This window comes from Tauraco erythrolophus, chromosome 19 (genome assembly GCF_009769465.1).
Source record: "Tauraco erythrolophus isolate bTauEry1 chromosome 19, bTauEry1.pri, whole genome shotgun sequence".
Taxonomy (NCBI): domain Eukaryota; kingdom Metazoa; phylum Chordata; class Aves; order Musophagiformes; family Musophagidae; genus Tauraco; species Tauraco erythrolophus.
In genome coordinates this window covers 2108888-2215165 of record NC_141483.1, presented here as the reverse complement: position 1 = coordinate 2215165, position 106278 = coordinate 2108888, and the positions used below count along the sequence as shown (strand labels likewise).

The 106278-nt window shown below is 55.7% G+C and overlaps 1 protein-coding gene across 1 annotated transcript; it reads right to left on the bottom strand.

Annotated features, from left to right (window-relative positions):
• Positions 1 to 40263: 40263 nt before the first annotated feature.
• On the bottom strand, positions 40264 to 101702 carry KSR2 (kinase suppressor of ras 2). Its single transcript, XM_086623717.1, has 17 exons — positions 101146 to 101702; positions 88680 to 88861; positions 79348 to 79417; positions 78620 to 78703; positions 76290 to 76357; positions 76008 to 76106; positions 74688 to 74806; positions 72674 to 72842; positions 69771 to 69812; positions 69440 to 69506; positions 68616 to 68664; positions 67140 to 67507; positions 53075 to 53171; positions 49277 to 49410; positions 43811 to 43942; positions 40798 to 40927; positions 40264 to 40401 (listed from the first exon to the last, which is right to left on the bottom strand). The coding sequence occupies exons 1-17, from the start codon at positions 101700 to 101702 to the stop codon at positions 40264 to 40266; spliced, it is 2505 nt and encodes an 834-aa protein (XP_086479843.1).
• Positions 101703 to 106278: the final 4576 nt, after the last annotated feature.

Genomic DNA, 106278 nt, shown 5'->3' with positions numbered 1-106278 from the left:
CAAACCACCGGACTAGCTTCCTTCTCCCTGCCCAGGCTCTGCCTTTCCCTCACCGCACTCCCAGCAGCCCACAAACAAGGTGACCGTCACCCTGACACCCAGGCGAGCCGCCGATTCCCGCGGGACCCGTTTCTCGTGTAGTAGCTGATGCCGTAAGGACGAAGGAGCTTTGAAAGCAGTGGAAGAACACACGAGCGTGGGACCGTCGGCTTTCCTTCAACAGGACAACCCTGTTCCCGTTATTTGCTCCGGGTCAGTCGCCGGCCACGCAGCGCTCACAAAGCCCGGGCAGTCGGTGCTGTCTGCGTTCGCATCGTGCCCATCTCGGTGGCACCGCGGCCACGCCGGGACTGCCTGACGTGAGCCCCTGTCAGCACCCAGCATCTCTGGTGGGTGGATGCTCCAAGAGCCAGATGAGATGATGCCAACCAGGCCAGCTCGACTCCGTACTACAGCGGGGGAGTGGGGCAACGCTGAGCTCACCAGGAAGGGTCCTTCTCTACCCCAAAGAGCTGAGAAACCCCAAAATGTTTACTGTCCCTCGTTCTTCTCCCACCAGGCTGATTTCCAATCCTTTTCACCAAAAAGCTTATAGCAAAGCTTATAATTTGTTACAAATATGCAGCTCCAGCCTGCAAGATCTTGGGAAACATTATTGCTGGATGCACATCATTCCCTGTCCCCAAAACCCGCCGACATCTCAGCATTCCTTACGAGAGGGAAGAGAAGGAAAAAGCAGATTCTAGGTGGCACCTGAGCACCCAGCCAGGGATTTCTCCAAGATGGGGGTAAGCACCAGCATGTGCCCCACGGGCACGGGGGTAACTCACCCCTGGACCTCACCTGTGGGTGCTCAGGGGCAAGTCTCTCCCCCCACCTCTGCTGCAGGCTCTGCAGCCGGGCACAGGCTGGAAGACAGGGAACGGCATCGTTTACCCGTTGAGGATTTTTTCCCCTCCCTCAAACTCAAACCTTTTATTTCCTCTTTTTCAGCAGGTGCCCAGAGTAGGGAAGGTCGGAGAAAAGCCAGAAGCAGAGGGGCAGGCAAGCAGGTTAAGGGCAACCTGCCTCTAAGCCTCTGACCCTTCTGCTCCTTTGGAGAAGAGTTGGACAAGCATTTCCATAAAATCATTTAGGTTGGAAAATAACCTGAAGATCGTCAAGTCCAACCATTTTCCAGCTACAAAACCTTGTACAAGCTCAGACTGCAGATGGGAAGGAGAGGGAGATGTTCAGGGCATGGGAAGGCAGCAGAAGACACCTGGGAGGGCAGAGAAGGTTTCCTAGATACCCAGCACAAGTGAGGGCTTCCCCTACACCCAGCTCCTGGAGTGACCTGGCACATCTACAGGTCTGTTCCCAGAGGGGGACACATTTCCAATGAAACCTGAAAGATTCATCCCTGTGCGATGCGACAGGGAGACGGCGGCTGTTGGCAGCGTGGATGCCTGGGCTGGGCTCAGCTCTGCCGAGCTCCGTTCTCCCTGCGAGCATCATTAAGGGAGAATAAATCATATCCTGATTTATGAATCCAAGAGCAGTTTTGTCAGGTTGTATGTTTAAAGCTACTGGAGGTGTCACATCTGACTCCTTAAAACCAGGGAGAGCAGCGCGGTGAGCAGGGTGTCACTGGGGTGAGCAGGGTGTCAATGGGGTGAGCTGGGTGTCAATGGGGTGAGTACTACCTGGGTAGAAACACTTATTTCACCCCCAAAAGACAGCCGGGAGATGGCCAATGCCACAGGCAAAGCAGAAATCAGATCCCTGCCGAGCCACCCGTCTTGAATAAACATCCACGGACGGTGCCATCCCACTCCCTGCCTCAGTTTCCCTCCTCTTTCCAAAGCATAAAACCAACTCTAATTACAGAACAGCAACAAACTTGGCAGAGCTGCAAACCTGCAGCACCCCAGGCAAGCGTTTCCGAAAAGCATTAACTCTGGTTTCGCAGCCGATCGACGCCGCCGTCGCTTGTTTGGGGGCTTTAATCAGCGCAAGGAAGAGCAGCAGAACCAGCTCCCCTCCGGCACCGGCGGAGGCATTTCGCTTAACGCACACGCCCTACGAGAAGCAATAAGGCAAAGCTTTTAGAGTCGCCAGATAACATTTCGAGCAACAAACTCCGGCGCGTACGTTAATGGGATGATTCGATTTGGAAAGCAAAGTGGAGGAGAAATCAATCTCAGGAGCTTAACGCAATCTCTACTCTCTGCCAGGCTGCGGCGGGCTGGGGGGGTGCCCAACGCCCGCCCCGCGGCGGGGGCACTGGCGCTGCCCTCGCCCTCGCTGATCAATCTGGAGTCTTGTCTTCTCATGGCTTACGCTTCTACGTGCCAGCTTTAAACGGACACCGTCGTCCTATTTGATGAGTTTTCGTGGGATTTACGGCGTTCAGCGAAGAACCCCAGGGCTGATGGATTTACGCCCGTTTAATTTTTATGGCCCGCGGAGCGTCAGTGGATCTGATGAGGAGCTATGGGATGCAGCACATGCACCGTTACTGTAAACCCGCGTGTTTGTGCGTCTGAAAATGGAGCGTTAAAGTGATCCGCTGGCAGCCAGCTCGCTCGTGCCAGCGCTTCTGCGCTCGACTCAGACCGACGCCGCGGTGTATCTGTGTACATGGCCTTTTAATCCGGAGAATAGATAGACAATATTTCCCCCAGCTATCTTTAATTAGCCACTTCCCACTAATCTCACCAAAATCTGCCCGGGAAGGAGCGAGCCCTTTTTCCTTCACCGCCAAACGACGCGCTCCGCCTCTCCCTTCCCATCCCCAGCGCACGAGGCTGGGAAGTGGCTGTTTCACCCGGGCCATGACGTTTTCTTCACCCCCAATAAACCTGATTTACACATAGGAGTGAACGAAATAAACCCGATTTAGATGTAGGAGGGAATGAAATAAGAGGCACTTCTCCATCGGCATGACACTCCAGTGCCGGTGCCCAGCGTCCGGCGATGCTGCAGAGCTGCCAGACCGCTCCACGCAGCCACGGAAACCAGTGAGCCCGGGGAGGATGCTGCTGAAGGGGTGAAGTGCAGAGATCTCAGCCCTCGGGGACCCTCTCACCTCCCCCACATCACAGTGTTTGCACTGAAATCACCCCTAGCACTGGTAAAAGAGCAGTTAATAAAATAAATGCCCGCTTTCTCATATAAATAAATCTGCCTCCATTCCCTGAGAGAGTTCATGTGCCTCTAACCAGGGGCTTGTTTTCTGGGAAGTAAAACAATGAGCGTTTGCTCATGGCCATATCACTGGGCTGAAGCTGCCGGAAAGCCCCACGACCTGCATGTTTATCCAACTCCTGGCACTTGCTTTTGTGATCAACCCAACCGTCCCTCTCCAGGGAATTAAAAGGCCAGGTCCGAGGAAAATCCTGGTTCTATTCCATTCCATTCTATTCTATTCTGTTCTACCTTACTCTACTCTACTTGAGTTGTTACTGATACTTAGAATTTTAGTAATTAGAATTTCATCAATAGTTTGTAATTAATATAGTTTGCAATTGATTTTAATACTATAAAGCTATAAGAAATATTTCAATGAAAAGTATACTCGTACAGTAACCAGATGTTGCTATGAAATTCCTTGTATAATCCTGTACCAAGACTGAAGAGATAAGTTAGAATCATGTAGAAATTAGATAACAAGTACAAGTTGACCTACAAATTGATTTATGATACTTACATAGAACTAGAAGAATGCATGTAGCTATCAAGGTTTGGATTAATGAGAATGAAGAAGGCCAGCCATAACGATTTATGGGTACCTGCCAAGAAACCATGAGGTAACTACCAGAAACCATGAACTTAAGCAAAAGGTAATTCCGGCAGGGGGAGATCGCGACCAGCGACTCATAGACCACCTACCCATATTATACCCCAGACTCATTTCCAGATGATTCTAACTTTTATTGTGCAGAATCGGAAACAGGGGAAGAATATGCTAATGATTTTCGGGAAATAATTTGTTTATGCATGTGTTAGCTCTATATAAGAAGTTTAATTTCGGTGCAAGGTGCGCACGCTAGGAGGAGATATCCCCCGTGCACCCGGCGCCGCAATAAAGAAGTGTCTGCTTATCTACATCCCATTGGTGTTGGTAAGTTTCTTATTCCAGATTTTCGGCAACAGAGTCAGCACCCTCACCACGGAGCAGCAATGTCAGAGGAGGCAGAACTTCACTGAAACTTTCCTGCCATTTGACGAAGTCCCTCGTTCCTCTCCCCTTCGCCCCGTCCGACACGAACCGCACCTCTCCGAGCAGACCGCAGGCAATACCTTTCAACGTTGTCAAGACAACTGTGTTGACAAAATTCCCTTTTCTTCTTTTTTTATAGGTGACAGAAACAGGGTTTTGTTTTAATTTGGAGTTGGAGGCTTAGCATATTTCAGTAGCACGCCTGCCATTTCTCTTTTACTGTTTCGTACGATATTTTCTTGGCGCCTGTGGTGTGCGGCTGAAACGGGTTTTTAGATAAAACCGTCAATTCTGCTGCTAACCCCGTCTAAAACTGATGTTCTTATTAGGGCTCAGCCCATCTGTAAAGCATAAATTTCACCGCCGTCAATTTGCCAAGAGGACTGGAATCACACCAGCGACTCCGCTTTGACAAATGGGACCCGCGTTAACACAACACCGCTTTGTCCTAAATGACAAAATAGGTAGATAGGAAATAAATGAGAAAATGCCACTTGATGGATGGTCTCGAAATCCAATCACAGCACGAGAGGGGAATCGCGGCTCCGTTTAGAAACAAAGAAAGAGGGAATTTAAAAAATCGCAGCAGGTTGGCTGGAGCTGTAATAGCTCCAGAGCCACCAGCCGGCATCAATAAAGTCTGTGGCAGAGCTCTCAGCCCAGAGCTGGTCCAGGAATTAGACTCCTGGCTCATTTCGGCAGCTCACATTCTCGTCCCCTCCTTTGCTGCTGACTCTCCAAAATCATCCTAGCACGGCATTAAATTTTCCTACTCTAACAAGCCAGTGGGAGAAGTAGCCCAATTAGGACACTAAATAGTAATAAAACCTGATTGTCACCGCCTTACATAAAGAGTGACTCATATCACTATTTAAAAACCTCGGGAAAACATCAGGCTCAAGCTTGGGTTCCTCGGTCTGGAGGCATGAGGCTCGGTGAAAGCCAAGCTCTGAAAAGGCTGCGGGGTTTTCTCTGTCCCCCGGCATCGCTATCGTCTCTCTTCGACACCGAAAGGTACCGGAGGACTCGAGGTGACTCCCCACCCATCCATTCGGCGTGTGGAGCCAAAGCCAGGCTCTCGCCCTCTGCTCACTGGCATCCTCGGTGTCTGCGCAAGGTGAAAAGCGAAGATCATTTGATCTCCTGAGTTTCTGCCCGCACTTTTCTTTTGGGGTTTTGCGTTAGCACTTGTTGCCATAGTATCTGCAGCAGCTGCAAAGTTCTCTGTGGGCCTCCTGGGACCCGTTCCTTGTCCCACAGAGGGCTCTGCCTCTAATTCAGGCAGGATTAAGGGTGGGAAGGATGTGGAATTTTCTGCTTCCTGATTTTCGCTAAAGGTTCTGCCGGCGACAGCGAGGCTGTTCCTTAGAGGCAGCACCATCCTCACTCCACCGGTGTCCCTGAACACGGCCTCGTTTGGGGCCGGGCATGGGGCATGGTGGTCGGAAAGTCACGAGCGTGACAGAGAGGAGTGGGAACGAGCCCTGATGCTCATCGATTCCAAGAGCTTTTCCCCTCCCCTCGTGGGACAGCCCAGTGCTGGTGATGCTGAAGCAGCCCTGGCCCCTGTCTTGAAAACAGAGAGTTCTCCCCTGCACCAGAGGAAAGGATTTTGCCTTCCCAAGACCTTGCTCCTCAATACTGGCATCATGGAGGGGTGGCAGTGAGGCAGGCTGTCACACCAGGGCCCCGGTCCCACTGCACTGCAGCCGGACCGGAGCCCTTGGCCGAGATGTGCCACCAATATTTCCAAGGACATGTTGATTTTGATGGCATTTGGGGATGAAGAACGGGTCCTGCTCTGAAAAGACTGAGCTTTTGTGACTTTTGAGGCAAGGGAGAGCTGCACATTTTCAGCATGTCTGAAAACATAAGCCTGAGACCCTGCAAAATGGGATTGAGACAAACCCAGCCTACCAGGGCATTGCAAGATCTTGTTAAGCATTTCTGAATTGTCATGTAAAAAGGGAGGCGATGGAAAGCGCTGCCTTAGCATAAATACCTCCAGTTTTGTATATACACACACGGTACTTGCAGGTTTCCACGCTCTGCATATAGAACTGACATACGGATAACATATGGGCTTCCCAGACTGTGCGTTTCTCGTGCCCACAGCCAGATCTCGAGCACTTGCTTGGCATCGTATGGGTACTTGGCTCCACTTGCTTTACAGCTGCAGGGTAGGGTGGTGATCCGGTGTGCGCCGGGTCAGGGATCGCACCCAGCCCGTCGCAGAGTTCATTTGGAACACGCTGATGGACGTAAAGACGCTTTCATCCGGCTTCAGCCAGCCAGTGGCTTACAGATCCTTCCCTCTTCGGGACACAATGTGGTTATTTTTGGCTGCGTACGAGAGATCAGATCGCGTCTATAGATTTGATTTAATGCACAGATACAGCCAGAACAGCGTGAGTAGAGCGAAGGCATTTTATCTTCGTTTGGAGCCTCCTCTCAAAACGGGTCCCTTGCTATCAGGGTTGCATTTCTTTACTAAAAATCGATGGTTATCAACAAGTATCGAACAATAGTCTAGTTATTCGGGAAAGGTAAATGCTAATCTATGCGAGCTGAGCTCATGTGACTTATCAGTTTCTATATATAGTTGTTTTCAGGCACTGATCTAGGCAAACTGGCAGATTTTCTGAGCCTTTGCACAGATCCACTGCTGAAATGGGAAATATAAAATACATGAGTAAAGCAGGGGGGGGAAAAATGTCCCTGAGGGTCAGGGAGGACCAAGCCCTCCCCGTCAGCAGACACGCACCATTAATTTCAAATGAGGATTCAGCCCAAACCCCTCTGCTTAAGATGGCCTCTCCAGTACTCGCTCCCGATGGCCGCACTGACAGAGGGAATAACAGAATTCGAAGGGCATAAGGACTTGCCACTCTCCTTTGCTCGTGAGGAGCCGTAACGCTTCTCCCAGGGCAGGTATGTGATCAGAGCAACCTGCCCCCAAACCCCACGTCTGCGTTAAGAAGAGACTCTGTGCTGGGAGTTTGTTTGCAAACACACGCACGTTTTAAAACTGGAAAGTGTACGACGGAGTTTGTGGCATCTTTAAGAAAATATTCGGGGGGATACGAGCTCGAAGAAAACAAAGGGAGGAAGAAATTGCTGATGTGAACCCAAACTCTTTAAAATAAGACTTCCCCACCCGAGACCTTTAGCTGAAAAGGCACAGCCACCCGAGACGCACAGGTAGAAATCTTGGGGGGGGAAGCACAGTTTCCAACACCCCCTGCCCCAAAAGCTTCCCCGCAGCTCTGCCACGATCGTCCCTGTAGATCCCCTTCTGCCATCTGCCTGAGCCCTCAGTGTTTGGGGACACAGAAGAGGAAGAGGAGCTGGATTTCCTTAAAGAAATCAAGCCCCCAACCACTGCAACCGGCCCCTGCGAATCTCCCACGTCTCCTGCTCCAGACAGCCTGCGCTCCCACGGGAAGGAAGGAGCCGCTTCCCCTCCATTTCGGTGAGAGGCGGATCAGCTCCTCGGAGACTCAGCAGATAATTGTCAAGTTGCCTGCCAGAATTTCCTCCTGACAGTCATAACTTGAAAGGCTCGGAAGAAAATGTCTGCACCTGGGCTCGTGGAGTCAGTGAGCTCGGGGAGCACAGAGCAGGGGCAGGGAAAGGCTCTGCGGGACCAGAGCTGGATGGGGTGACAATGCACACTCACCCCAGCACCAGATGTTCCAGATGTGCGCGTGCAGAGCTCTCTTTTCCTTTGCTTCGCCAGTAAAAAAAAAAAAAAAAAAGAAAAAAGAAAAAAAGAAAGCTTTCTACTCTCTGCTGCAAATCAAGCCGCGAGCAAGACCACGGGCAGGGCGAGCAGGTTCGTCTCCTCTGATCCCTGAGACAGAAGCTCCCTCCGGCCTTCCGAGCCCACCCGGAGGGGCCTGCCGAGGTCCCCGGGGCGTGGGTGGGGAGAGGGAAGGGACGAGACAGGGACTGACCCCCGGCTGTCCCTGCAGGGCAGGAGCCCGCCGTGAGCGGGACATCCCCGGGCTCCACTCGGGGGCCGGAGCCGCATCGGGGTGTCTCTTCCCCACCCCGGGCTGGATGGGGACCTTTCTCCCTCCCCACCCCAGTGCCCCGGGGACGGCGGGGACACCCTGGGGACATCGCGACCTCGGGGGACGGGGGGACAGCAGGGACAGGACGCGTCGTGGGTCATCCCCCCCACCCTACCCCAGCACTGGGGGGTGGTGGCGTCTCCTGCAGCCTCGACCCCTCCCCGCCGGTGCCGGGGGGGACACGATCGGCCGGCGGCGCCCGCAGCGTTCAGCACCCGGGACAGCTCCGGCACCGCCGGGCGGGGGGGGCGGGGGGAAACACCGGCCCTGGCCCTGCCCGCCCCCCCGAAAACTGCCCCCCACCCCCGGGAAACTGCCTCCTCCCGGGGAAAATGCCCCCTCCCCGGCCAAACCGGCCGGATCCCCCGCCCCCGCCTTCCCGGGACACATCGCATCCGCACCTCCCCCCCCACGCCTGCCCCGGCCCCCCTCTCTTGCCACCCCGGGCAAAGTGCCGGCTGTCCCGGGCACGCTGCCCGCCTGCTCCCGCCTGCCTTTTCCGGCCAAATTGGCCCCCAGCCCTCCCCGCGCACACCGTCCACCTGCCCCTGCCTCCCCTCCCCGGGCAAACTTCCCCCCCGCCACCTCTCGCCTCCTGCCTCTGCTGTCCCCGCTCCCCGGTCACTGCCCTCCCGTGCGAGCAGCCCCCCTCGCCCCGTCCAAACTTGCTGCGAAGAGTTGCGGGGGAGGAAGACAACAGCCGGCTCCGCTCCGTTCCCGCAGCTGGCTCAGCCCCCCCCGCCCCAGCCCGAGGGACGCGGGGGGGAAGCCGAGCACGGAGGCGGTGGAGGAAGTTTGCAGCGCTGCCCCGGGGTGCGGAGGGCGATGGCGGGGACGGGACACGGACCGCGACAGCCCGGCGGGCAGCAGGGCTCGGGGAGTAGGGGGGGAACCCGGGTGGGAGCCGCGTCTCGGCGCGGCCACCCGCGGTTTCGCTCGCCGGACCGGCAAAGCGGCTTTAGCCGGGCAGATCCCACGCGTGCCCTCCGCTCCCCTCCACGCCGCGGGCCCGGGGGCGGCCCGGTCGCCTCCGCCGAGCCCCGGGCTCCTACCGCCGGAGGCAGAGCCCGGCTGCCCACACCGGCGGGGCTGGGGACCCGCTGCTGCCCGTGCCCGCCCTCCAACCCTCCGGCCAAGGGCACGGCGGAGCGGCGCAGCCCCGAGGAACGCTTCCGACGGGCACCCGAGGGTGCGCCCGGTCCCGCGGGACTCCGCGCCCCGCCGCCGGTCCCGCACCCCCTTTGTCCCGCCGCAAAGTTTCCCGGAGAAACAGCGGCAGGTGCGGGGCTGGGGGGCCAACACCGTCCCGTCGTCGTCGTCCACCCCTCCCTCCGCCGCCGCCCCACCTACCCGTCCCCCGGCGCATCCCTCCCGGCGGCTCCGGAGGGACGGAGCCCGGCGCAGTGCTGGGCTCGGCTGGGCTGGCAGGGAGGGAGCCGGTCCTCGCTGCGCCCCTTTATCCCAGCATCCCCGAAACGAATCCGCTTTGACGTCCAACCAGGGTTTTTATGGGTGTGGAGCGAGCCGGTGCAGCCCTCATTAGGAGACACTCCGCTCTCCAAATCATACATCTTTTATATAACCTCATCTCCAGCCTGGCTTTTCTTCCCCCTCCCTCCCCTTACCGGGGAGCATCGCCCTCCCTCCCCCCCATCAATTAAAGAGCCGAGAGACACCCCCTCGGCCCCCACTTGTTGCCGGGAAGCTCCGCTCCGCATCCCGCGGGTCCGTCCCAGCCTGCCCCGAGGGACTGGGCGAGGGTCTCAGCCTGCCCCGGCTCTCCTGTCCAGCCCTATTTCCCCGGCAACTGTGCCCCTGGAAAGCTGCAGCCCCCTCCCCACTCCCCTGCTCCCAGCTGGGCTGTGCTCTGGGGGCTGCAGAAAGCCCCCTCCTCAATTCCCTGACAGTCCCCTCCTGTCAGATCTGTCCGTGCCCTCGCCCCTCTCTGTGCCCTGGCAGACAGCACCAGCCCCGCCGGGACTCCCCAGTGCCCCCAGCCCCGAGGGGGGCAATGCTGAAGGCAGGGGTAATCCTGCCCCTCTCTCAGCTGCCTGTACCTCAGCTGCCAGAGCCGAGCCTGGGCTGGGCACAGGGGGAAGAGCGAAGGGGCTCGTCCGCACCCCATTTCCCCTTCTGACTCTTTACCTGCCCCCAGTAAGGCCTAGTGCAGACCGAGGCTTGACATCAGTCTCCAGGCTTTGCAATTGTGCTCATTCCCATGGCAACAGCAAACACACAGTTACAGATATATAATACGATATAAAGCCGAGCGGGGTCTCAGGCAGGAGCATGAGGTTCACCTGCTCGCAGCCTCCTCCCAAGCCCAGGGGGCAGCTCCAGCCAGAGCTCAGAGAGTTTCGCTGCAGCCTGGTGAAGCTGCACAGCCCGTGGCTACCCGGCAGCTCTGGCAGCTGGCCACCCCAGCCTGCCTGCCCCACTGCCTCTCCGGAGGCAGGCAAACAGAGCCCAGCCCAGCAGGCAATTCAATTCCAAAACTTCCCCCAAGGAAGAGGAAACCGAGCAGCCCTGTTCCTCCCCAGCACACAGGGAGCTTTGTGGAGGTAGCCAAGGGGAGACGATAAGCAAATGCAGCAGCAGAATTGGGGCTGGGGCTGCTTCCTCTATACTCCCCCCTCCTCACACTGCCCATACATCAAGCTGTAAGGCATTGCCTGGGGCTGATGAAACCATAATTAGGCTTATTTAGATGCAGGAGGACTAATGTAACAGCGAGCTACCCAACAACATCTGCTCCGATCTGCTGGGCAGGGAAACCTGCCCCTTGGAAGGACGCGTAGGTGCACGCTGGCAAAGGAGGGCTCCGTGACCCACTCGCGGGCTGAAAACTGTCCGCTTCAGCCCAAGCTAAGAAAAATCTCAAACCTTCTCCTTTCAGGGCTCAGGGAAACTGGACCCATCCCCCTTGGCTGGGGCACAGGCAGAGGGGGGAAAGGGTAGCGTAGCTGGAGGTCCAACTCCCGCGAGGCTGACGGGTGTGATGGCACTCGCATGGTGTTCGAGAGGTCCCTGCACTGCCAAAGCCACCCCGGCACGCGATGTGAGCCCCTGCCATCCACACCTCGCTGCTTCTCTGCCCACCAGCCCCCCTGCCCAGGAGCAGGATCTACAGGGGGAAGAGCCGTGCTGCAGAAGCAAAGTCCCAGCTGCTGGGGTGCTCGGATCCAGGTGTGTGGGGTTTTCTGTGTTACCCCAGGACACAGCTTTGGCAGGGCACCCCACCCTACAGCTGCGCCCATGGCACGATACCAGCCCTCTCCACTCTCCTAGAGTGTAAGAGAACCAGATGAGCCGTGCTCATCCATGGCACGGCAGCACTTCCTTCACCTGCAGAAAGCTGAATGGGACGATGCTCATTTTTTGCATCATCTGGAGCTTTGCAGAAGCCCAGAAATCCAGGTAAGCCAGGAGCAAAGTATCAGTGTGAGGAGGGGGCTGCTGCCCTGTGCGTGCCCTGTGCATCCCCCCAAACCAGGGAAGACCCCCAGGTAGCCTTTTCCTCCAGCCAGTAGCCATGAGTCAGCCTGGAGAGGAAGGCTCGGAGGTTCATAAACAATTAATGAGACAGATGTTGGTCTGCGAAGGGGGAAGGTGGAGCACGACCCTCTGCAGCCCATCTGTGCCCAGGGAGCCCGTTCACACACAGCCCTTGGTGTGACAACGAATGTTTGCGCCTTCCTGCCTCCAGCAAGGAGCATTTGTAAACAGGATTTCTCCGTAGGGTGCGTGTTTCTGTAATCCCATTGCATCCTACTGGGGTAGGCGAGAGCCCCAGAGGAGAGACCCCAGCTCCGGAGAAGCCCCCCCATGCCCAGCTCTGCCCAGCCAGCCTCATCCATCGGAGTTTCTTCCCTCCTTCTTACAGCCAAGAGCAAACGCAAACGGTGCTACCGGGCAAGTTATCCCCCGAAACTGCTGGGGAGAGGGACCAGCCTCTTCCCTGCCCCTCGTCCAGCTGCCCCCTGGTTTCCCCTCTCCTCTGCAATCGGCTCAGCTCCGCTCGCTCCTGGCCATATGCTCCCAGCGGTTAGAGAAGCCAAATATAAACACAGCAGCTAATGCTCACCCAAGTTTCCTTTCCCTCCCCACCCCAAAATCCCAGCTCTTTCCCTTCTCCTGCTGCCCTTCGGCCTCACCCACCTCTCTTTCGGGAGCCAGTGGTGCTGGGAGCTCCCGTTGGGTGCGTGGCAAGGAGCTGGTGATGGGTCCCTCTGTCCAGGGGTGGGTGGGGGGGTGGCAGCCAGCTCTGCTGCCGGGGCTCGCAGCCCGCCGGCAGGAACGTGCCGCTCAGGATGCTCGGCTCACTAAGATCCTTAGGAAGCCGTGGCCTCGGCACGGATCACACACTCACACACGCACACGATATCCCCGGCAGCCGCCGCTCGGGAGTTATTCGGCTGCGACTCGAACCGCGTTCGAGGGATTACTGCCCGGGGAATAAAGAAAGGGCTAAACGTATTTATACTGAAGCTTAAGGAGCCTGTGTAAGTGCACACACACACACATACACACACACACACACACACAGAGCAGCTGATGGGGGCCTGGCACAGAGGCTGCGGTGATTTGGGACAAATCCCAGGATTGTCTGTCTGTGCTCTAGTTTAGAGCCGGTGCCTGTGCTGGTGCTTGCCTGGAGGTGGCAGTGAGCCTTCGCTCTCCTCCTCTTCCCCAGCAGAGCAGGAAGCCCTGGGAAGTCCCCAGCTGAGCTGGAGCTTTGCAATCTCTGCTGGGTGGGCAGGTGAAGGGTTGGCTGTGGGTGTAAATACAGGTACTGAGCACACACAGTAGATCCTGGGCAGGGGGGGACCTGCAAGAAGGAGATCCTGCTGCCTCCGTCCTCCGTGCAGGACTCCAGGGATGCTTTGGCATCCTCCCTGCAAGGTGCATGGGGGAAAGATTGGGGTGGGATTAAATCCAGGCCGCCTTTAACACCTGGGAGTGCACAGCCAAGGGAGCTTGCTCGCAGAAACAACCCTGTGCCATCTCCCACGAGCTCCAGGATGTGTTTGGGAGGGAAACTCTTTGCTCCCCACTTCCAGGAGCTGTACCAAGCCCTGAGCTCCCAGGCAAAGACGTGGCAACATGAAGTCTTCCAGCACAGACACCATTGTCAGCTTTTCCCCGAAAACCACCCTCCCTTCCAACAGGACACCTGTAAATGCCACCCAAAGCCACGGACACGTCAAAGCTCCCTGCACTGGGGGTCAGAGCTCGAAATGCGCCGCTGGAAAGGTTCTTTGGGAGCACATCTCATAGCCTCTGAGGGAACAAAGTGGGTTGTAACGGGTGATCTCTCTCTCCCACGTATGCGTGGGCACGCACGCACACACAAAAATCTAATAAAAAGATATTAGTTGAAGAGTATTTGGCTTCTGGCATTCGACTAACTCGAGCTTCATACAGACACCAAAGAAATGAAATTATGGGAGAACACACAAACAAGAAATTCCAGGGGGATGAATTAATGTTTCATCGCTATCGCAGGGCAGAGAAGCACCTGTCTGTCCGCCCTCGCATTTCTTGCTCTTGTACCTCAAAAATCGTGAAGCCCCTACCTTTAAAAAGTCACGGGAGCGTGTTTCCTCCAGCCTGAGCCCTACCACCTTCCCCTCAAAATCAAAATTGCTCTCATTATCATTTTAAGGACGCATCGGAGGGCGAGCAAACCCACCAAGGTTCGAGGATTTCTCGTAAATCCAGGCTCTAATATGGACAGATTTCAAAAAAAACTGCCCCAAGACCTCCCCTCCCCAGCTGAAAGGGGCTCCGGTTCCTTCGGGGTTATTTGGATGCAAACGCCGTGTTGAAGCACGAGCCCTGAGCCCCCCCCCAGCAGCTGGAAGTTTGGGGGCAGATGCTCGGCAGCGGCAGAGCTCCACAACTCCACTGAAATCAGCAGAATCGAGATGATTAAAGGCAGCTCAAACCAGCCACTCCGCAGCGGTTTACGCCATCCCAGTCCCTATTTCAAGCCCATTCCTTTCCAGGTGGGATCCAGCCCCCGAACGGCACCTTTTAACCTTTGGATCAATTATTGGGGTAATTTACAAACTAGAAAAATCTCTTTTGTGGCAACCTTAAACAGCCTATTGAGAGATTTAGATTTTTTTTTTTTTTCCTCTCTGAAGTCACACATTGCAGAGGAGCGTAGGTGAAAGGCTCTTTCGAAAAAGACCCAAATCCCTAATCTTAAATGAAAAGTTATCACTGGAGGTCCTTGGGGTGGGTGGGGACAAACCCAGGAAAGGGCCCTGCGTCAGCCAGCGCCCTGGGTAAACAGGGCTGGGGAGGGAGCCGGGGGCTCGGAGCCGCCTGACGAGCCCGATAAGCCAAATCTGCGACACATTCAGCTCAGAAAAGAACACAAAGCAAACCCAAAAGCAGAGAAACAGCTGCTGCCGAGTTCTGAATTTCTCAAAAAGAGGAAAAAATACAAAATTAAAAAAAAAAAAAACAAAACAACAACCAACAAAACCTACCAGAAATACTCTGCTCCCCACGTGCCTCCGCGCCGGATGGGTGGTCAGGGAGGCTCCAGCGTCCCTGTGCCCCATCATTCCCCCCAGCCAAGAGCCACTGAAGTGAAGTGGCATATTTGGGGCACCCCATGAAGAGGGCTGAGCTGCCCAGCCCCTCCGGCACATCCACCTCAGCTTCTCCCAGCCCGGACAGAGCAGCAAAGCGACTCAGCCCCCACTGCAGAGACCAAGGGGAAAGCGCCGAGGAAGAAGGTTAATCCCCAAATTCCTCTCAGCCCCAGTAAAAAATAAAAAATAAAAGAAAATTAAAAGAAAATAAGGTCTGGGGCATGTGAAAGCATAGGCGGACACGAAGATGTTGGTCACCCACCTCTGAATCAGCACTGTTTGGCCACGGCCAAAGAGTGGCCAAGGAGCTCTCCCAGCCCAAACGCCCGAGTCGGTGGCTCCCCCCAAAAAAAGGGGAGAAACCCAGGAAGTCGAGAGAGACAGAGCTGGGGGGTTTTCCCCCCTTTTCTTCCACAAACTGAACAAAAGAAAGACGGCGCTCAGCCTTCCCACCGGCCGGGGAGAAGTTTGCAGGAGCTATGCCAGGAATTCCCATTTACTTCTGGAGTGGCTTTAATGGGCTATCGAAACGCTGCTGTAATTTAAAGGTATTAAACAGCTTCTTCTAGTTAAACCGAGATGAAGCAAAACCCTCCCACCAACTGCTTGGCTTCGAGCCGACGAACACCAGTGCGGCTGGGAGAGCTCAGCAGCCCGATGCACAGCCCTGGCAGCAGGTTTGAACACGCCAGGCCCTGACTTCACAGCTTTTCTTTTTTAAAAAAAAACCAAAAAACCAATTTACAGCTTTTTGGCTACCTCCAAACGCAGTTTGACCTCAGTGATTCACCTACCTCTAGGTTGTAAGAGGCTCCCCATGGCCAAATCCTGGTTCCCATGCAGCCCCTGGGCTCTCAGGCTCCTGGGAGGAGGGCTGACCCCGCTAACGAGGGGATTGGGGCTGAGCAGCTCACTGGTGTCACTCATGAGAGCATCGTTAGCACCACGGACCCCAGCCCTGAGCAGTGCTGACCCCAGCTAATAAGGTTGATGGAGACTTTGCCTGCGGTCGAAATCATCCCTGATGTTTCCTTGGATGAGGCTTTGGGCAACATGATCTAGTGGAAGGTGTCCCTGTCCATGGCAGGGGGGTTGGAACTGGATGATCTTGAAGGTCCCTTCCATTCTAGGAGATCACCAGTGCCATGTGGATTTCAGCCCTATCCCAGCCCCCTTCTCATTCCAGCCACCTGGGATGCAATTTTCATGGAACTCACACAAACATCCTAATTTTGAGGTCTCAACCCTCCCATGAAATATGGTCGAAATTCACTGGGTTTGTTAGGACGAGGCAGACGGATAAACCAGACTGCAGGTGGATGAACCCCATTTCTGTAGGAAAGTGGTACCAAAGGTACCCCCAAAAAGAAAAACAACCCCCCAAACCTTCTAGTGTTTTGGTGCTGTTGGAGAAGGTAAATTGTGGTTAAAAGCTGGAGGAGTTCCACCTCCTGATACCTCCGGCGGGTGATGGTAACTGCACCAAGGGTTTGTGGAGCCCCACAAACCCCAAACCAGTTGTTTGGGGGGCTAAGATATGTTTTCCTGGCTCTCCAACTGGAGTTACCCTCCCAGGCTGGGCCATGGGTAAGTCCCAGGCAAGGAGAGGTTTCCTGATGGGCACCCATGGACCTTCCTAGTCCCACCGCCTGGACCTGGGATCCTGCCCAGTTTGTAGAGGGAGGAGATGAAATCCCAGGAAATCCTGGCTCTCCATGCCAGGGAAATGCTGAGGGGCCCCAACTGGTTTTATTTCCAGGCTCCTGCTTTCCCTGCCACGTCTTAACGCGCTTCAGCTCAGTTAAGTCCGGATTAAATCGATTGCTGTGACATTAACACCTTCTGGGCTTTGCCTAACGAGCTTGCGGATCTCCTCGGCACTGGTTGGGAATGTGTGTGCCGGCCCAGGGGTCCCAGCTGTGGGACTCGCTGCTCTGCAGCTCTCCATCTCCATCTGCTTGAGCTTCTGCTCCCGGCCCAGCTCCAGGTGGTGGGTCCCACCCAGTCCCCAAAGCGGAGTCCCAGCACTGCCATCGCCATTGGGCTCCTTCAACGGCTGCTTCAGCGCCGGGGATGGTCCCGTCGCCATCAGGCCACTGGCAGAAGCTCTTTGGCCATGGAAGTTGGGTTGTGGTTCCAACTCCTGTAGACTTCAACAGTGTCCCCAGCCCAGGCTGTCACCACCGCACGTCAGGGGTGTCGAATCCCCACCTCACCTCACCACTAAACACTGCGAGAAGAGCCCAGGCAGGAGGATGGAGACCCTCGGGGTTGCCCCCACGCTGGCGCAGCACCATGGCTGATGGAGTGGGACAGCCCTAGCCCCATTGTACCCACTTCCAGCCCAGCAATGTTCTCCGCCCAGCTGAGACCACCATGGAAGGGCTATGGGCCAGAAGGGAGCAGAGGTGCTCAGGAGATACCGGGAGAGCTGGCATCCAAACCACTCCGATTTGGATTTTATTTTTAGCCATGTTATTTTTCCCATCCTCATTTGGAGGGTTTTCTATTTTTTTTTGCAGCAAGAGCAGCTGATGGCCTGGAAACAGGCTCTGCGTTAGGAGCGGGAGGCACCCATCCACGCAGCCCCAGGGAGAGCTTTGAGGCTAAAAACATGGTAAACAGGAAAAACAACCCAACAAATAAAGAGGCCACCTTGGACCTGTGAGATGCTACCCCATGAAACGTTGGAAAAACAACCACCCCTCTCCTCCGTCTACGTTTCATGAATGGGGAAACTGAGGCACAGAAGGGACTGGGGTCGGGCAACATGTTTGCAGCACCCCTGGGACCAAATTTCAAAGCAAAATTTAAAAAGATCCAAGCATTTTTGCTTTTCCTTGCCTGCCCGCTGGGTGAGAGGCAGGACTCAGGGTTTTCCCTGCCAGGTTAAAGGACCATCAGGAGCTCCTCGAGCAGGTTGGTGCTGGAAAATGCCCACCCCAAAACACCAGCCACGATCAGAGAAACCCAGAAAAGAAAAAAAAAAAACCCAAGCAAGACCAAGATGGAACACAAAAAGAGCCGTGGCAGAGCACCAGATCACAGCAGGCAGATGCTCCCGGGGCGGCAGTGGAGGCTCCCAGCCCCAAACCACTCCCCAGCATGGACCACGCTGGAGCGAGCGACGAAGCCGAGAGCCCAGCCCTTCCCCGGGGCAGGCTGGCTTCTTGTCCCAGCATGGAATGAGGCCGATTTGGGAAGTTTGGGAACACCTGTAAGCAAGCTGGTGGAGGAGGAGGGGAAGGACACAGCGTTAGCAGAGGCTCTGGTTGCACTGGGCATGTTCTTGGTGGCCAGGCTCCCCGCGCAGCCTCTCTGTGACCGAGGTGGCACCAGCCCTCTACCCAGGCATGTCCCCTGTGTGACCCGAATGTCACTCCTGTCCCTGGTGCCACCCCTCGGGGCTCAGCAGCTGCCACACTTGTTGTGGAGCACGGAGTGACGGCGGGAGCGAGAGGAGCTCGATGGAACAGGAACCTGGACCAGGTTGCCCAGAGAAGCTGTGGCTGCCCCATCCCTGGAAGTGTTCAAGGCCAGGTTGGATGGGGCTTTGAGCAACCTGATGGAGTGGAAGGTGTCCCTGCCCATGGCAGGGGGGTTGGAACTAGGTGATCTTGAAGGTCTCTTCCAACCCAAACCATTCTATGGTTCTATATTCAAATCAGAAACACGTTGTCTCATGGATTTCAGTGGGACATGCTCTACTCAGGTGAGGAGGTGTTTAACACAGCCTGGGTATGGGGTAGATACATGCCCTGAGAACCCTGTGGTGAGCAGCTGTCCCCATCCGCTGCCGGCAGAGCGTGGGGCCAACAGTCCAGTTGGCCATCGGATGGTCTTTGAGCTGATGCTGGCATCCACTATGGGTTTTCACCTTCAAAACCCCACTGTCTGCAAAGACCACAGGCCAAGATCATCTCTGCCCTGACCTCACCCCAGCCAAAGCACCGGGACTGCAGTGCCGAACCGGCGCTGAGCTGCCCCAGCCCGAAGCATCCCTCCCCTGCAGACCCCGCCTGCCGTCGTGCCCCAGAGACCTCCGCCAGAAGAGCAGGAGGCCACTGGCTTTTCCCCCTTGCAACCAGAAGTCAGAATAAAGCACATCTCGGACATTCCTTGGTGTGATCCATCTTCCCTACAAAGAAATCACTGTCCTTCTACAGCACGTTGTCTCCTCGCTGGCCCTGCCGCCTCTTTCCCCGTCCTTCTCCAGCACCCTGCTGCTTCGTAAAGAAGCCTCTCTCGCCTTCTCTGAATTTTGGAGCGATATCACAACCTCAAATGTGTTTTTCTTGTTCTTGGGGTCCCATCAACCTCCCGCGGAGAAGGACAGGGCAGCTATGGCCCTGAGCTGCCCTGGCTGGCCGCAGGAGTGAGCCACGATAACCAGGCACGTCTGGGAGCTCTTCAGTTCAATCGAGGTAGATGGAGCCTGAGACCAGCTTCCCCCTCCCCTTTTTCTTTCTCTCTCTTCATTTTTTTCTTTCTCTCCCCCCCCCCCCCATCCCCGACCTTTTATTCCCAGTGGCCAAGAACATTTAGTCTGGCCGGGAAAAGGAAATCTCATTACAGAATTACGGTTCATTTAGCAGGTCCCACTGGAAGCCCTGCAATAACCACTGGCTTCCTAACAGGATTAGCCAGTGTCTGAACCTCCCGATCTCGCTGCAGTCGTCTCCGCTCCCCACAACAGGCTCGAGGACCCCAGAAAACCCCAAGCAGCCACAGAAACCCAAGTTGCAGGTGGACACAGAGAAGGGAAGGTTGAAGGAAGACAAAGATCGAAGTTTTATTGGCGTGAACACGGGCGCTGCTGGCAGAAATTCCAGCAGATGTTATCCCAGGCTCTCCAGCTACGAATCCCACTTTGCTTTGCCGTCTTGGCCTCTTCCAGCTTGATGGCTCATTCTCACTCAATGATGTGTGTTGGTTCCCAAGAGGGGACTGGGGCCTAACTTCAGGAACACAAGTGAGACACTGGAGTAGTGCAAGTTCTGCTGCAGTGTTAAATAGGACCCTGTCTGCTGCACCTGAACCACTACCGAGATGCTCATGTAAGTTGGTTGAGGGTCCTCCTGACATCAGTCTTGGAGTCTACACGAACTTGAAGGTTTTTGGTTGGCATCACATTGCATGGTGAAATGCTTTCTGGGATCAGGTCTCTATTGTTAGGAGGACTTAGGAAAAACTAATTCAGAAGAGAAGATCAATAGAGAAGCCAAATTATCTGGAGCCACCAGATCAGCCAAGACCAGCTTTTGCCTTGAGTGATGCTAGAGTCTCTTTACTTCCCCCATCCCCACTCAATGCAAGGCAGAGGTGGAGAGAGAGCAATGAGTTGGGTGTAGCACCGTGTATGATTTCACAGGGGTGAACATCTGTCTCCCGCCATAAATCTGCTCCCAGCCTGTCATCACCGTGCACTTGGCACGGCAGCCCGGCCCTGAGTGTGGAGACAGCGGCAGGAGCGTTGCAAAATTCTTCTGCCTGCAACGACCGATGAAGACAATGGGAATTGTCTCCATGGAGTCCCTCCAGGTGCTGCCTCAGGAAGAAACTCGGGCAGGATTTGCCTGGTTTGCCTTCCCTTGGAGCAGGGAGAGGCGGCACAGCTTTGGTTTAACCGAAAGCAAGAAGGTGGAAGCTTGGTTAACCAAGTTTGCCAAGACTGTGCTCTCACCACCACCTTACTCCGTCACACATCTGCTACAGGGAGCTTTAGCCGTGGCAGAGTCCACACCACCCAGTGCAGGGCCTCCTGGGACCACAACCTGCCACGTCTCCAGTGAGGGGTGGGAGCCCAGGGAGGTGTTGGAGCCCACCCACATCCCCACCTCCAGCCGTACCTCTCCTCTCTGACAACACGAGGAGCCCAGAGTGTTGGCTCCTGACTTTGATGCTCCGAATGAGCTGGGGTGGCTGAGAAACATCATTAGAGCTGGAGGGAAGAAAAGGCCATGTAGGGTTGTTTTTTCACTACAGAGCACTACGTCCCCGTCCCTGCAGCTCCCACGCTGTTCCAGCTCCACCAGCAGATGTTTCCATCATTAGCAAGACTTTTGTCTGGAGGTGAAGGGACGCGGTGGCCTTCGCGCTGCCGCTAACGAAGCTGCGTGGGCAGGGGTTAAGTGCTGGGGCCCAGACAGCAGCAGCCAGCGGGCGTTTGTGCTCACCGGGCGCGAGGGACGTTCATGTGAAGGTGGTGGACACCTCATGGGTTTTGCACGACCAACCCGAGGGACAAAGCACAGGGTGAAGACAGAAGCTGTGGGTAGAGAGGAGAGGGAGGGATGATGCAGAGCCCGGAGGAGGAAAAGTTTCGCTCACGCACTCAATGTGTAGTTCAGTCTGCAGCATCTTCCTGAAGCCAGGAGTTGAGTAAGAGGCCAAAAGGGATGAGGCTGGTGAGAACACGTGGGCCAAAATCACCCCAGCTGGCCAGAGCCCCCCAGGAGGGTGTAAACCCTCACTCCTGGCCTCCCACCAACCTCAGGTCACTGGAAACACAAGGAGATCGTCCCATGACAGATGACCTCTGTCTGGCAGTCTGTCTGTCCCAGATACAGGCAGCGAGGTGCTGAGGACGAGCAGGGATAGGGACCTCCTGAGCCTTGCTGTCGTACCAGTCACTTCAGCTTTTGGGGCGATATTTTGGCCGCAGACTGAGCTGGCCCAGAGGTGCGTGTGCCCTGCCTATCCCCGGCCCTGCTGCAGAGACCCCTGAGCACCATCACCCTTCCCAGCACCGCTCCCTGGCACCGCCGCGCAGGACGGGGACATGACTTGGTGAGCTGGGAAGGAACAAACCCAACCTTCTGGCGTAGCCACGTACAACATCCAAGAGCATCAACCACCGCAGAGGAGGAGATACGGGGCTCGACCCGGTTGCCAGCAAGTCTTGATACAACCATGCACTGTACACCGCCCGAAGCGGCCACGCAGCTTCTCCCCCACCCTCTTTTCCATTTTCTCATTCTTCTTGTTTGTTTGTTTGGCCATCCAAGCGTTTATCAGCAGCAACAGGGTCTGGCAACCCAAAACTTTCCCTAGGGAAGAAGTTCTGGCATCCAAGCGGCCAAGTCAGGAGACTCTGGAAAGTTGCTCTGAGCCTGTCTCATCTCACGACTTGACATATCACCGCTGTCCATTTCCCTTCCCAAGGAAATCTGATTTGTTCCAAAGTTTATAGTTTCAGTGACCTAATCCCAGCATAGTTGTTCCTGTTTCCCTTTAATTTACTGCCGCAGCTTGTATTAATTGATGTATTGCAGAGGGCTTGAGCTGAGCTAATTGTTTTAGAAAAAGAAAAAAAGAAGAAAGAAAGGGAGATGTGAGGTCCCTTAGTGGATTACGAAGGTATTTGCATGGGGAACCAGCAGCCACCAGAAAACAGCAATAGCTCCAAACAGAAGCAACTGTCCGGAGAGGTGGATGCTGTCCAGGCTGCTGTTCGCAAGGTGCTGTCATGCTCCCTGCAAGAAGAAATGTCTTCCATGGGATGACCTTGAGGAGAAAGACAAGACGGGGCAGAGGAGGGCAGTGATGGCCTCTCTGCTCTGCCCAAGCTGCCTTCGCCGCCTGGCTCTGTCCTCACCCAAGGCTGCTTCTGTCCCCAGATGATAGTTGGGATCAGGGGAGTTGCCTGAGGACAGGAAAATGGCCAATGTCACCCGTCGCCCAGCGAGGATGATCTAAGGCACCACAGGCTGCTTGGCTTGCCTGAGAAGGTGATGGAGCAAATCCTCCCGGAAGCTGTTTCCACCCATGATGAACAAGAAAGTCATCGGGAGCTGCCAGCAGGGATTTCTCAGGTGTAAATCACGGCCGATGGACCTGATCGCCTCCCAGGGTGAGACGATTGGCCCCGTGGGCCAGGGCAGAGTGGTACAAGCTGTAACTTCCCTTTAGCAATGCCTTTGGCAGAGTCTCCTGCAGCCAAATGGTGGATAAGCAGATAAACTGGGGACAGAGTGCACTCCCACCTCGCTTTCAGGTCATACCAGGTAGGGGGGAGTCGTTGACATGCTGGAAGGCAGGGCTGCTATCCAGAAGGACCATGTTGGGCTGGAGAAACAGCCCAACAGGAGCTCAGGAAGTTCAAAGGCAAACACCAAGTCCTGCCCCTACAACAGGATAACCCCAAGTAACAGGACAGGCTGGGTCCAAATGACGGGAAAGTGGCTTTGGAGGAAAGGATCTGGAAATCCTGGTGGACAAGAAGAACATGGTCCAGCATGACCAAAGCCAGCTGCTTCCCTGGGCTGTGTTATTCCCCTCTATGTGGTATTTGTAGGTCTGGACGATGTCCAGTTCTGGGCTCCCCAGGATAAGGCAGACACAGACACACTGGAGGAAATCCAGTGGAGACCACCAGCCTGACCAAGGACTGGAACAGGAGCACACAATGCAGGAGGTGAGGCTGCAGAAGTTGGGCTCCTTCTCCCTAAAGAAGAGGAGAGGAAGAAGAGACCTGATGGCTGTCTGCAACCACCTAAGAGGAAGCTGGGGAGAAGACAGACGGAGGTCATCAGGGGCAGGATGAGAAGCAATGCCACAAACTGGGCCATGGGAAATTCTGATTTGCTATAGGAGGGGGAAAAAACGTTTCCCATGAAGGGGGTCAAACACATGGGATCGTCACCCTTGGAGTTATTTGAAACTTGTCTGTGTCATGGCCCTGAGCCAGCACCTCTGGCCCTGCCTTGACTGAGGACAACCATGGTGCAGGCAGAGGAGACAGGCAGCAAGGCAGAGCACAGAGATCGCTTATACAGGTTGGGTTTGGAGACTCCCTCTCCCTACTTGTGGGGGTTGGCTTTGAGCAGAAGCCAAGAGAGAACAAGACAGAAGATGAAGAGGCTTCACCTCCACCAGCTCCACCTGATGGGACCACACAGTGTTTCTCGCACCTGAGGCGCTCCGGGCAGACGTGAGCCAGCTCCGATCCCACGTGTGGCACAGGAGGATATCAGGGTCTCCTCTGCCTTCCCTCCCCTCCCTGACCTCCGTCCTTCCTCCACCTCCCTGGGAGAGACGATGCCAGGAGCAAAACCCCAACACCAGGTCAAACCGAGACCTTTCCGGGGAGCCCCACGTGGCTGCTGGCACGGAAGAGTTTTGCAGATGGGGTGCACAGAGGGGAACCCAGCACCCCGGGAGCAAAGCCCGGCTCCCACCCAGACACCCTCAGAACTGCAGCACCATCAAAACATTAAAGTTTTCCAGGCAAGAAACTCACTCCTTGTTGTTTTCCTGCCCAAAAGCCGCCCCCCCCCCCCCCCCCCCCCCCCCGTTCTCCATAAATCAGCCCAGGCTCTCTCAGCACGGCTCTCACGGAGAGGTTGATTTATTCGGGAGCAACACAGGGAGTTTCCAGATTAACACTAATTGCTCTCCCAAATTACTTAATAGTTCCAATTGCAGTCCTCTCTTTGGAAATCATCTCAGACGCTTCAATAAAAAAAAAAAAACTTATTATCGAAGAGAACCGCAAATTGATCAAGTCTTCGAGACGAGGCTCATATCGGTGCTGTCTGGCAAATTTATTCATCTGAAACAAACCGAGGAGGATAAACACCCCGGCTGGGTGAGGAAGGCACCACCCGCTACCCAGCAGCTCGGTTTTCCCTCCCAGGGATGCTCTTATTCCTCAGGGAGAGCCACGGCACTGCCGAGAGCGGGCAGCCAACCGCAACGCCTGCAGGTACAGCGCACCAGCCTTCTCCTCGTGGAAAAAAAACCCCAGAATTTCAAAAATAAAATATAATAATAATAAAGCAAATGCTCGTGCTAGTTACAATGGAAGGCAGGGGCTGGTGCTCCTCTCGGGGTGGGGGGGATGCTGCGGGGGCCAGTGTGGCTGCAGGAAGTGGCTGACGGCCACCGGGCTCCTGCGGAGTTGAAATTGTCACCCAGGAGGGGACGGGCAAACTTGTTTCATTTTGGCCGCTTCCCAATTTCCCGGCCCCTCCAGGAGCGGGAGAGGCGAGGCAGCTGGCAGAGGGGGCGAGGGAGGGCAGAGGGGAGCCCGGGGCAGGGCTGGGGTGGGGGAAGGGGGGGGGGGGGTTCGAACAGCCCAGGGGTGCAGGACCAGGGCAGCGGGTGCCAAAGAAGCAGCGGGATGGGGGTTTTGGGGTGGGGGGCTGCTGAGCAGGGCAGGCACCACCAGCACATTGGGAGCGGCCCCTCCATCCTGCCATATTTTGGGATCAAAGCACGTACCCGGGGTCAGGGAGGACCTCGGCACCAGCACAGTGGTGGCCGGGTCCGCCGTCCCAGGGTGCCTCCGCTTGCCTCCAGCCCCTCGGGACCCCGTGCACCTCGCTCCTCCCCATGGCACGTGGTCACCTGCCATCCCTGGGGCCCAGAGAGTTGCCCTTTTCCTCTGCTTTTTGAACCATTTCTGGAAGGTTTGGCCCAAAGGTGGTGGAGGAACATGGTCTTCACCAACACCAGCTGATGGGCAGTGGCTCAGCCCCATCTGCCTATGACACAAACCCCTTCCACGCCCCCAGCACAGGGCATCACACCAAAAACCACAGCAAGAAGCATCTCAGTGGGTCGTGGAGGAGACTGAGATGCCACATGCTTCAAGAAGAGGCAAAAAAAACCCCACCCCCAGCTCTTTCCCTGGAGAACGGTGTGGGAGCGAGGGGGTTACCAGGAGCTGTGCCAGGAGCCATGGGGGTTCGAGAGAAAGCCCAGCCGATGGCTGCCATCTGCTCCTGGCACTTCGTGCCACCGCCGGAGCCCGAAAGCGGGCGAGAGCATGGGGAAAACAAGCAGCAGCCAGCCCTCCTCCCCACCACTGCCCACCGCAAGCCTATGCCAGTGGGCTCGGTGCAGGCAGTGGGGAGCTGGGGGCAGCTCCTTCGGGGGGTTTAAAGGGCTGCAAAACACAAAACGACACGTCCCCGCTGTCCCTCGTGGGGTGGCTGGTGGCAGCAAGGCCAAGGTAGGCAGCAGGAGGGACGGGGAAGGGCTGGGGGGTCCCCACGCCTGGGGCTGCCCAGCCCCCTCCTGTCTGCCAGCCGAGGATGCACCGAGAGCATCAGTTCTCTGCCGAGAGATAACGGGGCTCATCCTCCCGTGGAAGCTCCCGGGGCTGCGGCTGAGCCCACACTAAAGAACGGGGAACAAGGGCATGGAGATCCATCCCCATCCCTCCAGGAAGGCGTCCAAGGAAGCCAGCTTAGCCAAGCGGCCAAATCAAGGAAGAAACGGGCAAACGGCAAGCGCCGGCACGCAGCCACGGCCGGGTGGCCTCCGAGCCGCAGGGGAGAGCGGCCAAGTTTCCTGACCCACATCCCAACCCCCCTTCAGGGCTCAGGGAAAGAAAAATCCTTTTTTTTTTTTAAAAAAAAAAAAAAAATCTCCTGCATCCTTCAGCCTCTGTTTGTTTTCTGCGCTCCGCTAAGCTCAAACAAGCAAAACAGATTAGCTGGGCTCATTTGTTTCCTACTTAATTACACCTCTTCGGCGCTGATGTAATATTTCAAGATTTGAGTTGCTAAGGCTGAAAATCCACCTGCCCCCCCCCCCCTTCTCACACCCACCTTGGCTTTTCATTCCCGTCATGAAAAAGCCCAGATGGGGGTGTCGGGTTTTTTATTTATTATTTTCCCTAAAAAAAAAAATAATTATTCCTCTAATTATTGAGGAATTCAACGCTCAGAACTCAGGCGCTGCCGGCGAGCGCTCAGGTTGTCAGCAGCAGATGGACGACGGCTCCAGATTTTTGATCACGATCTCCAAATCCTTCCCCAAAAAAACAAGAGGGGGGTTAAGAACCCCACATCTGCAGCCGCACGCAGCCCCAGATAACTTCAGTCGTTCCCCCCTCCTCCCAGCCCAGAATTGCTTTGGCATCAATAGGACTTCCCGGGAAGCCGGAGCAGCTGCGTGCCGGCGCAGTTTGCAGGATGAAGTCCTTGCTGGAGGAAGGAAGGAGCTCATGCCTCCCCGCAGAAGCTGCTGGGCGAGCTTCTCCCCTCCGGCTGCTTCTCCCCCTCCCCTCCCCGTGCCCCCCAGCACCCCTCTGTACCCCACACTGCTTCGCCCCTGCGAACGCGTGCCGAAAATTCGCGGCGGTTAGCGAAGGTGGAGCGTGTCTCGCCAGGCTGGGGCACCTGGGAGAGGCTGGAGGTCCCCAAAAGTGCAGCAAGATGCATGTGGGAGGGATTTTTTTTAAGGCTTCCAGAGTATAAAATGGGCCACAGACCCCAACCCATCGACCCACCGACCCCTTGCTCCAGCCAAGGTGACGCCAACGGCAGCACTGACCCCCAAACAGGTGCCCAAAGGGTGTGAAAAGTGAAGCACCTGGAGGGTTGGCGACACAAAGTGACACCCCCCACCATTCCCAGGCTAAAAGACCAGCAGAGGACGTGGGGGAGAGCAGATCTCCACAATCCCATCCCGAATAACCCATGGTGCTCCCACTCCTGGAAACCCCCATATTCAGTGGGAGCCAAAGACGTTTGCACCCCCCAACCATGCAGAACCACCCCAAGCCTCCCCCCATGCCACCCCACAGCTGAACCCACCACCCCCAAACCTCACACGTACCCAGAGAGAGCCGGACATCGCACCCCACTCACCCTGGCCCCCCCTCCTCCCCTCCCCACCCCGGCTTGCGGGATTTCAGCCCCCCAAAAAAAAGAAAGAGCAAACAAAAGGCACCCACCGACTCCACGGCTCCGGAGCCATTCGAGAGGCAAGTGGTTGGCCGGAGCAGGGGCAGGGAGACGCCGGGTGAGCGGGGAAAAAGGGCTTCGCTGGCGGTGGAGCGGCTGGCGGAGCCGCGGGAGGGCTGCATGCGCGGTGCCGAGCCGGCTGCGCGGCCCCAGCCGCCTTTCCCACGGTGGCATTCGCCTTCGCCAGGGGCCCAAAAACCTCCTCGTCCCCTCCCTGGGCCATGCCCGGCACCCTGCAGGTCTCCTAGCACCCACTCTGCCCATCGCGCCAGCCAGGGCACCCCCTTGGGCTCCCCAGGCTTGGGATGGGGGGGTGGGAATTACTTGTTGGTTTTGGGTGACCGAAACACCCGCAGAGCCGCCGGCAGCGGCTGACGAAGGAGTTTGGTTATTCAGTAACTTTTAATCTCCCGGAGTGGAAGCTGCTCCCCGCCTGCCTGACCGCACGAGTGGTGGGTTTTGGGTAATTTGGGGGCATTTAGGGTCTGTCTCTCCCTTGTGCCACCCGGTGGGGTCGGGAGGGAGAGAGAAATCTTCAGATTTGAGTTCAAAACACCCAGATAATGGGAAAAATGAGAAGGAGAAAGCCCAGTGGAGTGACCAGGGCAAACAAGGCTTAAACTGAAGGAACCATAAGGAACCATTAGGTCTCTGCAGAAGGAGATTGGTTTTTTAACACACACACCCCCCCGATGAGCGCACAAGGAGTTCTCGTCCTTGACGCAGCCGTGGGGTTTTGTTTGAACTTCACCTCCCCGGCTCGATCAGGAGATAACGGGTCTTTCCCAGCATCTTGAAAAGGTTTCGCATCGATTTTTCTCAGCTACAAAGCAAGGGGGGCGGGAGGGGGGCAGGAAGGGGTGTGTGGGTGCCTCGCTATGGCTTCAGCCCCGGGTGCACCTGGAGAATTCGGGTGCATCCAAGGACTGCTGCGTTAATTAAAGCGGTGCTTCGAGATTAAATCATCACCAGGGACCCTCTTGTCTCCTGCCCCCTCCAATCTCCTCATCCATCATCCGATGGCAGAGCTGCACCTCGATTTGGCGTTGGGTTTGGCTGCTGCAAAGCCCCTGAGCTCCCCCTGAGCTGCTTTAAACTTCAGAGGCTTCCACCCCTCCAGCCCCGAGTGGAGAGGGACGTGCTCGACCCACACGTCTCACCACCACGGATGCGACTCCCTTGCCCTGAAGCCTCAGCTCAGCCTCAAGGAACCCAACCCTTGCAAAATAAAAACCGTTTTCAAAAGCCACATTCCGCACCGGTCACCGTCAACACCTCTGGATCAGGTCCCTGCCGTACTTCACACGAGCCCTTCCCAACACAAGGTGACTCTGATGCTGCTCGTGAGAGCAGGAACGTTGTCCCACGTGCCCTCCGGTGGCTACCGTTTGCCTGCGAAATCCCACTTTTATCTGATTTTGAGAAATTTAACCCGGGATTTTCCTCTTCCAAAGCCAGAGTCAGTGCCCATTGCTCTGCACTGGGGTATTTTACCAGCATGTTTCTGTGAGAAAGACTTTTGTGCCCCACCTTCCAGCAGAAGCATCGGGGCAGTTTAGTATTTCTGCTTTTATCCCCCTGGCTGGGGCTTCCCAGATCAGGCTAGGGGAGAAGCAGGATCCATCCCGGCACATTGGCAACCAGCTTCATGGAAACAAGGAGGTGGCGGGTGGGAAAGGTGCTGCTCGCTGCTTTACAGGAAATTTTTCTGATAGAATATAGGTGTATTTAGAGAGGGGGCTTGGATGCCTCCAGCAGTGCAGGAGGAAGCCCTGGAGGGATGCCCTGGGGCTGCAGCCAGATGGGAATGGGCAGCAGGTCCCGCTGGGGCAATCGTTATTTCCATAAAAACATAGAACAGTTTGGGTTGGAAGGGACCTTCAAGATCATCCAGTTCAACCCCCCTGCCATGGGCAGGGACACCCTCCACTACACCAGGTTGCTCAAAGCCTCATCCAACCTGGCCTTGAACACTTCCAGGGATGGGGCAGCCACAGCTTCTCTGGGCAATCTGGTCCAGTGCCTCAGCACCCTCAGAGTCCAGAATTTCTTCCTTAGATCTAATGGAAATCTCCCCTCTTTCAGTTTAAAGCCATTGCCCCGTGTCCTGTCACTACACACCTGTGTCCAAAGCCCCTCTCCAGCTTTCTTGTACCCCTCTAGGTACTGGAAGGTGCTGGAAGGTCTCCCCGCAGCCTTCTCTTCTCCAGGCTGAACAGCCCCAACTCTCAGCCTGTCTCCAGAGCAGAGGTGCTCCAGCCCTCGCATCATCTTTGTGGCCTCCTCTGGACCCGCTCCAACAGCTCCATGTCCTTCTTGTGCTGGGGACCCCAGAGCTGAACGCAGCACTGCAGGGGGGGCTCACGAGAGCAGAGCAGAGGGGCAGAATCCCCTCCCTGACCTGCTGCCCACGCTGCCTTGGATGCAGCCCAGGGCACGGTTGGCTTTCTGCGCTGCCAGCGCACGGTGGCGGCTCGCAGTGAGCTTCTCAACCAGCATCCCCAAGCCATTTTATCAGCTTCCCCAGCATTTGAAGGCCACCCCTTCGCCTTCCCCACCTAATTTCCACAGGCAAGAATGTTCTGAGCCTCCTCAACAGTTTTTGTCTGCCCCTTTAGGAGCCAAGCACGACCTTCCCAGCCGCTCAGCCCCCAAACTCCACCCCCAACAAAGCACCACAGGCACCCCAGCACCCATCCCCACAGCAGGGTCCCATCCAGCATCGCTCCAAGCCCCAGCACGCATCAACCCAGCCTGCGGTCTCGCCCCACTGGCCCCAGCACAGCCCAGGTCTTGCTCACCGCTGGGTCCGAGGACAGCTGCAGCATGGTTCCCTCGGGAGAACCAGTCCCACAGTGCTCCCCGGGAGGCTGTGGCCAAGCCTCTTTCCCACACCCCCCTGGCATGGGCAAGCAGCACCCCAGGTGGACCCAGCACTCTCCTGCCGGGTCCATTGTATTTAAGGTGTGGGAGTAAAACACGGTAATGGGACAATTCATTTTCCTCTGAGCCAAGCCCAGGGGCAGGACCTGGGGGAAACCACCAAGAACGTTTGCCCAACCACACAGCAAGGGATCCCCACGGCCAAAATCTTCTCCTTCCCAGCACGGCAGCTGCCCGGAGCCTCCCCCCATCCCTGCAGGGAACAAACAGGATTCACAACGTGGAGGCTGCAAAACTGACGCCGAGCCAAGGCATTGGTGTAAACGCAAAACTAACTCAGAAGCAGCCCAACACGTTGGGGTCTGGGGGCTCCGGGGAGGGAGCGGGGACCCATCACGCAAGCGTTATCACCCACCGGATCCACGGGCCTGAAAATAGCCACCAGTGAGTGAAACCCAACCCAGGGCTCGGCCACCGCAGCAGCACTGCTCTAATCTCAGCGTCTGAGCTCAGGGGTGGCCGTCCCCTCCCACGTCCGTGCCCCCCCCAAATCCCAGGGCAGCAGCCAAGGTCATGAGAGCCTGTTAGAGCGACATCAGCTTGATGGACACAGCCGGTCCCCACACTCGGGGCATCCCCAAGCACCTGTGGCCACAGCAGCCAGCGAACCCGGTGCTGCCAAAGCCCCTCAAACACCCATAAATAGGGATTTATGGGATGATTTTCCAAGATTTATGGCATGATTTTACAAGGGACCTTCACAAACCCTCTTCTAGAGCTGCTACACAACTGGGTGTAAGCATGGTGGGATGACACAGAAGGCATCGTGTGTCTTTGCCCGCAGAGCTGGGGATGGTGCCCTCACCCTGCCCATTGCCATGGGGCTGGAGAGGATGGGGGGGCAGCACCCAGCTAAGCTCTCCCCACTGGGGATGATGAAGGGAGGAGAGGCTGAAGGCTCACCCACAGCACCTGGTAGCAGCTGGGTTGCTGGGCTGGAAACAGGGACGTGGAGCCAGTGGGTACCACAGAGCACCCCTACTCCATGGCTGTCCTGAGGGTGGGGGCACAGAGTCTTCCTCATGCCCTCTAGAGCCCCACAGTAGTGCCTGGCACCCCAATGTGCCCAAAAAGGTCAGCCCTCAGTGCCAGCTGCCCAAAACCCACCTGGGTGGGCACAGCCCTCCAGGTGCCCAGGCATGTACCCCTGAGCCCCAGGTTTATTTTCCAAGGGGACCTTCAGCACTGCAGCCCCATCTCCACAGCACATCCAACAGCATGGGGGTGCCTCACCCCCCCCCCCCCCAGGCCCAGGTTTGCTGAACAGACACAGAAATCCCCCCTGCCCCAACCAAACAAGGAGTAAATAAAGAGCTGGGAGGTACCAGTTTCTCTACCTGGTGGTGCCAAGGGCACAGCACAGCTTTTCAGCCCTCGGAGGAAGCTGCAAGTGCAAAGTTTAGGGTAAAAAGCTGGGAAGTGGGAATCATTCCTCCTTCCCAAGGCAGCTGGGAGGAAAGGGTCCTCCTCTGGGAGCCCCCGCACCATCTGTGGGCACAGGACAAGGCAGCCAGGGCTCAGGTTTCTGTCCCAGAGGGACACATAAAAATAGAGGTGAGGAACGAGCTGGGAATCTGCTGAGCCATGGGACAGCAGGACCACAGGGACTGGGACCAGGGCAGCCCGTTCCCCAGCAGGCAGGGGAGGATGGAAACCAGCTCCCTTATACACCCTGGCTGGTATTAATCCCACTAACGAGCTGGGTCTTTCTGCAAAGCGGGATCAGCTCCGCTCCGGCTCAGAGCAACAATCCTGTTAAAGGCTGGGTGGCCGCCCCGGAAGCAGCCAATTAGTCGGTGCATCGTCAGCCCCCGCCATGTTTTCCAGGACATCCATGGTGGAGCGGGCTGGGGCTGTCCCACGTGTCCCGCTCCCAGGGCAGGACAGCCCTTGATGAGCTAATCAAGCCCTAACGAAGGGCTAATCAAGCCCCAGCCTGTGCCCACCCATGCGGCACCTCCCCCAGTCGCTGCTGGGGTGGCTGCGGGGAGCTCAGCCTACCCCTGGCCCCCCCAGAAGGGCCCAGCCTTGTGCTCCAGCACCGAGGGCTCCTTGAAGCTCCTGAGAAAGCCCTGGGGAAGAAATAAATCACAGTGGCCCAACAATACCCCATTGTCGGGCACGGCTGCAACCCCAGCCCGTGCCGGCGCCATGCCTGTCCCAGCGAGAACTGGCACCAGCAGGATAGTCCGGGCCCGGATCAGTGATGCAGGACCCCCGCGAGCCCCATCCTGGCTCCGGCTGCAGCACGAGCGTCACGTTGATACGCAGTTTTCCTGCTCTGCAGACTCTGCGCAGCCTCAACCCCAGCCCAGACCCCCAAGCACTGGGCTGGGACTGGGGATGGCACCAGCTGCAGCCACTGCTGGGTCTCACCCCCCGGCCTTGGGGCTCGGCTCCCCACCAGCCCTTTTTTTTCTCCCATTCCTGCCAATCCAGAGCCAAAAGGAGAAGATGAACCCACCGGCAGCAGACACGGCGCTTGGAGCCGTCCCTGCGGTGACGGCGCGGTGTCTGTGCCAAGGCAGTGGCCGGTGGCCTTGTCCAACAGCCCAACGCACCATTTCGGTGCCCACGCAGCTGATTTAAGACCAAGTCAATAAAAGGTTTCGGCACGTGCTTAATTGTGGGGGCAAATTTTCTATCATTAGTCCCGGTGTGTCCGGAGGGAGGGTGGGTGACCCGAGCAGCACCTGGAACACATGGGAACCTCTCCGGAGCCACCTTCCCTGGTGAAAACACAGGTGGCTTCTGCCTTCCTCCTTCTCCACCAACGTAGCTTTGGGCTAGTAACATTTTGGGGGGCACCTAACAGCCCCCCTTGATGACTTTGTCCTCTCTCGCCAGCTGAGCCTGCTGCACCTCTGTCGTGCCACCGGCACCGGCACCCAAGCAGGAGCCATGCCCACCCCGACCCCCTGCCCGCCGTCCCAGAGCACTGCCGTGGGCTGTCCCCGGGAGGGCTGGAGCTGGCATCCCAGGGGTTCAGCTCCTCTATCGCTCCCTGCCTTTATCCTGGGAAATATTAATGGCTCGTGATTCACCGGCAGCGAGAAGGAGGTTACGGCCACGTGTGTGTGATCCTGCCACTCTCCCGTCCACACGCGTGTGCGTATGCACATACGTATTCCGAGGCGCCTCTGATCCATCGATCCAGCTGTTTTGGGGCTGGATCCCACATTTATCCCCATCCTGGTGCCGGCATCTCATTAGCCACAAGCTGGGAGCGCGCTCAGCATCCCCGCGCCAGGCTCGGCGGGGGCTCAGCGCCGCCGGTGTTCCCAGCAGTGGCTCCATCCCCAGAGCTGCCCGGTTACACACACCAGTGCCAACCAGTTACGCTCCCAACCGGTGGGAACCCTCTGGATTTACACCTGTTTATCACCCGTACATGATGGTGCCATGCAGCCAGGGGGGTGGCAAAGCCCCTGCCATGGTGGGGCATCGAGTGGTGGCTTTTTACCCCCAAACCTCCCCGTTTTCTCTCCTCTGGGACATCCACACCTGACCGCAGCCATCTCCTTCCACCCGACCTCATCTTTTCCCAGGAAAATCCCCTCCAGCCGGCCCCGCTGCCGCTCCCCACCCGGGATGTGCCTGGTTTAATTGGTTTCGGGCTCCTGCGGGCTTTGGAAGATGAAAAGCCGTCGACAGGAGCAGTGTTGAGCGTTTCATGGTTTATTAATGGGGACCCGTCATTATTTTACCTTTCAAGCGCTCGGGAGACGGCGAGGAGGGAAGGAGAAGGACAGGGGTGGGAAGCACCGCCAACCCTCCGCGATTTTCTTCTCCATCTCCAACGCTGGGCACTGCTGGCCTCAGCCTCCCGAGCAACCGCTGCTGCTTTCCCATTTCTTTTTTTTTTGCAGATTTATGGTGCCCCCCTCCCCCAATAAAACAGCATGGGAGAAGCAAACAAACAAAGCAACAGATGCCAAGAGCCTCCAGCGCTTCATCACCGGGCTCAGCCGTCCCCGCGGGGGTCCGATTGGGAAGGAGCATCCCCCCTCCCAACACACACCCCACTCCAAACCCCTCCACCGAGCGGAGATTTATCCGCTGCCTCTCCCATTATTTGCCCAATTCCCATCTTTTCAGCTCCCATCCAACCGTTCACCGGGAATTATGGTCCCCAAGGGCCGGGATGCGACCGCTGCCATGGCAGAGAGGGAAAAGGGGGGTCCGGCAGTGCCCTGTTTGCCCCCCTAAAGGGTCGCTGGAGCTGAGCATGGCACACAGATGCTCTCGGGGGGGTCTGACGGAGGAGAGCGGTCCGGACCCCACCATGGAGAACCATTCCCATCCCACTGGCGCGGAGCCGGGAGAGGGCGGGAGTCGCGGAGCAGCGCAGGGATTTGCAAAGTGGGTTGGGTGGTGGTTGGGTTTGGGGTTGGGTATTTTTTTTTGTTTTGTTTTGTTTTTTGCTTTTTTATTGGCATAAATAATTCATACACTGTCACCTCACCGAACACTGCACAAGAAACCACGGGAACAAACGGCGATCCACTTCTGCGGGGCACAGAGCTTCGCACTCAGTCACACAGCGGCAATTATAAATACTTTCTTCGAGTGTAGAAAAACGTTAGAAATGTTACTGTACAAATTTACAGCGGGGACATCCGGCATGCCTTTCTCAGCCATTTTTGTTGTTGTTGTTGTTGTTGTTGTTGGGTTGAGGATTTTTTGATTTTTTTCTTTTGATTTTCTTTTTTTTTTTTTGCACCGGAATCAACCGTTCTTTTCCAGTGACGAGAGTTTCGCAACAACGACAGCAAAATATATATATATATATATTTATGTATATATTTATAAAAAGAAAAGGGAACGAGGAAAAGGGCGATGAAAGTCAGCTCATTCTGCAACGGTCAGAACTAACACCGAGAAAACAAAGCAGGCCATCGAGTTCAGTTTGAAACTGTACAGGTTTTCGAGCTCGTTATATATGTATATATCTATATACATACATATAGAGATATGTATATATATTTATATATACCTTATGTACAAGAAAATGGAACGGCGCACTTTACAGGGACCAGAACTTCAAGGCGGCTTTTGCAGCTGACCAAGCTTCCCAAAGAATCACTATTTGCCAAAAAAAAAAAAATTAAAAATAAATAAATCCAAATAAATTAAAATAAATAAAAGGTGAAGAAAGGAGGGAGGGAAGCGAAGGCGTGGATGGGGGTTGCAGGCAGCATCTCATGGGTCTGAGACCAACTCAGACCCCTTCTCCTTAGCATGGCCAAAGAGACAGAGCCGTAGGCACCGACTCTTCCAGAGCATCTAGCAAAGGTTGAGCAGCTCCTCCACCTCCGAGACATCCATCTCTGCCCACCGCCTGTCTTAGATCTCCATCGTCGCAGCTCCTGCCATGGTCAAGTACCGGATAAAAGTCATCGGGGCCGGGCTCTGAGCTCATCATCCCCAGGAAGGGCCCAGTCATGGCTCAGCCAGGATTTGGATAATTCAGGGGAAAGGTGGATGGAAGAAGAACAAGGACCAGGGGATATCATTTAGCAGCCAAAGGAGGACGTAGTGCTTTGGGGCCATCACCAGCCCCAAACACGGTGTTCCCCACGAACATTGAAACGCTGGAAAAAAACTTAAGACAGCAGCAATGTCAGGGACTGGGAAACTCGGGGAAGAGCCTTGGAGGGTGCCCGAAAGGATGGAGCAGCTGAGAGCTGGAGGACCAGGCCAGGAGAGCATTGCTGGGGCTGCTCTGCTCCAAGAGCCTGGGGCTGTCTTCAGGGCTGGGGATGATTCCCTACGTGAACACCACCGAGCTAAAACCAGCTCCACTCTCGCCTGGCACATCTGGAAATAACCCCTGTCTCTCCTCGAGCTCACGCAGCTGAACTGAGCCACCGGATGGACCTTCTCACTCCTTCGGATCTCCTATTAGAGGGCATTGTGGAGAGCTTCTCCGACATTCTCTCCCTGCTGAAGGGCTGGATATTTTTAAACCAGGGAAAAAGCAAAAAAAAAACCCACCACAAACCCAACGCACAAAGCCAGAGTCAAAAAAACAAAGAACAACAACAACAAAAATAAAAAGTAAGATTTGTTGGGTTGTTGTGGGGGTTTTTTTAAATAATTAAGACTTTCAAAAATAAGACGGCGTGATGCAAATAACCCGGCTGCTGGGCTGAATGGAAGGGAAGGAGCTGCCCCTCCGAGCTCATTTACGATAAATACAGGGCAGCAATTCTTCCGTCGGTACCATTGTGCCACGGCTCAGCTCGTGGCTTGGCTGAGACACCACGGTGAGGAAAGGCAGGGAGAAGAGAGATGAGGGAGATGAGGGAAGGGCTGGTGAGGTTTGGTGGCTGTAGGAGCACTTAGCTCCTTTGGGATGCCCGAAAACCAAGGGATGGACACTCAGGTGAGGCCGCCGCAGAGCCCCGTGCTCCCGTGAGGACCAAACCAACGCACTCATCAGCTCACTCCTTCCCTTGAGTCTCAGCCGAGGAAATCGAGCAGGCGTCTGCCAAGGGCTGGTGAGACCCCGTGGGGGAACATGTCAAGGTGAGACTTTCCAGGCAAGTAGAGGGCTTGGGGCACGGAGAACAAACCCATGGTGTTTCAAGACGGATGTTGTACCTTCCACCATAAACCTGCACAACATCTATCAGGGTACAGCACTTTGCCACTCCCAGTGCCGAGCACCACCCATGGCATCACCTCCTTCATCCTTCTAACACGTTCCACTTGCTACTGCACACCGAGGACATTCGTGCCTACTTAGAAACTAAAACCACTGAGTGAGAAGGACACGACCTTCCTACAACCATCGCTCCGCCTGAACATGGTTTGGGGGTCGGAGATTTCATGGGCAGACCAACCAACTGGTGTCCTGCCTGGCAGCAGAGACCTCCGGCGATGGAGGACGTGAGGACCACCCTCCTCCCTCCCATGGACCTCAGGACCACCGCGGGTGAAGGCATTGGTGAAAACTCAGAGAGACTCTGAGGATTAGTGCAATGTTTACGGCACCCGCGCGCACCCGCGCAGAGGATGGAGAGGGCACGAGACAGCCAGGGTGGGGAGGGCAGGCAGCAGAGGGCATAGCTGATGTGGCCTGGGGTGGGATGAAGAAGACGTGGGACGTGGAGGAGGCAGAGGGCAAACCGCCATGGAGCATCCTTCTTCATCATCGCCATTCTACCTCATCCCCACCTGGTGCCAAACGCCCTGAAAGTGGCACCAGGACACTCAGCCCCACCGATCCTGTGCCAGCATCCTCGGGGGCTGGATTCGCCCCCCTGCTCCTGCCCACCTCAGGCTCTATACATAAGCACGTGTGCAAATTTTAAGAAATAAAAGCATCTCCTTGCACGCCCCCACGATTAAAGAGATGTCTCTTCCCAGCCGCAATTAGGTTTCTAATCTTCATTTACTTATGCTAAAGTGGTTCAAACGCTGGCACGGGGGAGGGAGAGGAGCAGCAAACCAACCAGGGCTGGTTAGTCTGCGGAGCCTCATCACGTCTCCAAATTAAAGCTAACTTCGAGGACGATTGAATTATTCAGGACGGTTCCTGTCGAGTTAATTATGCTCAATAAGGGCCTGAAAAGGCAATTTTTTGTCATCTGTCGCTTGACAGCTCAGCGAAGGGGCCAGAGGGCCCATCCCAGCTGATGGGAAGGGGGAAATACCGGCACACGGCGTTCCGATGGCAACACCGGCTCCGAGACGCTGCCCAAAGAGCGTCTCTTCGGGGAGCTCCGGGATTTGGCCGATGGAAGATGAATATGGACAGGAAAATGGGCCCGGGCATGGCTGCTTGTTCAGCCGAAACTTCTGCTGCTCCCACGTGCGGGGCCGGGAAGGGAGATGCTCCATACAACCAGAGCCTCTCTGCATCCCCGGCTTCGGCAACCAGGGATCCAAAAAGATGCCGGGGCTCCGGCGGCGCCTTGGGGAGCGAGGGGCGATGCCAGGAGCAGAGCGGTGCCAAGCAAAGGCTCGCTGATGAGATATGCACCAGGGGGACGGCTGAATTAACGGGAACGCGGAGATGCGCCCTGCCGGGAGGGAGAGCCAGCAGGGGGGAGGGTAAGTGGGCCTGGCCGGGAGGTAGAGAAGCCACTTGTGAAAGGTCACGGCTGCCCACGGCGGGGCTGCCGAGGCGCGGGGGGAGCCGGGCTCCTCCAGTGCCAGCTCTGCAGATGCATTTCCCGGCGGGGAGCAGCTAATAGCAGCGGCACTGCCCGGCTCCACCAGCCTCCGGCACTAAACTCATGAATCGCCAACGTTTCTCCCTCTTTTTGTTTTTGTTTTCCTCCTCAAAACCCAAAATAAAAGAAAGGAAACTCAAGAAACCCACCGCGAACCAAGCAGCAGCCCCTCCCCAAATGAGCATCGTGAGCACTGACCGTGCCCATCGGGATCAGAGGAGCTCCAGGCTGGCACTGAAGCCGTCAGCCTCGTGGGTCGCCCCAGCTTAGCAGCGAACTGGCCCGAGCCGTGACCCCGTGGGCACGGAGAGCCGCCCGCCGTCCCTGTCCCGCTGCAGCCAGGCGGCCCCGGGGGTCTCCTCGCCACCTCGGTCCTCCAGCCCTCGCAGAGAAGCTCCACGGGGTGAAACGCTGCAGGGGAAGAGGCTCATTCCCATCCCGCTGTCAGCCCGCGGCGTCCGCTGCTCCTCCGTAACGCCGGCTTGGGAAGCGGAGAGGAAGAAGAGAACCGCAGGGGGAGGAAGGCACCGTCCCGTAACTCCTCCCGTCACAGCCTGGAAGAGACACGACGCAGCAGGATCAGTGCCGGATGCTTCATCCCGCAGCACCGTCGGCTTTCGCAGGGTGGTGCATGGCAATTCCCAACGGGCTTTGCCACGGAGCTGCCTCCGGGCACTTCTGCACCCCCACACCAGCCCGAGGTGGGATTCCGAGGTGCGGGCAGCTCTCCGGTTTGGCATTGGCTGGAGGGGAAGGGGCTCCTCGGGTACCACGCACCTCGCCCCATCCAGCAGAGGGAGCTCCGAGGGGCCGGTAATTAAGGGCAAGGTGCCGGGCGGGCAGAGCCGGCGGCAGACGGAGCGTGGCTCAGCAATGGGAAAAGCCTCCCCGAACCCCAGCGAGCAATTACACGGCCCGCTGCTCCAGCGGGCACCGGCCCGCAGCCTTCCTCGCCCCGCTGCTGGAGCCACCCCGGTGCCTGCTCGGAGCAGGGATTGGTAATTAACTTCCCTGCTGATTAACAGCTTCCGTTCCGGGTGATTTGGGGACCACCTGGCTCTGTGCTGTTCCCGGTGGCTGACACAGGTCTGGGGAGGGACCTCAGGCAGGGCATCCCCCCCCACCATCGACTAATCTGGGCAAAAGAAGGAAAACCCACCTTCCTAGGAGGGAAAAACCTCTGGCTGATGTCCCCAAAGGACATATCCCAAGGTCCTGGTTCCAGCCTACTCCTGGATCTACCCTGCTTCTTCCTCCTGGTGTTGGTGGAGAACATCACCAAGCTCCTCCCGACCATCTCCGACTACTTTCACAGGCTTTTTGGCCCCAAGAAGGGCAGCCAGCACTGCAGTGACAGCTGCCATGGGCACAGCACTCCATGACCACTCTGCCTACCCACCTTCTCCCACCCAAGTGGCATTGAACGTACCCAGAACTCATCCCTGTGCTCCCCCAGTGCCAACACCAGCTGTTCAGCTGTGATGGTGGGGTCTTGGGGAGCGCAGGCAGAGGTGCCCGCCGGCACAGAGAAGGACAGGCAGGGGCAGGGACTTACTCTGCCGACTTCCAGAAGTGCCCGGGGTGGGAAAGGCGACGGTTGCGCTTTGGCAGTTTCTCCAGCATGTCCATGAGCTTGGTGAAGGTGGGTCTCTCCTCTTGCTCGTAGGCCCAGCAGAAGAGCAGGATGTCCTGCAGCCACACGGGGCGAACACATGAGCCAACGGAGCCAGTCCCTCTCCCACCACGACCTCCGCACCCAACGTCCACCCTGTGAGGACCTCATCTCCATCACTGCATCCTTGAGAAGGGGCTGGGGTGGAGGGGATGTGTCCATCCCATGAGGACCCCATCTCTGTCACCACATCTTTAGGAAGGGTCGGGATGGAAGGGACGTGCAACCTTCGCCAACGCTTGTGCTGCAGCAGGAGCGAGCCGTGCTGGCTGGGGAGGGAGGGACTTCCTGCTTTTTTGCTGGCAGATCCTGGGCAGCACAGAGTGTTTTTCAAAGGGACCCTCCACCCAGGGGAGGTTCCTCCCTCCACGCACGCAGCCACGGAGCTCCAGCGCCTGCCCCACACCACCTACCGAGATCTCCTTGCCCATCCCGATCTGGCTGAGGTTGGGCTTCATCCCGCTTCCCACCTGCCAGATTATTGCCTCCGCTGGCTGCGTCTTGAAGGGCCATTCTCGCGCGTGCAGCTCATACCAGATCGTGCTGTTGGGAGACAGGGAGGGTCAGGGGATGGGAGGAGCTGGGATGATCCTGGAGGGGGGAGATGTCTGGCCATGGTACCCGTGTTCACCATCTCTCCCTGCTCTAAAATCATCCACATCCAGGAGATGCTTCATCCCTGATACGACACCAGAGGTGCTCAGCCCTCCTTACAGAGATATTCTATGATTCTATATCACCTCTCATTTTCCAAATGGGGAAACCAAGGCTGCCAACTTGACCGAGAGCAAGCCACCAGTCTGTCTCAATCCCTGATTTCACAGAATCATGGAATGGTTTGGGTTGGAAGGGACCGTCAAGACCATCTAGTTCCAACCCCTCTGCCATGGGCAGGGACACCTCCCACTACACCAGGTTGCCCAAAGCCTCATCCAACCTGGCCTTGAACACTTCCAAGGAAGGGGCAGTGACAACTTCTCTGGACCACCTGGTGCAGTGCCTCACCACCCTCAGAGGGAAGAATTTCTTCCTTAGATCCGATCAAAAAATTTCCCCTCTTTCAGTGTAAAGCCATTTCCCCTTGTCCTGTCACTACACGCCCGTGTCCAAAGCCCCTCTCCAGCTTTCCTGTAGCCCCTTTAGGTACTGGAAGGTCTCCCCAGAGCCTTCCCTTCTCCAGGCTGAACAGCCCCAACTCTCTCAGCCTGTCTCCATAGGATTTACACCAGGGGAGAACCTGGCCCATGGGCAGGAGGACAGAGGCTGATGGAGGAACGGGCAGAGCCACCAGCCAGCCCGTTACATGGAGTGGGAATCTCCCACCAGGCTGCGACGGCTCTTCATCCCGTTGCCCACGGAGCAGCTTAATAGATGATGTAGTGGGTAAATTGTTTCTAACTCTGCCACCAGCTCCGGATGCACGGGGCCACGAGAGCCGGGGAAGGACGAGCCTGAGAATTCGCTTTCGCTCCGACTTTTCTCTTTTCCTTCTGCAAAAAGCTCTCCAAGTCACAAAAAGCCGTTCAAGCCGTGGTATGAACCATCCACGGTGCCCTCACCAGGTGATGGCATACGTGAACCCACAGCCATCTGCCGCTGCACCGCTCCCATCGCTAAGCCAAGCCCTCCTTTCCGTGAGGACTCCCAAATCCAAGGGAATAGCCCAAAACAAGGGCGTCTCTGGCTGAGCTGGCGGCCGCCCCCGCCATCCTCCGCCCCCGCTGCCACCTGGGAATTTTGGATCCTCGTGTTTTCCAGCACCCGGAGACTGGATGAGCCCTGACTCCCGCAGCACTGACCCTGATTTCCACGGCAAATTCCCTGGAGCTGCTTTTCCCATCAAGGAATGCCATCACAGCCAGTTAAAGCAGCAGGAAATAGGGTTAAAATGGCATTAGGGTGGAAAAATCTGGCAGATGGGGTCTGATAAAGGCAGGATTTTGGGCATCAACTCTCCTGATTTTGGAAAAATACACCGAATTTGGCTGTAAATCTCCAAAAATTTGGATAACATGAGATGCCCATCGGTGCTGTAGGTGCAGAGGAATGGGGGGGCTGGAGAGGCACAAGTCCCAGCAGGATGGGATGAGCTGCTCAGGCAGGAGCAGGAATTTCAAAGGTGCCTGAACCCATCTGATGCAATTAAATTCAAGTTTCTAGTTGGGAGTTTGAAGCTTAATTTTTCACCTGCCCACACCCAGAAGCATCCAGAACATTTCCCAGGATAGGGATGGTGCTATGGAGTCGGGTTCTGTTGCTCCGTCCCCCTTCACACCAGAATTCCGCGCGTTTAAATACGAATTATTGCCGCGATGTTTGTCCGTGCTGCCCTCCCACACTCTTTAATTTAACATTTCTGCCCACTTTGGGAGTCTTTGAAAGATTTTTTTCCTCTTGCTGTCACTGATCCTCAAATCCCTACAGGGAAGCGGCGACGGCAATAACCCTCCGGATCATCCATGAGCCTCCCGGGCTCAGCGGAGGGCGGCACAAACAAGAAAGAGGGAAAAGCGTGGGAAAAGCTTTTTAATCTTTTAAGGAAACTCATGCTTTACGTAAGGGCAGAGCTCACACTCAGAAAAAAAAAGGAAAAATTAAGTCTAAGTAAGCGACTCTCGCTTAGTTCAATACAATCCCTTAATTACTTCTTTATCTTCGTGCTAAAGTTATACCTCAGGGAGGGGTTAAAAAAAAAGGCAGCCCCTTTCAGCTGTAATTCCTGTGGTTTTGATGGAAATATCGCCTCCCATAACAGCCCCAGGCGCACTAATCCCCGCAGCCCACGAGAAAATTAATCCGCTGGGTTCAAACCCCCGGCCCGGCGTCCGCCTCGAGTTTTTATCGGGGCAAGATGGGGCTCCTGCCATAAAGGGCATCTGCTCTCGGATAAACGGCGCGGGCGAGGAGCCGGATCACTCAAGGACACTCCTCAATTCTCCTCTTCTCAGCTTTTTTGGCATCTCCCCCGCCCCAGCAGCGCTGGTTCCCAGCAGCCGCCACCACTGCACCCGGGGCTGGTGGGGAGAATTAGGGTGTTGGGGTCTCCCAACCTCTGTCCCCAACTTTCCGCATCCGCAGGTGACATTCAGAGCATCTTCTCCTCGGTACCCACCCCAGGAGGATGCCGGGGAGAGACGATGCCAGGCTGGCATCCTCAGGATGCTCCAGATCCCGTCGCCTGGAGCCACCCGGGGCCGTAGCCAGAACTGGAGGATTTGGTGATTTTGAGGGGTTTAACTCACAATTTCTCGGAGCAGAAAGGTGCCCTGAGCCCAGCGACGGGGATTCCCACTGCCAGCATCCCCTCGGTGTTGTGGCAAGGAAACGGTATTCCCGTCCCCTCCCGGCTGCTCCGAGCAGCTCACACCCGCCACGACCACGCCGGTTCTCTGCCGTCTGCCCACCCATGCCACCGTGGCCACTCACCCCAGCGCGAAGACATCCGAGTGCTTGGAGAAGGGCAGCTTGTCCTCCTCGGTGTCCGGCGAGAGCTGGCGGATGATCTCAGGGGCGAGGTGGCACAACCAGCCGTTCTGGATCCGCAGCTTGTTCTCCCGCCTGCCAAAACACGGAGCCGAAGCGGTGGCAGGAGACGTCGCCACCAGCAAGCAGCCCCAAAACCCTCCCCAAACCCTCTCCCTGGAGTGTTTACGCCTGGTTTTCCCAACGGCATCTGTGCAAAGTCGGGTTTTGACCCCGCTCTAAGAAACGCCAGAGCGGTGGCTTTGTGCCCGCCCCACAATTCGGACACAGGATGGGGGTGAGGGGGACCTTCAGCTCTGCCAGGCTGGTGCCAGGGCCCTCGCTGTGACCATTGCATCAAAACACCCTAAAAGAGCAGGGGCCAAAGCATTACCTGGGGTAAATTCCGCCAGCGTTGTCACCTGAGCTGGGGTCTGAGCAGGAGCTGGGACCTCGAAGGGTCTCTTCCAACCAAACCCACCCTATAATAATGGCCTGGAAATCAGCGTTTTCAGCTCTTTGGCCCCGAACAGCCCCTCCAGCCCCTCTTCATGGCCAATTCTCCCACACGATCACCCATGGGAGCAGCCCAGCTTTGCCACAATCACCTGCTCCGTGATGGGTGGTGGCCGATCCCACTGTGACATTGCTACATCCCACCCCAGGATCCCACTTCACTGACTTCCCTCAGCTGACCCCACCGACTTCCCTCTGCCTCCTTGAGGTCCCCCCACTCAGTACAGATGCATGAGGTTGATTTGGCCAGAGGATGACTTTGGTTGCTTCGTCGTCCTTTACACCCTCCAGCAGGCACCTGGGCTGCACCGCTGGCATAAAAAGGGTCCCCGGGCAGTGAAATGGGCAGGGACCACTGGTGGGGGCAGCACGTTAACAACTTAATCGTGTGTCCGAGCCCAAATTCAGCAGCGGAGTTTTGCAGGAGGTAACAAAACTGTCCAGTATCACGCTGGGCTAGAGGAGGAGGAGGAGCCACCATCGCGTATCAAGGAATTTCTCCCTGTTTGTGCTTGGATGCCCTCCTGGAGACAGCGCTGTGCAGGGGTAAGGGACGGCTGTGGGGTTGCTGGGGCCAAAATCCCAGAGCCCAGGTCCCAGGGGACACCGTTCAGGCAGGGACACCTTCACCCACCCTGAGGCAGGACGAGAAGCTCCCACTGCTGACGCCGATTCCTTGGCTGGCTCTTCCCCGCGGCTGCATCCACACAACGTGCACAATCCCAGGACGACGCAGTCCGGATCCTCCCAAAACCCCATCCCCAGGCATCACCCCCAGGTCTGGCAGCGACCAGAGGAGGAACCCCCTCCCTAGGGAAGGACTCTGCTGCTCCAGGGAATCACTGATTAAGCCTCCGTACCCCCTCCGGGGTCTCAACTGCTCCTCTTCCTCCTGCTGCGTTGGAGCCACTGCTGCAATCAGCGGCTCCGGTGAGCCACGGACCCTCCGGCTCCCAGAGCCGCAGGAGACAGCACTTTGGCACAGGGGAGAGGCTTTCAGCTCCCCCCAGCTCCCACCACCATCCTCCAGCCCTGCACAGCTCTTAATTACAAGCCAGCGTCAAGCACCGCGGTAATTAGAAAAGAGGCGGAGGAGCTCGCTCGTCCTTCTCCGTGTCCGTGGTCTCCATGCCCGGGCAGGCAGCGGGGAGCGGGATGTAGATCTGCTCTGCTGCCCTCAGCCAGACCAGGATGGCACCGGCACATTTGATTTTTGCTCATTCAAGTCATCCAGCGCTGCTGTAGCCTGGGAGTGGCGTTCAGGCTCATCCCGGGATGCTCCGGGGACAGGATTTGGCTCCGCAGCTCCCATGCGAAGCTCAGGTACGCCCCAAGCTTCCCACGAGGGAGCTGAGCCTCAACACAATCCCAAACGTGGTTCAATCAGAGCGATCTGAGGTTTCATGGCAAAAGTTTGTCCGACTCCATAACCGACATGGCCGCTTCCACCAGCAGAAAGCCGTACAACCAGACGAGCATCTTCCAAAGCCACCGAGGACAAGCCAGCCCCAAGGCAAAAGCAAGAGCAGAAGAGCTCTTCAGGCTACTCAAGACCCACCTCGAGCTCCTCCTAACTACAGAGCAGCCCTACCACACCCTACAGCCTTTAAATAAAGGAGAAATAAACCTGATTTCTCCAGGACAAGACACCAGATTATGACACCTCTGCAGAAAGTATTCCGGTTGCAATAGCCGCCTCGTTTTTCAGCAGCCCAAGCGTGTCCTGGCACGGATGGACGCTGCAAACTCCTTGTGCCGGATGCTTTCATGAACTGATGGTGAAGCTGCTCGTAGGAGGACGAGGAGGATTTTTAAGCTGTGTCTTTTTTTAATCCTAGCAAAGACAGGCCAGTTTGCAGTTCTCATTCACATCTGAGGCAACTTCACCATCCTCAACTTGACCTGCAAAAACTTGTTCCCTTCTCCATACAGGCTTGTCCATGCAAGCCTCTGAGGACCCAAAACCAGGCTTCATCATTCTTCTTCATCTAAGAGAAACCAGAACCAGCAAAAACCCCATCTTGAAAAGGGAAATCAGACCTGCAGGCACTCGCTGCTTCAAAATTCCTGGTAACCGATGAGTGTGGATCCCCAAAGCTCTCTGCTGGCAGAAGACATGTGTGCCACCAGCAGTCCAGGGCAACCACACTGAGAGCTCCTCAAGGCAGAAATTTCCCCACGATCTCCATTTTTCTAGCAAAATGCCACTCGTTTCTGTCCAGCCTTGCATTTCTGACCATCCTTCCTCTCCTGAGCGATCTCCTGGACCTTAGCCACCAAGTGACATGCCAACCTCGAGCAGAGATGGCCACACATTGGTCCATCCCATCAGATACTCCATTTCCCCAGTGTCTCAGCTCTCGTTTTATCTCCAAAGCATCTCTGACCTTCATAGCAAAGGTTCCTGGCAAAATTTGGCCATTTTCACCCAAATCCTTCTACCACTGCTGGAACGAGCTGCAACCTCATCCTGGCAGGACCTAAGTCCCAAATTCCCCACCCAACTGCTAAACCAGAGCCAAAACTCACATCTCTGCTGCAGCACCAATGGATTTCTTGGGTTTCCTAAGCTTTTGGCTACGTTTGTGCTAAAACCAGATGGTATTTATACAAGCAGAGCTGAAAGACTGGCCGCCCGGCTCGCCTCAAGAGGCATGGGATGGAGAGAGGCAGTCGTCACCTTTCCCTTTAATCTTTCAACCTCATCGTACAGGAATTAGAAAAAAAAAATATAGTTTCCAAGGTGCATTTTATCTCATAGAATCAGAGAACCACAGAATGGTTTGGGTTGGAAGGGACCTTCAAGACCATCTAGCTCCAGCCCCCCCTGCCATGGGCAGGGACACCTTCCACTACACCAGGTTGCTCAAAGCCTCATCCTACCTGGCCTTGAACACTTCCAGGGATGGGGCAGCCACAGCTTCTCTCGGCAACCTGGTCCAGTGCCTCACCACTCTCAGAGTCCAGACTTTCTTCCCTCGATCTAATGTAAATCTCCCCTCTTTCAGTTTAAAGCCATTGCCCCTCGTCCTGTCACTACGCGCCCTTGTCCAAAGCCCCTCTCCAGCTTCCTTGTAGCCCCTTTAGGTACTGGAACGTGCTGGAAGGTCTCACCGCAGCTGTCTTCTCCAGGCTGAACAGCCCCAACTCTCTCAGCCTGTCTCCAGAGCAGAGGTGCTCCAGCCCTCGCATCATCTTCGTGGCCTCCTCTGGACCTGCTCCAACAGCTCCATGTCCTTCTGATGTTGGGGACCCCAGAGCTGAATGCAGCACTGCAGGGGGCTCTCACCAGAGCAGAGCAGAGGGGCAGAATCACCTCCCTCGCCCTGCTGCCCACACTGCTTTGGATGCAGCCCAGGACACGGTTGGCTCTCTGGGCTGCCAGCGCACGGTGCCAGCTCATGTTGAGTTTCTCATCGACCAGCACCCCCAAGTCCTTCTCCTCAGGGCTGCTCTCCATCCATTCTCCGCCCAGCCTGTACTTGTGCTTGGGAATGCCCCAACCCACGTGCAGGACCTTGCACTTGGCCACATTGAACTTCATGAGGTTCTCACAGGCCCATCTCTCCAGCCTGAGCGTCTTTGCCTTAAAGCACTGCTGGGCCACCACAACCTCGCCAGCAACAAACCCTGTCCCGTGGGGTGACGGAGACGGAAAAGACCAGGAGGTGAGTACCGCGCTGCCGGAGGAAACCTGCCCAAGCTGCCGGTGCCGATAAGGCCACGCTTGGCCCGGGCTGCTTCTAACACAAAGGGTTTAGTGCAAAGGCACTTTCCCACTGCGAGAAGTCAGCAACACTCCCGGGTTTTTTTCAGTTTTCACAAAAAAGGAAAACATAATCTTTGTTCTTTTTTCCCCTCTCCTGTTTCCTTTTCCCCCCAGCTTTGCTTTGCTTCCTTTCCACAGCTGCTGAAACTCTTTACCCTGCCGTGCCTACAGCTTGAAAATCTCCCAAAACACTGGTGGGGGGGGGAGGGAAACCAACATTTAATAAGGAACATTTACCAAATGGGCTTGTTTCCAAACCCAAAGAGACCAATAAATGTCACGATGCTGTAAATATCCCGAGCTCGGCTCTCGTTTTCTCGCTGTCTTGCTCCATGCCCCGGCTCGGCGCAAACACCACGGCCAGATGTCTGCAGCACCCGAAAGGTCACCAGAGCAGCCAAAGGAGATGCCAGGGGATTTAGAATGGCGTTGGGGAAAGGCCAAGGAACAAGCCAACTTTGCCAGCTCCAGTGAAACAGAGCCCGAGGAGCATCTCCTGGCTGGCAGTAGAGTGGTTTGGCATGGCAATGATGCATCCCATGGGAAGAGGTTGGGTCCAAGAGACTCAGCCTGGTGCCAAGCCCTGAACCAAAATGTTGGAGACTCGCACGCAACGTCATTCTCCTTCCTACCGATCCAAAGCAACTCTGCCTCCCTGATGCTGGGCTTAAAAAATAAATGAAACCGAATCAAATCAATTCAAACAACCTGCAACTTCTGCACCCAAGGAGCAGAGCAGTTGGTTTCCACTGCTCAGCACTGAGCCCAGGCCCACCTCGCTGCGGAAAGCCCACCTCGCTCTCGCCATCCCTCCAGGGCTTTATGCTGCAAACCCAACACCGGCGTTGAGCGTGGAGCTGTGTTTCGAGGGAGTGGGGCAGAGGGGTCTCTGCAAGAGCTACACGTCTCGCTCTTTTCCCAAAGCAAGCATCCTCAAAAGCAAAACCCTGGGAGGTGAGATGCTGAAATCCCTGGGGCAGCTCCAGGACAACCAAAGGCACCTTGTCCTCATGCCAGTCGAGGCTGCAGACCCAGAAAGGCACTTGCAGAGGAGGTTTTTGGGCTCCCTCCCTGTGTTCCCACCTCCAAGTGGAGCTCCAGGGCACAGGGAGGAACGCCGGTGTGTCCACCACACCATGTCCTACCTGCCCGCTTGGAGAACTCCGGAAATGCTGAAGAGGCCGAAGTCCGTGATGACCACCTTGCCGTTGTCATAGAAAACGTTTTTCGACTTGAGATCCTTGTGAAGGATCCCCTTGGCGTGCAGGTAGCCCATTCCCTAGGATGGAAGAAAGAGAAAAACACCTCAAAATTGACACAGCAGCCCAAAAAGACAAGATAACGCCAGAGCAGGGGCAGCCCCACCATCACCAAGAGGAGGAGAGCCCCAGCTGCGAGCATCCCTGTGCCACGGTGGCACATCCACGCTACCGAGCTCCAGCTGGGCTACAACCAAAGGCTGCACAGCCCCAAACATCCCTGCAAAAAGGGCAGGTGCCCAGGGGTTCCCTGGCTTGGGATGGGCATCGGGTGGTGCTCACGGAGGGTGACAGGATGGTGGTGGGAGCGTCTCGGCTGCGACGGTGCCCGCTCGTCTTCCTGATTAATTGCTCATGGAAGACAAATTAGCGGCAACCCAAACCGGCAGCCGCTTTCTCGCGATCCTCTGCTGAGAAATTGATGATGATGATGTTTTTGCCTTCGTTCTCTCTCGGGGCTGGGAGCAGGGGGGGTAATAAGTCAAAGCTCTCCGTCGCCGCCACGGCATACCCCGGGCTGAGCCATTAGCGCTTCCGCCGCGCGCACCGACACCGTTAGCTCGGGAACCGGCGCCTCGCAGGGGTCCGGCCTTAATTCTTTTCCCCTGGGAAAAAACCTACTCGGTGGTTAATTAAAATTATTGCTAATGATGCAAAAAAAAAAAAAAAAAAAAAGCCACGGGTGGGAAATCCAAAGTCACCCGCGCTGGGCTCGTTTAGCGTCGGCAAACGGAGCAGATTGCCGACTGCCGACAGCTCCGCGCGGCAGCATCCGTTCAGCTCAACGGGATAACCAGCGCCGGGAGCTGGGAGGGTGATAAAAGCCATTTATCCTGCCTACAGCAGGGCTTTCCATGCCCTCTCACTTTTCATCCTCATAAGCAGATGAGGGGAAACTTGGTCTAGAGGAAACTACCGAAGGATAAATGCCAAATGGGTCAGGAAACTGTTGCTTAAGAGCAAATATGAGTCGTCCGTTACGGACATGGGGGGATTTATTAACTGGATTTCCATGGAGGTGCATCCTAGGTCTGATCTGTCAATGTATCGTCATGAACCATGCAAGCAGTGGAACAAAATGATATTTTGAAGTTTGCAGCCGATGTGGAAGCTGGGAGGCACAGTATAAATTTAGAAACGATGCGGGAAAATTGGAAAAGCAACTTGGAAAAAACTCACAAATACTCCAATGCGAATGGCCGGGATGGGGGAAGAAAATTCCTGAAGGTACCAAGGAGTCAAATCCTGAAAAGCCTCTGAGGAGAGATGCTGGAGGGAGGAAAGGGTTTGGGGCTGCGCCTGGCCCCGAGGTGCCACAGCTGCAGCTGGATGTCGGGACCGTTCCAGGCACCGGGATTAATTAGGGGTCTCCAGGTCCCAGAACATGAAATAACACTGAGATTTAAAAATCTGCTCTAAAATGTCACCTTCACAAAGAGCCAGAGTTGTGTAAGGAACAGCGTCTCCATGCCCTGAGCCTGTTCCTCCAGCAAGGAGGCCCTGAGCATCCATGGGGCGGGATGAGCATCCACGGGGCAGGATGAGCATCCACAGGGTAGGATGAGCATCCACAGGGCAGGATGAGCATCCATGGGGCAGGATGAGCATCCACGGGGCGGGATGAGCATCCACGGGGCAGGATGAGCATCCATGGGGCAGGATGAGCATCCTCGGGGCAGGATGAGCATCCATGGGGTGGGATGAGCATCCATGGGGCAGGACTTCTCGGGGAGCTCTCGGCAAACCCGACTCCCTCGCCTCGCTCCGCAGGGTATCATGCAGATCCCACTGCAAATTCCAGCCTCGCCGCCTTCACTCCTGGGACGATGGGTGAGAAAACACTCTGGGCCCACTAACGCCTTAATTTGCTCGGCCGCCCGGCGCGCGTGAAAAGCCAGCTCCCTCTGCCGGCTTCGCTTCCCAAATAAATCAACTTTCGCCTCCGGAGGATCACGGCATAACGAGAGCCTTTGCACTCGCTAAGCCAAAAAGCTCAACGGCTCTCCTGTCGCATACGGGGGCTTATGGGATAAAGTCAAACAACTGCCGTGACCGGGTAGCGGAGCCAAAGCCTCTGCCATGCTCCAGCCTCCGGAGCCTCCGGGCGATGCCGCCGCCAGCCCAACCCAACCGGGATGTTGGCGTTTTCCTTTGCTTCTCTGCACCAGCCAGCTCTGAGTCCACCAAAACAGCCTTGACGTCTGCTGGTGGTTGACATGGAGAAGTGGGAAGGCAGAGGAATCGCTCCTCCTGGTGCACCCTGGATAGGGAAGCGATAGGGATGCAAGGGACCTCTCCACTGTCTTAAAATCCCTCCGGAGCTCAGCACCCAGCTTGGGACCTCTGCTAATTCCTACAGGGACCTGGCTCGGACCCAAAGTCCCTCTGCCTCCCAGTGGGTTGGGGCAGGAGCACCCAACCTCATATTCCCAAGGAGGAGATGGGACGCAGGGAAGCCGACTTGATGCTGGAGCTACACCCAAGTCATGCTGGTTTCCTTCACAGGGGACATTCTTCCCGGCCATAATTCATCTGGCAGCTCCAGGGATGCTCCCCCAGTGCTGGCAATGACTCGCAACACCACGAGCGATGCCTGTGCTCGGCTGTCAGCTCCAGCCCGGAGACTTTGGGGGAATTTAAGGAATTGCCTTTAAAAACAGCATGCACTTTGCTAAATAAACACAAAATAAATAAATAAAATAGTTTGTTGTAAATAAACACAAAATAGGCAACGTAACAAGAGACAGTGTAAGCACAGGTGGGGAACGGCACCGTTCAGGATATATTGCAGAACATATTCTGGTTTATAACATGGATTGGAATATTTAAGGGGGTTGAAGATCTCCCAGAAAAACTTGTTTTCTTTTTTTTTTTTTTTTTCCATGGAAATACGTTAAATGGGAGCTTGGCCCCAGCTGGTTCGGTCTTTCTGGCAGTGCTGGCTGAGCACGAGCGGGGCGCGGGGTCAGCGTTGCGGCTGCCATGGCAGGACACGTGCCAAATGCTTTCGATGCCGGTCGGTGCCAAGTGGGTTCAGGATTCCAGTACAACCCTGCTCCAGCAGACGGCCCGACACCTCTGGGAGAGCAGAGGTGTAGACACTCGGTGGGGAGTTTTGGTGGCCACCAGCCACCTGACCCTGCCATGTGAGGGTCCTCCTCACCGCCCATTTATACATCTCAAGTGTCAAAGATGCACTTTGAGTCATCGCTGTGAAAGGAAAAGCTTTTTGAGCTCTGAAACCCGTACGTGTGCTCTGCCTCGTGGCACGCGCAGCCCTTGCCACCAGCACCGCGGTGCCTTGGCCACGGCAATGCTTTCCCTACGGAGACCTGGAAACCTCAGACAAACTGCAGATTATTTTTTTTTTTCCCAAGAGGAGCAGAACACCCAACTAGCAACTCCCTTACTGCAGCAAAGCCAGACTTGACCACCTGTGCTGCCACGGTGGGCGAGGACCTGCGGCTGGGATGAGCCATGAGCTCACCGCAGCACGGGGAGCAAGTCTTGGTGCCACCCCAGTTCGGCTCAAAGTGGGTGAGGGAGGTCTAAGAGACCTGGTGTTTGAAGCCAAGGGGTGTTTTCCTGCCCACCCTCCTTGGCTTCTTCACTTCGTCTCCCCGGGGCAGCTCGGCCGGATCCGGCCCCCCACGGATGCCGAGCTGTCCCCACGCTGTACCGTACCTTCACAATCTCTTGTGCGATCTGCCTCGTCTTGTTGACATCCAGGACAATTTTGGCATCTCTCACCACCGAGTACAGAGTCCGTCCTTTACACAGGCTGAAAGAACAGGAAAAAAGCAGATTAAAACCACAATTTATAACCCCCCATCGAGAAACATCCCCGAGTTACAAAGGCAGAGGCTGCGGCGGGGAACTATAAATAACCACAAAAGCTTTGGCTCCGTCTCAAGGCACATTGGAGACCCAGCAAGGAAAGTGGGGGCTCCCCCCAGTTTGGCACTGGGAGGGGGCTCGTACTGCTGGCCGGCATGTGCCGGTGCCATCACCGTGGCGTCGAGCCCCACGAGGGGGAACCTGGGCTGGTTCCCAGCTTTTCGCCACATCCCGGCCACCAGCAAAGCACCTGGTCCCTCTTGCTTCAGACTTTTTGTGCGAAACCGGCCGCGGCTCCCCGCCTCTTCCCTCCGAGGATACAATGCTCACAGATGTAATATGAGTCAAAAGAGGAAAGACAGAGAGGGGAAAAAAGAGAAAAAATTTTAAAAAAAAGAAAAAAAAACATCACTGCACTGTACAATGTCCTCCAATTTTCCTTCTCGTACCAATTACAGTAAAATCTATTTACAGAGCCTTAATTACCAAAGGCAGCTGGAGGGGGATGGGGAGGGGGGGGGATATAAACCAATTTAAAATATATTGACATTTGAATATCATAATGGAGTACGTGGGTGGATGCTGCCTCGACTGCCGCCCACAAAAAAAAAAATAAAAAATAAAGGGGCTTTTTTGCTTTTCTAGATCCACCCACGCTCATTACAGGCAACTTCAGAAAGATGAGACTGGATACCTGCGCCCGGGAAATAAAGCGCCCGACACGCACCTCGTTACAGAGGCTTCGGCGACCGCAGACGTTAATTTGCTCCAGCTCGAGTTAACAAATAAAAAGTTAAAGGTCTCTAATTCCTCTGCCCTCCCGTCGCTGCACCCTCGCTCGGCTCCACCGCTTTCCCCTTTGCCCCTCTCCTCCAGCCCCGGGGACACCAGCAGAGACCAGGCTGGATCTGGCCCCTGGGAGATGATGGGTTTTGTCCTTTTCTGTTGGAGCGGGTCCAGAGGAGGCCACAAAGATGATGCGAGGGCTGGAGCACCTCTGCTCTGGAGACAGGCTGAGAGAGGTGGGGTTGTTCAGCCTGGAGAAGAAAAGGCTCCGGGGACACTTTCCAGCAGCGTTCCAGTACCTAGAGGGGCTTCAAGAAAGCTGGAGAGGGGCTTTGGAGAAGGGTGTGTAGTGACAGGACACGGGGCAATGGCTTTAAACTGAAAGAGGGGAGACTTCCATTAGATCTAAGGAAGAATTTTTTCACTCTGAGGGTGGTGAGGCACTGGACCAGGTTGCCCAGAGAAGTTGTGGCTGCCCCATCCCTGGAAGTGTTCAAGGCCAGGTTGGACGAGGCTTTGAGCAACCTGGTGTAGTGGAGGGTGTCCCTGCCCATGGCAGGGGGGTTGGAACTGGTTGATCTTGAAGGTCCCTCCCAACCCAAACCATTCTATGATTCATATCCCTGCAACTGCCTCCTCGGTGATGCTTTTCCTTGCTCAGGTGTCTCAGCACGTCCCAGGGGACAGCAGCTGGACTGCAAACCCGCAGCACCCACAATTACCAACGCCATCGTCCTCTGACTAAACCAGCCCTTCCTATCTTCTGCCACGGTTTGGCTGCAGTCACAGAGAAATACGAATTTGTCCAAAGATTAGGATCTAAGCACTCAAACTGCTACTTGGAAATAGGTGATAAAGCAAACCCTTGGGCTTGTGCGACCGGAATCAGAGAGTGCAAAATAATGACAGACACGAATTCTCCTTCCATCACCTTTCCAGTATGAAGCTTTTCTGCACTAATTTGCTAAATAAACCCATAAAGTTTGAAGTTCCACAAGGCAACAGAGCCTCCCATGACCTGCCTGGGTTCCAAGGAGCTGCCCCAGCCCTCCCCGCTCCCCAGCAAACGCTCGTTTTCCCTTCAGAGAAAACCATTCCAGAAAATCACTCGTGGTCTGCGTTAGTCATGAACCGACACTGCGAAGGCAATGAATAGATTACCGTGATGGACGGGGCTTTGATTTCATCCCGAAGGTGAGTCAAGATCAGCTGTTTTCCTGGAAAAGGCTTGTTTTGAGAAAAAACCCTCACGTTTCTGCCCATCCAAACCGCAGAGAGAACCCCAGGAGTGGAGCCCGCGGCCCTTTCCCGGCGCGATGCCCAACTCTCCACTTCATTTACAGAGCGACCCTGTTAAAGGAGGCAGCGGATGTGCCCGGCGCGAGCCATGGCACGAGGAGAACAGCCACCGCGCGGACCCAGGGTGGTGGTACCAGCACATGATGAAGCACCGCGGGCACGGGACGTGCCACCACCGCTCGTCAGAGCCCAAGCGAGCCGGCGAGGCAGCCCAGGTGCTTCTCTCCTCCCCTCGATGAATAATTCCTCCGAACGAATTCAACTCGCGACCGCCGCGCCGGTATTTGATAAGAGTTTTCTTGCTGGATAAGGAGCTGCCAACGCAGAGATAAAGCCCGGTTGATACCTATTATGCAGCACCTGAGCCCATTCAGCCACCACCTGCACAACCTTTTCATGGCAGAGCTCAACAATTTCCAATTTCGCTTCTTCTCGCTCCTCGCCTGCCGTCAATCGTTCCCCATTCGGCTCCCGGGGCGCGCACAGCGTCTTCTGCCTCTCCGCTTCAAGAGGTCTACGCCGAACGGTGGCATTGAGGCACCCAGCCGGCTGCGAGCGAGCGATGCTGCGGATCACAAGGCCGGAGACCGCCTCCGCTTGACACCAGAAACAAAGGCAGACGATTCACGTCTTCAGACAGATCCCAGCTCATTCACCGCTGAAGTACGTATTCATAAACAAATACTTGGCTTCTCCTCCTAAACATCTCCATCGCACCCGTTGGCAGAGCAAGGAGGTTAGTGACACATGCTCTGACACCCTGTGGTGACCAAACCCAACCAGAGGCATGGGGCAGCAGGGACAGCCTGGACGGGCAGCTCAGGGAGATGCAGAGGTCCATCTCGGCATCCCCAGCACCCAGGAGTGCATCTCAACCCATGGCACAACCTCAGCTCACAGCCTTCCCCAGCCCGGCCCTGCGGCCCCATCCCGCTGCAGATGTAACTCTATTCAAAATGAGTTTTTGAAGTGTTCAGCCAAGCAAGCCAAATCCCAAATTGCTTTATAAACACTCTGCATTTCACCAGCGTGGGCTGAAGACATCAGCAACGGGAGCAAAGCCAAAGCGACTTGCAGAGGAACAATTTGGGAGGGATGAGTGAGGAAGAGCTGGAGCACTGCCTCTTGATATTTTTGTCATTTGATGGGAAAACAGCTTCATCCTTCCCCCATCCATTGAGGGTTTTCCACACCCCTGCAATACTGATGGCCATCACCTCCACATTGGTGACCATCACCTCCACATTGATGGCCAACACCTTCACATTGATGGTCATCACCTCCACATTGATGGCCAACACCTCCACATTGGTGACCATCACCTCCACATTGATGGCCAACACCTTCACATTGATGGTCATCACCTCCACATCGATGGCCAACACCTTCACATTGATGGTCATCACCTCCACATTGATGGCCAACGCCTCCACATTGATTGCCAACACCTATATGTTGATGGCCAACACCTCTACGTTGATGGCCATCACCTCTACAGAGTTGAAGACCTGAGCCTGGCTCCTGCTCAGGAGCAGAGATAAATCCAGAGCTGACAGTACGGCGGTTGCATGCAGGTCACGATGCTGTTACTTACCAGTGTTTTGTGTTTTTCTTCCCTCTCCCCAACCATCCACATCCACATAAATGCCCATTAAATGAAATAGGATCATTTGAACACCCCGAAGTGAGAAATGCCAGACCCCGGGAAGTTCATTACTAGCTGGGATATTGATTTATGGGGAACCAGCTCAGATACCATGGTGATAGCCGGCACTATGCACCCAGGGGAGACACAGAAGGAGAGCGCAGGAATTAATAATAAGTACTTTAATATAAAAATACCTCTGCTAGCGAGTTACATTTGTGCTTGAGGAAAGACAGAGCAAAGGAGAGGCTGCTCGGATGCTTCCACGTTCCCCATCAGTTTCCTGATTTCTAGTATTTCACAGAAAAGAAGAAATCTTGGGGGAATAGTAAGAAAGATACGGCCACAACGACCAAAGCCGCTGAGCTGGGACTTATTTGATTTCGTTTGAGCAGGACTAGCCGGGGCAGGGAGGGGAGGAACAAGGACTGTACGCGCCTGAGTTATTCAGGAAGTTTCGGAGTTGATTCCATCCATTGCCTTGGTTTTCCCTTTCACCGACGTCTGGCAATTGTGTCTTTGAAACAAGACAGCCACAAACATTTTTCACAAAACTGAAAATTAAACCAGGCTGGAAGGGCAGCAAAGGGAAAGGTTTGGGTTAATTTTCATCCCTTGGCTCTATTCTCCTCCAAATCAATAGGAACCCTCGTGCTTTTGACGCGCGTTCTCCCCGCTATGCCAGCCTGAGCGAAGAGGAGCAGCAGCAGCATCCAGCTCGAGCTCCCCCAAACCCTCTGCGTCTGAACGTCACCCCAAGGACAGCAGGGACAGCCGGCGTCGTGCTGACATGACCTGCAACGAGTTTGTCAGGTCTCAGTCTAAGGAGAAGGTTGGTAGGTGTCGGACCCTACATCTATATACACATTTTATTTTATTTTTCCCTAATGAAAAGCTTGGGAGGGGGATAAAAAAGCTTGGCTGGTTCCCAGACCAGCTGTCCCTGCTGGGATTCCAGCGGCACCCAATGCTATTGGGGCCATGGGTGCCCCCAGCCATGCCGAGGGATGCTCAGGACTGGTTCCACTGGGATTTACCAGCCCTGAAACCCCTCTGGGGAAGCGAAGCAGCTCCTCTCTGAGCCACACAGACCCAGCGCCCTGAGATTTAGCACGGAAACGATTCAGCCCCGGGACTCCAACTTCTATTTCGTTTCCCTCCTCCTTGCTGTGCCCGCTGGCACGGACGGAGCCGCCTGCCCCTCTGCTCCCATCGCTTCCCGCAAAAGCAACACAGGGTTTCCTTCCTCCCCGGGCACTGAGAAACACCCTCCATCCTCACTCGATCATGGACCAGCGAGGAAAAGAGCAGTTGAAAAGCTTTGCAGCAACACGGGGCCATGGAATGCCGAAGCAGGAGCCTGTAGAGCCGATGCTCGGCATCAGTGTCCATCAGACCCTGGTTCCTCCGGGTGCATCGTTTGGGGCTGAAAATACTTTTCCCCATCAAATTTCACCTCTGAATCGAACCCTTAGACAAGCTCCCGGAGCAAACCTAACAGGGAGGCAGGGAATTTGTCACCTGCCACGAGCAACGGGGTGTTTGGCCACGGCAAAGCCCACGTCCCAGCCCGGAGCTCGCAGTGACCCAGCTCCCACCTGGCACCCAGGAGCCTCCACGGGGCAAAACTCATGGGGGGGAATAGAAAAGCCCTGAAGAGATGCTGCTCCCCTCGTCCCGCGCTATCTCCGCCCGACGGAACCGCCGTCCTTGGACAGATATTACTTAGGAAGCAAAATTTTCCTCCCAGCAGCTGGTACGGGAGATAACTCCAGCCAGCGCTGCCAAACCGCAAGGGCTGGAGGAGGAGGAGGAGGAGGAAAAGGAGGAGGAGGAGATGGCGGGGGTGGGATCAGCCTCCTCGAAAAGTACCTCCAACTCCATCGCAGCTTGGGAAAAACGAGTTATTTAGAAAAAAGCAAACTCCATGCATTTTTATTTGGAGGAGATAGTGTCAGAGGAGACGAGCTCTTCTCCAGCTGCGGGGAAAAGAGCGGAGAGACAGGTGAATGCAAAGCAGCCGCGGCCCCGGCAGCTTATCTAAAGCCCCGGCTGCCAACGAGTCAGCCGAAAAGCCTCGCTGCTCCGGGTGGCACTTGGCTGCCTTTGGAAAAGGCGCTCGGAGTCGGCTCCGCTGGGGGCTGCCTGGGCGGACGGGGACGTGCCGAGGCGCTTTGACCTCTCCTCGCCTTTGAAGGAGCCTCGTACACTCCCCGCGCTGTGATCCTCCTGGGAGTTAGAACTTTGGGAAGCGAAAAACCGTGGGGAAAAAAAAAACGACTCCCTTCTTTTGAAGAGAGGGGAGAAGTGAGGCTTTTGATGGAGACGGCTGCTTCGCTAGAACCCAGCTCCACTTTGGAACAGTCGTAATAATTAGTAGGAGTCAAAAATTAATAACGCTGGCACAGGAGGGATCTGTTTCCTCGGGCAGCCTCCTCTTTAGCGAGGGAGGAGGGTGCCAGCACATGGGTCCCCCACCACCTGCCCCAGCAAACAGCCCTCCCCAGCCCCAAAGAGGGTCCCCAGCATGGAGGATGCTCAGAAAAAAAAATCCGGAATGGTGCCAAGATGTCACTCGATAGCGAGGGGAAGAGCTGGCACGAGCAGAAAGGCTTGGAGGGCCCAGCTCTCAGCAGGGCACTTAATCATGGGCTTTCCTTAAACACCCCCTTAAATCCCTTCCTCTCCAGTGATCGCTTCCGCGCCAAGTCCCGCCGCATTCGGGGTTTTCCCCAAGAAATCACGGCCGAAAGAGAAATAACACAGCGTTTCGAAACACTTGGAAAACACCGAGGAGAACTTTCCCCCTGCCAGAGGAGCCCGTTACGGTGGCACTAACAAACAGCTGCCAGCGGGGATTCCATCCCGCCGGGGGTAGGAGACGCTCGGACGCACCGGAGCTGCCAGCTCCGCTTCCGACACTGAACACGCCGGCAGTGGAAGGAGCCTCTGCCTTCCCCATCCCTGCCGTCCTCTTCCCACCTCCCGAAAGCACCGCTGTCTGCAGGCAGAAGATATATACTCGCTTAACGTATATATTAATAGGCGTATCGACTTTTCCTGTTGTCGGTCGTTATCGGGATTTATCCAGCCTGATGGCCTTTCATCGATCGCCAGGGAGTGTATTCCCACGGGTCAATCCATTCTGATCCAGCCCATGGCACCAAGTCAATACCTATTTATTTTATGATCTACGAGCTCCATTACTTGAACCACTGGGAAAGGGGAAACGCGGCAGAAAGGGAGAGGAGGGTGATTAACAGGGAGGCAGGGCAGGAGGTGATGCCTCGGCTCCCGAAGCGGGTGCTGGGACGTGGGGAGGGGTTAGGGCAGGCAGGACCTCATGGCTTCCGCTCCCCAAATACACCCACGAGTGGGGAGAGAAGGGTAAGACCTGAAAAGCACCTCGGAAACGCCCAGCTCCGGGATGCGTGACTCCAATCTGGCATGGAGGAAAACAATGTGGGAGCTCCGTGCCTCAGTTTCCCTCCTGTTGAGCAGGATTTAGCGCTCCTACTTAACTCTGCAGGGCAGGAAAGAAGGCTGATGGATGCGTTTTGAGATCAGTGGGTGACAGAGAGGAGAAAAAGCCAATTTGCTGTTTGTTAAAGCCCAAAGAGCCGACATCGCTCCCCGGAGAGAGCAAGGGACCGGCTGCGAATGGCACACACGGGCTTGGGCAGCCCAGATGCATCCCCAGGGCAAAACTGAGCAGCCCCAATCTGTCTGGCCTTAGGCATGACGGCTTACACCCTCCCCTGTTTACTCCCACCCTTCAAATCCTGTTAAACATCCTCTCGGCCCCCGGCTCCCCAAGCGTTGAGACTTACAAGCCCCAAATCCTTCGCAGCTGAGCCGGGACACTGTAAATGTCAGGAGGTTTGGCACGGGGAGAGGTTCGGAAGAGCCGAGTGTTTAAAGCTGAGCTTTGTCCAGAGCTCCCCTGCACCCGCGGGGAATGGGGTGTAGGGACGGGAGATGGTCCCCAGTGAGGAGCCGAGCATCTTCCTCCTGGCAGCGGAGCCTGGCATTAGGCATTGCCAAAAACCAGCATGGAAATAAATAATAAACTCAAAATAAACCTCAGTATTTAGCTCATGCAAGACAGTTATCCTGCAAGATACAGCCGTAGCATCTCCCGTATTCTTCCCATCCCTCGCGCTCACGCCGTCCCTCTTAATGCACGGCAGCCGATGTGTTCCCTGTTATTAAAGACTATTTGCTTTGCCATGGAGGAAGAAAGAGCAAACTCTCGTTTCACCTTTGATATCACACGTGGGTTTATGTTCCTCCTTGGCACTTGGATCTCCACCGCCACCCACCAGCTCCAGGGAAGGGTTTGGGTGATGCTCCTTCTCCAGCAGAAATACTCCAAGTTTCTCTGCTGAAAGGCACCTTTGGCAAATGAATTCTCTTTATCAAGTCATGCCAAGGTCAAGCTTAATTCCTAATGTCCCTCAGCATTCTCCTTGGTCTTCCTGACGCGTCACGCCAGGGCTATAAATCATGGCCATGCAGCATCGGGTGGGACGGCCAACAGCTATCGTGTTGGCTCCCAGTTGCGCCCTGGAAATCTGGAGTCACTCTGGCATCACACCACGACGAGGGAGCGGACGAAACCTGGCCCGGAGCATCTCAGGGTGCAAAGCCCAGGGTCTTTGCATGACCTTCTAGTGCCACAATTGAGCTTTTAAGTAAAACCAAAATAATCTTCTTTGAAAAGCTGCACCGAATCCCCCGCGCGAGTCAGCGGGATCTCGATGCACAGGCAAATTCCAGCTCCAGCCTCCTCTCGCCCACTTTTCAGACCTCCTAACCTCCCCCTCTTCTCGCAAACAACCTTCCCACCCAACGAGAGCCACTAGTGCCCCCCAGAAAGCTGCACCCAGCGTGGTGCGAGGCAGATCGTAAGCATTAAAATCCTCCCCCCCTTTTTTTTGTATCCCTAGAAGAAACACCCAGAATCCTAAAACCTCCTCGTTTCTGCAATCCGTGGGTGGCTCAAGCCATTTTAATAGTGTTAGAAAACCATTCGACTTCATCCTTTGAAGGACCTCCCGGGTGGCTGAGGCTTTACCTCCCCTCCCCACGCTGCCACTGACGGAGGCCGGGCCCCGGAGCCCCAGGGAGGTGACACGAGCTCACCCAGGCCCGGCTTTGTCTCGTTCGACACCGGCACAAACAACTTTGTCATTTCCCTCTACGTGGCACAAATGACTTTTTTTTCAGTCCTTTCATTTCCACCGGGCCGAGGACTTTGATGCCGGTTCATCCTGTCCATTATGCAGCGCTCAAAGCACCGAGGCTCACATTCGCTCTCGCTCAAGACTAATTAAGATGAATGTTAACTGTCCCCACTGCTCATTACCCAAGAGAAAATCTATTAGCGGCTCTGATGGAAGCGCTCTTTGGAGTCATCACCTCCCGTTGCTAAAAGGTGCTGAATTTCTTCTTTTCTGACCCAGACAGTAGCATTAAGGATCATGGAACGGTTTGGGTTGGAAGGGACCCTTAAAGACCATCTCGTTCCAACCCCTCTGCCATGGGCAGAGACACCCTCCACTACACCAGGTTGCTCAAAGCCTCATCCAGCCTGGCTTTGAACACTGTGGGACGCGGCATCTACCACCTCTCCGGGCAACCTGTGCCAGTGTCTCACCACCCTCAGTGTAAAAAATCTCTTCCTTATGTCCAATCTAAATCCTCCCTCTTTTAGTTTAAAGCCATTTCCCCTTGACCTATCACAACAGGTCCTGCTAAAAAGCCCCTCTCCAGCTTTCTTGTAGCCCCTTTAGGCACTGGAAGGTGCTGCAAGATCTCCCTGCAGCCTTCTCTTCTCCAGGCTGAACAGCCCCAACTCTCCCAGCCTGTCTCCAGAGCAGAGGTGCTCCAGCCCTCGCATCATCTCCGTGGCCTCCTCTGGACTTGCTCCAACAGCTCCATGTCCTTCTGATGTTGAGGACCCCAGAGCTGAACGCAGTATTCCAGGTGGGGTCTCACCAGAGCAAAGCAGAGGGGCAGAATCCCCTCCCTCGCCCTGCTGCCCACGCTGCTCTGGATGCAGCCCAGGACACGGTTGGCTTTCTGGGCTGCCAGTGCACGGTGCTGTTTTCATGTTGAGCTTCTCATCGACCAGCACTCCCAAGTCCTTCTCCTCAGGGCTGCTCTCAATCCCTTCATCCCCCAGCCTGTACTGATACCAGGGGTTGCCCCAACCCAGTTGCAAGACCTTGCACTTGGCCTTGTCGAACCTCAAGGTTCACATAGACCCACTTCTTGAGCTTGTCCAGGTCCCTCTGGATGGCATCCCGTCCCTCCAGCATGTCAACTGCACCACTCGGCTTGGTGTCATCTGCAAACTTGCTGAGGGAGCACTCAATCCCACCATCTGTGTCGTTGATGAAGATATTACCTGGAAGTGTTCAAGGCCAGGCTGGATGAGACTTTGAGCAACCTGGTGTAGTGGAGGGTGTCCCTGCCCATGGCAGGGGGGTTGGAACTGGATGATCTTTGAGGTCCCTTCCAACTCAAACCATTCTGTGGTTCTATGACATTAAACAGCACTGGTCCCAACCATCTGGCCAGACCGATGGTTAATGCACAGAAAATTGGAGCATTAACCCAAAGCATCACGCCGTCAGCAAGACGCTGCCTCAGTTTCCCCTGCAACACCAGATGCAGCCCTCCCAGTGTCTCCCCGTGGGCCATGGCGCTTGGAGGGGGAGATTTCTTTCTGCTAATGAGATGATCCTTGAATAAACCAAGCGGGCAGGAAGGAAAATGTAGGGATGTGAAAATGTAAAAATAAACCCATCTATAAATAACCGCGCTCCGGCAGTGCCGGGTGGCACGGCGCGGTAAAGCCCCTTCCAGGGACGGGCAGCTGCTTCCAGCGTGCCGGCAGGAAAACGGAGATTTCTTTAACAGCTACAAGAAATTGCTCTTTTTTTCTTGGTGGAAAAAACGTCCTCGAGCGACAGCCTCTGGGCACCCAGGAGGAAAGGGGCCTCTTCTGCACTCAGCCAGCTCAGCCCCGCGGACACGTGCGGGGTCGAAATCTGGATGTCCTGGGTTTGTGTCGGTAATCAGCCCCATCAGAGAGCTGGGACTCACTTTCCCCCACTCCAAACAACACCTGGTTTACAGTTATTCCCATAAACCCACAGGGAGAACTTGAATTCCTTCAGAAAAATCCTGTTTGAGGAGCGATGCTCTCCTCTGCAAGGGGTCACCAGCCTCCCTCCTCCCCCAGTGCCACATCCTGGACCATTCCCAGTATCCTCGACCATTCCCAGTATCCTCAACTGTTCCCAGTTTCTTTGACCGTTCCCAGCATCCTCAATTATTTCCAGTATCCTTGGCCATGCCCAGTATCCTTTACCATTCCCAGTATCCTTGACTGTTCCCAGTATCCTAAACCATTCCCAGCATCCTCAACCATTCCCAGTATCCTTGACCATTCCCAATATCCTCAACTGTTCCCAGTATCCTTGACTGTTCCCAGTATCCTCAACCATTCCCAGCATCCTCAACCATTCCCAGCATCCTCAACCATTCCCAGCATCCTCAACGGTTCCCAGTATCATTGATCATTCCCGGTTCAACTCACACCACATTCTCCTCTTCCCAGACTCATTCCCTACAACACCGGAGCAGCAGCTCCCATCCATGCCATGACATGGAGTCTCCAAGGCTGTTGTATCCCTTAGGAAAGATCTGACTATTCCAAGAAGCAGGGCCAGATAAGCAGACCTCAATGCCATGGAGACACCTACATAGCGAGAAGGCTTTTCCCCACAAGAGATGATCAGAGATGTCCCAAAAAGCCCCAGAAATGTTCAACCACGGACAGACTGGACAAGCACTGCAGGCACAAGGGCACGGGAGCACCCCTGCACTGTCGCCCCGGGAAAAGCAAAGGATGCTTCACCCAGAGAGCCCCAGAGGTGCCTCCTGGGGAAGCACCAGCAGAAGAGAAGCCTCAAAGGGGTGTCTAGAAATGACCTCAGGGCTAAAGGACGTGCACTCAAGCAGTCTTGGCCTTTCCAAAAATTCCCAAGCCAGCTCTGAGCCCTCTTCCACCATGCCACACCCTCACGGCCAACCCACCAGCAGCACTGGCCACGAGCCCATGGCAGCCCACAAACCCCACCAGGAGAAAACCAAACGGGTTTCCAGTTGCAACTGAAAAAAACCATCACGGCGTTGATTCAGCCTTCGAAGAACACGGATAAAAGCCGGTTGCCGGTCACAGGAGCCGTTGCGAGCGCGGGTTATATTTAGGGCAATCCAATAAAACCATACTTTGACCTTAAAAAAAGGAACCGAGCGCAGCTGGGAGGAAAATCAAGGCTTCACAGACCTCATATTAATGCATCAAGCTGCTGCAGCGCACGTATTTATTTTGTCAAACTGTCAAAAACGGCACCGTTACGGTTTTATATAAAGAGGCATTAGAATAGAAACCACTTTGTGGCTGGGGGGAAGCAAAAAATGAATCTATTGCCCAGGTTTTGATATTAAATAGGATTGAAAAGCCGAGCAAATAGGGGCTGCGACGGGACGGCGGAGCAGAACGGGACGGAGAAGCTGCGTGTTCGTCTGGGTAGAGGCAGGTGCTGAATTTTCCCAGGATGACTATTTTTTGGGCCAAAATAACAAGTATTATTTTTTCCAGTGCCCAGCTGGGGAGAGCCGGGCCCCAGCTGGGGTCACCCTGTCCCCAGAGGACGCAACTCCTGAACCAAACGCCCATGATCCCAGCAGGGCAGGGAGCAAGCGATGGCACGAGGAGCCACAAATTTGGGTTGAAATCCTCAGCTGTTGAGCAAAACGGGGAAGCAGAGCAAAGCCCCCACCCTGGCACACACAGAACCACCCCAGCTGGGACCAAGGAGCTGGGAAGTGCCACTTTCAAGAGGACATCAGGAAGGGATGATGCAATATTTCATCGCTAACAGCTCTTCGGAAGCGTTGCCGTTTCAGACTTTCTGAAACGCCGCCAGGGAGGAGGCTGGAAATTCAACCTCCCCTTGAGGAAACTTCTCCCAGAGAAGGTAACTGGTGGTGGGACGTGAAGCGACACCGCGTCAAGCCCCGTGGCTCAATACACAGTCTAGAGGTGAAGGAAATGACTGAATATTCAGAAATAATCAATTTTGTGGTTGCCCACCCGTGCGAGGAGCACGCCGGGACGCTCGGTGCTGCCTCACCAGGGATGCTCAGTGCTGTCTTTTCCACCAGGCATGGGGGTGACAGCAGGTAACAGCAATTCCTTGGGACAGAGGCAGCTCTGGAGGTGTTTTGAGATGGTTTGGGAGACCCCAAATCCCTCCCTGTGCCACCAGCTGCCCAGCCAGCAGGTCTTCAAGCCACCATCTCCTACCCCTGGCCCCATCCCAAACTCACTCCAGTCAGTCCCATACACAAGTTTGGGTGTAATACAGACAACAGTTTTGCCCCATCCCTGGAAGTGTTCAAGGCCAGGTTGGATGAGGCTTTGAGCAACTTGGTGTAGTGGAGGGTGTCCCTGCCCCTGGCAGGGGGCTTGGAATGAGATAATCTTGAAGGTCCCTCCCAACCCAAACCATTCTATGGTTCTATGATTCAATGAAAGGGAGGAAATTCTCCAGGAGACCATGACTTATCTCGCAAGGTCTCCCACCTCTGCTGCCCTTCCAGCTGTTTCACAGATCGTTGGACCCAACGCTTGCACCCCACTGAGCCTTCAGACACCCGAGCTGTTTTCATGGCACCGAATTATTCACAAAACCCAGTCTTGGTGCGTGGCCAGCTGCTTCATGCAATTAGAGGCTTTTCCACCCTGCGGCAGCGCTCGAGCAGGGTCCAGACCCCATCACCCAGCCAGGAACCCGAACAGGGCACCAGGCAAAAAAACCTCACCCAGGACAGAGGTGCCAATCCCACCACAGAGATCGCAGCACCGCGTTACATCCCTCCTGGTTAAACCCAACCATTCCTGTCTCAAACCCCACATCTCCAGGAGATGAATCCACCTGGGTTTGCGATCTGCTTTACAGCATAAATCACAGGAGATGGAGAAGATCCCTTTGCTAGGGTGAGAAGGCATGGCCAGCCTTGCTTCCCGGGAACGTTTGACTGCAGGAAGGTGTTTTGGAAAGAAAAAATGCTTCTGGCTGAGCACGAGACGTTGGGGCTTACCTGGTGATGATGGCGAGGTGGGGAGGGCTCATGCAGGCTCCCATGAAGAGCACCACGTTCTCGTGCCGGGTCTGCCGGTACGCCATCACCTCCCTCTTGAAGGCCTTCAGCTGGTCCTCATTGTCCCGCTCGATGTCGATGAGGCGGATGGCCACCTCCCCGTGCCAGCGCCCGTGAAAGACCTGCCCAAAGCGGCCCTTGCCGATGAGCTCGCCAATCTCGAGCTGCTCAAAGGGGATGTCCCACTCCTGGAGGAAGATGCTGGTCTGGCTGGCCTTGCGGGGGAAGTTGCGGGCGGAGAGGAGCGAGAGGTTCATCTCTTCAAAGTCATCTTCAGACTCCTGAGCCTCCTCAGCACCTTCTTCATTCTGCGGTGGAGGGGGCAAAGGGAGGTGAGCGCAATAAAAGATGGGGGCGGAAATGACAGAATCATCGAATGGCTTGGGTTGGGAGGGACCTTCAAGATCAACCAGTTCCAACCCCCCTGCCATGGGCAGGGACACCTTCCACTGCACTAGGTTACTCAAAGCCTCATCCAACCTGGCCTTGAACACTTCCAGGGATGAGGCAGCCACAACTTCTCTGGGCAACCTGTGCCAGTGCCTCACCATCCTCAAAGTCAAGAATTTCTTCGTTAAATCTAATGGAAATCTCCCCTCTTTCAGTTCAAAGCCATTGCCCCATGTCCTGTCACTACACACCCTTGTTCAAAGCCCCTCTCCAGCTTTTCTGTAGCCCCTTTAGGCACTGGAAGGCTGCTAGAAAGTGTCCCCGGAGCCTTCTCTTCTCCAGGCTGAACAGCCCCAACTCTCTCAGCCTGTCTCCAGAGCAGAGGTGCTCCAACTGTGCCCAAGGAAAATAATGTGGACAAAACCCCATGAAGGCACCTCCTGCTCCCTCAGAGCCAGAGAACCCAGGCAGGTACTTTCCAAAGTACAGCTGCGTTTTATGCAAAGCCAGCAGAAATCCAGAACTTTGCAGGGAGACCCTTTTATCTACCCCAGGGTTAAACAGAAGAGAGCAACACATCAGGGGATGTAATTAATTCGACTGAAAGCAGCATTTCTCTGCTCATACTGACCGCTCCCACCCTGGCACCCCCCACTCCGCAGCCCCCACCCCTCCAGGACTGGGCTGGCTTTTCCCTTGATGCTTTCTAGAGGATTCACGACATCCACCCAAAGCTCATCCCCATCCCCACTCACCACCCCTTCCCCTCCACCACCTTTTTAATGCATCTCAGAAAAGCTCGTTGGGTTCTAAACTCAAGGGCAGACACGAAACCCATCAGGGTCCCACTTCATGGGGTGGGGGACACAGTTGCCTGGGCAGGATCAGGCCTGGGCATTAGCTCAATTATGGGGAATTTCACTGCACAGCTGCTAACTTAGCTGGTTCCTGTGGAATTTGCCCCGATATATGCATATATAAAAAATAAAATGCTGTTGAGGCCAGGAGCCAGCCCAGCCAGCTCACCTCCGAGGTGGGCTCCACTTCAATTTGAAGCAATGGGTTTCCTTCCAGGCTGTTAAAAAAAAAGACTGAATTACCACCGGGTAAATATACCGCCCCGGGAGGTGTCACCTTGAAAACCGAACGGGTTTTTCAATTCTTTTGGAGCAGTGGAGGTTTCAAAGACCCTCCCTTGCAGTAAGAGCACCCAAATTTGTTCCATGTCCCAGCTCTCTGGGCCAGCAACTCCTCTTTTTCTCCTCTGCTTACACAGCACCCAGTCCATGACCAGGGTCTCACTGCACCCAACAGTAAACAGGGAATTAAGGAAATTCCATGGGGAAGAGCGGCTGGAGCAGCTCAGGTGGTTTTAAGCATAATTTAAACACGTTATAATGATTATCAGTAACGTAAGTAGCAGTGTACCCTCCCAGTGGCAGCAAGGACGGCAGGAGAGGCATAACACTCCCCAAGCCATGTGGACGCGGTGGCCCTGAGCTCCCAATCCCACTTGACCACCACTAAAGAGTCATAAATCCCAGGGAGATGCAGACGGATACACAAAAGGAGCCGCTCCTGATGTTCTAAGCAGCATAAATCAACCTCCTGCCCTCTGCTTCCAACCCTTCTCCTCCTCCAGCCACGGAGCCAGAGCCACGAGCTGGGTTAGGGCAGCCGGGGCTTCATCTCCACCATCCACCCAACCTACCCGAGAGGCAGCCCTGAGCCCCAAACGGGTCCTGCGAAGCCACAGGAGCACCCATGGGTGCCTGGAGGAGGTGGGGGGTGGGCAGGAGACGCGCTGCCTGGGAAGGGGAAGCTAACCGAGAGGAGGGGGAGGCACTCACATGGGGTTGGAGTTGACGGGGTGGAGGATCACTTGCGGGGCTCGGGTCGGTGTCTCTGGCACCACGTCTGGAGAGAAGAGAGGGGAGTGAGAGCGGGTTGGGAGGCACCAGGAACCCCTTCCAGTGCCAAGAGGCACCCAGGGGGACGAAATCCCACCGAAAACCTCCCTTTGTCCCCACGTTCCATTTAGCTATGCCCTTGGCTATAGCTGGGTAGAACTTCGGGCCACCCAGCCCTGCAGCATCTGGTTTGGGGGAGAAGTTCCACCTCAGCATACCCCACCCTGCACAAACCCAAGGGTTAGAGGAGAAGACTTCTGAAGAGACTCACCTGGGAAAATGAACTGCTGCTTGTATTTGTAGTAATGGGAAGCTGGAAAAGAGAAAAGGTGGGGTTAAACCTGTGCAGCCCAGTCCCACTCCATGAAACACCAGCCCTGGGTGCCCCCCTGCATGACCCAACCTCTCCCACCTCCACTGCTCCGGAGGATGTCACCCACGACGGCACGTAGGGTGCCCAGGTGAAGAAATTAAGACCTTGGCCCTCTAAGGATCTGGCTGGATTATGACTTCTTTTCTCCACCATCAGCTACTGCTCTGCACCATTTGGAGAGTGTTGATGGCATTTGCAAAGTCATCGGTGGGATTCGGACACCTGGTTGCCAGCACAAGCCCGCAGGGTTTGACTGCTCAGCTCCCAACCGGCATTTGGGAACCACTCGACATCATGGAGACACCGAGCGATGGATTTGCAGCTGCTGCCTGGTTTTGCCCAATCCAGCCCGTCTAACCATGCATTTCTGCTGTGCTCTGCAGACGTGTCCTTTCTGGCTGTCAGCAGCCCAGGAGCCGCTGCCCAAAGCCGGCGCTGCAGAAGGGCTCTGGGTGGTGGTACCCTCCATCGGCTCCCCGTTGCCAGCGGGCAAAGCCCAAGGGCTGATTTGACTCACACAGGCAGGCATGTCATGGGTATGAAGTAAGAATGAGCTGCTGAGGCCACCAGAGGTTGGCACCAGCTCAGAATGCACCTCCTCCTTCAGCTTCAAGACCTCAAAGACTGTCCTTCTCCTCTCCAGCTTCGAGACCCTGAAGATTGACCTCAGCTCTGCAGTGAGACCTGAACACCCCTGAGTGGAGATCAAAGGAGACTCGAAGGTAATTCCGGCAGAAGAAGGTCACTGTGTTGCCATTTCCAAGCTCAAATCCTAATCCCCAAGATGACCATCTTGACGAGATGAACCACGGAGAACTTCCCACCCGAGAAGATGAAAGCACCTTAAGTCTTGCTTTGTATCAGACTGGCTCCTGTTCGCCCCAGGGCTCTGCTCACCACGGGCACAAAAGCAGGGAGCAACCACCCCCCCGAGCTGCCAGGGTCCGATCCTGCCTCGCTCCATCCCCGCCACCTGCTCGGCTGCAGCGGCACCGACGGCATGTCCAGGTCCCTGTGATGAGATGCTGCTGCCCACGATGGGGTTACTGCTGTGGTTCTTGCTTTAGCCAACGTGAAATAACATCTCAAAAGACCTGCAGGGAGGTCTCTGCTCCAGAAGTGATGCATGACTGGGTCACCAAGCCCTGGACCTCCTGCCCCTTCCCCCCAGACCCAGGCAGGGTCCAGGGCTTACCCAGGAAGCGGTTTGGGGATGTTAATGGCTGCCAGCTGGGCTATCACGCTGCCAAGACATCAGGATGCTTCGGCTCTGGCTGGACCACCACGAGCTCGGTGACACGGGCACAGGAACCCACGTCATGCTCACAGGGCTGCAGCCACACGATGGATCATCCTCCCAGTGCCTGGAGGCTCGGGGGCGGTGGCTGGTGAAATCCCGACCCGGGGAGCAGGAGAAGGAGCTGAACCTCTCCTGAGGGACAGGTCACGCCACTCCTTGGGGTGCTCAGTGCCTCCTCACAGCTCCTCCGCTGTCTTCCTCATGCCCCTCCAGCATCCCGCCAGAGTTCCAGGCACTCCAGCGAGCAAGACTTGTGCACGGCTGCAGCCTCTCCGGGCACATGAGGACCTGTGTTTGATTTGGTGGGTTTGGGCTTTTTTCCAGCTTTTGGAACTATTTGTTACCGTGGTGATGGATCCTGCCACTGAAATCTCCTCTCGCCTCCCTCTTCCTCCTCCTCTTTAGCTGAAGGCATGTCAGGACGGAAGGGAGGAATCACCACGGCATGATGAGCGTGACAGTGCCATTTGTTTGCTCCAGAGAAGCAGTCCTCACCCTCCTTCCTACCTGACCAGCTTGTTAGTCCTGGGGGGTTTGGGATGCAGGAGGGACCTCAACCTCCTGGCTGCTGCTCCATCAAAGAACCTTGAGGCCACAAACCAAACAGGGGTCACCGGCCCCGGGGCAGCTGTGAGCGCTTCAGCATCTCAGAGAGGGTTCAGGGCCATGGTTCCTCCTCCCTTCCCCTTGCCAGGCCCTTTTTGGGAGCGGCTGGAGAGGCAGGTGGGTGGCTGAGGACAGCTGAGCCCCTCCACTCTGCCAGGAGTGATGCTGAGCCATTCCCCTCCAGGAAAGGACCTTCCCTGGGGCAGCAGCACTGCCCCAAGGACATCCCAAAGGTAGCCGTGCTGGGACAGGCTTCGGCATGTCCTCAGGCCAGGAGGAGCTTTTCTGGTCATTTGACATAGCTCCTGTGTCCTGAAGCCACTGTGATCCCCTTCCACCATCCCTGAAGAGATTGAGCTCCAGGAGCAGATGGATCCAGACAAGACTTGGTGGGACAAGCTACATCAGACACCCCCAGCATCAGCTACTCCCCACTATCACCCCACGCATGCTGCCAACAAGCTTGTTGGAGGCCCGTCACCCCAAAGACCCGGTGAAGTCAACCCAAGTCACCCTTGTAGAGGGGTAAGACTCTCATTTGCTGTCAAGGCAACGCAGTGGGCACACACCATGGAGAAGTCGTGCCCGGAAAGGTTTTGGTAGCCTCAAGCACAGCAGGTTGCCCACAGAAGCTGCACTGGCTCCATCCTTGGAGGTTTTCAAGACTAAACTGGATAAAGCCTGGAGCTCTGACCCTACTTCAAGCAGGAGGTTTGACTAGAGACTCCCAAGCTCCCTCACAACCTGAATTATCCTAAACTCATCTTTGCTGCTTGTTTCTGCTTCCAACTTTTCCCCATCCCAGCGGAAGTCCAGGCAGATCCTTACGCTGAGGACATGCCGGGGCACGAGCCCATCTCATCAGGCAGATGCGGAGGTGGGGAGCTCACGGTACCTGGCAAGTTGAACTGCTTCTGCTGGCGCGGGCACTGCGGGGAGGGGTGCAGGGGGGACGGGGGCGTCGCACTGGGCGGCAGCGGTGGGGCCGGCGAGGAGGGCGTGGAGGAGGTGGTGGAGGAAGGGTTGCTGCTGGAGTCTGGCTGGTAGGGCACCGGGATGTGGTCCTGTGGGACATGGGGAAGGAGAGAAGAAGAGAGGAGCCGGTGAGAGCAGTGCCGGACGGTGCCACCCCAAGGTGCTCCAGTGCAGAGGACCCTGCTTGAAAGGCAAGAACTACACTGGTCATCCTAGTCCCCCTGTTTCCAGAAGCCCTAGAAAACAACCAAAACCCCAACCTGGCCTTGTCCAAAACCATTTGTCTTCACAGCTTGCACCAAGGCCATTTCACACCAGAAATGGGGCTGAAGGATCAGCCAACACCTCCCAAGACATCCCTCACCCTTCATTGACCCTTCCTAATCAAGGCAAGGATGACAGCATCGAGTGCACCTCTCGGAGAACACCGCGATTGGTGAGGAGAGGCCACTTGGGAGCAGATGGGGAGAACCTGCCTGGATATCTTTGATCTGAAAAGGCAAATAGAGGCCAGAATTTCCCACCTTGCTCATGACCTTGCTGCCCAACGTGGAGACACTTACCATGGTCTGACCTTTAGCACCACTGAGCACTCCCGTCTCCAGACAGGTGCACCCATGGCAAGACCCCCTCCAAGGTCAGAAAATCTGCATGAGCCTCCTCCAGCAGGTAATTTTCTCCAAATTGATTAATTTTTAAATGAGCTGGGCCTTCCATACCTTTTGTATGGACCATCCCGACGCACACGACAATCTCAGCTAGGGAAAATATGATTTAAACCAGCTCAGAAGGCCACTAACAATGAGATTTCAATGGTATCCATGGATTAGAAGCTAAAGAAATGCTTTTAGAAATGTCAAAGCAAGAAGGGGGCCCTGTTGCATAAAGCACGTTTATAGAGGAAATGTTAACCGGAACAGGAGTGCTTAGGTCAAAGCCAAATATATATATAAATATATTTATTTTAATTTTATTTTTTTTATATATATACACACACACACACTGTGCATCATCATGATCTGGTTAGAGAAAAGCTAGGCAGGGTGCAAGGACTCCACGACAGTGGCAGAAGGAGAAACAGGGCTGATAAAGAACCCAAAGCCTTTATGAGAGAGCTGAGCCACCTCCTCACTGCCCTCTAATAAAGCAAAATCAATCCCTGGAAGGACGGCCACGAAAAAGAACAACGCATCTTGACTTCTTTTGGATACCTGCAGTAGCTCGCCAGCCTCAAAAAAGCCATTTCCACCACCCCAAAAGAAGAAGAACGAGCAGATCATTGCCCTGAGGATCTCCGAAGAGATTTAGGTTGAAAAACTCCATCCAAGAGAGCATCAGTTGGGACCCAACCGCTGCTGAGAGCCAGAAGATGCTGAGGTCCAGGAGGAGGTGGCGGGGAGATCCTACCAGCCTTTGGGAAGTCAAGATGTTGGTGACTTGTTCCCCAACACGCCGAGGATGTCCCTCGCTTGGAACACCTCCATCCTGCAGACACCTCCTCCCCCCGCACTACCCCCGGTTGCCCACCAGCAATTTTCCACTGAAGGCTCTAAATTTCATCCCAACTAAGTTGGTTTTATGGCGAGGAGCACAGGGCAGGAGCGAGAAGCCAGGCGCATCGTCAGGTCCGGCTCCACCAGCTTTGCCAGGGACACCATCAAAATCTGAGCTCGTTTTATTTGTAACAATAAATTCCTTATTCCTGGAAGCCGCAGGTGGTAGCAGAGACCTCAAACCACCCAAATTCAGCTTAAATCTGGAGACTGAGAGGCCACAGGGCCGGCAGGACACGGGTTATTTTGAAAGTGCTGATATTGTTTGATTTTTAAAAGAAAGAACCTCGGCGGACGCAACCCACGCCGGGAAAGCCGAGGGGCTCCCGGCTCATGGGTGGGTGCCAAGTGGGGGGCTCGGGGCTGGGGGGAGCAGCTCACCTTGTTGAGTTTGTTGGTCTTGGGGAGCGTCTGGCTGACGTGCAGGTCCGAATAGCGGGGGGGTTTCCGCAAGGGGTTGTTGATATCGCAGGGCACCGACTCCGTCCGGACTAACCGTGCTGGATTAAGAAGGGAGAGGAGGGATGGGGCGGGGGGAGAAGGGGATGGAGAGGAGGGAGAGGGGGCAGAGAGATGGGGAGACATCAAAGCTTTGCAGGAGCACTTGAGGTCACCCCTGCTGTGCTCAAAAACCGCTCTGGAATCGCTCTCCAAAGCCTTTCCCCGCGGCACCTCCAGCCTTCAGGCTCCCCCGGCTCCCAGGCTACAGCCAAACCCCCCCCAGGACCTGGGGGGCTCAGAGCCCCCCACGGCAGGATGCGAACTGCACCCTCGTCCCCCTGCAGAGGGGCTGTGATTCGGGGAGGTTCGGCTGCCCCACAAGCCAGGGGGGCAGCCAGCAGCAGGAGGAGGCACCATCCCCTTCCTCTTCCTCACTGCAGCTTTTCGGGGTGGGGGGAAGAAGCCGGCTCAGAGCACCCTACTCTTGGCAGAGAGATTTTTTTGGGGGGGAGGGATGGAAATCCAGCTTGCAGCCCTGGGAGGGGTTGGGAACGGGCTGGCTGCAGAGCAAGGCATTTAAAACCTTTCTCAGCTCTTTGGCCGATGCCGAGGCCACCCCAAAGCCACGCTGCTCCTCGCTGCCGCGCATCCGCGGCTCCGGCTCTCACACCGTGGCAAACAGCAGCCACGAACCCCAATTCTGCCCATCCCAGGAGCGCGGGACACCACTTTCTCGGGGTTCACAGCAGCTCAGAGCATGATGGGGTGGTTCTTCAGCCCCTTCCACCCAAATTTGCTGCAAGCAAGGGCACGGGGGCCGCAGCAGAGGCTGCAGAATTCCCCCCCTGTGAGTCAAAGCATCCCTACTTTTGCCTTTCCTCTGCGATTAAAACCGATCGGGGTGGGTTTTGGTGGTATTTAACACAGAATAACGGCCTTTAAGAGCTCAAAATTCAAAGTAACGGTAATCAGAAGGGTTTCCCTTAGGCGGTCGCGGTCCTCTGGCCGGCGGGGAGCGTTCGGCCAAACTCTGGAAGAAAAGAGGTGGGAAGCGACGCCTGTCGTCCTGCTGCAAAGTCCTCCCACCTCCATGGTTTTTAAGGAACGGGCTCTCCTGGTGGAGAGCGGGATAAGGCAGCTCCGAAAGCACCACGAGCATCCGCACGGGAATCTCCCCATGCGCCGCGGGAGATTCGGGGTGCCCCCGCGGCCGCCCGGAGCTCTCGACGGTAGCGAAAGGCTAAAACCTGGTGCACTTACCCCGTGCGGTGGGGAATCTGAAAAGAAAAGGAGGCAGGGGAAGGGTGGGTGGCAGTGGTTTGCAATGCAAATCTGCCTCGCCCCGACCGGCTCGTCTCCCTATAAGCGGAAAAAACGGGTGGGTAAAAATTTTCACGGCGCACCCGCGGGGTTCGGGAGCCTCCGGTCCCGCCAGCCGGCAGCGAGGGTCAGGCTCCCGAATTGCCCCGGGGGGGAGCTTTCGAAAGTTTTACCTGGTGGCAACGCGTCCACAGAGGTAGAAGAGGGGAGGAAGGCCCTTACCTCCGCGGTGGATGATCAGCAGGTGGCACGGAGGGGCCTCTTTGGTGCATTTGTTGTGGCACTTGAGCCTGGCAGGGGACAGAGGAGATGGGCGTGAGCGGGGAGGGCGGAGGGGCTGCGGGGTGGCTCGGAGCCGGGAGCGTCGCTGTGGACCGTGGACCCTTCCTCCACCCACGATGGCAACTCCGTGGAAGGTCTTGGTTGCCCTTGAGCGGTCCCACGGGCGAACCCCTGCTGCGTCCCTGCGGTCCCGCAAGCTCATGCTGGGGGAGCCCCGTGATTCCCAGTTGGGGGAGCCCTGTGATTCCCAGCTGGGGGATGCCAATGATTCCCAGTCCCGGGAGTCCCCCCATGCTGCGGGCGCAAGGATAAGAAGCGGCACAGGATGCCCATCCCGGAGCATCGGGGCGGGTTGGCTGGAAGGACGCTGGGGCCACGTGCCTTTGGCAAATGGAAGCCGTGGCGGGTGCATCTGGCCCCACGGAGGGGTGGGAGAACCCCCAAATCTTGGGGGGGGGGCTGCCCAGCTCCCCCCTTTCTCTACCAGCTGCAGGGGACCAGGCACCCACCAGCCAGCCTGAAGATGCCCCAAACTGTCCGTTCTGCCAGGCTCGGCTGAAATAAAAGGAGCAGAGACCCCCGGGCCAGGGAAAGCCACTTCCCACTTTAATTAAGCTTTATGCTTAATTAAATTCAGCAAAGGGAGTGGAGGGGCTGGAAGGGGCTGCCCCAGCCCTTTTTTTTGGCTCCCGATGAATCTCTGCCATTGTGCCCTCCCCTCCGCGGCTTTAGTACCAGGACATTGAATAAAAATAATGAGAGCATTTACGGCTCCGTTGAATATTTTGCAGAGCTTTGGCTGCTTTCGCAGGAGTCTACGGAGGGCATCGCCCCCGGGTCATGCATAGAGGCATAAGTAGGTTCCTGCCGCCCCGAAACCTTCTCCTTCGCTCTTAATTAGGGATGGAAACGAGTCCTCGGCTCACGGCGGCCCCGGCGGAGTGGGGAGAGCCATGGGGGAAAAGGCAAAAAGGAGGAAAGGATTTAAAAAATACGAGGGTAAAGGATGAGGAGGGGAGAAAAAAAAAAAAGACGGCGGCTCCAAGTCAATGAGCTGGGTAATGAAAATGCAGGAGCTGCACGCATTGGGTTTTATTACCGAGCCGTTCCTAGAGGGAAAAGCAGAGATTAATTCGGTGCTGGAGGCTTCAGGCAGATTTGGGGGCTGTGGGGTTGGTTTACCTGTTTGTTCCCCTCCTGTTCCTGGGGAAAGTAGCGCCAGGTTAAGCCCAAATTACCAAATACTTTGGGTTCAGCCTCGCTTTTTATAACTGGGGAATTTATTTTCCTTTTTCTGAGTGACTACAGGCAGCAGGACCGACACCAAGCCGGAGCCGCAGTGTGGCTGGGGCAGGTCCCAGCATCCTGGGATTATGGTTGGACTCGATGATCTATAAGGTCTTTCCCAACCTAGAAATCTATGAATCTATGAATCCCTGCTCCCAACTGAGCACCAGCCTGGGCTCACAGGGCAGGATGGCAGCAATGCCCCCGGTTGCTTAACCACTGAATGCGACAGGAATCATTGCTTTCAACAAAAATAGAGATATATTTGATACTATCACTTCCAGAAAACCACTGCCAGCTGCTGAGTAACCAGGCATTTCTTGTCCAGGATTAAACCCCAAGCCGCTAACTCATCAGCCTTTAATCAACAGCAATCAGAGCACTCGATAGCTCCAGCTAACTCAGTTACCCACAGACCATTGGCATATTCCAGATGATATCCCAGCACCCATCCCTGAGAAAAGCTTTACTGAGTGGCGACGGCCACCCCAAGCCGTGCCAACGCTGGGCTGCGCTGCATTTCCAGCACTCCAAGCTCTTTTTCCAGTTCTGCCCGAATTTACGGCCAGCGGTTGGGGGTGGGTTGGCTCCTGGGTGCCCTGGCATCGAAAGGGAACAGAGACCTCAAGCCCCAAGACCTCTGATGCAAAAAAAAAATAGAAGATACAGCCCAAAGCTGTGGGAAAAACCCATCCACTGGCCGGCATGTGGTTCCCCCATCTCCTGCAGGTCATTCCGCACCGAACCCTGGACCACAGGCACCCAAAGGCAAGGTGAGGGCAGAAGCAGAGCCAACCTCAGCCCCGTTTTGGGGTGTTCTTCACCCAATATCACATGTCGTTAAAGCTTCCCGCAAGAAGGAGCCAGTGAGCAGCCAGTTGGTCTCCCTGGACCCAAGTCCCTGCTTGGCTCCACCACCCAAACCCTCGTCACCCGCCTCGCGATGCCAAGGAGCGACGCAAAGCTCCGGCCCCACCACCTACTTGCAGTTTTTGCATTTTAAGCCGAACAACATCCCTTTCCCGCAGACAGTGCAGGTCTGAGACATCCAGTACTTGGTGGAGAACCTGTGGAGAGAAAGCCAGAGAGTGGCTGGGGAGCAACGAGCCCACGGCTGCCCCATCCCTGCTCCTGCAGAAACACCTCCCCAGCCCCGACTCATCCTTTCCTTGCTGTCCCCAAACACAGCTGCAGGTTTCCAGGCATCTTCTGGAAGCTCAAATCTGAGCCCTCCTTTGGTTATTCAGACGGGCACAGCCTGCTCCAAGCGGGCTCAAGGCGGTCAGGGATGGCATTAGCCACCAGCTTGCAGCTTTGCCCACCCCAGGCTGAGACCAGAGCTCCCAAAACATCTCCCTGCCCTGGGCACCCACTTTTCCAGCCTGTCAGAGAAGCGGTTGCCCCATCAAAGGACAGCACCGAGGCTATTTCTAGTCCTTCTCCTTCTCACGGCGGATACGGAAGGGCAATAATTGGGAAATTCGCTGAAGGTTGGCCGGGTCATGGATTATACGCGGCTTTTATCGATAGCGGCTCAAGCCTTATCTAAACTCAATCTGAGCTGAAATGGAATTTAAATGGGTTTCTAGGAGCCCAGTTGGGAAACAGCCCTGAGTCCTCCATCCCGGCCTGGAGATGGCAAAGGAGATACTCATCCCCCGGCATTGGGGTGGGGGGGAGGTCACCGGGTGCCACGGCAGGGTGGGCATACCTGTGTTTTATGGAGTTGCCGAGATCTCGCCGGGGGATCTGCGGGGACCAGCGAGGCACTGACAGCGTGTCTGTGGGGAGAGGAGAGGCAGGAGAAACCGTCAGGCGGCTAACGAAGGCGAGAGCCGGGGTCCGGCCTTCTGGGGAGGGGAGCAAAGGGTGCACACAAAAAATGGGGTTTTCCTAATATTTCGCCTTCCAGACATTCCATTGGGCTCCCATTCTGGAAAGCTTGGGTCTGCAGGGAACTGGGGTCTCCTGTCCCCCCGTAACAGCCCCCAGCCCCCAGTTTGGGCCAGGGAGAGCGGGAGGAGGTGATGCTCCAGCCCCACAGGTGCTGCACCCCTCTGCACGGCGAGCGGGATGGCACAGCGCCGCGTCACCACCTCCAAACTGGAAAGGGCAAAACAAAGCCGAAATGGCACCCGCTGCATTTGTTTGTAAGACATGATGTACTCAAGGCCAGGTTGGACGAGGCCCTGAGCAACCTGATCTAGTTGGAGATATCCCTGTTCCTTGCAGGGGGGTTGGACTAGATGACCTTGGAAGGTCCCTTCCAGCCCTAACCATTCTATGATTCTATGATTCCATGGCCTCCTTCAGCCTCAGCAAGGGCAGATACCTTCCTCCTCTTCCTCTTGGCATTGGCCACGGGAGAGGTCCTACCCCACGGGAAGGATGAGTGCCGGGGAATTCAAAGGCTGGATTTTCGATAACGGATTCGAGAGGTTTCCCCGGAACGAGCAACCAGCACGGCACGGCGTGAGCCGTGGCATGGCACGGCGCCGAGCAGCAGACCCCAGCTGCGGGGCTGGCCGTTTGCTCAGAGTGCCGGCAAATCCCTGGCTAAACACGCTGCCGACATTATCCCTGCGAGCGGGGAGCAGCGCTGTTTGCTTTAATATCCCACTTTAATATAGCGGCGGCGGGCGCTTCCAGCGCGCTCGCTCGCTGAAGGTTACATTTACATGGCACTTCCCGCGCAGGGCGCTCCTTGCTCCGCGGGGGTTAAAAGTCTCGGGAGCAGCCGAAAACGCATCCGTCTCCCCGTACCTCTCACCAGCTGCTGCTCCAGCTCCTTCTCTCACCCCGTGGCCTCGGCCACCATCACCCCTTGGGCAGAGCCGGTAATTAAGATGTTGAAGGATTCCCCGAGGAGAAGGACTTGGGGGTGTTGGTGGATGAGAAGCTCAACATGAGCTGGCACCGTGCGCTGGCAGCCCAGAAAGCCACCCGTGTCCTGGGTTGCATCCAGAGCAGCGTGGGCAGCACGGCGAGGGAGGGGATTCTGCCCCTCTGCTCTGCTCTCCTGAGACCCCCCTGCAGTGCTGCGTTCACCTCTGGGGTCTCCAACATCAGAAGGACATGGAGCTGTTGGAGCAGGTCCAGAGGAGGCCACGGAGATGATGGGAGGGTTGGAGCACCTCTGCTATGGAGACAGGCTGAGAGAGTTGGGGCTGTTCAGCTTGGAGAAGACAAGGCTCCGGGGAGAACTTCCAGCAGCCTTCCAGTGCCTAAACGGGCTACAGGAAAGCTGGAGAGGGGCTTTGGGCAAGGGCCTGTAGTGACAGGACACGGGGCAATGGCTTTAAACTGAAAGAGGGCAGATTTCCATTAGATCTAAGGAAGAAATAATAAGCTTCCAGGGAGGTGGTTGAGTGCCCATCCCTGGATGTGTTTAAGAAAAGGGTGGATGAACTGCTTAGGGATATGGTTTAATGGGAGATTAGGCACGGTTGGACTGGATGATCTCTAAGGTCTTTTCCAACCTAGAAAATCTATGAAATCTATGAAATTCTTCCCTCTGAGGGTGGTGAGGCACTGGACCAGATTGCCCAAAGAAGTTGTAGATGCCCCGTCCCTGGCAGTGTTCAAGGCCAGGTTGGATGAGGCTTTGAGCAACCTGGTGTAGTGGAGGGTGTCCCTGCCCATGGCAGGGGGGTTGAAACGAGATGGTCTTGAAGGTCCCTTCAAACCCAAACCATTCAGTGGCTCTATGATTCTAAGCTCCCCCCACCCCCCAACGGCAATCCTTGATGAACTCAACGCATGAGCGAGAACAGCTCCTCTCCCACAATTAAATCTCAGCCTCCGCTTTATCAGCCACAATTCATCGCCGCTAACTTTCAGCTGGCCTCAATTAAATCCCGCCGCCGCGGCGAGGGGGGAGAGGGGACGCGGGCAGAGGCGGCTGAGCCTTTTAATTACTTTTGCAATGCACTCCCTGCAAAAATGTATTAAAGTGTATCGGGGAGAAAAAAAAAAAATAAGAGAGACCGACGTGATCCGGGGCTAATTATGTTCATTAGAGGGAGCGATACGTGAAGGATCGCGGCGTCCAGCAATAGACCTGCTGGTTGCGGGAGGGAATACCAGCAAAGCTGGGCAGGAGGGCAGGGGATGGCCCCCGGGGTCTGGGGGGGCTTCGGAGTGAGCCGGTGGTTCCCCCCTTTAACCCGGGCACGTGGGACCCCCACCCCTAGGAAAAGCTGCATCCCCCTGTGCAACGTGAAACGGGGGCGATGCCCAAAGGGCGGGCGGGGAGTTGCAGCCCGCCCCCAGCACAGGGTGGATACCCTCATCGAAACCCCCCAAAATCACCACAATTAGAGATAATTGCAAGAAAAAAAAGATAAAAAGACCCAACCTTGTGAGCGCGTCTCGGCAGCGGGAGCAGTTGACCCTGGTGAGCTGGCAAAGGTCCCAGCTCATCCTCCGGTCGACAGCGCGCGCTTGACGGGGATCGGACGTGCCGGGAGGGGAGCGGGGAAAGGGGGGAAAGGGTTGGGGCGGAGGGTGACAGCCGCCTCCGGCGCGGCTCTGACAGCCGACACGCCGGAATTGCCCTGGCCGCCTGTTCCTGGCCGTGAGTGGCAGCCGTGACAGCCGCCACCGCTCCCTGAGTGGCACCCGCGCACCTCGGAGCCGACGGGGACCAGGATGCTGCCTGGGCCGTGACGCCCTCCTCGCCCCCGCTGCCATCTCGACGGCTCCCCAGCACCCTGCCACTGCGATGTCGCCAGGGTGTCCCAGCCGGGACGCCTGGGCATCTCCTGCATGGAGAAGAGCAGCCAGAGCTCCCCTATGTCATTTCTTTTGGGGTTCCATCACACCTGGGGGGGGCAGATCAGTAGGGTGGTGGTGCCCTCAGTGAGTCCTGACACCCTCACTGGATACACCAGGAGCATCACTGCCAAACCACACCGATGGAGACCGTGTTTCAGCCTGAATGTCCCCCTTAACTATGTCCCCCTTAATCTCCTGGCACCTTTCTGGGTACCCAGGGAGTTGGTGTGTCCGTGTCATCCATCACGGCGACAGCCCGATGAACAAACCCTCCTCCTCCTCCTCCCAGCGCCGAGTGATGTCGGTGTTATGAATGGGATGGATAAAATCGATGGAAGTGAACTTGGAAAACATGCCGGGATGAATCACTGAGAAGTTGAGCAACAGCCAGGAGACTTTGCACGTGTCCAGAGATGTCCTCCAGACCTGCATCTACCCTGGGTGGCCACCAAAACACTCCCATCACCAGCCCTGGAGTCGCTGGGTCCCATGGGAATATTATGGGGTGCAGCCTCCTCCCTAAACAGCTCAATGATCACCTGGAAGGGCAACCACAACAGGTCCAGCATCAGGTCTATCTCTACCACCCCCTGCCCAGGCAGAAATCACAGCAGGGGCCGCATCCTGACGGTGATGACATGCTGCCCATGTTACTGCCCACACAGTCCCAACCGGAAAAGCGAGAGCACCCACCAGCTGTTCCATAGCCAAGGGTGCACCTGAGGGTGCGAAGTCTGTCCGCAAGACACCTTGGTCCTCGTTCCGGCTGGTTTTAGGGCCAAAATAGGATGGGGGAGATCCCCAAATAACAGCTCAGCTGCAGCAGCCAAGGGAGCTCCAGCAACGCTCGGAGCAGCAGCACCAGCAGCTTTCCCACCCCTGTGGTATAAATTCCGTGCAGGATTCAGAGTAAGAAGGGGATCGGAGCCAGGTGCCAACTCTGCAGCGCCCCTGCTGCGGGTGGAAGGACGATCCGGCAGGTCCAACCGAACCCTCAGCCCATGCCAAGGGGCTGATCCCAAGCAGCCGACCAAGGCCAAGCTATTCTGGGAGCATCTCCCTAGTAAGAAAACTTTATAATACTTTATAATCCCAGCAATTCCTCTCCGCAGCGTGACAATCCTGTTCACACAGCCGCAACATCGCACTCCGGCGCTCCGCTGCCTTAAATACTTGAATCCTGAATTTTTTTCCCCCCGCAATCCGCAGCCTTGCAGGATCCATTAGGTTTATCCAGACAAAGCTGGATTCTCTGGCTCTGCATGGCACTGCCGGGTAGGAAACCCCCTGGGGCCCAGCCCGATGGCGAGGCAGCCAGCTGTGGCCAGATGTGGGCTGTGGGAAGCTCATACCATGGTTTGTACGGGCAGCAGGGCAGGTTGAGGGGGGAAAAAAACACTGATAGTCACAAAGAAACGATGTCCCACTTGGGAAGTCTCCTGCTGATGGTGGTTTGGGCTGGGAGGGTGTTTAGGAGAAGTCTCTTCCCTACAAAACCCGGCATCGGGGCAGGATGCCTGGGCTGAATAGCACCAGTGGCTCACGGACATGCCCCATAGCACCCTCAACGCTGGCATCATGCTCTTGGGTCCTGCCTGGTCCTTTCCAGCAGAAAGGTTGGATTTAGGTCTTGATCCATGGGACATTGTCTTGAACATCCTTCCACCAGCCATCCCTACCCAATGCCAACCCTTCTGAGGGCTCTTTCACAGGTTTTCGGGGGCTGAGGAAGCGCAAGGAGCTCTGGTGGCATCTTGGCACTTGCCACTCGCTTGGCCACCACTGGTTGAACACCCAAGCCCAGGTAGGCACAGCCAGGCTGCTTAGCGGGGCAGAAAGTCAGCATCATCAACTTCAAAGTCCTTGGTCACAAAGCCAAGAGGCAGGACCAGGATCCAGGAGAAGTGACCCACCGGGGACATGGCCAGAGCAGCACCAAAGGCAACTGTGGATGCAAAAGAACTGACGTACCCAGCTGGGAGCTGAGGAGAGGGAAGGCGGGCATCACCGGAGGCCACCTTGGAACAGCCATGATCAGCTCTCGAGGAACAAGATAAAGGTTTTGAGGGGTCACTGCTCATAACTCCATGTACCAGGAGATGCTCCACGGCTCTTATCTTGCTCTCAGGCCGCAGAAGGACCCTCTCCGCTGTGCACTGCAGGAAGATGTTCAGCAACATCCCTGCATGAAGAAGCCTCACACAGAGCTTCAGTCCATGGGCCACTGGGGAGAGACAACGGGGTTTTCTCTCCTGGTGCACACAAGGACTTGGGTTGGGTTGCGTTGGCTGCTCCTTTCCTTCTGTAGGGTTGGACAGCAGCTTTGCCTGGCTGCTCATTTTGATGTCCCAGCACAGCGAAGTTACACGCAGTCTTTTCTGTCCTTCCTTCCACCCCCGTTTTTGTTTTAAATAGTCAAGGATGGAAAGGACTATTGTTGGCCCATCCTGGAGACCATTGAGCAGGTGACAGTGCTCTGCTGGCCTTTCAGCAAGGAGAGGACAGGCAGAGGTCACAGCCCTGGAGTGACGCCAGCTGCCTCCAGGACACCCAGATAACGGAGACGCAAAGAGGACTTATGAGACATAAGCCTTTACAATAAAAAGGAGAAGATCCAACTTGATTTCTGGGTGCTTGTAGCCAAGTCATGGGGTGTTGAGTCCTAAATCCTACTTCAAAGTAACAACAAGTCTCTGGTGGTCACTGGTTCACCAGACGAACTACGAGAGAGTCCTGGATGGAGCCAGACGAACCATCTCCTGTCCTGTCCCTCAGCCATAGGGCTGGGCTACTTCAGGGCCACGCTAGACTTCAAGGGGGCCCCAAGAGTCTTTACTTTCCCCCTCCAAGGGCTGCTAAGCAAAAATTTCCATTCAAAACCAAAAGTCATGAAGATCCTGGCCCAGGGTGAAGGGGACTTTGCCCCCTCCAGCAAGATTTGCGCTGCAGGAGAAAGAGGCTCCTTCAGCCTTGCGCTCTTGCTCCATGTCCGCAAAATCCTCTTCCCACTCAGGGCAAATTGGCTGTTAAAAATAAGGGAGAAGCATCCAAACCTGCATCCGACCCGGAGCAGAGGTGACGCAGATGGGTGCGTGCTCCGGCCACGAGCAGCCAGATGCGGTGGCTGTTGAATAGGGATCACGGAGAGAGGGCTGGGGAGAGCGGGTGCTCGCCCACGGCTCGCCAGGCTCCTCTCCCGCACCTCAATCCGATGGCATCAACATTTTTTCTTTTCAGTGTCGTAGGGAAGTGTATTCCCCATCAATCCAGAGCGTGGATCAGCCGTGCTGATCCCACAAGAGGGAAGAATCACAGAATCATCACAGAATCATAGAACGGTTTGGGTTGGAAGGGACCTTCAAGATCATCCAGTTCCAACCCCCTGCCATGGGCAGGGACACCTTCCACGAGACCAGGCTGCTCAAAGCCTCATCTGACCTGAGGCATTTTCCTTTTTAAAAGCTTAGGTGCCTACGGTCATAGGGGTGGGATATCAGGGACAACTTGGCTGCCAAACTGCAAGGATGCTTCAAGGATGGGGATGGGGACAGGGAGGTCCTTGGGATGTGGGGTGGGCGCAATGCAGCGGCTCACAGCCGTGGTGAGCCCCGTGGAGCTCATCCAGCAGCGCATCGGAAACCCATTGCACTTAAAAGGCAAGGAGAAATAGCAGCACCCCAGGAGAGGGGGTGAGGTGTGACTCCCCCAGACCACGACCAGCCCTTCTTGTAGGACCTACAAGTCCTGGTACTTTGGACCAGCGGGAACAGCAGCAAGATGAGAGCAGGGGACCCGAACACACGCAAAGCACCGTGCGCCGGAGCTGGGGAATGCCACCAAGGTCCCATAAAGGCAACATCGGGCATGGGGAAAGCTGCTGAGATATCTTCTTCTCCCCACAAAGAAATGCATCTCTGCACGGCTTGGCATAACTTGTCTCCTCCCCGCGAGGTGCAGGATGCGGCTACTCTTCCCGCAGGGTCGCCAACCGGAAAAAAACGTGGAAGCAGACAGAAACCCGGGACGCAGCTGGAGGACGAAGCCACCAGTACGGAACTGATGAAAGAACACGAGAGAGCTAAAAAAACTACCATCTAGGGGGATTTTTTTTTTTGCCTCCCATCAAATTTTCTCTACAGGTCCCCAGGTCGGAGGGTCACCAAGCGCCGGGTACGCTGATCCTGCAAGGACCAAACGGTTTCGCTGACACTCAAAATCTCCCAACAGGGATCAACCGGTCCCTATTTCCACGTCTAAGCCCAGAAACCAAACACAGGAGCTGGGAAAGTTGGGATGGCCGAGGGAAACGAGAAGAGACACCTCTGCGGCAGCGTTGGTCGCTCCACAGCCCGTCGCTTCGCATCGCGTCACGTTCCCGCAATGCCACGTTCCATCAGGGAATCGTGCCGCGGGATGGAATCCAACCCCGCCATGGCAGGGAACCGCACCACACCGGGACACGGAGGGGGGTGCTGAGGACGGGGTCTACATCTTGGTTTCTGCTCCGTTAGTCCTCATCATTCTGGGCGGTGAGTTGGACTCGGCCGATGCCGTGGGGGGAAGAGGGATGGAAAAATATCCCTCGCTCCCGGCGCTGGGCCAGAGAGTCAGGTAGTCAGATGTCTCTAGGAATAACGTCGCCTGCCAGGTCCTGCTGGCCCCAAAGCCAAAGGAAAGGGAGTGAAAAGATGCCAGAAATGGCTCCTGACCCCGAAATAAGGGTCAGGCTGCTTCTCCCCAGCTGGCAGCAACGCTCCAGGTGAGCTCATTGGCCCAAACCCATCGAGTCCCACCACCAGCATCTCCTGGAAGAAGGGAAATCGCCCCAGGCAGCCCCCCGGGCAGGATAGGGCCCGGCTGCTGGGATCATGGCCCGTGGGGTTTGCGCCAGACCCGTCTGCATCGGGCGAGCTTCAGCCCAGGCTCCGGGATGGCTGGAAACGCGGCGAGCAGGAGAGGTCTGGGAGCCACCTCCTTGACCCACGGCTGGATTTACCACGGAGCCCTTGGGAAAGTCACTCTCAGGTGACAGCCAGCCGGAGTCACCAACCCAGGCAGCACGGAAAGGCTCACGGCTTTTCCAAATGACAGCAGCCACCCTCCTGCACCGTGTTATCGCGATACAGGAGTGTATCATAGAGCATGTCATGGAGTCATAGAACCACAGAGCGGTTTGGGTTGGAAGGGACCTCAAAGATCATCTAGTTCCAACCCCCCTGCCATGGGCAGGGACACCCTCCGCTACACCAGGTTGCTCAAAGCCTCATCCAACCTGGCCTTGAACACTTCCAGGGATGGGGCAGCCACAACCTCTCTGGGCAACCTGTGCCAGTGCCTCACCACCCTCAGAGGGAAGAATTTCTTCCTGTATCCATTGAAATCTCCCCTCTTTCAGTTCAAAGCCATCGCCCCGTGTCCTGTCACTACAGGCCCTTGCCCAAAGCCCCTCTCCAGCTTTCCTGTAGCCCCTTTAGGCACTGGAAGGCTGCTGGTAGTTCTCCCCAGAGCCTTCTCTTCTCCAGGCTGAACAGCCCCAACTCTCAGTCTGTCTCCATAGCAGAGGTGCTCCAGTCCTTGGACCATCTTCATGGCCTCCTCTGGACATGGTCCAGCAGCTCCATGTCGTTCTGGTGTTGGGGACCCCAGAGCTGAACACAGCACTGCAGGGGGGGTCTCACAAGAGCAGAGCAGAGGGGCAGAATCCCCTCCCTGACCTGCTGCCCACGCTGCTCTGGATGCAGCCCAGGACACAGTTGGCTTTCTGGGCTGCCAGGGCATGGTTCTGGCTCATGTTGAGCTTCTCATCCACCAGCATTCCCAAGTCCTTCTCCTCAGGGCTGCTCTCAATCCATTTCTCCACCCAGCCTGTCCTTGTGCTTGGGATTGCCCTGACCCACGTGCAGGACCTTGCACTTGGCCTTGTTGAACTTCATGAGGTTTGCACAGGCCCACCTCTCCAGCCTGTCCAGGTTCCTTACCCATTTGCATAAATCAATATTCAATATGACAGTGATTTTATACACATACAGACATATATATTGAAGCCTCCAGGCTTATATTCACCCAGAAGCACCCATGTATCCCTAAACACCAACGCGAGGCACCCGCACGACAGCTGCCCAACACTCAACCAACATCCTCCAGACCATCCATGCACAGGTCCCCGCGGTCACGTCCTCTGCTCAGCATCAACCATCACCCACCCCACGGAAGGGGGACCAGGACTTACTTGGGGAGGGGTGGGGTAAAGGTGGCACCAGGACTTACTTGCTGAGAAGGTGGCTTCGGTGTGGACAGGAGGGGTGGAGGGGAGGAAAGGTGGGTACCCCACGAAGAAGGAGCGCAGGGAGCGCTCGGAGAGGAGCGGGGAGCGCTGCGCCGGGATGTTCTCGCAGCTTCCCACGCTGTTGTGGATCTTGAGGTTCAAGGGCTTGTTCTTCTTCTTGACTCTGGAAGGAAGGAAGGAGGAGGAAAAAAAAAAAAGGGAGAAAAAAGTGAAAGGCAAGAAACTAAGGGGGGAGATTTGCTCCCGGATGCAGAGGGGAGAGCGGTGGCACCTGTAGGACGGCTGCTCACACGGAGAGACGCCACGTCGCCCCATCAGCGATGTCATGATTAGATCAGCTCAGAGGCTGCCAGCACGGGGTCAGTCCTGCTCCCGAAGGAATCCATCACCCAGAGCTCGTCCGCATCCCTAAACACCAGCCGTTACTACCAGCCCTGCTTCAAACGAGGGAAACTGAGGCACGGAGGGATCACAGAGTGGATTCAGACTGCTCGATTCTAATGTTGTTTAATGTCACCTACAGCTGTTCTAGGGCCCAAGTTGGGGAATCGAGTCCAGCCAAGGGGTGGGCTGCAGCGGAGCGCGGCACCGCAGCCCCGACAGAAACCCGGGACACAGCTCGTCGCGATACCGCACGGCGGAGAGCGGCATCGGCTGCCCTGCCCCGAAGCAGCCTCCAGGAAAAGTGGCTCAGCCTTTTTGGAGGATTTGGGGCAGAGACACCCCCCCCCCCATCCAAGCACAGAGCTCAAGACCACCACGGACCTTCCCAGCAACGCAGCTCGCGGACGGCTGGAGCTGGTTTCCTCGCGGGGGACACGGTTAACATGGACGCACCACAGAGTGACAGCTTTTAATTCAACCTGCTGCCCTCGGTTCCTGGGTATTATTGTTAGAATTCAGCAAAAAAAACCCAAAACTCAATGTGGGAGCAGAGAGGGAGGGGAGCAAATCACAGCACCTCCCCAACACCCCTAAACTCAGAGCCCCGACGCCGAACCAGCGCTGGAAAATGCCGTGAGCCCTATTGCAGCAGGAATCAGGGAAGTATAAACCCAAATTTCTTTGTGTCCAGCAGCAAACACCTCCACGCTTGCCCGCGGGCACCAGGTCCTGCTCTGTCACCATCATCCCAGTAACGTCAACCGGTGACGTACCCGAGCTCGGACACTGGCTCCTGCCGCGGCCGAGAGCCGTCCTGCCCAGGGTCAGTGTCTCCCACCGCTCCAGGTGCCAGCAGTGCCCAGGGGCATCTGGCCATGGCAGTGCCACGCTCACCAGCACCCTTGAGCAGAGGAAAATTAAACCACTCTCTAATAAGCTAATTGTTTCCTCGCACAGGAAAAGCTGCTGCTGCCGTTGGGGCGGCTGGAGCGAGTCCTCCGGGTGCGCTGGGCTCAGGGACGGGGCGGGTGGGCACCTCCACCATCCCGCCTCGGAGCCCACGGGGGTGCGACGCACCAGCCCCGCTGCTGGTGCCGCTCAGCACCCTGCCAGGGCAGGGGGCACCCGAGCTGCCCCCACCCTAAGCCCCTCGCTCCTTCAAGCCAATCTGCAAAGTGCCAAGGGGAGGAGAAGCCGGTACCCCTGGAGCTGGTCCGACCCCTCCACCGCTGCCATTCGATCCCAACGCAGCGGCATGACCGCGGCATCTCCACCAAAACCCCTGGTGAGGGCACGGCCCCCATGCCCCGCACACCCGGCCCCAAAGCACTTCCTGCAACACGGCGATTAGCCACTAATCTCTCTTTTTTTTCTTTCTCTTTTTATCCAGCCATAAATCAGTTCCAGACCAAATATTTACTGCGAGCATCATTTCCTCGCCAAGCAGGGCTGGTGACAGCTCTCATTATTAGGAAGGATGAGTGATTTTGGACAGAGAGAGATTTTTCTCTCTCCTGGTTTCTCCAGGAAAAAGAAGAAAAAAAAGGGAAGAAAAAAAAGAAAACAAAAAAAATCATAAACAGACACAAACACCATGATCTGAGCGGGCGACAGGCGAGGGGCTCGCCATGGCCTGGACTCCGTGCCCTGTCCCCAAGGACAGGGAGGGGGGTGGGATGCTGCAGCCAGAGCATCCTCACCCTGGCACGTCCCCTGGCATGGGGTACTGGGGACAGGGACCAAACTTGCACCTTCACCTCTCTAGGTGGGCACAAGGTGCCCTGCTGCAAACTTTGGGTCCTGCTCAAACAGCCTGAGCTGGCAGCTTGTCGCTCTGTGGGACGGCAGCGCTGGAGCAGGATACGGCCACCGAGCCCACGGCGACCACGGGGAGCCAGGACGTGGCCGGTCACAGGGGACACGGTTGTCTCCTCAACAGCTTCCCGCTGGTTTCAGCCCCGACTCAGCAGTGGGTGTCCCAGCACCACGTGCAGCCAGGTGTTGCACCCATGGAGCAAACCTCTGCCCCAGCCTCCAGCGAAGGCGATGGGAAGGTAGAAACGGCAAAAAAATGCAAAATCTGGAGGAGGACAAGTCCTGGAAGAGGCAGAGGGCACAAACAAGGAGCTGCAAAGGCATCCCAAGAGGCAACGCTGTTCCTTTCCTTCTCCGCAAACCCCGAGGCCACGACCACCGATTCCGGGACAAAGCAGCAGCCACGACCGTCCTGCTGGGAAGCACCTCCTCGCCCATCAGGGCGTCCCCCCTGGGGGTTTTGCTGAGACCTCTATTTTGGGGAACGCTATTCCATAGGCTCATAGAATCATTTAGGTTGGAAAAGACCCTGGAGATCATCAAATCCAACCGTTCAGACCACGCCGTGCTCCTGCGCCACGGAAGGAGAAGCAGGATGGGGGCGACGTGCTGGAGCCGCATCCCCGTAACATACCGATGGCACTTTTGGTAAAACCCAAAGGGTTCAGGGCTCTTGGAGGGACACGCTTTGTGCCATGACCATCACTTTTTGGGAGAGCCACACTGCAAAAACCTCCGCCAAAAGCCACCCTCCTCCGTGGGCACTGAGCCGCTCCGAAATTGGGCTTTTTCCGCTCGGGGAGGTGAAAAGTCTCCCCGTTTTCAGGTGGAAAGCAGAGATAAGGGTGGAAATCCCATGGGCAGAGCAGGCTGTATCCCCTAACACCCCCACCACGCTCCCAACGCCGGCGAGGACAGTGGAAGCAAAAAAAAGGGGATTTAAGAAAAAAAAAAAAAAAAAAGAAACAAGGAAGAATAAAGAAGACGGGGAAGGCTGCGGAGCTCCGGGCAGGGGGGAATGAGGAGTTAGCTATATTCCAGTTATTTTTTATTTGGGCTTTAAAGGGTTTGTGGGGAGTAAAGAGGACCACACATAGCCCATCTGTAGGCTTGAAGCTCCCCAAAATTTAGGAGACACCCCAGGGTGACCTCGGCCAGCCCCTGTCCTGGATCTGCAGACCCTCCCCAGCATCTCCTCGGAGGCTGCTCCGTTACTTCTCACCGTTCCCCCACCAAAAAAAATCCTTTATTCTATCCTTGCCATCTCTGTGCATCTCCTTGGGGGAGGGGGGCACACACAGCACCCCCCCACCCAAAGACCCCCCAAACCCACGTTTGCAGGAGCACCAGGCTGACACGGATGCTCGGGAAAGTCGGTGCCGCTTGCTGGGAGCGATTCCCCACCCAGACGGGTAAGTGCCAACTATCAGGGACATCATTTCACGCAAGAATTTGCTAAATATATGCTGATGGTTTTCAAAAAAAAAAAAAAAAAAAAAAAAAAAAAAAATAGCCCGGCTAGTTTGAAGCACTTAATGCAAATCCCTTCAGGTGTCAATCCAGCCTGAACGGCTCATCCCCGCCTGCTCTGCGGAATCAGCCCAACGCTTATCACCGGCTTCGGAAAAAAAAACCCAAAACCACAAAAATAACAAATAGAGGGTTTCAGCAGGCGCTGACAAACACGAGCAGACAGCCAGGACAAAGGGCCCGTCACTCCTTTCAGCCCCAGCGAGGCTCGACGTGCGCCGAAAGGCAGCGGGAGGGCAGGGATTGGCAGGGGCTCGCGGCACGACGCGGGGTGGTATGGATGCTATAGGGTCCGCCGTAGAAAGGTACCCAGAGAGGATGCGCTGAGTTGTGCTGGGCAAAAGCACGAGCAGAGAGGGTGGATCGGGGGAGATCCGCAGGCTGGAAGAGCGGGATGAGCCAGGTGGAAGTCAGTGTATGAGGATGGGCATGGGGGGAACCTATATGGGAGCGGAGACGCAACGGCCCGAGAGAAAAAGGCAAACAGCCCATTGGATGGGGATGTCAGCCCCATGATGCTCTCGGCTACGGCTGACCCACTGCCATCCCATAGAGCATCCCGAAAGGGACACGGCAACCAGCCCCATGGACCCCACGGCCCTTTGCTTATCCACTTCTTCAATAAAAAGATGGAAATCAGGTAAATAACTCCCTGCTCTGCAGGTCTGTGTTCCCACTTGCCAGTATTATTGTCATTAAAAAAAAGCCAAAAAGAGGTTTAAATATAAAATTTAGGTGAAACAGGTGAGCTGGCCCCACAGCTGACTGCACCAGCCGATGTTTTATTCACCACTTCGCTCCTCTCAAGCACGCTCCAATCTCAACGCGTTTCTTTTAAAGGAAGGGAAATAGGGAAGGGGAGAGGGGAAAAAAAAAAAAAAAAAGGAAAAAAAAAAAGGAAAAATCCTCTCCTTGGCGTTTCAGTTAGCTCTCTGCCAAGGATTAAAGATCGCTGGTGCCTGGCCTGAAGGGCACAGCCTCGCTCAGGATTCAGTCCAGAAGATTTACGGCCTCTTGACTGGCTTAATTGCGCGATATTCCGTATTAAATCAGGGGAAGGAAAAGGTAAAGTGCTTTCTCCCCCGCGCCTTGGCAGCCTGCGAGGCTCTGCCCAGCGCCGTCTCCAGCCCCAGCAAACACCATCCATGTGCAATGCCGAAAAAAAAACCAAAAAAGAGGGAACTCAACACATTTTCAACACAAGAAGAGCCGCCACTTGTGTTCCCTTCCTGTTGGGTTCCCGTCTTGGCACGCGGCTGGCGAAACCCAACTCTTCCCTTCAAGGTTTCCCCAAAACCCCCCAAAAATCCAGGCGATTTCCCAGCATGAGCATCCCCGAACCAACAGGCTTGGGGAGTTTGGAGCAAAACTACGGTGGTTGGAGCCATCAGAGCCAGCAAAGGAGACACCAGGTCGACCTTCGTGCATGGCACCCGCGCCCAGCGCCGCCGCGCGTCCCTCCCCGCGCGGCAAGGATGGCACCAGCCACCGGAGTGTTTTCAGGGCTCGAGGCAAACACACAAGTAAAACCAGTGGGTTATTTGAACCTGCCTGGAGAGAGGCAATTTCTTGATTCTACACCCAGATCCGAACCCGCTCTGCGCAATACATGCTTGATATTAAAAAAAAAAAAAACAAGAAATAAATAGAGAATATCCACCAGATGTTACATTTATCTTCCTCATTACTGTAAGAAGCAACAAACCCCCCTCCTCCTGTGGCCAGAGGAAAAGCAGGTTCTTCATATCAAAGCCTCGACAGTTAAATATTTATCCAAGCGCTTGTCCCTGCTTTCCTGGATGGCTGAATTTGAAGGTTTCCAGTCTTACTGATCTATTATTCTCTTTTCGTAGCACAAAGCACAACTTTTTATTACAGCTGCAAATTATAAAGCTGGGAAATTCTTTGAAGGGAGCTCGAGCCAAACAAGGGTGGTTGGTTTTTTTCCCTCTCTCCCGGGATCCGGGCACCCACGAGACGGTGCTGCGGGAGGGCAGCAGGAACGACGGTCGGAGCAGACGCAGGCTGCTGCGTGGAAGGAGCTCAAGGAGCTAATTGCCAGGATCCTGAAGCAGGTCCTGTTTCTCATTAAGCCCCTTCTGTTTTCTTCGTTTCCACCGTTACGTTTCTTTGAGGGACACACAAGGGCGGGGGTGGATGAGCACCACCAACGATGGTGCGGTTGAGTCTCCTTTTGCTGGAGCCATTTCCGCAGCGGTCCAGCCCCGGCGTGTCCCTCATTTGCACCCACAGGAGTGGGTTTCTCCATCCCTACACAACACAACCTCAGCCAGGTGGGCCAACTCCGGGCGTTTTTTACCCCCCCACCAAATCATAGATTCACAGAACGGTTTGGGCTGGAAGAGACCTTCAAGATCATCTAGTCCAACCTCCCTGCCATGGGCAGGGACATCTTCCACTAGATTAGGTTGCTCAGGGCCCCATCCAACCTGACCTTCAGTATTTCCAGGGACGAGGCATCTACCACCTCTCTGGAAAACCTGTGTCAGTGTCTCACCACCCTCATCATAAAAAAATTCTTCCTTAGATCTACTCTGAATCTACTCTCTTTCAGTTTAAAGCCATTACCTCTTGTTCTATCACAACAGGCCCTACTAAAAAGTCTGTCCTCATCTTTCTTATGAGCCCCCTTGAAGTACTGAAAGGCCACAATAAGGTCTTCCTGGAACCTTCTCCAGGCTGAACAACCCCAGCTCTCTCAGCCTGTCTTCACAGGAGAGGAATGAGTGGCTTGAAGACCACAGAGCTCTCCATCAGTATAAGACTCCATTTCCCAGCCACCACCATCTCCATGCTTGTGAAACTCAACTAAGAAAAGGGGTGTGATCAACTCCAGCACTTGCCTCCACCACCTGCATTACCACGAGAAGAGCAACACCCGCGTGGCCCAGGCACCCATGCGCACACCCGGACCTGTTTTGGGAGGCAATTCTCCAAAAATTACACCACTGGTGGGAAAAGGACAGACCATCCATGGCTGAAAAGCCCTGAGGTGGAGGTTCACTACACTCACTACAGCTCTGCAAACCTTCCATCTCAGAAGAGGTGTGGGGCAATTTTTTGTCTGGGGTTTGCTTGCAGGTTGTCCCTGGATCTGAGGTCGCCAATGCATGGTGGGCTTGGGCAGCTCGTTAATTGAAAGAAGAAAGTCAGACCAGCCTCGTGGCTTTTTGGGAAGTTTGCTCTCCCTGCCTTCTCGGTTTTCATTTCATTATTGCCAACGAAGCCACCGGAGCATTTGGCCAACCCACCACCTGCTTGGGTGTTGGGCTGGCTGGAGCAGTGGGTCAGTAGGGGCTTGCAGGATGCTGATGAAACTTGCTCACCAACCTCTTGGGCCACAAAGAAGAGGACTGAGGAGCTGCTTCACGTCTTTGCTGCATAGCTACGGCTGGAAGAGAGAGCTGAGAAGAGCTCATGCATGTCCTCCTATCATGACCAACAGCGGTCAATCCATCTCTTGGCCACCACCCTGGGACATTGCCCACAGCACCCGCCCTCCCCATGCCCTCCCCTCCCGCGTGGACACCGTGGAGGCAGCAAATCAGGCAGCAGTGCCAGCAGCAGGAGACCTCTGCCACCTCTCACCACCCCCACTCCCCCCGAGATGTTAATCCTTATCCAAATTCATAATCACACTCTCCGTTTTCTAAGTGGCGCAAGGAGGCTCAACTTCTCATTAAAGGACACGGTGAAAAGTTTCTCCTCCAAGCATGGTAAAGCTCCTGCTCCTCTTGATGGAACACCACAGCGGTAATTAACATTAATGACGTACCTAAGGAAAACGGCGGCCCAGAGCAGCGGGATAATTGCAGCAGAGAGCCAGTTGGATACGGAGGCTACCCATCACTGTCAAGACGTGGTGTGCAGACCATACTTTGAGCGAGCTGGAGACAGTCCAGCACCTGTGCAAAACTCCACAGGCCTGACTCACCATCAAAGGCACCAAGATTAATCAGAAAGATGATTTGGAAACACGGAGAAGAGATGCTGCTGGTCTTGCTCCCCAAATTCCTTCGCTTCAACACTCTCCCCCTCGCAGAAGCACCAGGCAGGTCTCTATGTTTTCAGACACCAAACAGGAGGAGTAACACAAGGCTGAAGATGCTGCACACGGATTATTTGCACATGTTGGTAGTGTCCCGCTGCCTCCCACCTGCTCTGCAAACATCAATCTCTTGCTCAGCCCCAACGCCAAGAGCCCACCTGCCTTTGCAAGCCTGGGAAACGCCGGAGAGACACCAGGCACAAGGGCTATCTCAATGCCACTCTGTCAAACCAGCTCATGCAGAATATCAAAGAATTGATCTACCTGGTAGAAGCGTTGATCGGAATTGATACAAGGGAAAGCATCATTATTGTAAAGGTTGCAGAGCAGCAGAATAAACGACCTGTCACTCAGTAGCATTTAAGACCAGTGTAGATGATTAACTCAGGGACCGTCTAACCGCAGGCTGCAGCGGACAGTGGAGAAGACCTCTGGTCCCAGGTTTCTGCAAGTCTACGGCTCAGTCTTCCACCTCTCTGCCTAGATGCTCCAAGTAGGGTCCTACACTAGACTTGGCCAAATCCTGCAGGAGATGCCCTGTTCTTAGAGCTTCCTCTGTTACATGGATCAGAAAAAAACAACCCCATGACAGAGAAAGTGTCAAAGAGTTGGTTCAGAGTTGGAAATAAAACAAGGGAAGAGGAAAGAAAGAAAATGGGTACGTGCTTTATCACCAGATCACTTCACGTCTGACATCATCCATCCACGATATCCTCCTCCTGATTTTGTAAAACAGTACCAAAAATCAACCTCAGTGTCAACAAAGCTAAAGGCAAAGAAGATGACCATCATAAGGCTTTGGATAAACAGCCTTTTCCACCAGAACACCTAACCCGCTCTGCATCCACACCTCAAATGTGATTGCAACGACGCAGGATAAGGAGACTTCACTGAAAACGTACCTAAAATAAAGCTGCCGTAAGCCGGAGGAGCCTCCTCCCAGCCCAAACCTGACTTAGGAACACCACAAAAACTCCACATCATCTCCAGCAGCTGCTTCACGTTAGACCTCAGAAGAGTTCAGCGTTTCTCCCGGGGCTCAGCTCTGTCAGGTCATGCTGCTCTAATTCACTGTCAATACGATCTGACCCTCCTTCCCAGCTGCCTGCCGGAGGCTACTCTTTGAAGGCCATGGAGTTCATCAACTTGGCCAGACACCTGAGTGGCAAAAGGAACCTCCACTGGGAAGTGGATGAGGTTTTGGGCTCACCCCTCCCTTCGCTTGGGTCTAAAGATGAAGACCACCCAACCACCGCTTTGGGGCAGGACACCCAGGGCAGATCTTGTCTCCAGAGGCCTATTCCAAACGCACCCTTCCAAGGGTTAACACATGCTCCTGAGCTCGCTCTTAACTAGCTTGACTTTTGTTCCCCAACTAATGCGTTTTTAAGACCTTCCATTCAGAGTTTGTTTTTTTTTTCTGACTCCTTGCTGATGAATAATCATTAACTATCCATGAAAGATTTAAATGGTCCGTGGAATTCATGAGGTATTAAATGAGCATTATGTTATCAACCACTCTAAATGTTTTGTTTCCGTTTCGAGACCACTCATGAGATGTTTATGGATTGTGGATTTATGGAAGCCAGGGGATCTTTTTAGGAGTAATGTTCCATACCCCAGAGTTACGGTCAACAGCTGGAGGCTCCATGCAGGAAAATTTGAGGCTGTAAGCTCAAAAAAAATTAACCCCTGCTTCAGAAGATTTCAGGATATAAAAACAATGGATTAAATCTCAGAAATAAATTCCGAAACACAAAACGCAAGCCAACTTATGAGCTGTCATCAAGAGTCAAGTGGTACGTGGTGGCCTTGCTCCAGAGAGGACCTGGTCCTTGCTCTCCCAGATATATGGTGGTGGTTTACTTTTGTACCCACACTGAGAGGGAAAAATATGTGGGGGCAGCTCTGCAGCACCCCAACAGCTTCCCTCCATCCATACTGACCCACACCTCATGGGGGGAGCCCGTTTCATCCCATCCTGAGATGCCAGGTGAGGAGACAAATCAGCCTGAGGGACCTCAGCCTCCCTCTTGGGAGGTCTCAGATGGGTCCCACCAGCAAGCGGTCTGCAAAGAGGCAGGGTGGGGGTAAATCTAGACCCAAAATCACCCCAGGAGATCCCACCCAGCACTTGGGGTCCCCAGCAGTGTCCTCAGACCAGCAGCTCTCCAGGGTCTAGAACCTCTTTCCATGCCAGGACACAATACAGGGAACAAAAAGCCATGATCTGAAGGAAACCAAGAGTCCACTGGCACAACTCAAACCAGAAGGGACTGATCAGAGAAGGCTTGAAATAATTTTTCAGGGATGAGCTCCATTGCATGTTTGAGGTCAGGAGGAAACCAGAAGTTATGACACTGAAAAAGAACCCCTACCCTACAATCCATGTGCACTGCACGGACACTGCCAGAAAATAGGAATTAGCTGATAATAGCCAAAAAAAAGCCACTTTTTCTCCATGCCAGGCAAAGCGTTTGCCACCGCATTCAGGCTAATAAACAGCTCAAACTTCAGCACATCTCTGCGAGAGAAAAAGGGGGGAAAAAGAAGCAGCTGCCTCTTTAATGCACTAATTACTGTCCCGAAACACTAATGGGATTAGCAAGCAGGATTTAGCCATTGCCTCCTGAAAAATCATTACGTGCCATTAGAGAAAATTAACCTCCCCAGTTCTCCGAGCAGCTTTCGGCAGCCTGGGTCCTTCCGCACGGCCACGACGAACCCCCAGCAGGACGCCGGTGCGACGGAGCCCCGTTCATATCGGCGCTCTCTTCCCTATAGTAGTTCACTGACCATCAGTTAAAGTTGCATCACCGAAGGTGGCCCAGCACCGCCAGGATGGGGAGCACCAGAGCCTGTGGGCAAACGGGACGTGGCTGGGCAGGGACCGAAGGAAAGCAGAATCCGATGAAGGGAGAGGGGACGTGACCAAGCTCATGCAAACCTATTTATCATTTCCTTCTCCACGCCCTGTCCTGCTCTTCATCCTCGCAGGAAAGTCATAGAATTATGGAATGGCTTGGGTTGGGAGGGACCTTCAAGATCACGCAGTTCCAAGCCCCCTGCCATGGGCAGGGACACCTTCCACTACACCAGGTTGTCCAAAGCCTCATCCAACCTAGCCTTGAACACTTTCAGGGATGGGGCAGCCACAGCTTCTCTGGGCAACCTGTGCCAGTGCCTCACCACCCTCAGAGGGAAGAATTTCTTCCTTAGATCTAATCAAAATCTCCCCTCTTTCAGTTTAAAGCCATTGCCCCGTGTCCTGTCACTACACGCCCTTGTCAAAAGTCAAGGCATCCCATCTCCAGTTGGCCCAGGGGGTTTGCTGGAACACAGTCTGGACATCCGTGGCCAAACCTCACCCCAGATCCATATCGGGATGACCCAGAGTGTGTGATGACCATGGTGGGGATCAAATGGCTCAGGGACCCTTTGCCCTCGGTGAGACCCGTTGGGTTGCCGAAGGGCAGAGCTTGGATCGGATGCTGAAACGCGAATAAAAGGGCGAGAGGAGACAGGCTGGGCGCTCGGGCTTTGCTCCTGCAAACATGGTCATGCTCCTTAGGGACAAGGTTGGATGAGGCTTGGAGCAACCTGGTGTAGTGGAAGGTGTCCCTGCCCATAGCAGGGGGGTTGGAACAAGATGGTCTTGAAGGTCCCTTCCAACCCAAACCGTTCTACGATAGACCAAAGCAAATATGACTTCCAGGTGCCTAAGGATGAGGGGAAGGGCAGCCTTACAAGAAACATCGTTCAGTTGAAATAAATTAATTTCCAGAAGCTAAAAGCCTTTAGAGACCGAAAGTTCGGGGCAGGGCAGGAGGGTCTGCGTCACCATGTCAGGGCACCCAGGCATTCCTCTGCTCCCACCACAACGCTCGCAGGACTCTGGCGTGGTCTTATTTTTCTAAGAACACCAAATTTGAGGACAAGCGGTGCGGTTTGATCCAGGGCTCCTGATTCGGGAGACCAGCAGGGATCAGCCGTGCTCCACCCCGACACATCCTCGGGGAGAAGAGATGATGCCTCGAGGTGGCCACCGGTCCCTTCTGCCACCCCACGCCGAGGCAGCACAAGGGCTTTCAGAGCACGGCCACCAAAAAGGTCCAAAGCAGATGGAGAGGGAACGTGCTGGTGACGGGGAGCCCTTTCCCTGCGCAGCAGCAGCCTCTGCCGGCACCCGAGCCGCAGAGTGAGAGCGGTGGGAAGGAGCTGTGGCACAGCCAGGGATGAAGAGCCTCCAGCGAACCCCAGCAGGGACAGAAAAGATAGTGGGGAGGTCTCCAGAGCATGGTATATCAAACATCCATATTTCAGCTGGAATTCATGATTCACCCCATCTCGCGCTCGCTCGCACACACACACAGCTCTTCTGACCGCTGCAGCAGCAAAATCCCCCCGTCCATCCCAGCTGGACCACGCTCCGGCACGAGGAGGCTTTGCCGAGCGGCAGCCCCGGAGCCCCTCACTGCTCCCCACCCACCCCACGCTCCCAAAAACGAGGTCCCAGGAGAGCAACGCAGCCACCGTCCCGGCAGCATCCCCCGCGCCCCGATATTCAGGGACCAGAGCACTTTCCCAAAGGAGCTGGGACGGGGTTCATCACCCCGCCGCGCACTGGCACCCCCGGGGCACCCGCTTACTTGGGGGTGTGCGCCTCGTCCACGCGATGCCCCAGCTGGAACTCGTGGGATTTGCTGCGGTGCAGCGCGGTGAAGCCGGGGATGAGATGGATCAGTTTGCGCGAGGAGGGCGGGGGGGTCCCGGGGGGCTTCAGTTTATTCCTCCGTCGCAGCGGCGGCGTTCCCGGCGGCGTGGCGGTGGTCACGATGTTGGGGGTGCGCGGCGGGGTGTGGGCGCCGTGGCGCTGGCGCGGGGAGGGTGGCAGGGAGCGGTGGCCGGATTCCACGGGCGGGCAGAGCCCCGGGTGACCCTCCACAGTCAACCGGTCCACGTGGGTGTACGTGGGGCCGCGGGGAGAGCCCGCGGGGCAGTGGTGCTGCCCGCAGCGGGGCTGCACCTTGGGGCTTGGCGAGAGGTGAGTCCTGCCCCACGGCCCCGGCTCCGCCTGGCACCCGGGGCTGTTCTCCTTCCCCGGCTCCGTCGTGGGCCACTGGATGGTCCAATCCTGCTTGGAGAGGCTGCCGCCTGCAACAGAGCACATAGATAAGGCCATGCGGCGCGGCGCGAGCCACGCCATCCCCACCCCACCACCGCATCCCCCCCCCCTCCCCAAAATAAAAACCACCAAACCCCCCAGCAAGAAGCTTCGCCACGTTACGCGCCCGTGAAGCCATGCGAACGCTTTGCGGGGCTCGGAGAGGTGCTTTGGCCACATGTTCCCCCACCTCCTGACCCCCCAGTGTGTCCCCCCCACCATCACCCATCCCACCACCATCACCCATCCCACCATCATCCGAAACGCAGCACGGGGACACCCCTCACCCAGCTGAGGCTGACACCACTGTCCCCCACTGCAAAGCCCCCCCGTGCCACCCCCCCGTGCCCTTTGCATTATGGAGCGGGGGGTAATTAAGCAGGGCTCCTCTCTGCTTCTAATTAATCATCTCCACCAGCGCAGAGATGATCAAAGGGCTGTCGGCAGCAACTTCACGGCGCCGAAGTGATAGACCCAATTCAAGGTCCCTTTGCCAAGAAAACCAACGTAAACCCCAAATCTCTTTTTTTTTTTTTAAAATCTCCTTCCCTTTTGATTATTAATTATTTGGCCTCTCCTCTCCCCAGCCTTTCCAAAGGGAACATTTTATTTCAAGCTTGGGAGGAAAAGGAAAAGGGCTTTGGAAGCGAAAGCTTTAGGATTGGATTGGGGGAAAAAAAAAAAAGTTTGGGGTAAAAGGGGGACAAGAAGTTTTCTCACACCGTTCTCCCAAAGCAGAAAATAAAATTAAAATAGAAAAAGAAATTAAGCAAGTCCCACCCTGCTGCTTCTACAGTTGCTTCTCCAGCCGCCACAAATAAAACCCTTCGACCCGGGGAGAAGCTCATAAAATAGTTAACGCCCTTCCTCGTATTTTCATTAATTAAGGCAAAAGCCCTGCGCTCGGAAAGCCTGGCCACTGCCAGGACGCTGGCACGTCTCCGAAGCCACCACGGGCACCCCTGAGCCCCCTCCTCACCAAAACAGCCCAGCCCAAGCGGGGACATGGCCAGTGCCAGGTTGGAACATGTGTGTCCCCCCCCAACCCCAAAACACGGCTCTGCGCGGGGATGTGTCACCTCCACCCCTGCCACCAAACCTGGGGGCTCAGCTCCTCGCCCCCAAGGCCACCGGTGGCCACCCCGGTCGGTGGCACCCGGTGCCACGCACAGCCCGGGGACGGAGCAGCCGCGGCCGTGTGTGGGTGAGGATGCGCCGCCGCGAATGAAGACCCCTGCGGTTAATTAACCCGCACGCTGGGGTTTGCAAATCAGCATGCATGTATGCAAACGAAGGCGCTCCCCCATTGGTTGCCCTGCATGCAGAGATTTACATAACTCCAACCCTGCCCGGGCGCTGCGGGCCCAGCGGCAGTAATTAGCGGCGGTTAACGAAGGAGGAGAGCCACGGCTGCTTCCCGCGCCCCGAAGCGGGGCCGCGGCGTGGCGGCTGCCACGTCCCCTTCCACGCTCGGCCGCGTCGCTCGAGAGCGAGAATAACCCAGTATGGGGCTGGTGGGTGCGTCAGGGCTAAAAATACCCTGGAGAAGCCAGGAAAAATGTATTTCCAACTCAAAAATGTATTTCGCTCACACCCACTCTGCGGCCCCTCCGCCCGCCGAGGTACGGCTTAAACCCGCCACGTGCTCGGGAGGGAAAAAAAATTCACAAAAAAAAAAAACCCACAACACCAAACCCAAGCTCTTCAAAAGACAAAGAGCAATTTATGGTTTGATTTTCTAAAATTTGTCCTAAAATTTGCTTTTTCTCGCATTACTCATCACCCTGCCTGACCCTGCGCCGTCCCCAGCCACCCGCAGCCCTCCCCAGGGCTGGCTCAGAATCCTAAATATTCAGCTCCGGATCATTTTTCCCCACCGGACAGGGAATAACCTCCACGCATCGCTCACTCATCACAGACCGGCACCTCCTCGATCCGCCGCTTGGCTCTTAATTAATATTAAATTAATCTTGCTCCGCGTTCGAAGCCGCCGCCTCGGCCGCTAATAAAACACTGTGGCCAAGCGAGAGGTTTCGCGGGTGAGAAAAACGCGATCCGGGCTCGTTAACGGGATAAAGCCGGGGGGTGGGAGAAGGTATTTGATAAATAGAACGTGGGTTTGGTTTCTAAGTTGCTCCGGGGTTTTTCCGAGCAGCCCCTGGTTAGGGAAAGGTGCACCGAGAAACCCCGTCCTGGCAAAATCCATCAACATTGAAGGGATAAAACAGCATCCTGCTTCCTCCCTGCCTCCTCCCCGGGCAGAATCGGCCTGGGAAATTAGATGTCTCTAATTAACGACTCAATAAATAGAGATTGATGGGAAAGGTTAACACTGCACCTCGTTCCCGCTTTATTAATACTAATCCTGGCTTCTAGAAATCGACCGCTGCTGCACTCGCAAAGAAATTACAGGATGTTTTAAAGAGGCAGCAACTTGTTCGTTAATTATCTTTCCCGACTAGGACCGTCTCGCGGTTCCCCATGAGATAAGATGCAGATGAAGGGCCGCGTCCATCGCGGCGTGGAACATCTGGGGTTCCTTCTGGAGGGGCTGCGATAACCCAACGGAGCTGAGACCCCAGTGCTGCCACCCCGGGGTGCTTTCCAACCTCCCCACCCCACCCAGCACCCCGTCAGCTCCTTGGGGCCGGGTGAACCTCCTGAGGAACGAGTCCATGGCGTCTAGACAGGTGGAACGTGGCTCCCGGGGTTGCAAGGATGGAGAGTAATTTTGAGAACCCTCGATGGAGGGGTGATGGAGCATCGAAGAGAGCCCCAGGGGACACCGGTGGCATGTACGTTTGGCAGGTGCTGCACGAGCCAGGGTGCAGCTCTTGAAGCCAATGTAGACCTTCCTTGGCCAAGCTTGCAGACGGGGCAAGGCTGGTGGCCAGTCACGAAGATGTGGAGCTGGCCAGTAGCTTGGCATCTCCTGAAATGCACCTCTGCTATTGAGACAGGCTGGGAGAGTTGGGGTTGTTCAGCCTGGAGAAGAAAAGGCTCCAGGGAGACCTTCCAGCAGCGTTCCAGTACCTAAAGGGGCTACAAGAAAGCTGGAGAGGGGCTTTGGACAAGGGCCTGTAGTGACAGGACAAGGGGCAATGGATTTAAACTGAAAGAGGGGAGATTTAGGTTAGAGATAAGGAAGAAATTCTTCCCTCTGAGGGTGGTGAGGCATCGGACCAGGTTGCCCAGAGAAGCTCTGGATGCCCCATCCCTGGAAGTGTTTAAGGCCAGGTTGGATGAGGCTTTGAGCAACCTGGTGTAGTGGAAGGTGTCCCTGACCACGGCAGGGGGGTTGGAACTGGATGGTCTTGAAGGTCCCTTCCAACCCAAACCATCCTGTGATTCAATGGTTCTACGATTCTAAACGCAGCTGAGGGATGGATGGGTGGGTGGAAGCAGCACAGCATGGCCTTAGCACTCTCCAAGATGGGAGAGCTACAGCCCCATCACCGCTCAGTCCCAGCTGCCCCCCACAGCACAGCGGGACATTGCCCACGTACCACAAACGCTGTTCTGCCAGCTCCCCATCCCCACTGCCCACCAAAATGTGCTCCTTGGGCCACGGAGCATCTCGGACCCAGCCCCGAGCAGCTGGATGGGATCATCTGCTCCCACCACCCAACCGCAGTCATCTCACCCTGACCCGGCCAAGAGGTACCACCGCTCACATCCCCCAGCCTGCGGAAGAGGGGCACCGGTGCTTTTGCTCTCCCAGGGGGCAAAAAGTTAAGGGGGAGACTGCTGAGATGGGGCCATTTCACCCGGTAAAGGCTCTGCCAAGCAGGGCAAGGGGAGCGCGGTGGCAGGGGACACGCAGCTGTGCCGAGCGGGCTACACAGAGACCATCTGCCAAGCCGGGTGTAGCTTTCTGTACCCAAATCCTTTGGAAATTCAGGGAGACTTGGTCTCCTCCACTGTCCAGGGGAGCTCCTGTGTCCCCCTGGGCTGGCAGGGTCCTTGTGGTGCCCAACACTGCCGGTCCCCTCCCTGTCCCCAAGACTCGTGCCATTCATCAGACACTGTGCCCAAGGATTTCCATGGGCAGAGACCCATGCCGAGGACCATTGCGATGGCAGAGGGACAAAGCGACAGCCCCCACCACAAAGCCCAGCCGCAGCCCCACCATGGGAGCAGTGTGATGATGATGGCTGGAGTTCACGGAACGCCGGGAATGGAGTTAGCGGAGCGCTGGGAAAGGCAAACACGTGCCGTGCCCGGCCGGCAGCAAACTCCCTCCCACCAGGACCCAATGGGCCACGAAGCCACGTCCCACTGGGAGAACCGACAGCCCCATCACCTGCCCCATCAGAAAGCAAACGGAGCGGGCGAGCATCCCGCAGCCCCCCAGTACCCCACCACCACCTCTGCCAGCCAAAAACCAGGGGCAAGACGATGTTTTAGCATCTTCACTGCAGCTGCTCAAAGGCTGATGTGGATTTTTCCAAAGCACGGATCCTGCCGAGACGTGGGGGAATTCCCTGGGCTGAGCGAGCGGGGGGGCAGGAGGGGGGCACGCAGGGGCCGGGCTGAGCCGGGGCGGCGCGCGGAGCCGTATTTGTTTGCAACGGGCTTTAAAAGTCAAAGGTGTTTAAACAAAGAGCGGGCTGGGAGC

Bases quoted from the DNA above. Each gene is read 5' to 3' on its own strand.
- KSR2 (XM_086623717.1), bottom strand. From the start codon at position 101,702: ATGGCGTGGCTCGCGCCGCGCCGCATGGCCTTATCTATGTGCTCTGTT. The intron at 72,843-74,687 runs GTGAGCTGCTCC...CATGTCCCACAG, and splicing joins AGACCAACAAACTCAACAAG to GACCACATCCCGGTGCCCTA. The intron at 53,172-67,139 runs GTAAGCCCCAAC...CTGTTCTTTCAG, and splicing joins CACCTCGCCATCATCACCAG to CCTGTGTAAAGGACGGACTC.